The 136,980-nt window shown below is 62.2% G+C and overlaps 4 protein-coding genes across 7 annotated transcripts; 2 read left to right on the top strand and 2 right to left on the bottom strand.

Annotated features, from left to right (window-relative positions):
* The first annotated feature begins 22,335 nt into the window (after positions 1–22,335).
* Positions 22,336–38,874, top strand: SEMA4C (semaphorin 4C). 2 transcript variants are annotated; one of them, XM_074940359.1, is made up of 15 exons: positions 22,336–22,469; positions 26,309–26,484; positions 31,381–31,529; positions 31,901–31,963; positions 32,269–32,367; positions 33,153–33,249; positions 33,424–33,540; positions 33,968–34,119; positions 34,347–34,522; positions 34,814–34,958; positions 35,278–35,500; positions 35,834–35,949; positions 36,203–36,360; positions 36,618–36,688; positions 37,160–38,874. In XM_074940359.1, the coding sequence occupies exons 2-15, from the start codon at positions 26,373–26,375 to the stop codon at positions 37,990–37,992; spliced, it is 2,511 nt and encodes an 836-aa protein (XP_074796460.1). In that variant the 5' UTR covers positions 22,336–22,469; positions 26,309–26,372; the 3' UTR covers positions 37,993–38,874. The 2 variants fall into 2 exon arrangements, with proteins under 2 accessions (XP_074796460.1, XP_074796461.1); XM_074940360.1 differs by lacking the exon at positions 22,336–22,469 and adding an exon at positions 25,046–25,065.
* A 7,967-nt stretch (positions 38,875–46,841) lies between these two features.
* On the top strand, positions 46,842–60,208 carry ANKRD39 (ankyrin repeat domain 39). Of its 3 annotated transcripts, XM_074940187.1 has the most exons (11): positions 46,842–46,944; positions 47,154–47,260; positions 48,278–48,481; positions 53,287–53,442; positions 54,108–54,239; positions 54,448–54,555; positions 55,807–55,905; positions 56,167–56,265; positions 57,105–57,203; positions 57,441–57,539; positions 58,076–60,208. In XM_074940187.1, exons 1-11 carry the CDS (start codon positions 46,851–46,853, stop codon positions 58,175–58,177), a joined length of 1,299 nt encoding a protein of 432 aa, XP_074796288.1. In that variant the 5' UTR covers positions 46,842–46,850; the 3' UTR covers positions 58,178–60,208. The 3 variants fall into 3 exon arrangements, with proteins under 3 accessions (XP_074796288.1, XP_074796290.1, XP_074796289.1); XM_074940188.1 differs by lacking the exons at positions 46,842–46,944; positions 47,154–47,260; positions 48,278–48,481 and adding an exon at positions 51,556–51,590; XM_074940189.1 differs by lacking the exons at positions 53,287–53,442; positions 54,108–54,239; positions 54,448–54,555; ... (3 more) ...; positions 57,441–57,539; positions 58,076–60,208 and adding an exon at positions 48,919–51,088.
* A 692-nt stretch (positions 60,209–60,900) lies between these two features.
* On the bottom strand, positions 60,901–75,895 carry CNNM3 (cyclin and CBS domain divalent metal cation transport mediator 3). Its single transcript, XM_074940186.1, has 9 exons — positions 75,376–75,895; positions 67,550–67,693; positions 66,854–67,006; positions 66,354–66,523; positions 65,795–65,891; positions 65,331–65,464; positions 64,363–64,498; positions 63,324–63,406; positions 60,901–62,234 (listed from the first exon to the last, which is right to left on the bottom strand). The coding sequence occupies exons 1-8, from the start codon at positions 75,836–75,838 to the stop codon at positions 63,366–63,368; spliced, it is 1,338 nt and encodes a 445-aa protein (XP_074796287.1). The 5' UTR covers positions 75,839–75,895; the 3' UTR covers positions 60,901–62,234; positions 63,324–63,365.
* A 2,821-nt stretch (positions 75,896–78,716) lies between these two features.
* CNNM4 (cyclin and CBS domain divalent metal cation transport mediator 4) lies at positions 78,717–133,035 on the bottom strand. The gene is made up of 8 exons (XM_074940279.1): positions 131,610–133,035; positions 107,519–107,662; positions 106,932–107,069; positions 105,586–105,755; positions 105,191–105,290; positions 93,203–93,384; positions 88,475–89,602; positions 78,717–86,697 (listed from the first exon to the last, which is right to left on the bottom strand). Exons 1-7 carry the CDS (start codon positions 133,033–133,035, stop codon positions 89,396–89,398), a joined length of 2,367 nt encoding a protein of 788 aa, XP_074796380.1. The 3' UTR covers positions 78,717–86,697; positions 88,475–89,395.
* Between the last annotated feature and the right edge of the window lie 3,945 nt (positions 133,036–136,980).

Below are 136,980 nucleotides of genomic sequence, written 5' to 3'. Positions count from 1 at the left end.
CGCAATGCACGTCAACCTGTGGAACTCCTTGCCAGATGATGTTGTGAAGGCTAAGAACATAACAGGGTTCAAAAAAGAACTAGATAAGTTAACGGAGGACAGGTCCATCAATGGCTATTAGTCAGGATGGGCAGGGATGGTGTTTGCCAGAAGCTGGGAATGGGCGACAGGGGATGGATCACTTGATGATTCCATGTTCTGTTCATTCCCTCTGGGGCACCTGGCATTGGCCACTGTCAGCAGACAGGATCCTGGGCTAGATGGACCTTTGTTCTGATCCAGTCTGGCCATTCTTATGAGTGGGCAGGGCCCCAGGGGATTCTGGGTAATGGGCTGGGGGCAGCGGGGTAGACAGGGCCCTGGGGGATTCTGGGTAACAGGGGATGGGAGGATGGGGCTGGGCCGGGCCCCGCTGGATTATGGGTGACTGGGCATTCAGTCCCAGAGACTCCTGGGTCATGCCAAAGAGGAGGAAGCCCCAGACACGTGGCACGGCTTCTCCACCCTGTCGCCCCATGTCTCCCCAGCACGCTGACTGGGAGTTCAATAGTGTTTGCCCACAAGGCCCAGACCACCAGCGAGGGAGCGCGGCCAGAGGGCCCACCCCCGGCACAGTGTGAGGGCGGCTCTGGGACACACAGAGTGGACACTCGTGGGGGGAGGTGAGTAGCCCCGCTGCAGGGCACGGTGGGATGGAGCTGGCCCAGCTGGCTGCACTGGGGCAGCTGCTGTGCTTGTGGCTTCCCATCCTGCCTGCTGGGGCCGCTGCAGCCACCAGCAGCTGGGTCGGGTCTGCTGAATTCCAGGTTCCAACCCAAATTAAGTCCTTACCCCTTGTGGTTGTGAAAAAACTGTCCCAGCTGGGACTCACTGCAGACCTGGCCGGCAGATGGATGCTCGGAGTGGTGCCATCTCTTCCTGTTCATCTCAGTGGGGTGTTAACTCTGAAACCTAGTGACCACCTGTATGACAGCCATCAGCTGTGTCTCTGTTGATCAGGTTAGTACAAACACTCAGCTGCATGGCAGTCATTGGCACAACTTGAGTAGACCCCCCACCCCCACCCTCCTGAGCCTACCACTCAACTGCTGTCCTAGCTGCACAGTGGGACAGGGAGTGTATGCTTTAATGAAGAGGCAATGTTAGCTAGAAGTCAGAGCAATGGGAAGGGAGTCAGGACGCCAGAGTTCTCTCCCCAGCTCTGGGCGAGGAGTGGGGTCTGGTAGGTTGGAGCAGGGGACTGGGAGCCAGCACACCTGGGTCTATTCCTGGCTGTAGGAGGGGGGTGGGGTTAGTGGGGGCTGGGAGCCAGGACACCTGGTTCAATTCCTGGCTCTGGGAAGGAAGTAGGATCCAGTGATTAAAGCAGGGAAACAACAATACTTCGCAGTTATCTAATGGGCTATTTGACACTGTACAGCCATTAACAGATTAACCCTCCACATAGCCCCACGAAGCAGGGAGCTATTATTATCCCACTGGTAGAGATGGGGAAACCGAGGCACAGAGACTTGCCCAAGCTCCCCCAGTGACAGAGCTGGGAACAGAACTCAGGAACTCAAGTCCTCCAGCCCATGCTGTCCGAGAGCCAGGACTCCTGGCTTCTGGTCCTGATCAGCTGCACCACCTGGGGCTCAGCCCTTCTCCCTCCATGCCTCAGTTTCCTGGACTGCACAGCCGGGATCATGCTGCTTCGCTGGGGGGGCACGAGGGTTAATGGGTCGCTTACAAAGCCCCGGGTAGCATCAACCTCTGTAACCCCAACCTGCTGCCTTGCTCCAGGCTGCTGACAGTTCCCCCGAGACCGCAGGGGCGGAGGGGGGGCGTTTTCCCAATTAGCACCTTGGGTGCTGCCAAAGGAATCTGATACTAGCCAATTAAGCTCGAAGAATCCTGCTGCATAGTCCCCCTGCCAGCCCCTGCCCCGCAGCCTGTGCTGGGTCTCCCGGCCACACCCCTTGGCTGCCGGCCCAGCTCCCTGAGTAATTAGACCTGGTGCCGAGGGGTTATTTGGAGTTTAGTGTTATTTGTCTGTGTGGGAGCTGGGCTCAGCCCCCCAGGCACGGGGCCAGGGCCGGGGGAGGGTTTGTTGTTCTTCTCACTAACTCCCTTATTCCATCAGGCTGCACACGCACAAAACGGGCAAGAGCCCCATGGCACTGTTAGCCCATCACCTCTGGCAGCCTGGCAGAGAGCTGTGCCACTGAGCTGGGCAAAGGGGATCTTCCTAGGGGGTCCGGGCACCTTCTGCATCCGGTTGGGTGTCACGTCAATGGAGCTAGTGCTAGTTGCTGAGCAGACACGTAGTGAGACACTTGCTGGCAGCCGAATGGGTAGGGGAAACTGAGGCACATATCATAGAATCACAGAATCTCAGGGCTGGAAGGGACCTCAGGAGGTATCTAGTCCAACCCCCTGCTCAAAGCAGGACCAATCCCCAACTAAATCATCCCAGCCAGGGCTTTGTCAAGCCTGACCTTAAAAACCTCTAAGGAAGGAGATTCCACCACCTCCCTAGGGAACCCATTCCAGTGCTTCACCACCCTCCTCGTGGAAAAGTTTTTCCTAATATCCAACCTCATCCTCCCCCACGGCAACTTGAGACCATTGCTCCTCATTCTGTCATCTGCCACCACTGAGAACAGCCGAGATCCACCCTCTTTGTCTCCGCCCAGTCCCCCCAGCCCTGGGGCCACAGGGATGTTTTGCACTGGGGGGACAGGAACATGACTTGCGGTCCCGCTGAGGCCAGTCCCATGGGTTTGCTCCCTTCCCCCAGCGGGGTGGACGGCCGTGGGGAGAAAGCTTCTGCATGGCCAGCTAGCCCGTTCCTGCCTACCAGCCCAGGCCTATCTAGTGGGATCCCACTTCCTGCCATCCACTGCAGAGAGAGGGGCCCTGCCCTCTGCCCGCAGTCCTGCCTGGCCCCACGGCGCAGAGGCTCTGGCCAACCCGACCCTTGCTCAGACCCATGGGGGTCAGTGAGGCTTGTCTGAGGCCAGCCCTCTCGGGATTCGCCCCCCTGAGTGGGCTGACCCCCCAGGATCCTTGGACCCAGTCTGGCCGGTCTTCTGCCCGGGGCTGGGCCTTGGACGGCTCATTCCCCCGCTGCCACCGATCCCATCGGCTTGGCTGCTGTGCTGGGACCTCTGCCAGAACCCCGTCTTCTCACTGCACCCCAGCAGACATGAAGACGCCAGGCCCCAGCTCCTCTATCTCCCTGGGGACTGGGGCAGGCCTGTTCCCCGGGGGGGGCTCTGCAGAGGTGGGGTGGCCCATGGCAGGGCTGCCCCATGCCGTCCGCTCCCCAGCGAGCTGCCCAGCCTAGCTACCACCGTCCCAAGCTTGAGGCTGCCAGACCTGCCCCAGGAGGTGGTCCCCAGTCCAACAGACCCCACCAGCCGAGTCGCCCGCCTCAGTGACGCACCTCGCCACGGCTTGGGGATGGGGCGCAGCGTCCGTTCCATGTGCCAGTGGGTGGGAGTGATGCTGCGTCCCCCTGGCCTCGGGGCGGCTGTCTCCACCCCGGCGTGTTGCGCTTGGCCAGGGCAGCCCGTCTGGACGGCCCCAGGTGCGCTGTCGGAGGGACCCGCCTGGCTGGCGTATCTGATCACCTGCGTGGCGCGGGGGGGGGGGGGGGGACGCCACTCGCAATCGGGCTCCGCCCGGACCAGCCGGGGAGAGAGAGCCCGGGTGTAACTGTGCTGCAGGTGGGGCGCAGGGGACATTGGCAGAGCCAGGGATGGAACCCAGGAGTCCTGCCTCCCCGCGGCCATGCGCAGGCTGACAGGCTGCACTGCCTGACAACAGAGCTACCGGGGGCGGGGAGGGGACCGAGCTCAGGGCCACGGGAGTGGTTAATAAATGTGGGGTGACCAGGGGCCCAAACCACAACATCTTGGCTGGGGGGGGCAGTAAAATCTCTGTCTCTTCCCCATCTGTACTGTGTGGATAACCAAACTGTGCCTGTCTGCAACTGCCTAGAGCTCTTGGCACCAGCACCCACCTCCTCCTGCTCCCACACCAGGGGCCTCGGCCCCCTGAGCCTGTGAGAATCCCCAAAGGCACTACAGGGGCTCTGACTCATTGCATCCAGAACAGGGCCATGGGGTGTACCCCTGCCCCCACCGCTGCCCAGCAGCCAGGGGACTCTGCAATTGGCTCATGGGCTCTCTCCCCAGCACTCCTGCCCAACGCTGCACTGGCATGGCTAACCTGGCATGGATGGAAAGGGCACGTGTTCAGACACCCACCGCTCACCAGATGGGTCCAGAAGGGAGAGATGTGGCCCTAAGACAGCCCAGACAGCAGGCACCGGGCAATGGGGGAACCCCACGGCGGGGCAGAGATGGGGGGTGGGGGGAGTTTCAGGACCACATGCAATGAGCTGGTTGTAATCAGCCCCGTGACTGAACCCTGCCCAGACTCGGGGGTATTCCTGGCTGCACCCTCTGTGCAGCCTCTGGGAGGATACTGGCCAAAGCAACAGGCTGGCCTAGCTACCCACAACAGCTCGCATGCAGCATGTCTAATGGTTAGAGCAGGGCTGGGTGCCAAGACTCCTGGGTTCTCTCCCCAGCTGTGGGAGGGGAGTGGGGTCTAGTGGGTTAGAGCAGACAGGACTTCAAGTCAGGACTCCTGGGTTCTGTTCCTAGCTGGGCACTGGCTCACTAGGTATCCTGGTTGAGTCAAGTCGTCTCTTTGTGCCTCAGTTTCCCCCTCCATAACCTGGGCTCAAGGTTCCTACTCTCGCAGCCTCTCAGGGCATGGGTGTGAAGGGCTCTGGGCCGGAGGGTGCCCAGAGGGGAGGGGCAGGTGGGTGTCCCGGCTAGGAGCTGCGCTCCCTCTGCCACAGCACAGAGAGAATCTGTAGCCGGCTCCGTCTGCTGGAGGACGCTGGAACGGCGAGCACTGGCAGGGGCTAGGCTGGGGCATCGAGCTGCAGCTGGCCAGGTAGAGACACTTTGCTGGGGTGGGTGTAATGAATCATAGAATCCTAGACTATCAGGGTTGGAAGGGACCTCAGGAGGTCATCTAGTCCAACCTCCTGCTCAAAGCAGGACCAACCCCAACTAAATCATCCCAGCCAGGGCTTTGTCAAGCCTGACCTTAAAAACCTCTAAGGAAGGAGATTCCAGCACCTCCCTAGGTAACGCATTCCAGTGCTTCACCACCCTCCTAGTAAAAAAGTTTTTCCTAATATCCAACCTAAACCTCCCCCACTGCAACTTGAGACCAGTACTCCTTGTTCTGTCATCTGCCACCACTGAGAACAGCCGAGCTCCATCCTCTTTGGAACCACCTCTCAGGTAGTTGAAAGCAGCTATCAAATCCCCCCTCATTCTTCTCTTCCGCAGACTAAACAATCCCAGTTCCCTCAGCCTCTCCTCATAAGTCATGTGCTCCAGTCCCCTAATCATTTTTGTTGCCCTCCGCTGGACACTTTCCAATTTTTCCACATCCTTCTGGTAGTGTGGGGCCCAAAACTGGACACAGTACTCCAGATGAGGCCTCACCAGTGTCGAATAGAGGGGAACGATCACGTCCCTCGATCTGCTGGCAATGCCCCTATTTATACATCCCAAAATGCCATTGGCCTTCTTGGCAACAAGGGCACACTGTTGACTCATATCCAGCTTCTTGTCCACTGTAACCCCTAGGTCCTTATCTGTAGTGGTGGTGGTCAGGGACTCTCTCCTCAGGGGAACTGAGTCATCTATCTGCCACCCTGACCGGAAAACCGAGAAGTCTGCTGCTTGCCAGGAACTAGGATTCACGATGTGACGGAGAGACTGCCGAGACTCATCAAGCCCTCGGATCGCTACCCCTTCCTGCTTCTCCACGTGGGCACCAATGATACTGCCAAGAATGACCTTGAGCGGATCACTGCGGACTACGTGGCTCTGGGAAGAAGGATAAAGGAGTTTGAGGAGCAAGTGGTCTTCTCGTCCATCCTCCCTGTGGAAGGAAAAGGCCTGGGTAGAGACCGTTGAATCGTGGAAGTCAAAGAATGGCTACGCAGGTGGTGTCGGAGAGAAGGTTTTGGATTCTTTGACCATGGGATGGTGTTCCAAGAAGGAGGAGTGCTAGGCAGAGACGGGCTCCACCTAACGAAGAGAGGGAAGAGCATCTTCGCAAGCAGGCTGGCTAACCTAGTGAGGAGGGCTTTAAAATAGGTTCACCGGGGGAAGGAGACCAAAGCCCTGAGGTAAGTGGGGAAGTGGGATACCGGGAGGAAGCACGAGCAGGAGCGCGCGAGAGGGCAGGGCTCCTGCCTCATACTGAGAAAGAGGGACGATCAGCGGGTTATCTCAAGTGCCTATACACAAATGCAAGAAGCCTGGGAAACAAGCAGGGAGAACTGGAAGTCCTGGCACAGTCAAGGAAGTATGATGTGATTGGAATACCAGAGACTTGGTGGGATAACTCACATGACTGGAGTACTGTCATGGATGGATATAAACTGTTCAGGAAGGACAGGCAGGGCAGAAAAGGTGGGGGAGTTGCACCGTATATAAGGGAGCAGTATGACTGCTCAGAGCTCCGGTATGAAACTGCAGAAAAACCTGAGAGTCTCTGGATTAAGTTTAGAAGTGTGAGCAACAAGGGTGATGTCGTGGTGGGAGTCTACTATAGACCACCAGACCAGGGGGACGAGGTGGATGAGGCTTTCTTCCGGCAACTCGCAGAAGTTACTAGATCACATGCCCTGGTTCTCATGGGAGACTTCAGTCACCCTGATATCTGCTGGGAGAGCAATACAGCGGGGCACAGACAATCCAGGAAGTTTTTGGAAAATGTAGGGGACAATTTCCTGGTGCAAGTGCTGGAGGAACCAACTAGGGGCGGAGCTCTTCCTGACCTGCTGCTCACAAACCGGGAAGAATTAGTAGGGGAAGCTAAAGTGGATGGGAACCTGGGAGGCAGTGACCATGAGATGGTTGAGTTCAGGATCCTGACACAGGGAAGAAAGGAGAGCAGCGGAATACGGACCCTGGACTTCAGAAAAGCAGACTTTGACTCCCTCAGGGAACTGATGGGCAGGATACCCTGGGAGAATAACATGAGGGGGAAAGGAGTCCAGGAGAGCTGGCTGTATTTTAAAGAATCCTTATTGAGGTTACAGGGACAAACCATCCCGATGTGTAGAAAGAATAGTAAATATGGCAGGCGACCAGCTTGGCTTAACAGTGAAATCCTTGCTGATCTTAAATACAAAAAAAGAAACTTACAAGAAGTGGAAGATTGGACAAATGACCAGGGATGAGTATAAAAATATTTCTCGGGCATGTAGGAATGAAATCAGGAAGGCCAAATCACACCTGGAGTTGCAGCTAGCGAGGGATGTTAAGAGTAACAAGAAGGGTTTCTTCAGATATGTTAGCAACAAGAAGAAAGTCAAGGAAAGTGTGGGCCCCTTACTGAATGAGGGAGGCAACCTAGTGACAGAGGATGTGGAAAAAGCTAATGTACTCAATGCTTTTTTTGCCTCTGTCTTCACGAACAAGGTCAGCTCCCAGACTGCTGCACTGGGCAGCACAGCATGGGGAGGAGGTGGCCAGCCCTCTGTGAAGGAAGAAGTGGTTCGGGACTATTTAGAAAAGCTGGACATGCACAAGTCCATGGGGCTGGATGCGCTGCATCCGAGAGTGCTAAAGGAGTTGGCAGATGTGATTGCAGAGCCATTGGCCATTATCTTTGAAAACTCATGGTGATCAGGGGAAGTCCCGGACGACTGGAAAAAGGCTAATGTAGTGCCCATCTTTAAAAAAGGGAAGAAGGAGGATCTGGGGAACTACAGGCCAGTCAGCCTCACCTCAGTCTCTGGAAAAATCCTGGAGCAGGTCCTCAAGGAATCAATTCTGAAGCACTTAGAGGAGAGAAAAGTGATCAGGAACAGTCAGCATGGATTCACCAAGGGCAAGTCATGCCTGACCAACCTGATTGCCTTCTATGATGAGATAACTGGCTCTGTGGATATGGAGAAATCGGTGTGGACGTGATATATCTTGACTTTAGCACAACTTTTGACACGGTCTCCCACAGTATTCTTGCCAGCAAGTTAAAGAAGTATGGGCTGGATGAATGGACTATAAGGTGGATAGAAAGCTGGCTAGATTGTCGGGCTCAACGGGTAGGGATCAATGGCTCCATGTCTAGTTGGCAGCCGGTATCAAGTGGAGTGCCCCAAGGGTCAGTCCTTGGGCCGATTTTGTTCAATATCTTCATGAGAGTACCAGGCCTCTGCCCACCCAGGGACACAGCCTCTGAGCCCCAAGCAGCGTGTCCCGGGGGCTCCTGAGAGCAGATGGGGAGGTGCCCCTAGGCTGCCCCCTCCCGCTGTGTGGCAGCTGCTGAAAGGGTTAAGTGATGGGACAGATCTTGGGCACTGCTGGAGGAAATGTCCCGCCCCCCCCATGTACGTCAGCCAATAGGGGGTTGTTCTAGTGACATAATGCGTGGTGTGTAGGGGGGGGTTGGTGGGGCTGGGAGTCTAGTTGGGGGTGGGGAGGACGAGGTTCTCCCATTTACCTGGGGGCCAACCCAGCACCTGGTTGGCCTAAGGGAGCAGCCCTGTTAGCCAGCTGGGGGCGCTGCTCAGGGGAGGGGGCAAAAGCCAGAAAGGGGTGGGGCAGGGGCTTGGGGGAAGGGGTGGAGTGGGGGCAGAGGAGAACGGGCGGGCTGGGGCCAGGTCACTCGCTGCTGCTGGCACCAGGCCCCCTGCTAACCCCCCAGGCCTCCCTGGACCCCATGTCCCCCTGAAGTGCGGGGCCCCCAAAGCGCGGGGCCCGGGGCAGTTGCCCTGGTCTGTCCTATGGACAGGACGGCTCTGATTAACTAAGCCCAAACATTGGTGGAGCCGGGCCCCACGGGCCCATATAACTCACCGCCTATGTCAGGAGTTATATTACAGGAGAGCAATCGTTCTCTTTGGGTTGTGAACAGACGGGCTCTCACTGTATCTGTGCCGGTCCTGGCCCAGCGGGGCCCTGATCTCGGTCAGGGTCTGGGCAGCGCCCGCTGCGGGTTGGGAGGGAGGGGCACGGGCAGGGCTGGGAGTGCCGGGCTGGGCTAGTAGGGGCTGCAGGTCGGGAGTGAGGGGCACCGGCGGAGCTGGGCGGTGCCGGGCTTGAGCCGTGCTCTATTCCCAGCTCTGTCACTGCCTGGCCTGGTGACCTCAGGCCAGCTCCCTGCCCGTTCTGCGCCCCCTTCACCCACCCGGCATCTGCCCATGTCTGTGCAGCGCCCAGCGCAGCAGGGCCTAGATCTCAGCTGGCATGGGCAGGAAGCTCCGTGGTGAGGGATGCCTGAGGCAGGGGATTCTCCCATCGGCCGGCATTTTGGACCCCCAGGTCCCCCGTGATCGCAGCCCAGCAATTTCTTGGGCCCCTGGCCAGACACCCCCGTCTCGCCAGCCTGGATGGCATCTGCAGAGGGCTGGGGGCGAGGCCCGGCTGCCTCGTGGCATTTCCCGTCAATGGGGCCCTTTCAGGCAGCCCCCGCCTCGCCCAGCAGCAGGGCAGCTGGACAGACTCTCTCTGTGCCCAGGCTGGCTCCATGCCAGCCCCGCGCTCCGGGGCCTTGCAGGAGTCTCAGTGCCGGGGACTGAGCTGTCGCCTGGGGAGGGTGCAGCAGGGCCGGGCAGTCACAGCCGAGCTCCCAGGCTGGGGCCGCGGACGCTGTCCCGTGGCGGCTCCAGTGTGGCAATGGGCTGCCTGCTTCTGCTGCCAGTCAGCAGAGCCCACCCCAGTTACCCCTCCCCGCAGGATCCAGCCCCGCTGGCAGGTGGGACGTGAACAGACACAGCCTCCCCACCCATTCCCCGCCAACTCCACCCAGCCAGGGCAGCATCCTGCCCTCCAGCACCCGGCCTGGCTGTAAGCGCCCGAGCCCTGGGGGACAGCGCCGCAGTCGAAGAGGTCTTGCCCATTCGAACCAGACACATTGCGGGAGATTTTCTTCGTTACGGAATGTAGGTGACCAGATGTCCCGATTTTATAGGGACAGTCCCGATATTTGGGGCTTTTTCCTATATAGGCTCCTATTCCCCCCCCCCCCCCGTCCCGATGTTTCACATTTGCTGTCTAGTCACCCTAACCGAATGAGACGCTGAACCAAACCGTCCGCAGCCCGCCTGGCTCCATTAAAAGCCTCCCCCGCCATCTTCTGCGGCTTAATTAACCTTCCCCCTGACCTGGCCATGCTCTGTGGCTCTGGGGGTTGGGGTGCTGTCACTTTAAGAGCAGAGATCGCTGGGAAACCCCTGCAGCATATAAAAGCGGGGAGTTTGGCCCAGGCAGCCGATGTGGGGTTTGGAGCTGGTGTCTGCTGGGCTCACTCTGTGCTGTGGCTAACGAGCTGAGCCCTTGTCCCTTTGCAGATGGGGAAACTGAGGCAGGGAGCGGGGCTGTGGCCAGAGGCTGGTTCGGGGTGGGGTGGGGGCTGTCTCCCTGGCCTGTGCTCGGTATCCTTTGCCCCTCCCCAGCCCCTGGAGTCGTCCTGCCCTGGGCCAAGGTGGCCGGAGACTCAGGCCCTGCCTGCCCGGGAGAGGCTGGCTCTGAGCAGGGGCTGTGGATTTGCTGCCTGCCCGGCCCTGGCCCCATGGAGCCTGGCTGCAGCCTCCTCCCACCCGGGGAACTGTCTGAACAGCTCCTCTGCCTGGTTCCTGGGTGCCAGAGCCGGCTGCTGCTGCACTGGGAACCGGGGCCCGGGCAGCCCCTAGGAAACGCTGGGCAGGACGGGCAAGTGTTCCTCGCCCAGCCCTGCCGGTGCCCCTCACTCACTTTATTACACGCATGAAACCCTCCCTTATTACATGCAGCCCCTGCCAGCCCAGCCCAGCCCTGCCGGTGCCCCTCACTCCCGCCCCGCAGCCCCCTGCTCGCCCGGCCCCGGGCTCCCCCCAGCCCCGCTGGTGCCCCTCACTCCTGCCCCGCAGCCCCCTGCTAGCCCAGCCCTGCTCCCCTCCAGCTCCGCTGGTGCCCCTCACTCCTGCCCCGCAGCCCCCTGCTAGCCCAGCCCTGCTCCCCTCCAGCTCCGCTGGTGCCCCTCACGCCCGCCCCGCAGCCCCCTGCTAGCCCAGCCTGGGACACGGGGCGTTTCCCAATCCTGGAGCTTCCAGTCGAGCCAAGCACCAACAGCACCCGCCTTCCCTGCCCGCCGTGGCTCCTCTCCAGCCCCATCCTCCCGCCCAGGTGGCAGCTCCCAACCTGCTCCCGCTCCCTTGGGGTGGGGGTGGGGGGAGCTTCGGGGCGTGCAGGGCTGACACTGACTCGGCGTCACGGCGCTGGGGCTGGGATCTCAGCATGATGGAGCATGCAGGAGCCAGGCTGCCACACGCAGGGCCTGCGGGGCTGGGGCGGTAGCTGCAGCCCCATGGATTTGCCTGGGGCACAGGAACTTAGGGGGACAGCTGCCAGGCCCCTCCCCTCAGCTACAGCTGCTCCTCCCCGCACACAGCAGGGTTCTGCGGGCAGGGAGGGGGGGGTGTGTGCAGGGCACAGGCAGGGGTTCAGCGACAGCCTCCTCCTGGGAGCCAGGACACCTGGGTTCTGCTCCTACCTCCACCACTGATTCGCTGGGGCCTCAGGCAAGTCTCTCTCTTGCCCTGTGCCTCAGTTTCCCCATGTGTACAATGGGGTATACTGAATAACTCTGACACTGCTCAAGCAAGGACCACAGTCCCCTTGTATGGCTGGCGCCCGAGCCCTGGCGTGGGGCGGGGGGGGCATGTCCGACTCCACCCCCCCTGGTGATTTCCAAAGGTGCTCAAGGGAGCTGCTGCTGCAGCAGCCTGAACTGGCCCCAAGGGCGGGTGCAGGGCTGGGTCCCAGGAGGGGGGGGGGTCCAGCTCCCACCCTGGAGCCCCCCCTTCCCCACCTGGCTGTTCACTGCAGAGTTTCTGCCCCCTCCCCAGGGCTCGGAGCGACTCCAGCAGTGAGCGGCTCCAGTCCCTGCAAGTGGCCCCAGGCCCGCTGCAAAGGGCCCATTCGGGGCGGGGGGCAGGGAGGGGGGACACGACAGTAAACCAGCAGGTCAGCAGGAAGAGAACCCAGGTGTCCTGGCTCCCTGCTGGCTGCTCCAGCCACTAGGCCACGCTCCCTCCTGGGGTGACACCGGGTCTCTCCACTAAACCGGATCCTCTCTGAGTCCACCCCTGTGGGGCTGCCAGAGGCCACTCATCCAGGCAGCCCTGAGGCCTGCGGTGCAGCTGCCATGACCCCGGGGCACCCAGCAGGGGTCGCTATGTGGCTGTTCCCTTCATCCCATGCCAAGCCTGCTGGACCCCACCCCAGAGGTGGCTGCAGAGGTCCCCTGTGTCTGTGCATTTGGGGTCAATGGGCAGTGGGAGAAGCCCAGGACAGCCCATGGGGCGCTATGTGGGGGCTGTGCTGAGGCGGGGCCCAGGAGGGCTGCAGGGAGCTCAGCTGTACAGCCCAGACGGTCGCGAGTTCAGATCCTGCTGCAGGGGATTGGCAGGAGCCACCATGCCATGGGGGAGGGGAGGGTAAAACTGCCCGTGGTTGCTGGACGCCCCCCCATCAAACCAGCCCCGAGGCCAGGGAGCAGGGCACCCCAGCCGTGGCCCCGCTCTGCCCCCTATGGCGCAGCCAGCCCCGGTGGGGCAAGGGCCTGCGGTGCCAGTGGGAAGGGCGCGGCTGTAGCACCAGGGCGCTGGAGGGAGAGGGCTGTGGGGTGCTGAGCTGGGCCAAAGCCCCTTTCCAGAGCTCCCACCGGCTCCTCTCCCCTCACTCCCGCCCCGCAGATGCTACCAGCTGCTGGGGCTCTGTGGGGCTGAGCCCTCACTGCGCCGGTCAGTCAGCGTAACGGCTGCCCTGTCCCGCTCACCGGCTCAGCCCCCCAGAGCTGTGCTGTCCAGTGGGTGGGGCTGGGAGCCAGGCAACCTGGAGCCTATTCCCAGCTCTGCCCCAGCTGAGTACCCTCCCCACTGCGTGCCTCAGTTTCCCCATCTGTGCCAGGGGGATGCTCCCGGCCCCCCTTCTGCGGCGTGCTCTCTGCTCTCGAAGCCCTGGGGACCCCAGCGGAGCCCTGCGCTCGCTCCGCTCCCCAGGCCTGCTGCAGCAGAGACCCTCCCCGCCGAGCAGGGGCTCCCACAGGCCGGGCTCTGGAGCACGTGGCCTGCAGGGGGCGCTGCGCTCTGGGCAGGACACGGCACCGGGTGGAGCCAAGCGCCTGCCTGGAGCCCAGCTCTGTGGGTTGGGAAAATTACAGCTTCTGAGCGGCTGTAAAGCCGGGTCTTTGCTGAGCTACTCGCAGCCAGGCAGACACCCAGACACACCCAGACACACATGTGCAGAACACGCGCACACAGACACGAGCGGCCCCGTGTGCTCTGCAGGGGAGCCAGAGCCATGGGCCTGCACAGATCCCGCCCTGGCAGGACCCTCCAGAGCTGGGACCAGGGGGAGTTAAGGGTTAAATGCTCCCCTAGGAAAGTCCCAGGGGCAGGGCTGGCTCCAGTGGGGAGTGGCTGGGGCCGGGGGCCAGGCTCTGAGATCCCCCCCACATCACCTGCACCAGCCCCTACTCAGCCGGGGCCGCCTCCTGCCTGAGTCGGGCGGCTGCAGCCCCAGCTCTCGGCCTCACTGCCGTGGGTCACTGTTAGGCTGACCGGATGTCCCGATTTTATAGGGACAGTCCCGATTTCGGGGTCTTTTTCTTATATAGGCTCCTATTACCCCCCACCCCCTGTCCCGATTTTTCACATTTGCTGTCTGGTCACCCGAGTCAGAGTAGATGCCCGTTGCCCTGGGCTAGGGACCCGGGTTCCTCTGGGGCAAGACCTAGGGTTGCCAACTTGGTACTATTTAAAAACCAGATACCCGAACAGATACCGCCCCCCCCCCCGCCATTGCTCGCCAGGTCAGGACAGATTTGCTTGCGGAGCCGGGGCTGGGGCCTGCAGGAGGCGGCCCTGGCTGAGTAGGGGCTGGTGCAGGTGATGACCCGGCACCTCCCCGCCTCCCCCGCCCACAGTAACCGGACAGAGGGTGTCCGGTCGGTAGATCTAACCGGACACTGTCGGGTCCCCTGTTCAACTGGATTTTCTGGTTGAAAACCGGCCACCTGGCCACCCTAGCAGGATCGCCCAGCCGGAGAGCTCCCTTGTGCTGCCTTCTGGGTCCTCCCTGTGGGGGGCCCTGTGGGGGGGGTCCAGCTCCCTCACGCGGATGGGTAACCCCCCAAACGCCATCCCATGCATGCGGTCCCCACCTGCCCACAGAGCCACCGGGCTGCTGGGGCCAAGCAGAGCAGGGGGCGGTGCCAGGGCTTGGTGCAGTGCCAGGCGGGGCCCTGCGTGGCAGCCCCGGGGCAGGCGGGAGGGCAAGGGGCCCCCGATGGCTGCACGGTGGGACCCAAGGGCATGGGGCAGCAGGGGTTTGGCACAGCCCCATGAGATGCAGCATTTGGTGGGATCAAGGCTGGTGCCCATCAAGCCCATGGAGCCCTGGTGCGGGGCCAAGCAGAGCCTGGCAAATGCAGCCCCCCCAGGCTGGAGGTGCAATCCCCACTGGGGAAACTGAGGCACAGGCCCTAGGTGGCTCCCCCAAGGCATCATGCTGAAACACCCCAACCCCCTCTGCCCGCATTTCACACACCCCCTTTCCATGGCTCTTGCCCCTCCCCCCCATCTCTCTAAGGCGGGAGGGCTGAGGGTGCTGGCTGGGACCGGGGCAGTGAGATGGGAGCTCGGGGGCGTGGGGCACAGAGGGACCTAGCCATAGGGGCTAGAACTACGGGGGCTGCCGCCCCCCCAGCGGGACGTGGTTTCCATTCTATCCAGGGTTTGCCGTTTGGTTCAATGGCCCCCCCATACACATTGTTCCAGCCCCCTGGGCCTGGCTCTGGCTGGGCTGAGGGGTGCCAGTGTCAGGCCCAGATGTGCCCGGGGGGTGACAGTTCTGGTGCCGCAGCCCCAGCCCAGATGGAGAAACCAGGCACCAGATGGCTGACGCTCCCGGCGCTGGGGCTTGGCCTGGGGCCCGGGGCCCTCAAGCCACGTCCTGTGGGAGCCCCCGGCTAGCGCAGCCATGCAGAGCCCATGTGCCCAGCAGCCTGCCAGGTGGGGGGGGGCACCAGAGCCTGGGGAACCCCAGCAGGTGCCAACACAACGCCCGTTGCCTGGCGCAGGGGCCTCCATTGAGCCCCCCATAAGGGGATCCCCTCAGCAGCCTCCTGCGCACGGGGACAGTGGGGCCTGGCTGCCTGTGCCCCCACCCCGGGGCCGAGGGCCTGGAGTCCCTCCCTCAGCCCAGTCCACGGCGGGACCTGATCGCTGGCCGGATACTCCGGGGCAGGTCTTAACTGCAGTCCACGTGGAGGCGCTGGGCTGTGGGGCAGTGCCAGGCCGGAGGGAGGGTCACCACCAGCCGGACGTAGCCCCGAGGTAACATACACCAGCCACAAGCCTGAGAGATCTTTACAGAGATTCATTCTTAACCCTTCCCACTCCAGGGGGTGTCTCAGTATCAGCATCCCCATTTCACAGGCAGGGAAACTGAGGCACTTCAGGACCAGGCCAGGGTGAGAGTCAGGCCCTGCCCCACGGAGCCCACAGTCTGAATGGACACGACAGACACAGGAGGGGAAACCGAGGCAGGGAGTGGCAGCGTTACGTTCTGGAACCCCTTCGTTTTTCCCGAAAGGCTCCTTGCTCTAGAGCCAGCCCCTGCCCGTTGGGCCCAGCCCCCTTTCTTGTCATTACCTGTCTAGGGCCCCCCGGCGCTAGGCTCTGCACAAACACTAGCCTCTGTGCACACTGCTAGGCAGCCTCTGGGCCCCGACGCCCAGCCCCTGCCAGTCCCCGAGCTTGGGGCGCGCCGTCTGGGCACCCCCTGAAGTAAACTCTGATCTGTGAGGGGGCGCTTGCTGCAGGGGTGGGGGCTGCTCATCCCAGCTGGCTGCGGGTGGGATGGGAACAGATGGCGGGCTTTGTTCATTTCCCCTTGGAGGCAAAGCAGCCGGCGGCTGAGCTGTTTGATCTGTGCCCATGTCCCCCCCGCCGCCCCCCGCCTGTTGACACCGGTTTTCCGCTCAGCCGGTCGCTCCTGCCCGCGGGTGAGGGCTGCGCTGACGGGGAGGGCCGTGGTGGAGAACCGGGGCCGGGAACCATCAGAGTCCGGGCGGCCCGCGCTCGCACGACAGAGACTGGCTCCAGGTGGGGTCAGGGAGCCGGGGCTGAAACGCCACCCAGGGCCAGGGCCACCCCACCCAGGGCCGGTGCTCTGCCCCGTGGGGTGGGTGCGTGTGAGCTGCAGGATGCGGATGTGAGTTCCTGGCCCTGCAGTCCCCCGCCCCGTGGGCTCAGCCCGGGCCCCCTCGCAGCCCAGCCCAGCTCTGGGGCCAGCCCGGGCTGCTGGCAGAACATCGCTGCTCACGCCGGCACTGGCCTGACGCCCGCGGGGAGGCAACGGGCAAGGGCGGGGGAAGGACGCGCCAGGGCAAACGGGCGGGGGGGTGACCTTAAAGACGGGTCCGCGGTCGCCCACAGAGGGGCAGGCAGGGGCCAGGCTCCCCCCTCGCACCAGGGAGCAAAGCGATATCCCTTGGGATGTCAGTGCCGCTGGCTCTGGGGTTTGCTCCCAGCCCCCAGCCCTGGGACGTGGGGAGACGCTGGGCTCTCCGCCCAGCTCTTCGTCCTCCGGGGGTAGAGAAAGCTGGGAACTGTGATCCCCAATGTGAGCGCCCCAAAGTGACCCCACACGATCCCCCAAAGTGAGGCCATGTGACCCCCAGAGTGACACTCAAAGTGACCAATGCATGACCCCTACGTGACCCCAGGTGACACCCCCCCCCGTGAGCCCCAAAGGCAAATAAAAAGAACCCAAATGATGTTCAATGCCCTGCCATGAAGCCCGTCTCAGTCTGGGGCGCCGGCCTCGGGCCTTTGGAGGGCTGGGATGGGGACGCACTGACTGTCCCCGTGCGAGGAAACTCGGCCGCGGGGCTGAGCGGCCCCGTGACGCTGCAGAGCAGGGGCCGGGTGGTGCCTGGACAGGGAAGAGAGCTGGGAGCCGAGGCAGCCAGAGACCCTGTGTAAAGCAGCCCATCGCTGTGAGGGTCATGCGCATCGTGCGTGTGGCTTGGTGAATGGAAGAGACTGTTAGTTATAAAGCACCCCAGGGAGGGGCGAGACACGCACAGAGATCGAAAGTAGGGCTTTGCCCCAGCGAGCCTGTAAGCTGGGGCTAGGGCCTGGCTCCGAGAGGGGAGTGGGGTCTAGTGGTTAGAGCAGGGGGGCCTGGGAGCCAGGACTCCTGGGTTCTCTCCTCAGCTCTCGGAGGAGAGTGGGGGCTAGTGGTTAGACCAGGGGAGGCTGGGAGCCAGGACTCCTGGGTTCTCTCTCTGGCTTTGGGAGGGGAGTGGGGTCTAGTGCTCAGAGCAGGGGGTGCTGGGAGCCAGGACTCCTGGGTTCTAGTCACAGCTTGGGGAGGGAGTGGTGCCTAGTCGTTACAGATTCATGGATTCCAAGGCCAGAAGGGACCATTGTGATCATCTCGTCTGACCCCCTGTAGGGCACAGGCCAGAGACCTGCCCCATAGTCATTCCTAGAGCAGATCTGTTAGAAAACATCCAATCTTGTGTTAAAAATGGCCAGTGATGGAGAATCCACCCTGACCTGGGTAAATTGTTCCCATGGTTAATTCCCCTCCCTGGTAAAAACGTGCACCTTATTGCCAGTCAATTTGTCTAGCTTCAGCTTCCAGCCATTGGATCGTGTGAGACCTTCCTCTGCGAGGCTGAAGAGCCCTGTATTAAATCTTTGTTCCCCATGTAGGTCTTGACAGACTGGGATCAGGTTACCCCTTCACCTTCTCTGTGTTAAGCTAAATAGACGGAGCTCCTTGGGTCTGCATCGTTAGGAAGCAGGGTTTTTAATCCTTTAATCATTCTTGTAGCTCTTCTCTGCCCCCTCTCCAATGTATCAGCATCCCTCCTGGCTTCTGGGCACCGGAACTATGTATTCCAGCAGCCGTCGCACCAGTGCCAAACACAGAGGTAAAATCACGTCTCCTCCTAGATGAGATTCCCGTTTATCCATCCGAAAAGCACATTGGTCCTTTTGGCCACAGCATCCCATGGGGAGCTCATGTGATTATCCACCCCCCCGCATCTTTTTCAGGGTCCCCGCTTCCCAGGGCATTGTCCCCCAGCCTGGAAGTGTGGCCTGCGATCTTTGTTCCTCTATGCCTATGTCTGCATTTAGCCGGACTAAAACGCAAATTGTCTGTGCCCAGCTTCCCAAACAATCCAGGTCGCTCTTTATCAGTGGCCCGGTCTCTTCATCAGTCACCGCTCCCCCAGTTTTCATGTGAGCTGGAAGCTTTATCAGGGATGATTTTATCTTTACTTCCAGATCAAATGTTAAATAGTGCAGGGCCCAGAAGAGATCCCGGTAGAAAGACACCCACCCCATGATGATCCCTCGTTACAGTGATATTTGGAGCTGTGTGTCAACCAGCTTTTAATCCATTAACTGTGTGCCTTGGTAGTTTCATATCATCCGCGCTTTCTCATCAGAATGCCGCGTGGCGCTCCGCACAATGCTTGGCAGACGTCGAAGATCATTACCTCACCGCTGTCACCTTTATCAACCAAACTTGGCATCCCATCAAAAGCCATCAGGTTAGTTTGACAGGATCGCTTTCCAGAAACCCACGTTGATTGGCATTAATTACATCACCCTCCTTTAGTTCTTTATTAATCGAGTCCTGGATCAGCTGCTCCGTTATCTTGCCCAGGATCGATGTCAGACTGACAGGCCTGGGTCATCCCGTTTACCCAAGGTCAGCTTCCTCCAGGTTCCTGGAAGGTCCCCAGCTCTCCAAGAGTCCTTGTCCGAGGTGGGTGCTGAGCCCTGAAGGGAGTGAGAGCCGGGTGCTAGCATGACTCTGGGGAGGCAGGGGGCTAGGGGCCAGGACCCCTGGGTTGGAGTCCCAGTTCTAGGGGGCAGTGTGGGATGGCTGGGGTTTGTGTTTCACTGTCAGTACACATGCCTAGTGGGGTCTAGGGGTTAGAGCAGGGGTGGCTGGGAGCCAGGACTCCTGGGTTCCCTCCCCAGTTCTGGAGGGGAGTGGGGGCTGGTGGGTTAGAGCAGGGGTGGCTGGGAGCCAGGACTCCTGGGTTCTCTCCCCAGTTCTGGAAGGGAGGGGGGGCTGGTGGGTTAGAGCAGTGGGGGCTGGGAGCCAGGACTCCTGGGTTCTGTTTCTGACTGTTACTGATTTGCTACGCGCCATCAGGGAATTTCCTTCTTCTCCGTGTTGGGCACAGCGCTGCCCTGACGCCAATTCAGCGTGACACTGAATTAACGCTTGCAGAGCCCTGCGAGCCCGTTGATCAAAGGTGGAATAGAGGAGCAGCGCGATGCCCGCTGCCTTTCCACGCCAGCCGCAGAGCCGAGCTGGTTCAGAAGAGGCTTGTGGCTGGTTTTTCCTACTGCTGTAATTACCAGGTTCCCCTCCAACCGGCAGGGTGACTAATGCTCAGCAGCCTGGCGGGGGCTGCGCTCCCCAGATCTGGAGAACAAGCTCTGGCGCAGGCGGGCTGAGAGCTGTGACTGTTCCCAGCTCCTTCTGTCGTGCCCAGCTCCCAGCATCGCCCTCCCCAGCCCCGCCCCCCACCTCAGACAAGGATCAAGGAGCTGCCGAGGAGTTGGAATCCAGGAGCATTTGTAGGTTTGGCTCCACTGGGACCGGCCCCCATTCCCGACACAACACCGGAGCAGAGCACTGGAGTTCTCTGCAGCCCCTCCAGAGGGCCCAGCCTAGGGGCAGGGGACTTTACGCCACCTGTGGGGCCTTCCAGATCCTGGGCTGCTCCAGGGACCAAATAGCCCTTGGCGTAAATTAGAGCAGCCCCAGGATGCTCTAGCGGCAGCCCAGCTGAGCTGCCCATGGGCTGTGGTGCAGTCAAGTCACTGCAGCGCCACATACCACAGGCCTGGAATGCCCGGGGTGCCAGGGCTTGCGCGGGGAACACTCCTGGGGCCGTGCCATGCTGCCCGGGCATTACCCACCCCGCACGCTGGTGGAATGGCTCAGGGACAGGATCTCTCGCTGTGCATCGCTAGGCAAAGCCACTGTTTGCACCATTGGAGCGTCCCTGGGTGGGCATCCGGGGTGCAAATCACCGCCTGGCCCCATCTGCCCTCGTGCTTTGCACCACAGCCGTGTCAGGGGCTGGGATCGGGCCGGGCATGGGGATTGACAGCACGGACTAGACGTTCATTTCACAGTCCCTGATTTCCCCACCCTGAGCTGCATACAGGGCGAGCGGGGACCGTTCTCCCTCCTTTGCTAGCCGGGGGTCAGGCTGGACAATCCGATGGACCCTCCAGGCCATAAGCTCTGTTCCCCCGGCCAGGGCACAGACACACCCTGCGATGGGGGTATCTCAGGGGGCAATGGCAGGTTATTTAGATCATCCCCGGAGTGCAACACAAACCATTTAACGCACAGCAACGCCAGGGATCAGACGTGAGGCAGGGAGGAGTTAAATCCCGCCCTGGGCAGACAGGCAGCGCCAGGCCTCTGCACCATGTTAGTCCCACTGATGCTGGTCAGCAGGGCTAAGTGGTCCCAAGGCCTTGCTGGAATAGATTCACCCAGCCCTTGCCTAGGCCCCGAAACCAGCAGCCAGGCTTCAGAATCGCCTGCAGCTCCCACTGCTTTCCAAGGGCAGTGGATGAGACGGGCCACACCTCTGGAGCCACCGGCTTCCCCAGGGGCCAGACAGCAATGGACGTCTGAGGTTGACACATAGGCCACCAGATCCATGCCCCTAGGGCAGCTGATGGGAACGGCCCAGAGCCCGAGTGGCTGCCCAGCGCCCACACTGCAGCGAGAGCGATGCCAGCGCCAGCTGGGGGGACCCAACTCTTTGATCCCTTTCTGGCCTTCCTTGGCTCACCCCCCTCCCCTGGCTGCCGGCTGCGTTTCCAGGGGGGTTACTCAGCACAGAGGGAATTCAGGCCTGTGCACACCAGGCCCGGGGCTGCCTCTGTTACTGCCCCTCCCCCACCGTGCACACTCCTGGGGGAAGTGCTGATTTTGGTCTGAGCCACTTACTGCAGCTTGGCTTAACCTTCAGCCTAATCGGTCTGACCTAAACCGGATTAAAGCCGCTCTAGAGGGGAGCAGCTGCCAGCCTGCTGCTCTGGTTTCACACCACCCTTCGAGGCTAACGGGGTACAGGCCTGCACAGACTCCCTGCAGGCAAGCACTGTCCCTGTGCCTCTTACACGGCTGCCAGTGACACCACAGACGCTCCTCTAGCTGTTAGCACTATAGGGACTATGACACACGAGCAAACAGATCTGATTCTGTCCAGCAGAGGGCTGCCTCGCACACACCCTGCCCCTCCAACAGACCCATTCCCCGATCCCTGGGGCCTCCTGTGGTAGCGTTATCTCCCGCTTTGTTTGGCAGGGCTGGTGGAATCAGTAACCAAAGCGTGTTTCAGTTAGCACAAGAGAGCCACAAACCAGCCCCATGCCCTGCCCCCAGCCTGCCACTCCCATCCATCCCCCACCCCATCCACACCCCCTGCCCGCAGCCCCATCCACCCACACCCCAGCCCCCCACACCATCCATCCACACCCCATCCGTCCCCCATCCCCTGCCGGCCATCCACACACCCTGCCTTAGCCCCATCCATCCCCCACCCCCAGCCCTCCACACCTCCAGCCACAGCCACACCCCCTGCCCCCAGCCTCCCACTCCCATCCATCCCCCACCCCATCCACACCCCCAGCCCTCCACCCCATCCATCCCTCCCCCAATCCATCCACGCCCCCAGCCTGCCACTCCCATCCATCCCCCACCCCATCCACACCCCCTGCCCCCAGCCCCATCCACCCACACACCCCAGCCCCCCACACCATCCATACACCCCTCATCCACACCCCCTGCCCCCAGCACCATCCACCCACACCCCAGCCCCCCACCCCATCCATCCACACCCCATCCATCCCCCACCCCCTGCCGGCCATCCACACACCCTGCCTTAGCCCCATCCATCCCCCACCCCCAGCCCTCCACACCTCCAGCCACAGCCACACCCCCTGCCCCCAGCCTCCCACTCCCATCCCACCCCATCCACACCCCCAGCCCTCCACCCCCATCCACACCCCCAGCCCCATCCAGCCCCACCCCCAGCCCCAGCGGCACACACCATCCACCCTCCCGGGGCTGATCCTAAGGGCTCTCCGTGGCCCCGCGGCAGCAGCGGACGCTGGGGGGTGGGCTCCGAGGCGTCCCATTCATCTGGCAAGGGAGCCCCGCCCCCGCTGACGTCAGCCGGAGGAGGGGAATCGAGGCAGGCAGGCGAGCGGGCTGCACGCTCGGGGCGAGCAAAGAAAGGGTAGCGCCAGCGCCGTGCCCCCCCGAGCGCCCCGCAACCCCGGGCTCGTCGGTTCTCGCGCTGGGCCGGGCCCCAGAGCCCCGAAGGTGAGTCGGGGGGAGGCGAGAAGCCGCTTTTGTTCCTCTCCGGTGTTTGCGGGGGGGCTGCCGGGCTCGGCTCGCTTGCGGCTCAAAGGGAAGCGAACCCCAGCGCGTCGCCCCGGGCCCCCTTCGCCGCAGCCCCCCCGTCGGGCGGGGAGCCCCCCCGTGCAGCCGGCACCCCGCTTTCCAGGGCAGGCTGCAGCCCGCGGAGCCCCCCCCCGCAGTTGACCCACTTTCTTTGTGCGAACGAGCCTTGGGCTGGGGTCGAGCGCCCCCCCGGCCCCCCCCTGCTCAGCCGAGCGCGGCGGGCGGGGGCCCCCCCAGACTGGGGGGGGGGCTGGCTTTGCTCTCTGCGAGCACCAACTGCGCTGCAAAGTTTCCAGGCTGGGCCCTCAGGGCTGGGGCGGGTTGGACTCCGGTGGTGGGAGCCTTAGGGCAGATCTGCCCCCCCCCCCCGAAAAGCCCCTTTGCGCTCCCTGCACCCAGGGCTCCTGCAGCCTCCCCTCGGGGGAGCGGGGGCCCCTCAGCCCAGGGGCTCGGGCTCCCCGCCGACGGCCGAAGTCCCCGGGGCGGGGGTCGGTAGCTGGCAGGACCCGGCGGGGGGGGATCCCGGCTCCGCGCTGTGGGGCGCAGGACCTCGCCCCCTGTCCAGGTCGTGTCAGCAAAGCTGCGGCCCGCTGAGCTTGCAGGAGGCTCCGCCCGCTTCTCCTTTCTCCCAGCTCCGCCGGGAAACCAGCCCAGCCCCGCTCCCCGGGGGGCGGCCGGGGGGGGGGGCGCAAGCAGCGCCCTCGGCGAGCCTCTTCCGCTGCCCCCTTGGGGGGTTATTGCCCCCCGTGTCTCCGGGCTCGGCTCCAGCCCCGCGGGGCCTCGGGCTCCCCCGCTGCTCCGGGCCCGGGGCGCCCCGCGGCGCTGGCTCCCGCCTGCCCCCATCTTCTGGGGTGGGGGGGGACGACTCGGGGGTTGGAGTGGGGGACCCGGGCCCGCCCCCTGCAGCCCCGGGCGGCTTCCCTAGAGCCCGCGGAGCTGGCAGCGCCCCCACCCAGCTCGGTCCCTGGGGGGGGGGCTGCCCCACCCCGCTCGGCGGGGCCGGTCCCCGAGAGCAATGGGCCGGCAGGGGGCGGAGCGCGCCGGGCCCAGCCGGGCTTTTGTTCCTTCGCAGCCCGAGGGGCGGGGGGCTGCTGGGTGGGGAGGCGGCTCCGTGCTGGGCGGGGGGGGCGGCTGCTGGGGGGGGGCCGGCGGCGGCGGCGGCTCCGTGCTGGCCGGGGGCGGCTGCTGGCGGCGGCTCCGGGGCGGCTGCTGGTGGGGGGGGGGCGGCGGCTCTGTGCTGGCCGGGGGTGGCGGCGGCTCCGTGCCGGCCGGGGGCGGCTGCTGGGGGCAGCTCCGTGCTGGCAAGGGGGGGCTGCGTGCTTGGCGGGGGCGGGGAGGGCTGCTGGGGGGCGGCTCCGTGCTGGGCGGCGGGGGCAGCTCTCGGCCCCACTGCACCCCAGGCAGAGTCCCCGCAGCCCACCCCTGCCCCGGTTGCTGGGCTGGCTCCGTGGGGCAGAGCCGGGGCTGGCCAGGCCCTGCGGGGTTGACTAGTGCTGGGCCTGCTGGCAGTGCGCTCACCCCTGTCCCCCCTCGGGCGGGGAGCCCAATGGGGAGACCTGGGGGGTCTCTCCCCCCCCCAGGCTGGGGAATGGCGAGCCCCACGGCGGCTGGGCCGCGCCTGCCTTGGCCCCCTTCCCCCACACGGCAGCTGGGCCCCCGGGCTGGGCTAGGCTGGCATGGGCAGCTGCTCCGCTGGCCTGGCCGTGTGTGGCCAGGGGTCTTGGGCCCCCAGGGGTCCCCCTTGGCACTGCCCCTTGCCACGCTCCGTGGGTTCGGGGCCTGGCATCTCCCGTGGTCCCTGGGCTTGGGCTCCTCTGCCCCTGGTTGAGCCCTGTGCGTGGGGTGATGCCGTGCTCCTGGAGTTCCCCCTCCCCCCACGTGGTGCCCATCGTCTCCCCCTGCCCCGGGGCAGCTGGAAGGTGGGTGTGCCAGGGGCAGGCCTTTCCTCGAGGGAGAGCACGGCGCTCTCCTGCTGCGGGTGGCTCCTGACCCGTGGGTCCAGCAGCTGGTGGAGCAGGGGCAGGATCCGTCCCCTGCGCAGGAACCAACAAGGACTCGGGCTTGGTCTCCTGAGCTGCCCATCCCCTGTCCCCATGGGCAGCCCTGGGCCCTGACCCCTCCAGCCCCCCGAGCAGCTGCCAGACAGTGGTCGTTCTTGTGACGTGGGTGTTTGATGCACTGGTCGAAGACCCACCAACTCCGAGGGGCTGAGAGCAGGGGCTGGTCCCCGCAGGCTGGATTGGGCTGGTGGGGTTCCAGATGTTCCCTTGACTCCGTTGGGAGTGGCGAGCTCGGGCAGGGGCAGGGGCTGCCCCCTTGGCCTGTCCCCAGCCGGATCTCCCATTGGTGTGGCTGGCTTCCTGGCCGGGCTGGCCAGGATTCCCATAGCCCACTGCCTCGCTTCCTGGCCGGAAATCCACTTCTCCCCTGCGTGTCCTGTGGGGAGGGAGAGGCGGCTTCCTGCTTCCCTTCATGGAAAACAGTTATGCTCCTGCCGCTGTCCGGCTGGTAACCTGTGAGCTCTTCCCACATCCATCGCCCCCCCAGCCCTGCCCTGTCATCCCCCCCACTCTGGCTCCTGCCCGGCTGGACACCATGGGCACCTTCTGTCCTCTGAGGCCGTGTCCCACCTATGGTCTCCGTCAGTCCCTCCCCAGGACATGCTGGGGGACTCTGGGCAGCAGTGCCCCCCTCTCCCCATGGGGCTCCAGGCACGTTTCTGCCCGCTCTGCTCCAGGCTGGCAGCGGGAAGCCAGGTGTCTGGGGTGGCAAAGGCCCAGCACAGGGCAGGAGAGAGCCAACGGTCCCAAAGCCCCTCACTGGCGTGGAGGTAACTCACCAGCCGCCACCTGGGCTGGTGTCCTTCTACCCATGTTAGAGGGGGAAACTGAGGCACAAGGCCAGAGAGGGAGTCTGTCAGAGCTGGGAATAGAACCCAGGAGACTCGGCTCCCTCTCGGAAGGAGCCTGTGGGGACCTGCCCCGTCGGGATTGGCTCAGAGGGGCCCCTTTGGGGCTCTGAATGGGGAAACCCCCTCACCCATCCCTGTGTGGAGTTTCCTCCTGCAGAGGATGTGATGGCTGCAAGGTGGAGTAATCCCGGGGGGGGGGGGGGGGCGCAGCTGTGTGTCAGCTGGGAAGAGGAAGGAGCAGCTTTGCTGGCAGCCCCCGCGGCTCTTCTCCCGCCCCCGCTGACTCAGCACCAGCCCCATTGATGGCAGGAAGTAGTTACCGAATGAGGTGACCACAAAAAAGGGAATCCGTGACCCAGGGGTGGCACCGGCTCCGCTTGGCAGAGTCGGGGGAAGCTCCCAGCAGGAGGGGCTGGTGCACCCCCGGCTCCTGTGGGGGACACTCGCCTAGGAAGGGGGGTGGCTGTGGAGGCGGGGGGCGCTCGCTGTGGATAAGGGAAGAGAAGCCAAGAGCTCCTGTGTGCGCCTCCCTCTCTGACACTGGGCAAATCCCCCACCAGCCTGCCCTTGGCTCTGGGGCTAGGGCTGCCCCCCATGGTCGTTTCCTACCTGGCTGGGTCAGACCCATTTACTCTTCCATGGGGCTGGGGCTGGCTTGGCAGGGAGTGCTTTGCGGGGGAGGGTGGGGGAATCTGGGGCTGGCTCAGCCCTCCCCCCCACCCCACCCCAGCTGAGTGTTCAGAGCAGAGGCATCTCAATGGCTCCCTTGTCCCGGTTTCCTGCCTGCCCACGTGCTTTGGCTCCTCTGCCCTTGGCCCCCCATAACTTGCCCGTCTCTCACCGCCAGGCCCCCGGAGCAGCGAGTGGAGCCGGGCGCAGGGAGGCCAGACCCCAGCGTGCCACGGGGCAGCATGGACACCAGCCTCCCGGGCCTCGCCCTCCTCACCGCCGTCTGCCTGAGCGTGGGCACTACCGACACCGCCTGGTGGAACCTGGTGCCCAGGAAAACCATCCCCTACAATGGTGAGTGCACCCGTGGCCGGGTCGGGCACAGCCGGGCTGGGGGGATGTGTCGTGTCTCTGTCGGGTGGCGCCCAGCCCTGGCTGAAAGCACAGAACCAGTGCGGTGCCCTGGTCTGGGCTGGGCTTTTTGGCGTTAAAAGGATAGAGGATGGGGGTGCAGCAGAGGGTCTGTGGAGGTGTGGGGCTGGGAACACCCCATCAGACAGACCCCTGGAGCCTGTCCCCAGGAGCATCCGCCCCACGGTGCTGAGCTGGGATCCTAGCGACTCAGGGCAGAGGGGCCTGGAGGGATGACAAATTTTAACAAAGAAGTCGAGGGTCTGGCTCCGCAGTGCTGAGATTGGGGAGAGGTGGGGGGTCTGTGCGTGTCACTGTCAGGCTTGCGTTCCTGGCTCTGCAGCCATAACCATCTCTCGCTGTTTAAAGGGGAATGCAGAGACTCGCGTGATCCTGGGACTCCAGGAGCTGAGGCTTTAAGGAAACCCCCAAATCCCATGTGCCCGGGGCTGGGCCAGTCCCTGGCTCGCTGTGCAGTGAGGGTGAGGGGCCAGCAGTGTCCCTGTGCTGGGGGGCAGCTGTGGAGAATCCCTGCCTTTGGGGGGGGTGGGAGAGGAGGAAGCTCCCAGTCCAGCCTGCACCCACCCCAGGAGAGGAAGGCAGGCCCAGTGGTTAGGGTGCTAGCTGAGACTTGGCAGACCTGGGTACAGTTCCCTGGGCAGCCATGGCCTCCCTGTGTCCCAGGGGAGTCCCTGGAGCCTGTTCCCTGGGACGGGAGCACGTCCCCCCGACCCCCTCTGGGTCTGACTCAAGGGGCTGGAGCGGGGAGCTGGGAGAGGCAAAGGACAGGGTAGGAGTGACTGCTGCAGTAAAACTGGGGTGTGCTCAGCCCTGGGGCCCCTGGCTGGAGGGGGGGGGCGGGGGGAGGACACGCCACAGTTGCTCTGAGCCCTGTTGGGGGGTGAAGCTGGTTTGGGGAGCTCAGGCCCCAGTACCGGGCCCATTGCCCAGAGGGGGCGTCTCCTGGACTGTGCGTGGGGCACAGGGCAGCACCCATGGCCCTGGCAGCCTGGCCCCTCCCTTGGGGGCAGCCCGTCCCTTTGCATAAATCTGGCTGGCACAGCCGGGCCATGGTGAGTCGTGGCGGCCGGGCGCTGCTGGCGGGCATCTCCCGCTGGCATGGGATTGGGAGCCCCCTCCCCTCCCGGGACCCCCAGCAGCAGCCTCCCTGCCCTCCCACCGGGTGGGTGGCTCCAGCTGTCTGCCGGAGTTAACACTGGCCAAACCGGGGGCCTCCGTCCTTCTGCCGGGGTGACCCTCCCTGGCCTGGCCATGGCTGACAGGCCAAACCAGCCATGGGGGGCAGGCCGGGGCCAGCTGCTCGCCCCCTGGCTCCGTGGTACCTACGCTGGGGTCCCCAGACCCTCCCTGGCTCCCCCCCCCCCCCCCCGGCTGGTGGGAAGGGGGCCTGGCTGGCCCCAGGGGGCTGCCTCTCCGGAGGTGACATCAGGTGTTTGTGCCAGCCCCGGGCAATGATCTCATCCTGTTTGCTGCTTGCTGCCCTCCCCAGGGCTCCCCTCCATCCTGTGCCCTGCTGCTCCCCTAGCGCAGGGGCTGGGCCCGGGGGCGGCGTCCCTCCCCTGTGCCCACAGCCCCTCCTTCGGCTCCTGCCATGCAGGGCGGGCGCCCGGCCCTTGTGCCCGCTCTGCTCTGTCTCTGCTCCCTGGGCGCTCCCCCCTCGGTCCCGTGGTGCGGCACAAACCCATCTTCGTTCCCCGCCTTGGCGCTCGCTCTGGGGGGCTGACAGCCCCCATTGGCGCATGGGCGGGGATGTGTCATGGGGCGGTGCCCCTCACTCCCGACCCACAGCCCCCGCTTCTGCCAGGCTCTCTGCGCCCAGGGCTGCTTGGAAGCTGACCCCGCTGCGCCCAGGGCAGGTTTCCTCCTGGGCCCCCTTCAGCACTCGGGCTCTGCATCCCCCCCCCGTTCCACCCCCCGGCTCTCTGGGCACCCCAGTCCCTGTAGGAGCTGAGATGCACCAGCCAGCCTGGGGTTGCACTGGGGCTGGGTGCTGCCCGCTGAGTCCGTTTCCCAGGCCCCGGCCTGGCTGTGGGGTGGGAAGGGGGTCGGGGGCCCTGGCTCCTCGCCAGGGGGGCCAGCGCTGGCCTCGCCCCACAAGCGCGGCTGGTGCCCGCTCTACCCGCTGCGGGGGGCTGGGCCCATCCTCTCGGGTGCGGCTGCCCGCGGCCTGTCTCCCCATATGGTGGGGGCTGAGCAGTGCTGCGGGCTCCCCTCCCCCGCCCAGCCGAACCCTGGGCTGGTGAGTGGGGGAGGGGGGCTGATTGAAGCCAGGTGCCCGCTTTGATCAGCCGCGGCGCTGTGGCGGGCTCTGCTCCCCGGGTCTAATGGGCCCCAGCTGGCGGAGCGGCCGAGCCAGCCCCCTCAGTGCCGAGGCCCCAGGTTCTCCATCTCCCCTGGGAGCCCTGATCTCCAGGGTGCCGGGGGGGTCTCCCCCACCTCCCAGTGCTCCTGGCCTGTGCTGAAGGAGTCTCTGGGTGTTCGTGTGGGGGAGCGGGTGTGACCATCTCTGGGGAGGCTCATTCCCTGCGTCCAGTCCCGCTTTGCCTGTGTCACCTCAGGGTGCCCATGCTGCCCGTCTGCGACTCTAGGCGCTGGGGATGCCAAGTCTGGCAGGGTCTGTACCCCAGGGCATGGGGGCAGCGCTGGGGGCAGGGGTGAGCTGGCCGCGGCGGTTCCAGCTCTGGCTTGGAGCCTGCTGTGCGGCGCCGTGTCTTGCGTTGATGTCCGCGCTCGGCTGCCCTCGCCCCGGGTTCAGGATCCAGGGAGATGCGGCCTGGTTGGACCCCCCCATGCCAGCTGGCGTGTGTGTATTTGGGAGTGTTGTACGTGGCAGCGTCTAGGAATCTCCCTGTGCCCCTGGTGCCGTCGTGCCAGGCGCTGTACAGACCCGGACTGCAGAGCCGGTCCCTGGCCTGGGGTGACGTGCTCCTGGGTTGGGGATTGGGACACAGGAGGCTTCCTGGAAGGGGGGGTGGGGGGGTCCCTGTTTCTCCCAAGGCTCCAGGCCAGTGTGAAGCGATCCATACCCTGGGCCCTCTGCGCCAGTCTGGGGGATGGGTTTGTGTGGGGGGCTCACATTGCGGCTGGTAACACGACCGGGCTGGTGCTGGGTTTCCTGCCATCAGCTTGGCCCATCTCCGCTTACGGGGCCGGAGCTGCTGGTCCCCGACTTCCCTTTCCAGCCTCCCTGCACTGGTCCCGCAGCTCCCCGGGAAGGCAGAGCGTGCGGCCCCCAGCGCTGTGTCCGGCCTGGAGCAGAGCGAATGGAGGGCTGTGTGGGCGACTGCCCACCCCCCCACCCCCCGCCCCCAGCAGTGCCTGGCAGATCTCCCTCCCCCCAGCCCAGAGTGGCTGGAGTTAGCTCTGTATGCGCCCCCCCGGCTCCACTGTCCCCATCAATGTGCCCTTTCTCTGAACAAAGCCGGCCCTGGCGGCTGGGCTGGGCAGGGGCGGCAAAGGGCCCCTCTGCCAGGGCGCCAGGCTGAGCACTCTCAGGTTCCACCCGGCGCATCCCCGACAATGGCTCCCTTGTCCAGCCAGCGCGAGGAGCGAGCGGATCCCTGGGGGGCAAGGGGGGCTTCCGGGAAGGGGCTGGCGCCCGGGGCGGGGCTGGCTGGTCGGTCCCACGTGAGCTCCCCCGGCCTAGGGCGCTCAGCGGGTTTCTGTGCCCTGTGGGGCCTGGGCCCCAAGGAAGGGGCACGTTACAGCTGAATTTGTCTCCAGGCTCAGGGCGTCTGTGGACGAGATCACAAGCTCAGGGCTGTTCCCAGCTAGGATAGCAGCTAGCGTGGGGGGCTGCGGGCTGGGAGTGAAGAGCATCGGTGGAGCTTCCGGGGGACCCCAGGGTTGGGCTAGCAGGGGCTGTGGGTAGGGAGTGAGGGGCACTGGCAGAGCTGGGGGGGACCCCGGGGCTAGGCTAGCAGGGGCTGCAGGTCAGGAGTGAGGGGCACCGGCAGGGCTGGTGGGGGACAGGGCCGGGCTAGCAGGGGGCTGCGGGTCGGGAGTGAGGGGCACCGGCAGAGCTGGGTGGGGGGCAGGGCTGGGCTAGCAGGGGGCTGTGGGTCAGGAGTGAGGGGCACCGGCGGAGCTGGGGGGAGGACCCCGGGGCTGGGCTAGCAGGGGGCTGCGGGTCGGGAGTGAGGGGCACCGGCAGAGCTGGGTGGGGGGCAGGGAGGGGCTGCGGGTCGGGAGTGAGGGGCTGCCAGTCATGACAGTGCAAGGGGGCAGCAGCCGCTTGCCTGGCCCTGTTGCCTGTCCGGCCCCATCTCTGCTGGGGGCTGTTGGCTCTCAGGGCAGGAAGCGGGGGGCGGCTGGGGCAGTTACACTCCTGCTGGCAGAGAGCGAGTTGTCTCCAGGACGCCCTTCTCTAGGGTTTCAGGTTCATGGAGCCTTGTCCTGGAGCCAGCCCAGACTCAGTCTCGTTCCCTGCTAGCCTTGGCCCCCGGGATCCCTCAGCACCTGCCCCCCAGTGTGTGGGATCCCCCCTTGCCCTACAGCTGGTTGGTCCAGTGACCGGGGTGCCAGTCAAGCAGCCAGCAGGACCCCTGTGACTCCTGGATCCCGCCTGCCCCCAGGGTGCAGCCCGGGAGTGAGGGACTCGCTCGCCCTCGCTGGGGCAGGGTGTGGGGCGGGAGCCCTGGCATTACCACGCGGCTCTGGAACTTGGGGCCTTGCAGCCTCTCTCCAGGCCCCTCGGCTGGCACCGGGCAGCAGGCGGCCTGGGTCACGGTGGTGGTGCCAGGCCCTGGTCTGGCCCTGTGCCCCCAGGAGCCCGCAGGCCCCCGAGTGCCCTGACGCCCTCCCGTCCCCTCCCCGCAGAGCTGAAGGACGTGGCGAAGCGGTTCTCCAAGGCGGGCGTGTCCCACTACAAGACGCTGACGCTGGGCGAGGCCGAGAGGGTGCTGTACGTGGGTGCCCGTGAGGCCATCTTCGCCCTTGCCACTGGCACCATGGAGCTGAAGGCAGCGGTATGAGGGGGGCGGGGTCACCACAGGGCCTGGGAGTGGCCCCCAAAGCCTGGCGGTGCCCCCCATCTAGGGGGACGGAGCCACGAGGGGTCTGGCTGGCCTGGGGGTGCTGGTTAAACAGCCCCTTGGGGAGCAGCACCCCCTGCTGGGCACCCCCTGAACGCGGGCGTGTTCTCCTGGCCGTGCCCTGGGCTGGTTGCTGGGCACCTCCTCTGCAGGGAAGGGGGGGTGGCTCTTGACCCAGGTAGGGGCCCCCCCAGATGTCAGGGACCGTGGAGGGCTGAGCCCTCTGTGGCTGCAGGAGATGGGGTGGGGGGGCAGGACCTGGGGGGGCTGGTTCACCCCTGACCCCACTCCCTCTGGCTTGGCAGATCTCCTGGGAGGCTCCGGCAGAGAAGAAAGTGGAATGTATCCAGAAGGGCAAGAACAACCAGGTACGTCAGCTGGACACAGGGGCCCCGGCTCCCCCCGCCCGCCCCTGGCCTCGCCCCGTGGGCAGGGGCCCCCCGCCTAGCCCACGGGTCTGTCCTGCAGCCCCTGCTGCGCTTGGGGGGCAGGTCCCAGTGCGGCACGGTGATGGCACGTGCCACGTCCCTCCCCGGGCTGGGGGAGCTTGCGGGGTCCCACATCCCCAGGCAAGTTCTACTTGCTCCATGGCCAGCCCTGCCCTGGCACCGCCGGGGGTGGGGGGAACCCGGATAGACCCCCCCCGCCCACTAACCAGCCCCTTTCTCCCCAGACCGACTGTTTCAACTACATCCGCTTCCTCCAGAGCTACAATAGCTCCCACCTGTACGCGTGCGGCACCTTCGCCTTCCAGCCCAAGTGCACCTACATCGTGAGTACGGCCAGCGGCTCCTGCCCCGCCCCCCGCCGCGCCCCCTGCTGGGCCGGGCCGGGGGCCGGGAGCGGCTCCTGCCGTGCCCCCCGCCGCGCCCCCTGCTGGGCCGGGCCGGGGGCCGGGAGCGGCTCCTGCCCCGCCCCCCGCCGCGCCCCCTGCTGGGCTGGGCTGGGAGCGGCTCCTGCCCCGCCCCCCGCCGCGCCCCCTGCTGGGCCGGGCCGGGGGCCGGGAGCGGCTCCTGCCGTGCCCCCCGCCGCGCCCCCTGCTGGGCTGGGCTGGGAGCGGCTCCTGCCCCGCCCCCTGCCGCGCCCCCTGCTGGGCCGGGAGCGGCTCCTGCCCCGCCCCCCGCCGTGCCCCCTGCTGGGCCGGGCCGGGGCCGGGGGCCGGGAGTGGCTCCTGCCCCGCCCCCCGCTGTGCCCCCTGCTGGGCGGGGCCGGGGGCCGGGAGTGGCTCCTGCCCCGCCCCCCGCCGTGCCCCCTGCTGAGCCGGGCTGGGCCGGGGGCCGGGGGCAGCTCCTGCCGCACCCCCGGCTGGGCTGGGCCGGGCCGGGGCCGGGAGCGGCTCCTGCCCCGCGCCCCCTGCCCCATTTTGCCGGTAGAAGCTGGGAGTCCGAGGTGGCGAACGAAGCAGGGGATGCTGACAGGTGCTGCCCGCTGCATGGCCGGGGTGGAGCCGAGCCGTGGGGCGTTCTCAGACCCAGCTGTGGGCCCAGCACAGCCCCGTCTCTGCAGGCTGCGTCCCGCCGGGCCCCACTGACCCTGCGTGGGGGGCGTCTCTTCCAGGAGCTGTCCAGTTTCTCCCTCAACAGGCAGGCCTTCGAGGACGGGAAGGGGAAGTGCCCCTACGACCCGGCCAAGGGCCACACGGGCCTCATCGTGGGTAGGTGGCGCCCTTCGGGGGGGGGGGGGCCTCTGCTGGGGGCCCGCGGGCTGGGCCGGGGAGTGTCCGGCTGGGCTGGGGGCTGGGACCTAGGGTGCCCGGGCTGGGGTTGGGGGTGGGGTGGTATTTCTGCCCCGTGCACCCAGTTAACCCCTTCTTGGCCATGCTGTCCAGATGGCGAGTTGTACTCGGCGACACTCAACAACTTCCTGGGGACGGAGCCGGTGATCCTGCGTAACCGGGGCCCCCACTACTCCATGAAGACGGAGTACCTGGCCTCCTGGCTGAATGGTGAGGGGGGGCGCAGGCCTGGGGGGCTGGCTGAATGGGCGGGGAGAAGGGCCCCGGGGCCACAGGTCGCACAGTTGGTCCTGCAGCCCCCTTTCTGTCGGGGGAGGGACTCTCACTGGAGGGGGCTCTGAGAGGAGCCCCCTTGGGCCCCCCAGTACCAGCCCATCCCACTGTGGGTCTGGTGAGCTGTAAGGCTCCCGCTGCCCAAGTCCTGGGTCTCTCCCCATGTGGCCTCCGGCTGGCGGGGAGGCTGCATCGCTGAGTGGGGGGCTCTGGGGGAGTGGGTCCTGCAGCAACCCGGGGGGGCCATTGGACGGGGCACAGCAGGGCATCTGGCACCAAGCGTGACGGCTGGGGGGCCCGAGCGGGGAGCTGGACGGATGTGGGGCCCACGAGCCCTGGTCTCACTTGCCCCCCCCCATTGCAGAGCCCCACTTCGTGGGCTCAGCCTACGTGCAGGAGAGCATGGGCAGCGGCAGCGGGGACGACGACAAGGTCTACTTCTTCTTCAGCGAGCGGGCCGTGGAGTACGACTGCTACGCCGAGCAGGTGGTGGCCCGCGTGGCCCGGGTCTGCAAGGTACGGCTGGGAGCTGCGGCAACCAGCCCTCGGGGAGGGGCCCCCAGAGACGCTGCGGCGTGGCCGGAGCCCGGGGGCCGGGCCCTGTGGGGGGACCCTGGTGGTGGCTCGGTGTCGAGGGAGGCAGGAGAGCTCCCGGGGCTGGTGCCAGGCAGGCTGGGCCAGGGCATGGGGCTCTCGGGGTCTGGCCTGTCCAGGCCCCTCACGCGGTGCCTCCCTCTGTCCAGGGGGACATGGGCGGCGCCCGGACCCTGCAGAAGAAGTGGACGACGTTCCTCAAGGCCCGGCTGGTCTGCTCCATCCCGGAGCAGCAGCTGCATTTCAACCGGCTGCAGGCCGTGTACACGCTGGGCGGGGCTGGCTGGCGCGACACCACCTTCTTCGGCCTCTTCCAGGCTCGCTGGTGAGCACGGCGGGGGAATGGGGAGCCCCGGGCCACTGGGCGTCCCCCCTGGCCCTGCTGCCTCCGTCCCGCCTCCACAGACCCCCGCCCCTCCGCAGCCAGTGCCAACCCTGCCATTGGGCCCGTCTCCCCAGGGCTGCCCCCCAACTCTCATACACCCCCCCGGGCCAGGGAAGACGCTTTCCCCAGCTCCCTCCCACCCCCCAGGCTCTGCCCCGGCCATCCCCCCCCCAATCCTCCCAGCACCCCCAGCCCCAGCTCCACGCTGGGTCTCACCCTCCCTCCCCACAGGGGGGACGTGGACGTCTCTGCCGTCTGCCAGTACCACATCGAGGACGTGCGCAAGGCCTTCGAGGGGCCCTACAAGGAGTACCGGGAGCAGGCCCAGAAGTGGGGCAGGTACTCGGACCAGGTGCCCAGCCCCCGGCCTGGGGCGGTAAGTGCCACGGGGACTGGGGGGACCCGGCCATCACAGCGGGGAGCGCCAGCTGCTCTCATCTCTGCCAGAGACCACCCCCCAGAGCAGTGCCCCCTTGCAGGCTGGGTGGGCACTCGCCAATCCCCACCCCAGGGCTAAATGGGGTCCCCCTCCCAGCGCGGGCACTTCAGCTGCCTCTACCCCCCAGGCTGCCAGCTAAGCTATGCCCTGCCCCCTAGGTTGGTGGTGTCCTCTGCCCTCACTTGGTGCCTGGCCCCTCTGGGCTGAGGGCTGGGCGCTGCCCGGCCCCGCACTGACGCAGCCCCTCTCCCCGCAGTGCATCACGGACTGGCACCGGCAGAATGGTGTCGCCAGCTCGCTGGAGCTGCCGGACAACACCCTGAACTTCGCCAAGAAGCACCCGCTGATGGACGAGCCGGTGCTGCCGTGCCACAACCGGCCCCTGCTGCTCAAGAAGGACGCCAACTTCACCCGGCTGGTGGTGGACCGGGTGCGCGGGCTGGATGGGGCCTCCTACAACGTGCTCTTCATTGGGACAGGTACCCACCAGGGCTCTGCTCCCCCTTCCCCTTCCCCTTCCCTCAAGAGGCTCAGCCCCCCCCGCCCCCAGCCTGGGCCCAGCCATGCCCAGCGGGGGGTGCAGTGGGGGGAGGGGCACCTCTCAGCTGCATGGCGCACCGGTGCTGGGGGGGGCCGCTTTGGGAGCTGGTGAGCATGTGATGGGGGGGGCAACCTGGGAGGTGCATCTCCCAGCTTGGGGTGGCCGAAGCATTACTGGGGGCACCGTGGGGGTGCTGCAGGAGTGATGAGGGCTGCCTGGGGCCCCTCCCCTGCGCACGGCTCCCTGCAACCCTGCCCTGCGGCTCTTCCAGGTGATGGGTGGCTCCACAAGGCCCTAGTCCTGCCCTCCCGCGTCCATCTCGTGGAGGAGCTGCAGGTCTTCGAGCCGGCACAGCCCATCGAGAGCCTCGTGCTGGCCCACCAGAAGGTAGGGGGCGGGGCACCTTGGTGACAACCAGAGGGCGGTGGGGGGCGGGGTAGAGCACAGGGAGTGTGTGTGGGATGGGGGATGTCCTGGGCTGTTGTGGGTGCAGGGATAACAGGGGGTGCCGTGGGGGAGGGGGCCAGGTGTGGGGGGGATAACCAGGGGGCTGTTGGGGAGGGGGGGCCACAGGGTATGGGCAGTGATGGCTCTAGGCTGCTCCATCAGCACTGATGTGTGTGTCCCTGCCCCCCCCCAGAAGCTGCTCTTTGCCGGATCTCGCTCCCAGGTGGTGCGGCTGTCCCTGGCCGACTGCGCCAAGTACCGCTCCTGCACCGACTGCGTCCTGGCCAAGGACCCCTACTGCGCCTGGAGCCGCAACGCCAGCCGCTGCCTCCGGGCTGACGGCGCTGACGGGTGAGGGGGCCGGGGGCTGAGGGAGGGGTCATGGCCTGCGGGCCGGACACTTCCCATGTGCGGGGCAGGAAGGGGCTGCGCCCTCCCAGAGGGCCCTGATTAGCATCTCCCTGCCCTGTCCTGCCCCACTGGAAGGTCTCCTCCCCTCCCCATCCGGGCTCTGGCCCCCATCCAGAGCAGTGGCTGCCAAGGGGCAGTGACTGGCTTGGTGCCCCACGGGGACAGCTGGGGCTGTGCTGACTCCGGGTCTCTCTCAGGTCCCTGCTGGTCCAGGACGTGGTGAACGCGGACACGGCTCTCTGCAACCTCCTCCGAGCAGCCCCCTCAGGTGAGAGGACACCGGCGCCCCTCCCCAGGCTGGGAGCTCCCTGAGAGCCAAAGGGGCTGGGGGAGGAACGTGCACTCTGTTAGCTTGGGGGGCCCCCTCCCAGCGCAGGTTTGGGAGCCAGGACTCCTCTCTGTGCCTTAGTTTCCCCAGCTGGACAGCCAGGCTGACGGGTGCTGCCCTGTGCTGCAGGGTTTGGGTTCCCATCCCAGGGCCTCTCCTGGGTCATCCCCAGGACCTGGGTGAAGGGCACTTGGCCCCTGGGCTGTCAGGCCAGTCCATGACTCAGCCAAACATCTCCCGTGTACCCATCCTACAGGCCACAGCCACCCCCCATGCCCTGCCGGTCGTGGCACAGCCCTGGTGCGTCCGTGTGCCCAGCTCTGGGGCAGGGCTGTGGGATGGGCAGAGGGCTGGTGGGGAGGGGGTCCAGCCCCCACCTCAGCCTGACCCCTTCTCCCCTCTGTCCTGCAGTTAAAGTCACTCCCAAGAACGTCACGGTGGTGGCCGGCGCAGACCTGGTCCTGCCCTGCCGCCTCACCTCCAACCTGGCCCGGGCACGCTGGACCTTCGATGGGCGCGAGCTGGCCGAGGACCAGGCCTCGCTGCTGTACGACGCCCGCCTGCAGGCCCTGGTCCTCCTGGGCGCGGGCCCCCAGCACGGTGGCGCCTACCGGTGCTTCTCGGAGGAGCAGGGCGCGCGCCTGGCGGCCGAGGGCTACGTGGTGTCGGTGGTGGCCAGCCCGGCCGCCACGCTGGAGGCGCGGGCCCCGCTGGAGAGCCTGGGGCTGGTGTGGATGGTGGCGATCGCCTTGGGCGCCCTGTGCCTGGTGCTGCTGCTGGTCGTGCTGTCCCTGCGGCGCCGGCTGCGGGAGGAGCTGGCCAAGGGCGCCAAAGCCGCGGAGAGCACCCTGGTGTACCCCATCGAGCTGCCCAAGGAGCCCTCCAGCCCCAAGTTCGTCCCCAGCGCCGACTCGGACGAGAAGCTCTGGGACCCTGCCAGCTACTACTACTCGGACGGCTCCCTCAAGATCGTGCCGGGCCACGCCGTGTGCCAGAACGGCTCGGCCACGCCCTCGCCCCCGGCCAACGGCATCCCCGGGCAGCCCCTGGCCTCCCCGCCCCCGCACTCGCCCAGCCGCATCCACCTGGGCAGCATCCGCGGCTCCTCCTCCAACGGCTACATCCGCCTGCAGCTGGGGGCCGAGGAGCGGCCCGGCTACGGCGACCTGGCCGAGGAGCTGCGGCGCAAGCTCCAGCAGCGCCAGGCGCTGCCCGACTCCAACCCCGAGGAGTCCTCGGTGTGAGCCCGGGGCTGCGGGCCTCTGGCACAAGGCGCGGCTACCTCAGACCCGGCCGGGGGCCCCGGGCTCCCCCGCCCGGCCCCGCCGGGACGCTTCTGCATTTCAGGACACGCGTGGGACCCTTTCTGTGGATTTCGATACCCCAGGGCGGGTGTTTCAGTGGATCGGGCCCATTCCGGAGTCCGCCCCGGCCCTGGACTCTGCCCCCCTGGCTGGGCCCTGGGAGCGGCTGGTTGAGACGCACGGGCAGGTCCTGGACGGACGGAGGGGGCGCACGAGTCTGCCCCGGATCCTGGGTGGATGGAGCCTACTTGGGATCTGGTGCCTGGAGTGGATGCTGGCTGGATTTTGGAGGCCGGCTCGCCCGAGAGGCACGGCCTGGTGCTGTTGGCTGCTTGTAACTGCCCATCCTGGCTGGCATGGCACTGGCCAGTGGGCGCTGGCATGTGGGAGCGAGGGCAGACCCTGAGCTGACACAAGATGCCCTCCCAGTAACGTTGGGCAGGATTGCATTGCATGCTGGGAACAGGGCGCCCGTCCCCATTACCTGTGGGCGGCAGTCCCTGGAGAGGAGGGGGGGAAGTCAGCTCTGGCCCCCCAAAGCGGGTGATCTCCCACGCCCCTCCCACGGCCTGCATGCTGGCGATGGGCCAATGGTGTCCTTGTGCCCAGGTGGGGGCGGGGCTGGTGGAATGGGGGGCTGTGTTCCTGTGACCCCCAGGCCTGCTCAAACTGCAGAGATGGACTTGGTGACTTGGCCGAGGAGTGGAGGAGGTGGGGTGGGGGTCACCAGTGTAAATACCCCCCCCACGCATCCCGCCTGGGTCCCTGCCTCTTGGCCAAGCCAGTTCCTGCCCCACCTACCCCCCATCCTGCACGCCAGCTGCCCCCCCCCCATCCATGTAAATAAGCAACAAGGACCCACCCCACCCCTGTGTAATTTATTTGTTACGGAAATATATTTATTGGCTGTAAATATTGGAGTATTTTTATATTAATAATAAAAGGGAGAGAAACCCCAGCCGGTGCCTGTTGCCGTTTGTGGGGGGGGGGGCTGGTAGGTGCCGGCAGGTGCTGTGTTCTGCTCCCGGCTCTGCTGGGGTTGGGGTGGGTTTGAGAGAGACGTGGGGGTGGGCAGTTGGGCTGAGTTGGGGGTGGGGGGGGACAGCACTGTGCATTTTGTAGCTAGCGCATGCACCCTCCCCACGCACCCCCCCGGGGCTTGGCCTCGCTGTCTGTGCCTGACCTGGGCCCTGCACCCCCTGCCCGAGGTGCCCGGGCCAAAGCGCGGGAGTCCTGCCCGGGCTGGGGGAGGGCTGTTCCCGGCCCCCGGCCTGTGAGCTCATGGAAAAAGGAGCGGGCGGCCTATAAAAGGGCATTGAGTCTTCCCAGAGTGGAAAAAGCCAGCGCTCCCCTGGGAGCTGGCCTCCCTGCCAAGGGGGAGGGCTGGGCCCCTGCCGGGCCTGGAGCGCTCTTAAAGCAGCAGCCGCAGGGTCTCTGCCTAATCCGTGCGGCGGGGTGGGAGGTTTCTGTGGGTTGGGGGGAGCCTCTTGCAGCTTTGCCTCCCCTCCCCAGCCCCCTCTGTTCCCACCCCTCTTGGGATCAGTGCATGGGCTGGCTGGGATCCCCCCTCCCCCACCCCCAACACAAGCTAGGACCCCTAGGTTCCATGCCCTGCTCTGGCACTGCCCCCATGGGCGCAGGCTCACGGCCCTATGGAGAGGGGCCTGATCCTGCTACAGTCCCATGGGGACAGGCATGTGTGGATCTGTGCTGTGCTCTGCCTGCCCTGGGGCATCAGGCTAGGGGGGTTCAGGGCACCCCACTGATCATCTCGCTCACTGGCCTTTGAACCCTACCCCTCCTGCCGGCTTTGCAGCCCAATCCCAGGATCCCTGCCTGCAGGCGCCTCTCAGAACTGTGCCCCCCCTCTCCTGCCCCAGCATGTGACAAGCTCTGCCTTGAAAGCCCTAGTCCTTCCCTTTCCCCAAACCACAGAGACTGAAAGATCCTGCCAGGCTCCCTCCTCTAAAGCACAGGTGCAGCTTAGAACAGTCGTTGCAACCTTGTCACTCTCCAGATCAGCTGCAGCCAAAGCAAGTGCTAACCTGCTTAACCCTTTAGGGGCAGAGCCAGTCTATAGCTGAGGCTTTCTGGGCAGGGCCAGCGCCCTGCTCACTGGGGCGTGATGTGAAAGCGGGGGCCGGGGGTTGCCAGCTTCCCAGGGTCCCCCAGGAGCAGCCCTGTGGGGTAGCGCTCGGGAGTCTGGCCAGGTGCTCGGTCCCTGCTGACAGCTGTCTGCTTTGCAGGGCCACCCCAGCGCTGGTGGCTCTTGGGGCTGGCTGGCCCGAGCCCCAGTCGATCCCGGTTAAATCCACACGAACGGCCGGGCTCTGACTCCCCCAAGTCCAGAGTGTGCAGCGCCCGGGGGGACCGGCGCCATCCTGCTGGGGGCGCTGTGCGCTCAGGGCCCTTCCCTGCCCCTGCAGGGCCTGGGGATGGGTGGGGCTGTCCTGGCCCCCTGCAGTCCAGTGCGATAGCTCCCCCTAGTGGTGGGTGGAGGAGCTGGTACTATTGAGCCCCATACAGACCCTCCCAGCCTTTGCTGGAGGGGCAGTGGACCCTGGCCAGCCCCTTTGCCAGGGCCGGGGGAGACCGTGTGCCATGCTGGGCCCAGGCAAAGGATCTGCTTTCGCTGGCCCTTCGGCACTGGGGCAGGGGTGCTCCGTGGGGAGGGTGGAATGAAGCAGGAAGGTGGGAGGGGAGAGGGTCCATCCCCTCCTGTGGTGCAGGGAGGCCTTCCCCTCCCTTCCTGGCCGGGCGGCTCCTTCCCATGGCCATGCAGCACCAGGACACGCTCTCCAGGCCTGGCGCCACGTCCTTGCTAATTAATTACCGGAAACAGCTGGAGAAAGCGGAGCCAGCAAAGGGGGGTGTGCATGGGCCATCACCCCCTCCCTCCATAGCTGGAGAGCTGCCCAAACCGCTTCCCTCATAACTGATCCTCCCGGGAGCGTAGCATTGCTCCTTCCACCCACCCCTTACAGCTGGGGAAACCGAGGCAAAGCCAGCTCAGGCCACCCAGCCTGTGAGCAACCAAACGAAGAGGAGAACCCAGGAGCCCTGACTCCTAGTCCTGCCTCCGAGCAGGTGGCTGGGGTAGGTCCCTGCCTCTGGGCATGCGAGGGCCTACACCCTGCTCCAGGCGTGCAGCACAGCGGATGTGGCCATGCTGGGCCCTTGCCAGCTGCACAGTGGCTGGGGGATGTCAAGGAGGAGTGGGAGGGAGGCAGGAGCTGCCAGGAAGCCCGGGCTGTGGGACAGAAGGGTGTATGCTGGGGGCGGAGCTGTGTCCTGATGCCAGGTCACCCCTCACCCTCCCAATGAGGGCCCCCCCAGCGTGGCTGTCTGTGTACACTGGGCCCTGCCAGTGGGGTTTTGCTGGGCCTGCTCTCAGAGCCCCCAGCTGGTGGTGGCCATGCCAGGGGCCCGCGGCAGGCTCCCACGGGCCGCTCCCTGGACCCGAGGGGGGCTTTGTGCCGGGCCGTGGTGGCTCTGCCTTTGCACGTCCTCACTGGCCCTTTATCTTCCTGCCCTGACGAGAACTTCTGGGAAGCAGGTTGTGTAACAGCGGCGTGTCCCGGGGCTGGGCAGCTCCCCACCAGCCCTCCAAGGGGCAACCTTCCCACGGGGCTGCCCCAGGGTGGGCGGAGCCCCTCGGCAGGCAGATCACCCCTCTGCCTGCTGGGGTTCTGGGGCGGGTGGGACAACAGGCAGAGGGGTGTTTCTGGGGAGACCCCAGCCCGGGTCAAGCCATCGGGTGCTGGGGAGGGGCAGGGGCACCTGGTGCCATCTGGGGGCACCCTCCCCCCCTTGCAAAGGTTAATGAATTCAGTGCCCCCCCCCCAATATTGCACTCCTGGGGACACTGGGGTTCTGGCCAGGGGCTGCAGCGCCCTCTGCTGCCTCAGTGTGTGGTTCCCATTCCAGTCTCCTGCCCCTCTCTGCCATGGGGCCTGCGGCCAGCGGGACCCCGGCACTGCTCTGTGGGGGGGAGGGGGGAACGTGACGGAGCCCCGGGCCCCGAGCGAGCAGAGACGCACGAGCGTGCGTCAGACCCAGCCCAGGGCCGCCCACTAAGGAAAACACACACGAGCTAGGCTGGGAAAATAAGTGTCCCATGAGAGCGCCGGGCGCGTTCCCAGCCTTGCCCAGCTGTCCCCGCCGAGCGCAGGGGGCAGCGCTGGGAATCCTGGCGGCCAGGCCCTCCCTGGAGCGCAGCTTGGCCGCTGTCCAGCTGGCAGGGCTGGGGGAGGGAGATGGGGTCAGGCCCGGGGAGAGGGTCACAGGTTTTCCCAGCACTGGTGCCTGGCTCAGTGGGGCTGGGCCCAGTCCCCAATGGAGACGCAGTGATTATGCTTGATTATGGGAAATGGGGCTGCAGAGCCCCCCTGGCCTCACAGGAAAGCGCCAAGGGTCCGTGTTCTCTCCATGGCTTCTCTGGCCAGCCTGCTCCTCCCACCCTGCTGCCCCTAGACCTTGGCCCCACGCAGAGATGGATGTTGCTGGGCCATTCAACTGTGCTGACGGGGCAGGTCCCCTGGACCCACACAGGCCTGGGGCGCTTGTTCCTTCACGCACACCCCACGCAGGAAGAAGCTTCATAAGGAGGAAAGATACAGCAGCAATCGTGTCTAATGGTTAGAGCATGGGGCTGGCCATCAGGACGCCTGGGTTCTGTTCCCTGTGCTGGGAGGGGTGTGCGCTGTAGTGATTAGCACAGGAGAGACAGTCAGAACTCCTGGGGTTTATCCCCAGCTCCATCACTGACTTTGGCTGACCTTGGGCAAGTCCCTTCCCCTTGCTGTGCCTCAGTTTCCCCAGCTGTGAACCAGGACTAACAATACTGACTCAGCTTTGCAAAGTGCTTTGAGTCCCCCCTGCCCGGAGGAGTTGGCGCAATCATGGCTAGGGGTTGGAACAGGGCTAGGAGTCAGGACTCCTGGGTTCTATGCCAGGCTCCAGGAAGAAGCACAGACTAGTGGTTAGGGCAGAGTGTCAGGACTCCTGGGTTCTAGTCTCAGTTCTTCCACTCAGTGGCAATCTTGTGTGTCCCAGGTGAATCAGTGACTCCGTGGCGGGGGCAGGCTCCGTCTGGCCTCTCCTTCCTGGCACTGCCCTGTAAGGTTGTTTCCCCTGGAGGAATTAGGCTCAAGGGAGAGGCAGCTCCTGGGGGGAGCCCAGCTCCGCTCTCATGGCCCCGGCTTCCCAGCCTGGGAAAGGGCAGCTCCTCGGGGCAGGGTTATGCAGCCCTGCAATTAATGGGAAGCTGACGCAGGGCCTGGCTGCTGGCACGTCACCGTCAGGCTACGGCAGGGCAAGTGCTGCGGCTCGCTGTGGGAAAGGCCAGATCCCCCTGCACCAGCCAGCCGCTCCCCCGCAAGCCCCAATGGGAACCTGGGTGGCGATGCCAGCACAGCCAGCCCCAGGGAAGAACAACCTCCTCCTGTGGCCCCGGGACAGGTGCAATCTCTCCAGGCTGGCCCTTTCCTGGCGGGGGGAATGGCTCGTCTCCCTTTCCTCATGGCCCCGCAATGCCAGGGCTCCCCGGAAGGCTGAGAGCTGCCGGGGGCGGCTGGGGACCTGCGCTGGGCCAGCAAGAAACGGCTGGAATGTGCCCAGTGAAGATCCTTCCCCTCTGGGCTCTTCCCAGCCCACCCCAGAGCTGCTGGTGGCCCACGGGGGAGCGTCACCCTGGCGATTCAGGCCTATGGGTGCAGCTGGGTCTCAGCCAGGGGCCTGGGCCCTCAGGGAGGGATCATAGAATCATAGACTATCAGGGTTGGAAGGGACCTCAGGAGGTCATCTAGTCCAACCCCTGCTCAAAGCAGGACCAATCCCCAATTTTTGCCCCAGATCCCTAAATGGCCCCCTCAAGGATTGAACTCACAACCCTGGGTTTAGCAGGCCAATGCTCAAACCACTGAGAGATCCCTCCCCCCTGAAAGATTCTCCCCCCCCCCCTTTGCAGCCACCTCCTGAGAAGCGTCTCTTGTTTACAATGGGCTGGAACTGCCCGCAAAGTACCCACAATGCGTCGCTCGGCCCTCCTGTCCCGGCTGGCACGTTGCTGGCCCTGTGGGAAATCGTTAGTCAACAAGCTGCACTGGCCTGTTGCCATGTGGAGCAGCTGGCACCTGCATGCAGCACCTGGGGGGCCAAGTTCCCTGCCCCTCCCGGGCACCGTGAGAGGGGCCTGGCAGGCTCCAGCAGGGGGGATAAGCAGGTACCGGTAACACCACTGACCGGAGAAGGGCCCAGCCCAGTTCCAGAGCCTGCGGCGCTCTTACCCAGCCAGCTTCCAGCAGACCAGCTTGCAGTGCGCCATGGACCAGACACGGCTGGCGTATACCTGGCACCCCCGCCAAGGCCATCCGCTGGGATCCGTCGCAATCCAGCCTGCACCCAGGACACAGAGCTCCCGGGCTGGCCTTCCTCCCTCTCCAGCATTAGCTCAACCCCAAGGTGAAGTCCCCGCACAGCTGAATTACAGCTGCACCTCGCGGTCCCGGGGGAGATCAGGGGCTGGCTGAGCCAGGCCCTGCGCAAACACAGAGTGAGAGACAGAGCCTGCCCAAAGCCATGTAGACCAGAGAGACGGGGAAGATTCATTAGCCCTATTCTAGAGGGGGAAACTGAGGCGGGGGGCAGTGACTGGCCCAGGGTCACCCAGCAAGTCCACGGATGAGCTGAGAATTGAACCTGTGCCCCAATCCATCTCTGCAACCACCACACCTTCCCCCAGGGCTCCATGTCAGGGGGACCTGCTCCGAGCAAGCGGCTGCCTGGCCTCCCGCTCACCCCGGGCTGCAATCAGAGGGCCTGGCTGGGCCACGCCAGCGCCGGATGTGAGCAGCAGCCCACGGTTCTGAACAGAGGCTGTAATTAAGCCAAGGAGCTCCAAAATGACAGGCACCCAGGCTGCATCTGGCCAGGGCTGCCTGTCATTTGGGGTCAGGGCTCTCCCCTAATGGGAAGGCTAGTGGGTTAATTTCAGGGTGCACTTGGGCAGTGTGCGGGGAGCACTGGGCGACGGCTGCAGAGGGTGCCAGCCAGGACGCTGGGAGGGACTGCCCTGCCTGGGAACCCCACCTCACGTGGGGTTACCACAGCACGCCAATGGCTGCTGACCCTGCACAGGACAAGCCACTCCCTGCGTGCCCCAGAGGTCACCGGCCAGATGGGATAAGGCCCATGCTACAAGAACCATGGGGCCTGGGCCTTGTCCCACTGGGGAGAAGCCTGGGGCGGATCTGAGCCGCCCCACCGTGTTTGACTCAGGCCCATCTGGTGGTGGTGTGCATTCAGTGAGCTGGGCCATCCCAACCCTCCCCCTGGTAATTTACACTGATCGGCAGGGCTGCCACAGCTGGGAGGCCAAGGGCTGCGGGGCTGGAGCTCCCCCTTCAGCCAGGGCTGGCTGGTGGGGCATTTGCATGGCTCTCTAGCACGTCTCTCCGTGAGCTGGGAGCGCTGCTGGCAGGGTTGGGATCCTGCTCTGGAGGGAGGCCAAGGACAGGCTGTAATGCAGCCACCTGGACGGATCAGGTGTATGGGCATGGCCTGCTCCGGCGGGTGGGGGGAAACAGCTGACTGGGAGCTGCAGAGTGACCTCCCAAAGGAAAGGGGCTGGGCGTGGGGCTTGTGCCATGGGTCTGCAGGGCAGGAGAGCAGAGGGAGGTGGGGGGAAGCTGTAAATTAGAGGGGCCTCCCCTGCTCCCCTTGGAGCTCTGGGGCCCACTTGTCTCCAGGCCCCTAAGCTGGGCTCTGCCTGATGCTGACCCCAAGGCTGGCTTCGGCCCAAGCAGTGTGGACGCCTGGTGCTTTGGGGTGGGGGGCTAGTGAGAGGGGCTTGCCCAAATCCTAGCACTGTCCTTTGGCATGGTGGGGAGGAGCTCTCCTCCATCCCCATTGAGACCTGCTGGGACCTGAGTGTCTGGAGCAAAGGTGGGGGTGCAGGGTTCCAACCCGATCAAAGCCCCTGCCTGGGTTACTGTGCAGCCCCCCCACCCCGGTGCCACCGTGTTTCCTGGGTGCCCCTCACAGGCAGCGGGGAGATCGGCTGCCACCTGCCAGGCTCTCCAGCATCGGCCCCTTTCCGAGGTTGCTGACCCGGAAACCTGCCAGGTGCCCAGGGCACACGGCGACGGGCTCAGGAGGGTCCTGCAGCTCCCGGTTTTGTACCTCAGCCGTGGCAGCGCTGTGGGAGAGTGGCCGTGGGGGGAGGACGTGCGGGGCAGGACACCCCCCGCGCCAGCAGGAACCCCGGGGCCAGGAGCAGCGGCGGGGCTGGAGGTCTCAGACCCCCAGCCTGGCACCAGGGTGGCTCTTTGCATCCCGCGCTGCCCGGGGCCAGCGTCCTGCGGGTCATGCCCCGGTCCAGCCGCGGGCGAGGCCGGCCCCTGCCGAACTCAGGCCCCGGGCAGCGCGGCCGGCCTGGCACCGCCGGGCTGCCCCCGGGCCCGTGGAGGGGGAGCCGGGCTCGGGGCCCCCCGGGCGCACGTGGGAGCGGAGCCGGGCCCAGCTGCGCCCCTCGCCCGCGCCCCCGCCCGGACTCTGCGCTTCGGGCGCCCCCTGGCGGCTCCGCGCTGCCAGCGCGCCCGGGGAACCGGCCCGGGCGGGGATCTCGGCGCCCGCGGGTCGACGGGCGCCAACCGGAACCGGAACCGGAACCGGGGGACTGGAAACGGGGCTGCGCCCAGCCCAGGCCGGCGAGGGGCCGAGGCTGGTTCCCGCTGCCCGGACCCGACCCTCCCCCGCAGGCGGCGGCGGCGGCCCGGGGATCCGGGATCGGGGCCCCCATGGCCTCCTCGGGGCCCCCCGGCTCCTGCTGCCCCCACGGGCCGGCCGTGCCCGGCGCGCACCAGACCGCGGCGGAGATGGACTTCGAGCGAGGTACCAGGGTGGGGGGGGAGCAGGGACCGGTCCCGCCCCCCCGGCCCCGGGCAGCGGGTGAAGATCGGCCCCGCGGGGCGGCCCGGGTGCCGGAGCCCGGCTGGGGGGCAGGGCGGGGGCTGTGGCTGGCGGGGCGGATGGGGTGGGGGGGTCCGGGGGGGCTGGCCCCTCCCCCACGCCCGGGCCCCAGATCTCGCCTCTCTCTCTAGGGGTCTGGTCGGCCGCCCTGGACGGGGACCTGGGGCGGGTCCGGAGGCTCCTGGTGGAGAAGAGGGTGGATCCCAGCCAGCCCGACCTGGCCGGCTACACCGCCCTGGTACGTGCCTCGGCCGGGCCCCCCAGGCCCTTCGGGGGGGACGGGGCTGGTGCGTCCCTGGGGCAGGGTAAGGCTGACACAAGCGTGCTGGGCCCCGGCTCCTGTGACCGGCCGGCCTGGGGCAGGGGGAGATGGGGGAGGGGTTCAGGGGTGGGGGCCCCCGTGGGGCCAGGGCTAAGCTCGGTGGAAAGCTCCGTCCCCCGGGAAGACATAACCGCCCCGTGGCTCAGCCCCACGCCGGTGGCCACGGAAAGGGCAGGAGGGCACGGAGCCTGTGGGGTTCCCGGCAGCCGGTGCCCGGGGTTCCCGGCAGCCAGTGGCCAGGGTGCCAGCCAGCTGGGCTCAAAGGGGAGGCAGGGATGGGATCCAGCCTTGTGACCTCATCGCCCCCCCCCCCCCCCGGTGCCAGCTTAGCTAGAGAGGAGGTTGACCCCAGACAGCTAACCTGGCGCACTCTGTGTGTGTGGACGCTCTTCAATCCGTGGCCACCTGCCTGAGCGCAGGTCCAAGGGGAGCCCCCGGGGCTGGGCCCATGCAGGCCACACGGCTCGCACCCACTAGGCTCCGCTCTCACCGGTGTGACGTCTGCGTGTAGACAAGGCCTGGGATTTAACGAGGGCTTGGCTGGGGGGTCTCGTGGTGGAGGGCTGGTGGGATTCCCTAGGGGATGCCGTTCCCCTGGGGGAGAGCGGGCGAGCGTTACTTACCCAAGGCCGTAGGGCTGAGCCCAGAGTTTGAACTCGGGACAAGAGCTGTGTGCCCGTGCCCTGCCTGGTGCTAAAATGCCATGGCTTGGGTGGGGGATTAAATGGAGGTTCTTAAATAGTCAGTTCCCCTGGAAGCTTGTCTTGCGAGCTGGGCTGGGATCATGGTGTCCCTCCCCAGAGCCAGCTGCGCTTTAGGGCGGACCGAGGCGTCCCGGGGCTGGGTGGGCAGAGCACTTTGAGGCGTGGGGGGCGGAAGGAGCTGAGCGCGCAGAGGCGGCTCCTGAGGTGCCCTCTTCCCTGTGTTTCAAAGCACTACGCCAGCCGCAACGGGCACGGAGCCGTCTGCCAGTTCCTGCTGCAGAGTGGGGCCCGGTGCAACGCCCAGACCCACGGTGGGGCCACCGCCCTGCACCGAGCCAGCTACTGCGGCCACGTGGACGTGGCCAGGCTGCTGCTGGCCCACGGAGCCGACCCCGGCATCGTGGATGACGACGGCATGACAAGTTTGCATAAGGTGCGGGGCTGGGGCCCCTCCCCCCCCCGCTGTCCCCTTGTGGTTCCCTGTTGCGGGCGGGGGTCTCAGTGCACAGCACTGCCCCCTGCAGGCAGACCTGCCCCAGCAGGTGTGTCGCTCGCCCTCTGCTGGCTGGAGCGGACAATGCCACTCCATGCCTGGAGCCGGGAAGGTCCTGTTTGCGCAGCCGCGGGCTGCAGGTTCTGTTCCCGGGCCCCAGGGCCGAGGTGGTTCGCTGGGAGGCTGTGGGCTGCAGAGTCAGCGCCCTGTCCTGCGCCCCAGCTGGGCCCTGGTTCTCTCCCCTTTGCTGACAAGAGACGTCTCCTTCCTCCACGGGCATCCTGGTCGAGCGAATACTCCCTTAGGGTCCGTGCCGTACCCTGCCCCTTGCACCACGGGAGCGCGCGCCCTGCCTCACTCCTGCTCTCCTTTCGCAGGCCGCCGAGCGAGGCCACCGTGAGCTCTGTGAGCTCTTGCTGCGGCACAGCCCGGGGCTGAAGGGCGTCCGGGACAGGAGGGCCAGGAGCGCACGTGACCTGGTCCCCGGCAGCGGTGCCTTGCGGGACCTCCTGGAGCCCTGAGGGCAGCGCATGGCGGGGTGGCGCCGCCCCAGGGCGCTCTGTGCTTTGTCTCCCCCTCTTGGCCTGCTGCGGGATTGCAGCCGGTGCTGCCATTGGGCCCTCCGGCCGCAGGCCTCTCCCGAGCTGTCCCTGAGCGTGCAGCCCTGGGGTGATCTGGGCGCACGCCCCACTGGGCGGCTGCTCTGGGGAGCCTGTGGCGGGAGAGGGGAACGGGCACAGCTGGGCAGGGAAAAGGAGGGAACCGCTATAAACCCTGTACGTGTCACTGGCTGCGGGGAGCCACGTTCGGGGGCTGAGATCAAGGGGAGTCCAGCGAGACGGCAGGACAACCGGAGCCAGGGGGCTCCCGACGTGCTGACCGGGCCTCCGAAGGCAGGGAAGAGGCTGCCGGCTCCGCTCTCAGGCAGCTGCAGTGGCTGGCGGCGGGGTGGGCCTCTGGTGGGCAGGGGCCTGTGTCCAGCCCTCTGCGTGAGCCAGGCACCACTGCCCAGGCCTGAGCCAGGCTCCCAGGGCCACACGGCTGGCGGGAAGCTGAGGCAGCCATGTTGGTTGTGGGCATTGAGAGACAGGCGTGGGCTGGTCCCCTGTGCTGGGCACCACGGACCCCGTCCGGCAGGGGCTGCAGGCTCACATCCCCTGGGAGGAGGAGTCTGGCTGGGGTGAAGGCCGGTGGCCTGCTCCGTGCCCAGAGCAGATGGCAGCGCGGTGCCAGGCAGTGTCTGCTGGGATTTCTGGCCTGGCACCGTGGCTAGGGCTGCCGTGGGCTCCTCTCTGTGCCCGCAACCCTGAGCTGGGGGAGATGGGGGGGCTCAGATAGGTTGTCCCCCTTCGCGGAGCTATTTCAGTCCTTGGTACTGGGCTGGGGAACCGGAGCCCCCCAAGGATCTGGTGCCAGGATGTCGGGCTTCCCCACCATTAACTCTTCCCCACCTAGTCCCCTGCCATGTCCGTGTGTCCCGAGGGGCTGGTCTCTGGGGTCCTGCCCTCTGCTGGGGAAGACAGGTTAGTGCCGACCCCTGCCCTGTGTTGCCCGCTCCTCTATCCCCTTGCTGTTCCGCCCCGCTCCACCCCCTCACCGCCCCAGCAGGAAGCAGGCTGGGGTTGGGGTCCTGCAAACATATCCTCCCCACTTGCTCACAGCTGGACTGGAGGGGACCAAAGGGGAAAAAGGGGAAGGGAAGCCCAGACCCCTCCCCATCTATTGCACAGTGATCTGGCTGGGGCAGGGTGGCTTCTTCTACTCCCCCCTCCCCATGCTAAAGGAACCCCCCCAACCGTAGGCCCACAGAGAGCCACCCCTCCCACCCATCCCCAGTGCTAAGCGGAGGTGGAATGGGGGGCTGCCCTGTCTCCCAGGGAGGGTCCAGCGGAGCCCCCCAAGCTGTGGTCAGTGGAAGCTGCATGGAGGGCAGGCCCAGGGGCTGGGAGGTGGACGCTGAGCCTCAGGCAGCAGGGCCAGCCCCGACCTACAGGGGAGAGCGCCCCCTGCTGAGCGCCCACTGTACTCCCTGCAGCCCAGCGCCCCCTAGTGCCAGCCCCGACCTACAGGGGAGAGCGCCCCCTGCTGAGCGCCCACTGTACTCCCTGCAGCACAGTGCCCCCTAGTGCCAGCCCTAACCTACAGAGGAGAGCGCCCCCTGCTGAGCACCCACTGTACTCCCTGCAGCACAGCGCCCCCTAGTGCCAGCCCTGACCTACAGGGGAGAGCGCCCCCTACTGAGCGCCCACTGTACTCCCTGCAGCACAGCGCCCCCTAGTGCCACACTAGGGCCAGCCCCCTGCTGAGCCCCCACTCCCTGCAGTGTGCAGTGTCTTTGGGAAGTGCCCTGTTTCTGGGGGGTGGGGGACATGCTGGCAGGGCAGGGCAGAAATTCATAATAAATCCCTCACCAATTGCACCGTCCCTTTTTTGTACAAACTCACCCTGACGAGCCTACGCGGAGATGGGAGCAGTGTGGGGCAGGGACCCTCTCTGTTCTGTGCCTGTGCGGCGCCTGGCACAGGGGGCTGGGCCAAGGCGGGCTCCTGGGGGCTGGGCTGGGCACATCGTCCCGCTAGCCGCTGGTGGGGCAGATGCCTGCTCCCTGCCCCGGGTCCTGCGCTGGTCCCCTGCCGGGCTCCCTGGTGCTGAGGCACGGGGGAGGCCGAGGGGCAGCGTGGCTGGGGGGTTCCCTGCCAGCCTAGCACGGCAGGAGAGCTGGGTTCTAGTCCTGCCTCGGCCAGGCCTTTGCCCCAGCTCTGTGCCTCAGTGTCCCCGCTGGGGACGGGGGGGGGGGATGGCTGCTGGCAACGGGCTCTGAGGGGGTGGGGGCGCTAGAAGGGCTCAGGGCTGTTCCCGGGGCTCTCCGGGGAGCGTTGCCCGGCCAGGGCACCCCATGGCAGGGCCCTGTGGGCCCCGCCCCGCTCCCTTCGCTCTGGGGCGGGCCGGCGCAGGGGGTGGGGGGCGGACCCGCCGCTGGGATAAAAGCAGCGGGGTGGGGCGAGCCGGGCGCGGGCGGACCATGGAGCTCATCAGCGTCCAGCAGCTGGTGAGCGGGGGGTGCCCCGGCTCGTGGCGGGGCCGGGGGGTGGCAAAGCCCGGGGAGCCGTGCGGGACACGGGGGCGCCGCGCTGCTGGGCCCGGCCGGAGCCCTTGGGTCGTCCAGGGCGGCGGGTTCGCTTCACCCCAGAGGTGGCTGCATTGGCCCAAGCCCCGTCCGCGGGGCGTGCGCAGCACCCCCTGGTCTGCGGGCCAAGGCTGGGGGCGGGGCGGTCCCAGCTGCACTCTCCTTAGGTGGGGGGAGGGGGCCTCTGGATTAACCCCGTGTCCGGGGGGCGGGGGGGCTGGTTCTGGGGCAAATGTCTGCTCCCGGCGGCAGCGTCGTGTGTCAACCCGGAGGTCTCCAGGGCGCTGGGCTGTGGCTTTGCTGGGGCCAGACCCGGCTGGGGGCCCCACTGGGCTGCCGCCCCCCATTGCGGTGACGTGGCAGGTGGGGGGTGGGTTTGTGGAGTTGTAGCTGAGCCCTTGGGGGGATGCAGGGGACTGTGCCAGGGAGCTTGCCCCCCCATCCCCCCAGAACGGGGCACTGCCCCCGGGTCACCCCCTGCCCTTGTGATCTCAGTCCCTACACGGCGGGTCTGGTGGGATCCCCTTTGCGCCGCCCCACTCGCCTGGGTCTGGCGCCTGGCTAAAGCCCCAGGGACGAGGGGGTGGGGGGAGCTGGTGCTCGGTGCCGCGGGGGCTGTTTGGGCGGCCCCTGCGCTGGCCCTTCTGGGCTGGGCCAAGGCCGCTGTGGGACTGGGCTGTTGCTTTGTGAGTTGCTGGCTCGGTCTCCCCAGGGTGGGCTGGGTACCCCCTGCTGCCCCTTGGCCCCCGGCCCTGCAGGCTTGTTGGCACTTGTTTGCTCTTGGGCAGCATCCACCACACATGCTGTTTATTTCAGGCGGGCCCCAGCCCCTGGAGGGGGTATAAATAGGGGCTGACGCTGCCCAGGGCTCGGACAGGTGCACGGCCGGAATGCCAGCCGCAGCCAGCGGGGCGCCCGGGCAGCCATGACGGGAGATGGCAGAGCAGGGACTGGCCACCCCCTTCCCCTGGGCGAGCAGGGCCCAGCCAGCCAGGGAGCGAGTGATCCGGGGAGAGCCGTGCGCAGCCCGGAGCCAGGCCTGCCAAGGGCCCAACGACCTGGGAATGTCCCATTCCCACCCCCGCACTTGGCACCAGCTGGGGAGCGCGGAGCTAGTCATGGGGAGCCGGGCTGAGCACTTCCAGCCTCCTCTCCCAGCGTCCTTCTGTGAGCCAGGCTCCCGCTCTGCTGTGAGCCGCCCCTGCTCTGTGACTCTTTCCTAGCTGTAGGGAAGGCCTGGCCTCACTAATCCCCCCTGAGTTTTAATTCAAGTTTGAAAGGTGCATCCCATTCCCTGCCCCCTGAGCCAGCCAGTCTCCGTCCTGGGGCTGGATGGGAGCCAGCACCCCCCAGAGGGGAAAGGCCCCGTGTCCCATTCCCTGCCCACCTGAGACAGCCAGTCCAAGCCCTGGGGCTGGAACCAGTGTCCCTGGAGGGGAAAGGCCCCGTGTCCCATTCTCTGCCGCCCTGAGCCAGCCAGTCCCTGCCCACCCTGGGGTCAGATGGCAGCCGGTGCCCCCTAGAGGGGAAAGGCCCCATGTCCCATGGGGATGCCCCATCTCCTACATTTCATGCCCTGGCTCCGCCCTCTACCTCTCCTCCCCCCCCTTCTCCCCAGGTAAGTGGCGACAGGTATGAGGGGACGGTGCGGGCCTTCGAGGTGCTGGCGAGGGGAGCAGCGCAGGAGCCCGAGGGCTGGCGGCGCGGCGTGGCCGGGGTGCGGGATGCCGTCAGCAAGGAGAAGCAGAAGGTGAAGGAAGAGAGGAGGAAGAAGGTGAGCTGCTGGCCCTTGGCAGGGTGGGGTGGGTGCATCTGCGGTGTGGCCACAAGGGGACTCCGGGGACAGGATCCTATAGGATCCATAGGGTCTTTCCCCAGTCCCGGTGTCTAGCTCTGTGAACTCTGTGCTTGCTTGTCCTGCTCTGGGAAGGCCAGAATGGCATTTGGTGCCCCTCACTCCCAACTCACAGCCCCTGCCGTCCCAGCACTGGGCTTCCCTCCAGCTCTGCTGGAGCCCCTCAATCCTGACCCCCAGCCCTCTTACGCCCCAGCCCTGGGCTCCCCCACCCCTTTCTCTGGTGGTGCCCCTCACTCCCGACCCGCGGCCCCTGCCATCCCAGCGCTGGGCTCCCGCTCAGCGGAGAGCACTGAAGAATTCAGCGGTGGTCTCCCTAGGCTGGTGGAACCAGGTGTCTGGGGGACTCTAGCTCTCCCCCCTCGTCTTAGAATCTGACCCCCTTGAACTGGGTTTGTGCCAGGAGCTCAGATGGGCCCAGATGTCCCTGGGGGGACCGAGTGCCCAGTTCCTGTCCCGTGCTCAGGACAACCCCAGCTGGGTGTGGCATGGCCCCAGGTCCTGTCCACTCTCCTGGGCGGCTGGTGCCGGCACCAGGCACTGCTGGCTCTGCCTTAACCTGCTCTCTGACCTGCCCCGGCCAGCTTGAGACGCTCAACAGCTCCCGGGTGCGGCTGGAGAGTCTCCAAGACCTGGAGGACATTGTGAGACTGCGGAAGCACAAGAAGAGCCGGACGCGGGTGGTCCGCCCCAAGGAGCCAGAGCCGGCCGTGACGGTGAGCGACGTCCCTGCCGCCCGGCCCGGGATGGGAGCGAGGCCACCGGGGGCTCAGATCACTCGGTCCCAGCCAGCTGCGCTAGTCCGGAGCCAGTGACCCCTCCTCAGGGGCTGCTCTGCCCCTCTGCAGCGGTGGCTGGAGCCCTCGGGGGAACGGGGGGAGGGGGGGCACTGCCCGGGCACTCACCCCTCCCTGTCCGCCCTAGGCGGAGCCTGTGGATGCTGCAGGGTTCCTGCAGGCGGTGCTGGAGAACCAGGTTCCCACGATTGACAAGTACCTGGCGGACGGCGGGGACCCCAATGCTCATGACCAGGTGTGAGGGCTGGGGGAAGGGCGGGTCCTGGGGCTTTAACCCAGGACGTGCCTTGAGCGAGGTTGGTTCTCGCCACAAGCCCAGCCTGCGGCTGAGCCCCTCCGGGTGCCACGGGACGTCCCCTGCTCGGGCTGACGCCCCGTGGCCGGGGGGATCCGGCTGGGGCCTTTGATTGGCTGGGCTCTCCCAGCAGAATGCGCCTTGGGGAGGGTGTGCCCAGCCTTGCGGGGGGGGGAGGGGGGCAGTGATCTAGCAGCTGGAGCGCGCGCGTGTGTGTGTGTGGGGGATCCAGGGCCTCGGAACGGGGGTGTCATAGAGCTTAAGGGCGGAAGGGACCAGCTCACCCAGTCTGACCCTCCTGTATATCCCAGACCACCCGCACCCACGCACCCAACAACCACAGATCCCAGCCCTCGGGAGCCCGGGCTGGCATGTGTCCCAGGCGGAGAACAGGAGGGACTGAGGTGCCCGGTGCCCCGCAGTGGCAGGGAACGATGACGTGAGATACACCCTGGCAAGGGACCCACCCCCCACGCTGCAGGGGAAGGTGACAAGCCCCCAAGGTCCCTGCATCTGACCTGGGGGAAATTTCTTCCTGACCCGTCCCAGGCCACCAGGGAGACCTGGGGGTCTGAGCCAGAGCCGGCCAGCCCCGGGCCTGAGACAGAGAGAGCCCGGTGCCCCCGCAGAGCCTGGCACTTCCCACTGGCCCATCTCCAGCTGGGGCTGCCCCTTGTTGAACCTCCCAGAATACACTGGGGGGAGGGGGGATCTCTTCCTGACCCTGGCGGGGGCCAGCTGGAACCTGAAGCATGAGCTTTAGGCACATGGGAGTTCAACCCGCCCAGCCCGCCATGGTCCCAAACCCCGACGGCCCCTCTCGTCTGTTTGTCCTGCACGCGCTTCAAACCCGTGATGGTGTTTGGCCAGCAATGCCCATGGGGGGCTGTTCCAGAGCCCGAGCCCTCCGGCGGTTCGAACCTGCTGGCTCCCTCGTGCCCGGAGCATATGTGTGTGTGTGTGTGTGTGGATCTAGCGCCAGGAGCGTGTGTGGGGGCTGGGGATCTAGCGCCCGGAGCATGGGGTGGGGGATCTAGCGCCCGGAGCGTGTGTGTGTGCGTGGAGGGAGGATCTGGTGCCTGGCTCCTGGGGAGCTGGGGCTGCGCTGCCCAGGGCAGGAGGGCAGCGGGGACCCAGCGCTGAGAGCAGCTGGGGTCGCCTGGCGCTGGGTGACACGGGTCTCTGCTGCAGTTCAGATGCACGGCGCTGCACTGGGCCTGCCTCCGGGGCCACACGGACATCGTGGACAAGCTGCTGGCGGCTGGAGCCAGGCTGGAGCCCAGGGATATGGTGAGCGAGCGTCTGGTGCCCACTGAGCCGTCCCCCTGCTGGGTCCCATGGCCAGGGCGCTTGGTGGGGTCAGAGCCCCCCGGGTCCTGCTCTGTGAGTCATTCCCAAGGGCTGGCAAACCTAGAGACTCTCAGAACCAGGCATGAGCGCTGGTGACCCGCAGCCCCCCGGGGCGCTGTGACCTGGGGCCCAGGGTCCGTGTCCCCGAGCAGCCCGGTGCCCTGGCCCCCCGGCACCTGACTCTGCCTTCGCTCTGCCCAGCTGGAGGCCACGCCCGTGCTCTGGGCCTGCCGCGGGGGGCACCTGGAGATTCTCAAACGCCTGCTGGACAGAGGAGCCAAGATCTCCACGCGGGACAAGGTGAGGGGCTGGGGCTGGCAGCCGAGAGGGGGCAGCACCGGGGCCCACTGCCACAGCCGTGAGTACTGCTCGCCGGGCTGCGTGGCTGATGGCTCCCTGTGGTAAGGCACAGGGGTCCCTCTGGGGGCTCTGCTGGGGGGGCGGGCGGGTTTCCCTGCACCGATGGGGCAGGCTCCTTCCCTGCTCTCGGTCCCGTTTTGATGCCAGCCTTTCCTTGGCTCTCACTCTGTGTCCAGCCACCTTCCCTACATCACTCCATCCCACCTCTATTTCCCTTCACTTCCTGTCCTAAACTGGGGTGCGATGCAGGGGTGAACCGGATCAGTGGAGACAGGGGCTGGCACCAAGCTGTCCAGGTCAGCCGGCACCTCCCTCCCCGCTCTGGGCCTGGCCCGGCTCTCATGGCCAGACAGGCCCAGCACCCTGTCCAGCGGGGTGTGCGCCCCCCAGGGAACAGGGGCGCTGGAACGGACAGGGCCCCCAGCTGCCCCTCCAGGTTAAAGGTAAGGGTGGCCGTGGTGCCGGTTGGGGCCTGGTCCGAGCTCCCTGCCCAAACGTGCTGTGGAGGGGGGAGGGATTGCTCAGTGGTTTGAGCATTGCCCTGCTAAACCCAGAGTCGTGAGTTCAATCCTTGAGGGGGCCATTTAGGGATCTGGGGCAAAAACGGGATTGGCCCTGCTTTGAGCAGGGGGTTGGACTAGATGACCTCCTGAGGTCCCTTCCCACCCTGATAGTCTATGATTCTATGACCCCGGGGAGGGGGTGGCGCTAGAAGCGGGGCATTGGGGGCTGTGGGGAGGGGTGTGTTGCCATGGTAACGGGCCCTCGTTTCCCTGCAGCTGAGGAGCACGGCGCTGCACGTGGCCGTCCGGACGGGGCACTGTGAGTGCGCCGAGCACCTGATCGCCTGTGGGGCCGAGATTGACGCCCAGGACAAGGTAGCGGCCCAGGGCCTGAGCCCCCAGCCTCGCTCCACGGGGCACGGCCCAGAGCCATGGGCGGGGGCCCTGGCTGATGCTGCAGGGAGCAGGCGCTGAGCTGTGGCTTGTACCCTGGGCTGGCTGGGTGCCGCACAGGGCCAGCTGCCTGGGGGCAGGGCTGTGCGTGGGCAGGGGAGGGGGCAGTGCCAGGCATGTGCCCTTGTCCGCTGAGCTGCCCGTGCCTTTGGCTGGCAGGAGGGGGACACGCCCATTCATGACGCCATCCGGCTGGGCCGCTTCAAGGCTGTGAAGACCCTGCTCATGTACGGTGCCAATCTCAGTGTCCGGAACCAGGTGAGTACCGTGTGGGGCTCCCCCGGGGACAGCCTGGGAGGGCAGGGGCGGCTCCCTCTGCCCAGCCTGGGGGGGCTGCAGCCAATGGTAGAAACCAGCCACCCCCGGAGCGAGGCTCCCTCAGCCGGGAGCCCAGGCAGTGCCCTACCAATGACACCCTGAAGAGGGGGCTCGGACTCCTGGGTTCTATCCCCGGGGGCAGGGCGCCAGGACTCCTGGGTTCTAGCCCAGCTCTGGGATCGTGGCCAGGAGCTCGTGCTCAGACATGGGACGAGTGTTGTGAGCCCTGCTCAAGCCCCTCAACCCGGTTGTTCCTGCTCCCATGGGAGTCTTGGCTGATTGCAGGATCCCCTGGGGAGAGCTCCCCCCAGGCCTGCCCCATGCTGTCTGCACAGCACTGCCCTGGCCAGCAGGCTCTGCCCCCTCCCCGGACTGCTCGTGTAGTGTGCGCCAGGTCCGTGGCGTCCCAGTCCTTGCCTAGTGCTGGGGAAGGGGCTCGTGCCCATCGGCAGCCTAACAATGTCGGCTCCCCGCAGGAGGCCCTGCGACCCGTGGACCTGGTGAAGGACTGGCAGAGGGGCATCCGGCAAACCTTGCAGGCGTGTGCCAAACGGCAGCGCCCCCCGCGGCAGCACTGATGTAGCAGAACCAGCCTTCATTCCCCCCCCGCCGTGACCACCAAAGGGGGGGGGACCAGGGCGCTGCCCTGAGCTACCCCGTGCCCCCTGCAGGCTGTCCTCATCCTCACATGGCTCCCACACCTAGCCAGGGGACGCCAACCTGGGGACAGTGCCCCGCATCCTAGCGGTGCCCTTGGGGTGGGGTGAGGTTGGTCCTAGGCAGAGAATTGACCCTGATGCTCCCCCATTCCTGGTCCCCTGGGGATGCTTCCCTTTGCCCAGGTGAGTCACTTGCCGTCCCTGAGGGAAACTGAGGCATGGAGGGGCTAAGCCTTGCCCATGGCTGGTTAGTGGAAGAGCTGATGATGAAGCCAGGAGTCCTGCTGTTTCTCTCAGCCCCACTCATCTCTCTGTGGCCAGCAGCAAAAGGAGAGGCACTGCCCCGGGGTCTGAGCTGACCCCCCACCTGTCCCTGGCCTGACCCCCTCCCCTCTTCTGGGCAGGCGAGCCCTGCAGCCTTCCCAAGGCTGTGTGCTGTAGGGAACACGGCTGCCCCCGGGGCCTAAGCATACAGCCCCCACTGCACCCCAGTCAGCTGGAGGCATGGGGCTGGGCTGGGGTGCCCCCTAACTGCGGGGAGAGGCTGACCTGGCCCTGGGGGTAGAGCATGGTGCAGTGAGATGAGGCGGCAGGGCCCAGTCCCAGCCCAGGTTCCTGGCTGATGGAGGCAGGCGGCTTTCCTGGCTGGGGGGGAATCTCCTGCCCTCGGCCACTCCCACTGTCAGTCTGTGCCCTGGCCCAGCTTCTGGCCATGGCTGCCCCCCAAGGGTGTGCAGGCCCCCCCCCCGCCATGGGCTGGCAGGGCCTGGCCCCTCCTTGTACTAGTGCCTGAGGGCTCCTGCGGCTGCTCCCCCTGCCCCCATAGCCAAGGGGACAGGCTGCACCCAGTCTTGCCCTTGTCCCCCAGCAGCCAGCCCCACAGCAATGAGCGTCCCCTGGGCTCAGGCTCCAGCCAGCGGGGAACAGCAGCAGGATAGGATATGGCTGATGGCTCACGCGGTGGTGGGTGCCCCCTTCACAGCCTGGCACAGGACAGGTACGGCCCCCTCTGGCCTGCCTGGAGGCCGTTCCCGGAGCGCTGCTGTCCCAGGAGGAGCCAAGCTGGTTGAGATGCCCCGGGGGAAGGCAGATAGGGAGGATGGGGGCCAAGGAACCCATGACTCTCCAGCCAGTTAGCCTGGAGCCGGGCAGCACCCAGACCCACACCCTGTCTGTGCCCAGGCTGCCCAGCATGGTCCTTGCCCTTCTCCCAGCACTAGGGGAAAAGTGCCCAGGCCAAGAGGCAGATGGTCCTGCTTCTCTGCTGCTGGCTTTGGGTGAGTCCTGCCCCTTGCCTCAGTTTCCCTCTGTGTAAAATGGGGCTAACAGTGAGTGGAGCCAGCTTCCAGGACCCCCTAGCAGTGCAGCGGGTGGGCTGCAGCGTGCCCCGGGTTCATACCCAGCCCACGGGCAGCTCTGAGCCGTGGGCTGCCATCTCAGCGCTGCAGGTCAGGCTGAGAGCATGTGGGTCGCCCTGGCTGGATTCCATGTGCCCAGGAAGCTGCTGGAGCATGGCCCTGTGCCCCATCTCACCCCCGCTGGCACAGGCAGCCTGGCCAGAACCGGTACCCAGGTGCCAACGGAGCTGTTCACACTCGGGGGGGGGCGGGGCCTGCAACGTGGGCGTAGCAGACAGCGGCGTGGGCTTGCTACAGGGCTGCCCCCCCTTTGCACAGTGCTCCGAGCAGGGCCCGCTGGCCGGTAGAGGCTCCAGCGAGGGCAAGGAACCTGCGCCCAGGGCCGGGGGGGGGGGGGTAAGGCTCGAGGAAACGGTCCCTGCACCCCTGCCCGGAGTGGCCCCACCTGGGCCCCAGGCCTGCCGGGACAGGCACAAGGAGGCAGCAGGTGCAGGCTGGTGCAGCCGGGATCTGCTCTGGCCGCAGCCCCCAAGTGGGGGCTCCAGGCCTGCGGGTGCCCGGCCCCGCCCCAGAGGCGAGTGAATAAAGCTCCATGGCAAGCAGCAGCAGTGGCATGGTCTGTGCTCGCCCTCGCTACGCAGGCGCCGTGCCAGGGCAGCGGAGGGGCGCGGGCTGCGCTAGGTGGGGCAGACAGGGGGCTGGATCTCAGCTTGGTTGGGTCACGCCAGGTATTTTAGGAAGAAGGCAGCTTAGCATGGGGAGGGGCACCCGGCGCTTGGCTCACAGCCCCCTCCCTTCCCCGCCCCCCACCGCAGGGCAGCACTGCATGAACTGTGCCAGCAAGCGGCCCCCCCGCTTCAGGAGAACACCCGGCCCGGGCACCTCCTTTCACTCCCGCAAGGCGCAGAGTGGGGCGGGAAAGTGACTCGCCTGGGCCCTGGGATGGGCGTTTCCTGCCCTGTGCCAGGTGGGTCACCCCCTGGAGGGGATGGATCTGCTCTTGGGGGTTAAAGCAGGGCAGTATGGGGGGCGGGCGCCTCTCGTGGGGAGCCCCTGCGGGAGCCTTCACAAAAAGCCTGGTCCTCTCGCCAAGAGGAGCCGTGACAGCTCAGGCCACTCCGGCTCCGGCCGAGAAAGATGGAAGCCCCCCAGCCCCCCATTTCCACCCCCCACCCCACTTAACTGCAGCACCTACCTTGTGCCTCAAGATCCAGCCAGGGCCTGCCCCGCTCCATGGCCTGTCAGCCCCCCCCTACACAGCGCGCAGTCCCTGGGAATGGCACAGACACAACAGGGCAGATTACAACTCCTTTACCTGCGTGGCCCCGGCTCTTCGCCAGGCTCTGCCGCTCCGGAGACACTCGGCTCCTGGCGCCCAGCTTCACACGGACTGAACACACTGGTGGTGGTGATGAGCACACAAGGCAGGTGTCCAGCCCGGCGCCCCGTGCTGCGGCTAGCGGCCCTGCGCCCGGACGAGGGGCGGGCCCGGCTGCAGGCAGACTGCGTCCGTGGCAGACCTTTAGCCCCCTGGCGGCCGCGAGCTCTCCGGGGCTGGCGGCCAAGCAATGTCCCTGCGCCCGCGTGTGGGGATCTCCGGTCCATGGGGCTGCTCAGGAGACCATCTGACGCTGTCTGCAATCAAGGCACCAGGTGCCTGGGGCCCCTGTGATCGCTCATCCTTGGGGGGGAGAGGAGGACAGGGCTGCAAGGACTGTGCCCCCCAGCAATCAGCCCAGGTGACGGATGGGCAGCCCCACCGGGGCCCACTTGTGAAGACTGGCAAGGCCAAAGCTCCCAGCCTGCCATGTGGGCTCTCTGCTGGCAGCCGCTGGAAGGGGCTGGCGGCGATGGGCCCTGGCTCAGGAGGGCAGGGTGTTTCGCACTGAGTGGCTGGGGTGGGGTGGCACCCAGCGCCCCATGGGGAGGGAAGCCTAGACAGGTAGCTGCTCACACGGCTCTGCCCTGGGGCAGGCCAAGGAATCCCAGCAGGACCCCTGGAGCAGAGCTGGCTTGGCGGGCACAGGGGAATGGCCCAGGCTGATGCTGGCAGAAGAGGGACAGCCCAGGGCAGCCTGGCAGAGAACACACCAAGGAGAGGAACGCCCAGTCCAGGGACACACACAGGGCACCCCATGGAGGAACCAGCCCACAACCCGCCACCTGCATCTCTCCTGCGGCCCCCACCCAGCTCGCCAGGTGCCCCCAGCAGGTCTGGTGTGGTCTGGGCACGCTACTCCCTGGAGGTTTGTTGGCACAGACGCTGCCCAGGGCTCCGGCCACTGAGGGGGGACTGGGGCGATCTCCCGTGGACTGGAATCCAGCTCTGGCTGCCCTGGCAGTTGGTCCTGATGCAGCGAGATCCTCTGCAGCAGAGTCCAAGTGGCTGGCATCCTTCAGGGCAGCAGGGGGGTGCGGAGGGCATCTGGGGCATCCCGCCCCATGAGATTATTGCTGCTGTCAGGAGAGTCCCCGAGGACCGACTCCCAGCCAAGGGGCGGCTAAGGCAGCCGGGAGGATGCTAGGCTAGAGCTCCCACGCTGACATCAGTGGGTCCTGCGGGGGGAGGGGCTCCATGCCCGTGCTCTCGTCTTTCCCAAGCGGCTGGCTGCTTTTTCCTGGTACCAGAGCAGAGAGAGCAGCCATTACACGCCCATTTGGCCCCAGATCTCTAGGACCCACAGATCCCAAAAGCCCTTGCACAGATGGAGAAACTGAGGCAGGGGGAAGGGCAGGGACTTGCCCAAGGTCACGCACAGGCCAGCGGCAGAGCTGGGACTAGATCCAGGTCTCAGCCCAGTAGGCCACACTGCCTGCTGCAAGGCTGGGCCCAGGAGCTCCCGCCAGCAGTCAGTGTAACCAGGGAGATGGCTCCAGCTCAACCCCCTGCCCCCTCACCCCCCCACGGCCGTGTCCTGGAGCTCAGGCTGTGCTGCAGTGCCGTGACCCGGACTGGACCACGGGAGCCAAGAACGCGGGGGGCTAATTCCCCTCTTGACCCACCACCCAGGGCGTGGGGCCCCGTTCACCAGCCCGAGCAGGGAACAAGGCCTGTGCTGGGGGCCATGGCTCCCTGGCTGAGCAGAAGGGAAGGCCGAGCGTGCTGGCCACGCTGGGCCGCCAGCACCCTGCCTGAGGGAACTGCTCTGCACCCCGGCTGCAGGGGGCGTCACTGGGACGGTGCATGAGCATCCGGCAGCCACGGCGGCGAGCCTGGCTCCTTACAAGGGAGGCCAAGCCAGCTCTGGTCTCCCTCCGAGCTGCCCTACATGGTCGTCCGTGGGCCTTCTTCCCAACCACACGCTGGGGTGGTACTGGCCCCTCTCCCGAGAGAAGGCAGCACCAATCTCCGCCCTACCCCCATCCTGCCAGGCTGCCGCTCATGGGGACCAAGAGCTCCAGAAACGAGACGGTGACGGTCGGGCAGGCCTGGAGCCCAGCAGCCTGAGCTGTAGCCAGTGACGGGTTTCAGGGCCTCCCGAAAGGCCTCGGGGGAGAGACATGGCTACGGGGGTGGGGTGGGCACCCAGACAGGACTAGGACGGAGACAGCCAGCCCTTGGGGACGGGCCAGGCCCCTGCACCGGTCACAGCTCCCAGGCCTGGGAGTCAGAGCAGATCGAAGGGAACCCTCCCCACCCCGAGCCCCATGGGCAGAGCAGGGGGAGAACCCTGCTGTACCAAGCGGACAAAGGTTCAGATATTTACCTCCTGCCCATCAGTAACCCAGGGATCCTGCAGAACCCGCCATCAACTGGAGAGCTCCGGGGTGCCCAAGAGAGAGCGCGTGGCTGGACAGAACGCAAGAGAGAGATGGTCAGCCGCTGAAAACGAGGGAAGAGAGAGTGAAAGACACGACACGCGGGCGGGGTTATCGGCCAAGCTGGGGGGTGCCCGCCAGCGCATGCTCCCAGCAGCTACCAAGCAACCCTCAGCTGCTTCCTGTGGAGAATAGCAGAGATGGGGAGCACCTGCTGAGGGGGCTGGGAGAGGCCGGGGTCTCCAGGTCACTGCAGGGGTGCTGGGCAGGGAGAGGCGAGATGGGGCACACAAGACTGGGCAGCACTGGGCCATTCCAGGGGACTCTGGAGATGGGCGCTGACTCCAGACATCCCCGTCCTCAGCCCTACAGACCTTCCATCCCCGGGAGCGCAGCATGCTGCCTTCCAGCTGGGTCAGAGAATGAGCCCAGCCAGCCCGGACCAGGCCTCCCTGTGAGCAATTCTGGAGTTGCCTGCCCCGGGGAAGTTCCTTCCTGACCCCTTCCCTCACGCCCTGCAGCATGAGGGTTCATAGCTGGGGGAGGAGCCCAGGGCACAGGCCTCCTCGTCTTCCAACACAGAGACACGCAGCCGGTCGGCGAGCGAAACACCAGGCCGAGACACCAGGCGCAGCCACTGCTGTGGAGAGCCCCGCCTGTGTGGGCAGCAGCGAAGGGGTTAAACGCAGACCCGCATGCAGCAGTGGGGAGAGCAGGAAGGGGTGGGTGCAGGCAGCCCGCTGGGCTCGGATCCTGAGTCCTCACGCAGCAGCCAGGACGGGGTCTGGGAGCTCTGGAGCTGGCCACAGCCTGCCCAGCCCATCTGCACTGGGCACATGGAGGCCTGGCATGTGCCCCCCCGAGCAGCCCCCAGGGTGCTGTGCTTTGGGCCACTCCAGCGAACGCCGGCTAAGTGGACCTTCAGTGGCGCATGGCAGCCTCGGAGAGTGTGTTTGCACCGCGTCCCCTGGGCGCCGACCACGGTACCTGGCACAGTGTTCCTGTCGTCCAGGAGCTTCGTCTGGCTGTTGGGGACAATCTTCAGCTCCACGCTGTCGGGCGACTGGGGGGACGGCTGTATCCTGGAGGCCATCAGGGCATTGAGGTACTGCAGCCGGGTCACCTGGGGGAGGTGAGCCAGAGCCCTGAGCGCGCAAGCCCACCCCGGGCACAGGGGCCTGGGTGCTCCCTTTTCCTGGCAGGGGCCCAGGTTCCAGCCCCAGGGCTGGGTGCTGTTGGGGCTCCAGCCAGCCCTCCCTGGAGGGATGGTGCTCACCCGGGGCCAGGCTGGATGGGTGCAGCGGCTCCAGAAAGGCTGCTGTGTGGGAAAGCGAGAGAGACCCAGAGGGACGCATGATCCCTGAGAAAAGGGGACCAGAGCAGGGATGGGGCAAAGCACCCCATAGGCGTCCCCAGAGGTGGGGTCTCCCAGCCAGGGAGGCGGCAGAGGTGCGCAATCACGAGGGGACAGAGGCTGCCCCAAAGCACAGTGCCACCAGGGACACCCCAGGATTCAGGATGCTGTGTACCTCCCACAGGTCCTGGCTCTCCTTCAAGCACAGGGGACATGGCCAGAGACCCAGGGAACGGCTGAGCACCAGCAGAGTCGTTTCACTTGTGGCATGCTCCAAATCTGAACCCAGATGGTCCTAGGGGAGAGCCAGTGCTGGAACCCTAGCAGGAGGTAGCAGTCCCTCCCTGCTGCCGGCTTGCTGCTCCTTCCCAAGGGCAGGGTGCGGCTGCACACCCATTCACCCAAGTGAGGGGGCAGTGTGGCTGTGGCGAGGATCACACCGAGCAGTGGCTTATCTCCTTGGCAAGCCCGGCACCGAGAGCACAATGGTGCGCGTCTGTAGGGCCCTAAAAACCCGGCTCTTTTCCGCCCAGGGTTAGGGCTGGCAGCTCGCGGCCCAGCTGAAGCTGTGGAGGTTTCAATGCCAGCGGGCGGCCCTTACCTTGATGAACTGCAGGTCGGTGAGTGCCCGGACGGTGTAGTCGGGGCAGTACGGGGGGTAGGCGGTGCTCTCGCTGCAGTCGAGCGGCTGCTCACACCGGTTTGGCCGCAGGGTGGACGCTGGTGACTGGTGAACTGTTGGCAGGCAGAAATCAGGGGCCAGAGGGATGGGAAGCCAGTGGGGAGCCCAACACCCCAACGGCTGGTTGGGAAGGAACCTGGTCTCCAGGTCTCCCCGCCAGTGGCCTATGGCCACACAGCCAGGCTCACCACCCCTTCTGCTACCAGCCAGCCAGCAACACCCCAGCCAGGCCAGGAGCCGTGCAGAACTCAGGGCCTGGACTCCCCCCAGCACCGGGCTCTCGGGGGCGGCGCACACCCGTGGCCCCGCGGCGGCTCTGCAGAGAGCTGGCGCCAGGCCCCGGGGCCAAGCCCTGCTGCTGGTGGCAGGAGGTGGGTGCTCACCCGAGGAGGGCGCCATCAGTGCCGAGACGCCGTAGTAGGTGAATGCGCCGTTCTCGAATTTCAGCCCCTCCTTCCCGATCTCCACTTCCAGCCTGCCCTGCGGAGGAGAGGGCCACAGGTCAGGGGCAGCACTGGCCAGCTGCTCGCCAGAGGCTCCTCCCCCAGCCCAGCGGGGCAGAGGCTCCACCGTCACAGGGTGGGCAGTCAGTGCCCGCCTGGCTCTCTGCCCATACCTGCTGCCAAGCTGGCACTGCCCCCCAGCCGGCCTCCCAAGAGCCAACGCACTTGCGAACCCTGCGCCAACCCACAGCCTGGCTCCCCGCACTCCTAGGCGTGTGTAGCAGAGCAGTGAGATAGGGGCTTGGTTGTGCAGGGTGCTGCCTGGTCCGGTGAAAATGGAGCGCTCAGAGAGCGCGGGAGGGGAAGAGAGGCGCGGAGGAGGACAGGGACGTGCCCGAGGCCACAGCCAGGGCCGGAATCCAGCCCAGTGCCCTGCCGGCTGGCGGACCAGACCCCAGCGCTGCGCTGATCTCGGGGGGTAGCGGGGGCAGGCTGGTACCTGCAGGACCAGGACGAAGTAGTCGACCGGCTGGCTGCGCTGGTACAGGTAATGCTCGGGCGCCAGGCGGTCGCGCTCGTTGAATTTCACTTCCTGGCTGACGCTGGGGTGCCTCAGTAGGTGCAGCAGGACCTTCTCGGAGATGCGGGCCGGGCTGAATAGATCCACCTCTGGTGGGGAGCGAGGGGCAGAGAACCCAGCCTGAGCCGCCGGCTCCAGGGACAGGCTGCGCCCCTGCAGGGAGTTTGAGGGATGGGCCCCAGTTGCTCCCCCTGCCCCGAGCCCAGGGGACGGACTGCGCTGTGTGTAACGGGGTCGGACTGGCAGCAGTCTGCCGGGGAGGTAGGCCAGGGGGAGCCCAGAGCCCTCTCCTGCCAGTGATCAGCCTGGAGATGCCCCTGGGCCTTTCCCCCCTGGCCTGCCGTGCACGAGCTGTGGAGCCAGGCGGGGGGCACAGGGAGGGATGGGTGGCGGGCGGCTGGCTCCCTGCCCTGACTCACCTCGGGACAGGAAGCGCTGCGTGGCCAGCAAGAGCTGTGGGGAGATCTTCACCTTGTGCTCGTTGTCAGAGCCCTTGAACAAGGAGAAATCTTCCTTCCTGTGCTCCAGCAGGGTGCCCATGGGGGCTGGCCTCTTCCGCACCTTGTTCTCCTCTACGGCACGAGAGAAGGGGACAGGGCAGGCCGAGCCAGTGTCACACCAGCCGGCAGCATAAACCTGGTCCCCGGACTCTGGGGATCCCCAGAGCAGCTGCAGGCCGACGATCCCAAAGCACTGCAAAGGCACCTCAGCACCCCCCCACCTTACACAGGGAAACCGAGGCACAGACAGGGAAGGGACTTGCTTTAAGTCATGCAGGAAATAGCGACAGCTGGGAATACAGCACTGCAGTGAGGCTCCCCATGCTCCCACTGACTGCTCGAGCCCACAGCTGGGAACGGACTGTGGGCGACCCGGGTTCCCCGCCCTCCTGAGGAAGAGCTTGGGGGCAGTCCTGGGGGAATTCGCATTCTTCTGTCAGCCTGGCTTGGGCCGGGGGGAGGAGAAGGGGCTGGGGGATAGGCAGGCGCGGAGCCGCCTGCACAGAACAATGCACCCGGAGCACTGCCCGCCTGCCACTGCTGTCCCCGGGGTTGACTCTGCAGCCCCCCAGACCCGAGCCAAGCTGCTGGGCGCGCCGAACGGGGCTCACTCACTGTAGTCATCCGACTCGTCCAGGATCTCTGACCTGATGATCTCCTCGATGACGTCCTCCAGTGTCACCAGCCCCATGGCCTCGTAGAAGGGGTCGCCCTCGCCCTCGCTGTTCACCTTCTGCACGATGGCCAGGTGCGATTTGCCTGGGGGGCGGGTTACACAGCTTGCTACAGGTGCCAGGGAGGCCTCAGAAGTTCAAGGCTATCCAGCAAGTCAGGAAGAGAACCCAGGAGTCCAGCTCCCAGCCTCATGCTCTGACCACTAGAGAACTCTGCCTCTCCATCCTGACGCAGCTTTTTATAAATAACTACGGGGAGCAGCAGAGCAAGGGCGGAGCAGAGCAAGGGGCTAGGCGGCAGCCTCCTTCTCCTGCCCCCCAGCACTCTCTGTCCCCCCACTCCCAGGCCGGACATTGCAGCAGCGAAGATGGCCAAGGGAGAGATTTTCCTCAAGGGCCCTGTTCGGAGCAGGGCCTTCCCTCGCCCGGCTGGGGCTCAGCAGCGCCGCGCACAGGCCAGGGACCACAGTACACTCCAGGGAGCCGAGAGGGATGCGTGGGGTGCTTGTTCTTGGAGAGCCCTCAGGTGGCTGGTATCCAGCCCTGCCTTCTTCCCATTCTCTGACTACGGGACTCACAGATTCCAACAGAAGGGACAAGGTGGTCTAACTGGCAACCTGCGGGCCAGATCCAGCCCTCAGGACCATTCCGTCTGGCTGCGCACCATTTTGCTCTGCCAAACGGCACCCTCCATGCGGGGGGAGTTTGTGTGCACCGTACGGGTGAGGTCATGCACATGGAGGACACCTTTTGGGTTGTGTATGTTGCCTGCACGCCTCAGCATACTGCCCACATCACTGAACAGGGTGGTCCTTCTGTACAGCACCGGCCAGAGAACTGCCCCACAATACCTCCTAGAGCAGCGCGCCTGGAAATACAGCCAGCCTTGATTTCAAACTGGACAGCGATGGAGAATCCACCATGATCCATGGTGAATTGTTCCACTGGGTAATTACCCTCCCCGTTACAAATGTGCACCTTATTTCCAGTCTGAATTTGTCTCGCTTCAACTTCCAGCCATTGGATGGTGTCAGATCTTCCTCTGCTAGACTGAAGAGCCCAGTATGAAATCTTTGTTCCCTACGTAGGTACTGATAGGCTGGGATCAAGTCTCTTTGTTAAACTAAATCAATTAAGATCCTTGAATCTCTCACTCTCAGGCAGGTTTTCTAATCCTTTGATCATTCTCGTGGCTCTTCTCTGCCCCTTCTCCAATTTATCAACATCCTTCCTGAACTGTGGGCACCAGAACTGGACACCGGATCCCAGCAGCTGTTGCACCAGTGCCAAATACAGAGGGAAAATCGCCTCTCTGCTGGAGATTCCTCCGTCTACACATCCCAGGATTGCATTAGCCCTTTGGTCACAGCATTGCATGGCTTGCTCATGCTGAGCTGATTAACCCCCATATCTTCTTCAGAGTTATTTTTTCCCAAGAAAGTCCCCCATCCTGAAAACACGGCCTGCAGTCAATGCTCCCAGATGTGTACATTTACATTTAGCTGTATTAAAACACATTCTGTTTGCTTAAGCCCAGTTTACCAAGCAAACCAGGTCTCTCTCTATCAGCGACCTGTCCACTTCATTATTTGCCACTCTCCCAATTTTTGGGTCATCTGCAAACTTGATCAGGGATGATTTTATGTTTTCTCCCAGGTCACTGATAAAAATATTAAATCGCATAGGGCCAAGAACCGATCCCTGCAGGCCCCCACTAGAAACACACCCATCCAATGAGTATTCCCTGTTTACAGTTACATTTTGAGACCCCCACTGACTGCACACCCCTAGTTGTCACCTACCACCCCACCTTGAAACCCAAATGGGATATCATCAAACAATTACAACCCATACTCGACAGAGACCTCATCCTGAAACAAATCTTTCCCAAACCTCCCTTTCCGGCCTTCAAACAACCGGCTAATCTCATCAAGCTCACCATCAGAAGCCAGCTCCCCACAGACCAGGACCTCTAAGCGGCACCAGAGCCTGTCATAGACCATCAAGGTTGGAAGGGACCTCAGGAGGTATCTAGTCCAACCCACCAATCCCCAATTTTTGCCCCAGATCCCTAAATGGCCCCCTCAGGGATTGAACTCACAACCCTGGGTTTAGCAGGCCAATGCTCAAACCACTGAGCTATCCCTCCCCCCACAGAACAACTGCTTCAAAACCCGCAGACACATCTCCACTGCTACGATGATCAACACCCCTGACCACACACCTGTCAAGGTCCGTGGATCCTACGCAGGCCTGTCACAGCACTAAACGCCCCAACAACTGTGTGGGTGAAACCAGCCAATCACTGCGCTCTCCAATTAACTCACCCAGGAACATGCTAAAATACAAACACACCCTGTGGGTGAACACTCTTCACAAACCGATCAGCCTGCCTCCGACCCGTCAGTCCTTGTCCTCAAGGGAAGCCTGCACAACACCTTCAAAAGACAAGCCTGGGACCTTCAATTCCTAACTCTGCTAGACACTAGAAACCATGCACTCAGTAGAGACACCGAGTGCCTGTCTCATTCCAACAATCTGTAACCCACTAGCCCTCTGTCTGCTGTCCCATGACTGCAGAGGTGTTAACTGCCCACTTCATCCTGAATGGTCTCTTCCAACATGACAGGTGTAACTCCTTCTGCACACCAACCCCTTCCGCCTGATGTGAGCTGGGACAGCCTGAGTACCTTTCCAAGCCCTGAAGAGCTCCTCTCTCTCACCCACAGAAGTGGGTCCAGCGAAAGAGATTACCTCACCCACTTTGTCTCTCTCATTTTGAGACCTATCAGCTTTTAATCCATTTAACATGTGCCAGGTTAATTGTGTGTCCTTCCAGTTTTTGATCAGCAATGCTGTGCTGTACTAAATCAAATGCCCGACAGAAGCACTGTTACCTCTACCAACCAACCTTGTAATTTCATCCAAAAAGACATCAGATTTGTTTGACAGGATGGATTTTCCATAAACCCATGTTAATTGGCATTAATTATATCACCCTCCTTTAATTATTATTCCAGTCTTGGATCAGCCACTCCATTACCCTGCGCAGGATCGGTGTGAGTGACAGGCCTGTGATTGCCTCGGTCATCCAGTTTACCCTATTTAAATACTGGCACAACATTAGCTTCTCTCAGGGCTCCAGGAGTTAATGAAAATCAATGTTAAAGGTCCAGTGAGCTCCTAGGCCAGCTCTTTTCAAACTCTTGGATGCAAGTTATCTGGACCCCACTTCCCCAAGGGCATCTTAGCTGCTTCAGGCTGGTGACACCATCCAGGCTGCACATGCAGCAGAGTTGGGCTCTGGCCAGAGAGTGCTCAGCAGGTAGGCGGAGAAGATTGGTCTTTTGCTGCCGATCCCACGTCTCTGGCCTGGGAGAGCTGGTTTTACTGCAGTACAGTGGCGTAACAAATGCTCTGAGCTCCTATCACAGTTCTAAGGCGCTCAGAGCACTTAGTGACATGCATCCCTATTGTCACCTGCACTCTACGGAGGGGGAACAGAGGCAGAGAAGGGGGGGAAGTGAGTTGACCAATGCCACAGCGTAAGTCAGTAGCAGAGCTGGGAACAGAACCCAGGAGGACTGACTGCCAGCCCCATCCCCACTTCCCCCCCAGAGCTCACAGCAGAACCCAGGAGTGCTGACTGCCAGTGCTCTGGAAACAGCAGAAATCAGTGGTGATTGGGCAAAGGAGCACTTTTCGTTCACACCTGCTGCCAGCCAGCTAGGACATACCTGAGGATGGGGGAAGGGGAGTGGCACGCTGGAAGCAGCATGGCAGGAGAAGCCACCCAGACGCCCTGCCCCCAGTGAGATGCTCCAGCAAAGGAGTGGGCCTTTGGGCACACCAGGCAACGTTAATAGGCCTGGCATCGCCCCCAGCCCTGCCCACGTGGGTTTGTCTCAGCTGAAGCCTGAGTCACGGGGCTCCTTGTGCTGATCTCAGTGCCCCCGCAGCATGGGCAGTACACGTGGGTGCAGGTCATGCTCTGCTCTGTGGGGTCTCCCCGAGCTGTTCTCACACACACCGGGTTTCAGCTCGGGCTGTCTGAGCTCAGCAAACAGGATGTTCTCCTCCCCTGCCAGCGCCCTCCAGGGCTCAGGTGAGCGGCTTTGACCCGCTGCAGCCTTGTGTCCTCTCTCTAGCTCCTTGGCCAGGTGTTCCCAGATATCCAGCCGTGCACGTTTGCTGGGGAGGCCACCCGCTCCTGGAAGACTCTGCAGGGACTGGCCCTGGATTAACGCCACACGGACACCGTGGGTGGGCTGCTACTTCCGAGCTCGCATGTCCTTAGACTCGGACATGACGCAAGCTGCCGGGGCTGGGGGCATGGCCTATAAAAGGCACAACAACGAGAGGCCTTCTGATAGAGGTGAGGGGCCAAGCAGAACCGGTTTGCTTTGCGCTCGGACCCCAGCAGTCCAGAAGGGCCCCCGCTGTGCCAGGCACTGCACAGACCCTGTTCGAGACAGGCCGCGCCCCAACAGAGATAACAGAGTTCTCTCTCTTACAGGCCTGGGGAGGTGAAGGGACTTGCCCAGGGTCACAGGAGGTCCGTGGCAGAGCCTGGCTTGAATTCAGGCCTCCTACAGCCCAGTCCAGTGCCTTAGCCAGGCCAGCCACCCATCGCCCTCCCCCAGCATTAGAGCGAGGTCTCCCTTGCCCTGACTTCTCTTTAGCCAGGGGGGCCCCAGGAACTGGCTGGAGGCCCCCTGGTTCAGTGCTGGCTTTGACATGTGAGAGCTGCAGAGCGTTCAGACGGAGAGGCTCCTCCCTCATACAGCTGGGGCAGGAGTTGGGGCTCGACACCAGACCCACAGATCCCCCCCCTCCCCTGCCTCCAGCCAGGAGTGAAGCAGCCTGCTCCAAGGGCCCTGGGGAGCGCGGAGCAGGTGACATGCACTCAGCCGTGGGAGCAGCCAGATCCCTGCAGTGACGCCGAGGTCACGGAGGCAACGAGCTGGCCCTGCCAGAAGTTTCCATGGCAGCAGTGGGCCCTGGCTCACGCAAAACGCTCTCCCCGCAGAGACCAAAGCCAGGCCTGCCTGCCCGTGCCCTGGAGCCCAGCAGGCCTGGGGACGTACAGCCTATCCCCACCCTGCGGGAGGGAAGAGCCTGGCTTTGAAGGTGACCTTCCCCAGGACCCACGGGGAGGGAGGGCTTTTCCTGACTGTACTGAAATTGGCACTACCTTGGGGGATGTCAGGACAAAAGGGCTTTTCTGCTGGCTGCTGTCCCCCAGGCTCTGCAGCCGGGCAAGGAGAGCACCATGCCCACGAAGCAGCCATGACGGGGCAGGGTTTGCAATCAGGCTGTTTAAAACACCCTGTGGTTCGGTTAGTTTTTGCCAACCACATGCAACTCAGACACCCACGAACCACTTGGGAGCAAAGCTCTCTCTGTTAAAGATTTTACAGTCCTTCAGCTCACTCCACTGCCCAGCTGTGCCCTCCCAGGAGGCCAAGAGAAACCCCACCGGGAACATCTGATGTTCCCAAGAGGCACCTGCAGGCACCAGAGGAACGTCTGCAATTCCCGCCAGTCTGAGCGTGGGCTCCGAGGGGGTCCGGCTGGTGGGGGTGGCGGGGATAGCTAGGGCAGAACTTCCACAAGGGTGGGGACTATGACCTGCTCCGCAGCCCCCAGGATTCCCCCGACCGGGCGAGCTTCCAGAGCTGGTCTGGCAGCCCTGGCGCAGGTGGCTGGCGCGTGGCATGGCTGGAGAGGTTGCAATCCTGCACACGGAGGTACCTCCCAGGGCTTTGTTACCATGGGGAGGAGACGATAAAGCACCAGAAGTGCCAGACTGGAGCAGAGCCCAGGCCCACGTAGCCCAGTGTCCCATCTCCAGCAGGGGCCAGCCCCAGCTGCTTCAGAGGGCGGTGCAGAAAACCCCGCAGCAGCAGACGAGGCATGAGCTGCCCCGTGGTGGTTGCACCTTAACTCCCAGCAGTCAGAGCCCAGCTAAGCCCCTGAGCTGGGGGGAGTTTGCACTGGCTGCCCAGGAACGATCTCACAGTTTCTCACTCGGATCATGCAGACACTGCTTGCCCGGGGCAGGTGGCTATCTGCAGGGATTTACGAGAAAGGTGCTTTCGGACGTTCTTGTGCCAGAGCAGACAGCATAAACATCCGCCAGAGCATCAGCTGGGCCAGGTGTCTCAGGCCTCCTTGGCACAGGAAAGCTCAGCCTGCCACTGCAACCCTGGCACTCTGCTGACCGTGGGCCCCAGGTACGATACACAGGGTTTACTCCCCACGGGAAGTTGATGGGCAGGCACCAGCATGCCGCAGGAGATCAGTGCCAGTGGCAGGGTTACTCACGGTGCACCATCATGCACCGCCGGACACCAAGCTCTGCTCTGCCCTGCCCCAAGAGCGCCTCTTGCTGGCTGGCTAATGAAAACAGTGCTGCAAGCTTAGGAAGAGTCTCAGCAGTGCAGAGGGGCCAGGGGATAAACTCGCCAGGGGATAAATCACTCTAGCATCAGACAGCATGGTCCAGTGGACTAATGTCAGGGTCACGAGGTAACAACTGAGGTCTATGCTGCATGACCACTGGGACATCACAACCCCTCTGTGTCCCCACCCCCAGACAATGAGCCTGACCCAGCACCCGGACGGTGGGGCCCCTCAGCACTGTTCCCAGACCCGTCGTTCAGAAGGCATCTCTCCTTAGCCATTACTTTGAACACAGTAGCTGTCACAGCATCCTGAGGCCCCTGTATTCTCTGCCTGCTGGCCCTGCGCTTGGGGAAGTTTCCAGCCCTGTAAGCATTTGTTCTAGCCAGCTCAGAGTCCTGCTTACAGCCCCCACAGACCATGGGGCCTTAAGACGTAGGAACTTAGAAATCCCAGCAGTCCGATTACCCCTGCACGCCTCCCCTCAATCTGCATATAATTTCAGCAGCAGAGTTCAGCTCCTGAGTTAGAGATTTGTGCTCACAGGCCCTCAGAACAGTTGAAAGTGGGCTAAGATGCGGGTGTCTCAAAACCATTTCTGCTAGAATCAAGTCGGGTGGAAGAAACTCAACAGAAAGTGACCAAAGAGTCCAGTATCCTGTGAGTTGCCAAGTACTGAACAACTGGGCTCCCCACCTACACAGCATCTGTTTAGGACTCTTGCTTCGTGAGGTCTCTGGCCATAAAACAGAGGCTGATCTCAGGCTTAGTCTGCGGGACTATAGGAAGACACTCCACTCTACATGGGAGATTTGCAGAGCGTCTGGTACAAACCAATCTACAGGCTATGCTCCCAGAGCATGGCACTCTCTGAGGCGGCAGAGGGCAGTGTACGTTACCACCACACTAGGGCAGGGACAGGAGACTGCCACCTACAGCTGAAGCTGGAAGGCTGAAGTTTGGCCGAGGTGCTGGCACTCACTGAGTGCCCAGCAGGGCCTCTAGCGGCATGCTCGGGCATTGGGGGCAGCACTGACCCAGAGGGAAAAGCGGCCCTAGCCAACCCACTCCAGGCAGTGCAATATCCCCTAATGCTGCGCTGTGGCAGGAGGTCAGTGCGGGCTGAGCGGGGACCGATTCTCCTATGGCACCCCCAGCCTGGCCCCCGCACAGCACCAGAGCATCGGGTCAGCACCAAAACCAAGGGGAGAGCACCTTGTCCAGAGCTCCCGTCGCCCCACTCCCTGCAGCACAGCACCCCCCCCAGCACGGAGCTGGAGCACTGGGGCCAGCACTGACCGCAAGGGGAGAGCACCCGTGCGTCTGCCCAAGCCCCAAGCAACCCAAGGGCAGGGCGGCTACCTCGTTTAAACTCCTCCAGGACGGCGTCCAGCTTGGTGTCGTTGAAGACGAAGTGCAGGGGGTGGTTGTAGAACTTGCTGATGGTGCTGAGTGGCACGCAGTCGTCCGGGTCCACGAGCGCCAGGTCCTTGAGGTAGAGGATGTCCACCAGGTTGGTGCGCTCCTCCTCGTAGATGGGGATGCGGGTGTAGCCGCTCTGCATGATCATGGACATGCTGCGGAAGTCCAGCACGGAGTTGGCGTTGAGCATGAAGCACTGGTCCAGCGGGGTCAGCACGTCCTCCACCGTCTTGCTGCGCAGGGCGCCCTTGCTGAACTCCTCGCGCACGAGCTCGTCGTACGGGTCGCTGCCGCGCACCGTGCCCGCGAGCGTCTCCCGCAGGAGGCAGGGGCTGGCGTCGCGCGGCAGGGCCAGCTCCAGCAGCTTGCTGAGCGGCAGCGAGACGGGGCAGGTGAGCAGCATGCAGAGCCGGGTCAGCCAGCGCCCGCGGGGGGCCAGCGCCAGCCCCCAGCGCGCGCAGACGGCGAAGGGCAGCAGCTCGGCCAGCAGGAAGACCAAGCCGGCCGCGGCCAGGATGGCAGGGGCCAGGGCCCGCAGGGCCCAGCAGGCGAGCACGGCCAGGGCGGCGTTGGCCAGCGAGCTCAGCAGCAGCAGGGAGCAGAGGGCGAAGGGGCCCCGGGGCCTCGCCAGCGCCTGGCCGGCCTCCCGCGCCGCCCCCGAGCCGCGGCCCCGCAGTGGGCCCAGCTCCGCGGGCTGCGGCCAGAGCGAGCCGAGCTGCAGGGCCCGCAGCAGCGCGGAGAGGGCCAGCAGCAGGGCCAGCAGCGGGGGCAGCAGCCAGGGGGCCGGGGGCGGGGGCAGCAGCCAGGGGGCCGGCGAGGGCGGGGCCGGGGGCGGGGCCAGCAGCCGGGAGGGGGGCGGGGCCGCCCGCTCGCCCCGCCCCGCGCCCCCCGGGAGGGCGTGGCCCGGCGCGGCGGGGGCCCAGGGCCAGCGGCGGTCGCCCAGGCCGGGGCCGTAGACGCGCAGGCGGAAGCGGGCGCCCGGCGCGGCCCGGACCAGCCCCCCGCGGGCCCGGGCCCCCTGCTCCGGCCGGAAGCCCGGGGCGCGGGGGGGGGGCTCGCGGGGCGCGCCCCCCCCGCCCGCCGGCCCCCCCCGCGCGGCGGCGCAGCCCAGGCACAGCGCGGCCACGGCCCAGCGCAGCCCCCCGCCCCCCGCCATGGCCGGCCGCGAGTGGCGTGCGCGCCCCCGCGGCGATCAGCTGACCCGCCGCGCGCGCCCCCGGGCCCGCCCGGCCAATCGGAGCGCGTGGCTGACGGGCCGCGGCCAATGGGCGCAGGGGGCGGGGCCGGCGGCCCGGGGAGCGCAAGCTCGGCTGCGCCGCACGGTAAACAAGCGCGAGGCGGGGGCGGGGCGCTGGATTTAAAGGGCCAGAGCCGCCCCCCCCCAGCCAGGCATGGCGGCGGGGACGTTTATCCGCCGGGCCCGTGCGCGGGGCAGCTACTGCGGAGGGGAGGCGGGGGGTGAGTGGCCCATCCGGGGGGCTCCTCGGCCCGAACCCCTGGACACGGGCCGCGGGTACCGAGCCCCCCCCTCGGGCCGCACCCCGCGTGCTGAGCGCCCCCCCATGGGGAGCGGGTACTGAGCCCCCCCAGCTAGGGCCGCGCACTGAGCCCCCCCCCGCGGGTACTGAGCCCCCCCCACACACACGGGGCCGCGGCCTGAGCCCCCCCCCATGGGGCCGCACCCCGCGTGCTGAGCCCCCCCCCATGGGGAGCGGGTACTGAGCCCCCCCAGCTAGGGCCGCGCACTGAGCCCCCCCCCCCCGGCCGCACCCGCGTGCTGAGCCCCCCCCCATGGGGAGCGGGTACCGAGCCCCCCCAGCTAGGGCCGCGCACTGAGCCCCCCCCACACGGGGCCGCGGCCTGAGCCCCCCCCCCCCATGGGGCCGCACCCCGCGTGCTGAGCCCCCCCCCACGGGGCCGCGGGTACTGAGCCCCCCCCCACGGGGCCGCGGGGAGCCTGCTGACCGGAGCCACCGGTGCCTGGCAGCCCTAACCCTGCCCGCACGCCAGCGCGGTGCGGGGGGAACTTCCCCTTCTCCAAGGCCGGGGTTGAGCAAACTGGGGCGGACTCAGAGGGGCCGGATTCCCCCTCCTCTGCCTCTGCACCGCGCTAGACTGTGCGGGCAGCCCAGCTCAGTGACCTGCCAGCCCTTGGTGCTTTAAAAGGGCTGAAAACACTGATGAGCCAAATCGGCTGGGAGGAAGCATTCACTCAGTAAAACGTGAACGATCATTGGGAGCTGGTTAAGAACACTGTACTCGCCGCCAAGAAAGCCACAAGCCCCCCATCAAAGAAGAAGGCCGTCTTGGGTAAAATAGCAAGCTGGTTTAGAGGGGAAGTAAAGGCAGCTATTAAAAAAAAAGGGGAAGGAAGAAAGGGGATGTTGATCATCATGCCTATAATCAGAAGCTAGGCAGTGTCAAAACTTGATGAGAAGCCAGGGAAAGACACCCATGGTGCGCCCGCACCTTGAATGCCGTGTGCAGTTCTGGTTGCCTCATCTCAAAAAAGGTCTATTAGAATTTGAAAAAGTGCAGAGAAGGGCAACAAAAAAGATGAGGGGTCTGGAACAGCTTCCACATGAGGAGAGATGAACAGTCCCAGTCTTACTCACCTTAGAAAAGAGACGCCTAAGAAGGGATATGATAAAATCATGACTGGTGTGGAGAAAGTGAACAGGGGAGTGTTATTTACCCCTTCACATAACACAAGAACCAGGGGTCACCCAATGATATTAATAGGCAGCAAGTTTAAAAAAAAAAACATAAGGAAGGGGATGTTGTGAAGGAAGAATAAGTGGGTTCAAAAAAAGAACTCCATAAGTTCCTGGAGGATAGGTCCATCAATGGCTATTAGCCAAGATGGTCAGGTGTTGCCCTAGCTGGAGGTGCTCAGTACCCACTGCCCGTGTCCATGCTCTGGGTGTTGCTTCCTAGCTTCTGACTGCCAGAAGCTGGGACTGGACAACAGGATGGATCACTTAAAATTTCCCTGTTCTGTTCATTCCCTCTGAAGCATCTGGCACCAGCTATGGTCAGAAAAGAGGACACTGGGCTAGACGGACCATTGGTCTGACCCAGTATGGCCGTTATTATGTTCTTATTAACTCTATGGCCAGCAAAAGTTAAGGCCAATAAGATGGAGTTTTTTAAGTATATTAGAAACAAACAAAAAAACCTGACCATGGTATTGGTTCATTACTAGACAGAAATGGTAGAATTATCAATAATAATGCAGAAAAGGCAAAAGTGTTCAATAAATATTTCTTGTCTGTATTTTGAAAAAACAGATGATGCAGTTATAGTATATGATAACACTCTTTCCATTTCACTAGTATCTTAGGATGATGTTAAACAGAAGCTACAAAAGTTAGACATTTTTAAATTGGCAGGTCCAAATAACTTGCATCCAAGAGCTTTAAAAGAGCTGGCTGAGGAGGTCATTAGAACATTAATGTTGCTTTTCAATAAGTATTGGAACAACAGGGAAGTTCCAGAAGACTAGAAGAAAGCTGATGTTGTGCCATTATTCAAAAAGTGTAACCGAGATGACCTGAGTAATTACAGGCCTATCAATCTGATATTGATCCCAGCCAAGATAGAGCAGCTGATATGGGACTCGCTTAATGAAGAACTAAGGAGGGTAATATGAATAATCATCAGTGCCAATCAACATGGGTTTGTGGAAAACAGATCCTGCCGAACTACCCTGATATCCCTTTCATTTGGTTGATAAAGGTAATAGTGCCGGTGTCATGTACTTACTCTTCTGTAAGGTGTTTGACCAGGTACCTTACGACATTTTGATTAAAAAACTAGAAGACTATAAAATGAACACAGCACACAGTAAATGGATTAAAATCTGGCTAACTAATAAGTCTCAAAATGTAAATGGGGACTCATCACTGAGCAGATCTGTGTCCAGTGGGGCCCTGCAGGGATCGGTTCTTGGCCCTATGCTATTTAGCATTTTTATCAATAACCTGGAAGAAAACAAAGTCATGCCTGAAGAAGTTTGCAGATGACACGAACGTTGAGGGAGAGGTAAATAATGGCAAGGACCAGCACTGATCCAGAGCGATCGCTCACTTGGGGAGCTGGGTTCAAGCGAACGAGACATGTTTTAATATGGCGAAATGTAACTGTAAATAAAGATGGGCTGTTTGTCTGACAGATCTGCGCTAGGGATTATTGTGGGCAGGCCTCTGGTCTGTGCGCTACAGGGGGTCACACTAGATCACAGTGGTCCCTTCTGGCCTTGAATAAACAGCCTTGCCCCACCTCTGCGTCCCCATCACAGCATTGTGTGCCAAGGTGCTGACCATTTTATAGTGTTCTAGTGTTTTAATCAAAATATCGTGCTTCCCACCTGAGACCACCATCGGGAACATCGCAGGAGTGCTGCCAATGGGTTGCACCCACTTCTTCAGTCCCAGCCTCTCCCAGCAGGGGGTGCTGTCAGGAGCGGGACAAGAGCGCTACCTGTGGGGGGAGCTCCCAGCTACTTCGATCCTGGCCTCTCCCCCAGCTGACAGTGCTGGAAGGAGCAGGGCGGGAACACTGGCTCTTGGGGGCGGTCCCAGATGAGGGGGTTGTAGGGAGTGGGGTGGGAGCAATTCTAGAGAGTTGTAGTCTGCACCCCGTCCTCCCCAAAGAACGAGCCCAGCCTAGCCCTAGCCCGCCCCGTTCTGCCATTCCAAGGCTTAGCAATCAGATTCGAACCGGCCACCGTAGCAGTCAGTGGAAATGGACCTGCACCCCAATAGACAGGCCCTGTCCCTAAGAGCCTACAGTGTAAATAAACCAAGCGTGGGAGGGGAAACTGAGGCATGGAGGGTGCAGTGATTTGTCCAAAGTCACCAGCAGGGTGGAGGAAGAACTAGGAATATAAGCCAGGTCTCCTGAGCTCTGGGGAAATGCCCAACCCACTCGGCCTCTGAATGAGTGTGAGCTCATTTTGTTTATTGGGGGAGGCTCAGATGCCGCTGAGACACTGTAAAACTCGGCTCAGGACCGAGCTCCAGCCTCGTCCTCTCTGCTGTACTACAGCAGGGGAGCGAGTGGAAGGGGGAGCAGGGGCACACGCCCGATCCTGTGCGTTTCTCGGGCTTTGGTTCAGCCTAGAACAGCCTGCCCAGCTTGGACACGGTTCTAACTGAGGTGCAGCATGGAGCTGGGAAATCTTGGGACGTTCCGTACTATCACCCGTGTTCACGGAGGTGTAAAGCCCCAGTCTTTCAGCTGTCACAGCCCAGGGCAATGCTGCCACCTACCCACCAGCCACAGGCTGGGGCCCGGCTGGATTTGGAGCCTCAGCTCCTCAACAAGGGCCTGGTCTTGGATCCGCTTTCTCATGCGGTGGCATTACATATGGGGTATTACAGTAGTGTCCAAAGGCCCCACCGTGCAGGGCGCTGCGCACACAGCCCCCAACCCAGTGAAAACGGACTGGTTAGTTTCACTCTCGGGCTCTCCAGGCCTAGCAAACCCCTGCCCTGGCGTTGCAAAGCGCTGGCATCATTCTGCAAACCCCAGGGACAGAGCGGTCAATGGGGACACACTACCACTGCCACCATGATTCTCGTTTAAAACAAAATCAGGAAAATTAGGGGGTTTTTTTGTTTTAAAGTAAGTTTAGGACCCAAACTCTGCCCCGTCCATTTAAATTCTCAGCTGCTCTAGGAGTCAAAAGCAGTGCTGATGAGTGGGTGGGGGGCACGTTAGCTTTGGAGGTGGCTGCTGTCGCCCAGCCAAAGCAGGGAAGCACTAACAGCTTTGAATTGGTGAATGGAAAATGAAGAAGCAAATATAAGAAACTCTGTTTCTTTCAGTGCTGCCCCAGTTCCCGTTTCATCTCTTTACTAAACTCGAAGGGCCAGATCCTCAGACAGTGTAAAGCAGCATAGGCCATTGATGTGACTGGAGCTATGCTGATTTACCCCAGCTGGGATCTGGCCCATTGACTCCCACGGAGCAATGTCCATTTACATTAGCTGGCAACCTGGCCCTTAGAGCTGAATCAAGAAATGAAAATAGGATAAACAACACAGGGCAGATCCTCATTTGGTGTGAATCCGCAGAACTCCGCTGACTTCAAGGGAGCTACAACAACTTACATCAGCTGAGGATCTGGCTGAAATGTGAGCATTTGTGAGATCATGTAATTTGCTCCCCACCAAACACGTGAACAGAGAAACGATTCAACAGAAACAGACACTCCACTGCCCACGAAATTAGACATACGCAAATTCGGTCTCCCGGCTTCCACCTGCGCGGCTGGGAATGAACCTTCAGGGGCCACAAAGCGCAGAAGGAAGGGAATATAGAGAGATATTTTATTACCCAATCAAAAAAATAAATTCCATATTTCGTTTAGCAAATATCATAATTTCTTAGTGACAAGAGACGCAGACTCAAAAATGAAACACAACCAAATCCCCTCCCAAAAGGGCACAACTCAGAACAATGAAAAAAATATACAAGAAACGACGATCCCCCCAAATAATCACAAACATATACAAATTAAATCTGGTGCAAAATAAATATTAGTCATTTGCTACCTGGCATGGCCCGTCTACAGTATTTGGATCTCCCTGCCTTGGCCCCATCAGCGATGCAAAGCCAGGGGAGTCCAGTGTGGGGGTTATTGCTGATTGGCTAGGGAGGAGGAAAGCCAGCGAAATTGGGATTGCTCAGGAGAGAGGAGACAACCGGCACGGAGGAGCTAAAATTCCCTGCAGTGGATGTGTGTGAGATTCTCTCCTGCCCTGCCCCTTGTGCAGTCACTCACACTGTGCACAAGAGAGTATAAAACGCAGCCAAATCCGAACGCAATGCTTTGTACCTACTCTGCAGTGGTGTAACTGCCTGTATGCAGGGCAGGGCAGAATCAGGCCCACAGACTATGGAACGGCCACAACCTTCGAGGGCATTTGAAGCCAAGTGTTGGGTTCCACCCAGAGATCCCAGTGGGGACAAGGTCTGATCTGGATCGACGCATGCCCTCGCTCTGTTCTGCACTTTGGTGCCAGCAGCACAGTTTGCAAACCCAGTCCCCTGTGCTAGGTGGAGGCATTGTTTTGTGGAGACGGTAGTATCCTGGATAAAAGCTGAACACGACTCGTGACAGCTACTGAGAACATCAATTGGGCCTTTAAACGGAATCAATTTGCTCCTCGTAACAGGTCGAGTCTCTGATAACCGAGGGCCCGAGTGACTCGATTCTACTCTCACACCAGCACAGATTAGGAATCAGTCCTCTGAAGTCAGTGGAGAGAACAGTTACCAAGCGAATCAACCCACTGAAGTCAATGGAGTTACAGATGTGCATGGAGCTCCGATTCAGGAAAACCTGGACATATGTGCTTAATGTTAACCATGTGCTTTACTCCCAGCGACTCCAAAGGGTTTAAGCACCTGCTTAGGTGCTGTCCTGAATGTAGGGGATGCTTTCCTGGACTGGAGCCAGACTGATGAGAAACATCACCATGGGTGAAGCATCATCCCTTCTGAGGTCACTTCCTGGTCTCCAACAGAACAGGAAATGACACGTACCGAAAAAGGAGCCGTCTATTTAATTTAATCGGCACATAACTAACTCCCTGCTCAAAGAGCCGCTGCCAACTGACCTCCGAGGAGACAGGTGGCATGAACACGGGCGTCTCCATGCACACGCTCATGCGTGCTCGGAGAAAGGGGCTTCAGGAGAAAAGCTCCGCTTTTTTCCAATCCAACATTGCAGAGAAATATTTCTGCCTTAAAAAAAAACGAACTGTTTTTTTTTTTAAATCTCTAGAGTCTCTCCTGACAGGAACGGATTTTAAAAAAACTTAATTTAAAAAATAACCCCCACACAATAAATTACATAAAGTCACCCCCAGTGGGCAGCATTTGGAAACCACGGTGCTTTTGTCTGGAATAAAAAAAAACTTCACACACAGTCAGAACATGAAAAATCAGACAAAAGCGACGGCAAGCGAAAGACTTGTACACAGGAAAGGAAGAAATTGCAAAGGACAACGATGCACTCCAAAAATCCCAGTGCAAGCTGTGGCAATTCTATGGCAACGGATGGCTCAGACTCTGACAAGGAGGGAGCCATACTTCTCAGGAAGGGTGACTGGAGAGGCATAGTGTCTATCTGCCACTGAATTTCAATGGGAAACACACTGTTAGAATTAAATGCAATACATGGAAATTAAAAAGCCCATTCTGCAGATGGGAGAATTGGGAAATCCTGGCAAAAAGGCCCATCACTGGAGTTTTCCTTTCAGAAGGCTGAGCGGCAAGCTAGGTCGGCCCCAATCCTGCAACCCAGGCCAGGCAGATGGCTCATTCAGCCCATATGGTACCTCTGTTACTTTACAAGGGTCTGCCCTCACTGGATCCAATTGCCTAAGGATGTCTTAACATCCTTTCCCTTCCCAGCTTCTTCTCTAACCTGGCCAGATTCATTTCCCCTCGGATCTCCCCTCCGCACCCCCATCCCATTTGTCTGCAATAAAGTCTGCCCCACAGGGCTCAGGCCTGTGGCTCTGGATGAGTCAACGGGACCAGCCTCTCAGTGAAACCTGAGGAGCCGCCTGCGAGCTTTGGTCACTAGCTCCGCTCACAGACTGTGAGCACGTTCACGCACCAAAGGGCCCCTTCCCTTTTGGGAGGGTGCAATCAAAATACTGGCACCAGCATCCGAACCAGCTGAGAAATGGTATGGATCGGACAGGGGTTGAGAAAGCCCTGTATTAAAACCCAACAGATCCTGCAGCGCTGTGTAGTGCTGAAGTGAGAAGAAGTGCTCCATGATCTGGTGCCGCTTTGCTATGTATCCCCATATAACTTAGGAGAGTTTCATCAGTTCCAAAGATGGGGAAACTGAGGCACAGGAAGGGGAAGGGCTTTGCCCAAGGTCACACAGCTGGTCAGTAGCAGAGCTGGAATTAACACCTACGTCTACAGAGCCCCAGTCCTGTGCCCCAGACATGCAGCCACTCTGACAGCTGCAGGACCTTTTTCTACACAAGGGGTCCCACCCCCAGAATACAGCGCTGAGAAGAGACACAGCAAATCAGTCAGCGGCAGAATTCAGCGACTCAATCCATGGAGCATGCTCGGGGAGGACACAGCTTCCCACTGCTGCTTGGCACCTTGGCTGCAGGGAGTCAAACGAAAACTTCATCAAGACGGTACAGTACTTAAAGGGAATCATGGTCCACTGCCTACGGATCTCCCCAGCCCATGCGCCCACGTGAGAGGCGTGTTCCAACAGCTGTCACCAACAGCCTGGGCTAGAGTGATGGCAAATTCCCCTGGAGAGCCAGTGACTGAGCAGAGCCAGAGTGCAGTTAAACCCATCTGCTCCAAATCCACACACAGCACAGCGCCTGGGCCTGATCCTTCGCCTCTCTGCACCTCCTGGTGTCACCTGCTGAGAGGGCGGAAAACGACCAACCCCAAATTCTCCGCCCATGCTGTCAGTGACTTCCCGCACCCCTCATTCCCAGGCATATGTGGTCACACAAGGAGCAAAGAAAGGGAAGGCCAGACTCTCCCTGTCTAACCATACTGCAGCAAACCTGGTTTTAACAGCAGCCTAGATGACACCAACGAGAATGTCTCTTTTGGGGCTGCCGTCGTAATGACACGGGAGACGATCTCCCAGCTGCAGGCAGAGCACCAAGAGGCAGATCAAGACTGAGAAAATTCAGGCTGCCTTGGAAACCAGTGGAAATCAAGACCAATTGAACCACTGTTTTACAGTGTGCTTCTACACTGAAGAGTGACTATGTAAAAATGGCTTGTTTTCCCTCAAAAGACCAGCTCCCTGCGCCAATCCATTATCACAGTGCTCATCTTATTGTCCCAATCACCCTTCATCCTGGGGCGCCCTAAGGGGGGGAGTTTGGGGGAACTCTGGAGCTGTGTCTATGTACTGAATGGCTTTCCTTCACATTTTAATGGTGGTTATCATGAATGGGGATGAGAGACTTTTGGGGGACCAAAGGTCTCTCTGTAATTAGCCCAGAAAACTGGAAGAGGTGGACCAGGAAGCTGAGCCGGCTCCGTTTACAATTCAAAGGAAGATTTTTCCGCCTGCCAGAGCTGGACACTGCCTGGGATTGGAGAGTCGAACTGGAGTTCATCTGCCCCCCAGCTAGAAGATTCTACACCAACGGAACGGTGACTAGACACTTCCCAGGAGCGCTCGGCTCTGGTGGGGCTGAAGGGAGAATTTTTTCCAGGTCGGGATGACTCCAACTTTAAAGGTTAGGAGCAGGAGAGCCATTTTTTCCCCAAGAAAACAACTTCAGAAACTTCACAGAAAATTGAACCGTCTCTCTAGAGACGTCTCTGACGATCTGCAAAGGGGACTTTTCTGACATCCCTCCATCTCGCCAAGGAGGAGGATTGCTATGGAACAGACTCTCTAGTTCTGCTTAGCCCCCGAGGAGCTTCCCTCACCAACAAAACATACCCAGCACTATTCCCAGATCCCAAACGAGGGCTCCAGATCCGAACTTGACCGTGGAGGCCAGCCAGCATACGCTGTGCAGTACCCACTTAAAACATCAGCATGCGATTCGTCAGTGTGCGATATTTGTTCTATGGGCACCGTTAACTCCCAAGAGAATAAATCCAACAGTATGAAGAGTTGCTTCCCTATCGCAAGGTCATGGTCGCGTGCGGCAGTCAGCCCGAGGGGACTGCGAAGGTCCCCGCAGTACGTTTTGGGGTAAGGTACAACTGCCCTACGAAGAGCTCAGAAGCAGGAGTACTGTGTCACTGACAGCGGGGGCAACTGACCTGATTCTTCTAACCCTGAGCAGGTGGTGTCAGAACATCCACATCAATTTTACAAGGTTTCGACTCACCTAGGTAACCAAGGACACCAGGAGGAAAGTTCTCTGGGGCCTATAAGCAGCAGTCCTTGTTGACGCTAACGTCTAGAGTCCGTTTAAAGCCTCGGTGTGGGTCAGGTGAGGTCCCCCTGCCAGGTGAACCATTCCATAAACACGTCAACGGCTGGGGCGTTTCTTTGATCAAATACCACAGCGCTGACAACCAGGGCACCAGCTCTCGTGTCCCATGTGTTAACTCTGCCGTCCACCCTGGCGTGGCCTAAACGCAGATCTGATCTGGAGACTGAGCCAAAGCAGGAGTCACCGAATACCGCTCAGACAAAGTCACTCTGAGGCGCGGAACAGCAGGTTTAGTTACACCCTGGAACTCATTCCACAGCCATACGTTTACGGGTAATTTGAGCACCTGGAAATACACGAACCCACCCATTTCTTTAAAATTTGCCTTAAAACCACACAGATCTGTCCAACTTCCGCCCCCGCCCCCAGCTCCGTGAGGCTGCCGAGGAGCATTACAAATGAACAATTACATTTAATTTCTGCTGACGTAGTGATTGGCCCCGCCAGATGTAGTGATTGGCCCCGCCAGAGCACCTTGCTCTTCCCCTTTCAGCCAGAGCCAAGAGCGGGGCGGGAGGAGCTGAGCGTCTCTGCAGTCTCCCAAGGGGGCCGCCTGAACTGTCCTAGTCTCTGATCTTTGGTTGAAAAGGGAGAGTGGGCTGGAGTTCAAACAGGAGGCCCTGGCCAGAAAGGCCGCCCTGGCACCGGGCTGCGGGCAGGGACAGAGGGACCCCAGGGCTCTGGCATTGTTGACCCGCCCTGAAGGTCCAGTCCCCCCAGCAGAGCGGTTATGCCCTGGTGGGAAGACCTGGATCCACTGAGGAGAGGCTGTGCCCCCTGGGCCAGCTTGTGCCCACAGACACCCTGCCCCTTGGTCTGTCAATGGGGAGTGTGAACCAGCCAGCTACAGCAGCTCCCTCACAACCCCCGATCCCCAGAGAGGCCAGATGCCAGCAAGGGCTAGGTCAGCCCCCCAGCTCCAGGCAGGGCTCTGCCCTCCTCCCCCCCACGCCACAGCCCCCTCAGCCACAGCCCTCCTCAGCCAACTGCCCGTCCCCCCCACGCCACGGCCCCCCTCAGCCAACCTGCAGGACACTGGCCAGGCGGGTGCCAGCTACACCCCCTCACAAGCTTCCTGAGTGCCCGCTACAAAGGGCTCCCTTGGCTGGTGAGCCAACAAACCTGCTTGAGCAGCATCCCCAGCCAGAGGGTCCAGGAGCCTACGGCAGAGCGAACCTGATCCAGCCCCAATACTGCAGCACGGCCGGGGGGCCAAGGAGCCCCGACTCACTGAGGTCTCTGCACCTCCAAGGAACAGCTGGGGTGCAGGACAAATGGGCATCCCTCGCTGTCCAGAGGGGCTTCTGAGCACGGGGGCTGCCCTGCCAAGGCCCTGCCTCTTCCAGCCCCTCCAGTGTCACGCGACAGCCCCATTACACCTGTCCACCTGCCTGGGGAGTCAGGGGCACCCAGGGAAGCCTGCCCTGCCCTGCCCTGCCCTGCCGAGGAGCATCCCCGGAGCGATTATTGCGCAGAAGCCAGGTTGGTTTGGAGGAGAAACTGGCTCTCCAGGGCAGCACTCCCAGACGGCATTCTCTGCCCAGCCCTCTCTCCCCAGCGGTGCCCCCGGCCAGGGCTCCCAGCTAGCCCAGACAGCAGCCACGGGGACACAGACAGGTGGGGGCACCACAGGTCCCTGAGCCTGTGGGAGGGGACAAGCGACACTGCTTTGGTCTCTGCTGTCTCACGAGGACACAGGCTGCCCCCCTGCTCTCAGTTACGCCGGTGTCAATCGGGCTCAGCTAGTGAGTCAACAGGGTAAATCGGGACTGACACTGGCGCCAAGGAGAGCTGAATGAGGTCCCTTGGTCTCTCTTGGCCAGGTGGGTGGAGAAGCCCAGGCGTCTGTCCCAACCAAGCCAGACCTCAGGCGGGTGCGCACAGAGTACCCCACTGACACAGCAAACCCCACGCAGGCGAGAGCAGAATCCGGCCAAGCAGGGACAAAACCAACGTCCCCTCACAAGCCATGTCGGACGGAGGGGGCGGTTCACTGACCCCCCCCAGGGCCTGGTCCCTCCACTCCCACCCAGCCCCATTCACACCCGCGCTCACAACCCTACCCGCACCATGTCCGTTGAAGCGATGCAGAATCCCGGCCACCGCTTGGAGCGAGAAGTACCCCTTGAGCCTGGCCCCACCACCCCGAGCTGAATCCTGGGCACGTGCTGGGCTCCACCTCTGAGACGCACCAAATGACACGGATGCACGAAGAGCTCTGCAAGGCCAGTGCCCGGCTAGGATGGGTTCCCGCCACCCTGACTGTGGCCGACTCCAGTGCTGGCTGCTCCGAACTCCCAACCACCCGGCAACAACAACAAGAAAAAGAAACCTACAAGACACCAAGGCTCCCTGAGCTGGGCCAGCGACTTCCACAACCGGCAGCTGCTGCCCGGGCCGATCGCTGTCCCCTCCCCAGGCGGGATGGCCAGGGACTGATCTGCTGCTGGACCAGGGGTGGGGAGGGTGTGACATGAACCAGGGCCATGCTGCGGGGGGAGTGCAACGGGCCATGCTGAGGTGCCAAGCGGGTGAGCGTAGCTGCTCTCGGTGAGGGCACTCCAGGCACGGCCTGGGGTTTGAGAGCTCATCCCTTTGTTTCCATCTTTATTCATTTAAATAAAACCCAGTTTAGAAACAGCAGCCAATGAGCTCCCTTTATAAATCCTCTGCGGAGTCACCCTCCCTGCTCCCAGTACACGCCTGGCCCAGGCCGAGGTAAAGTCGGTCCCTGGGATCCAACAGCTCCAGGGCCCATTTCGGGGAAGGGGTGGGGGATCCCCTTTTGCATCCCAGCGTGGCCACGGTGCCACGAACCCACATCCTCACCAACGCTGGCAGCGGGGGCGGCCCCGGGCGATCAAAGTGTCTCGCAGAGGGAGGGATCTCTAGACAGAGCTATTTGGACGCGGGGAAAGGCTCCCCACCCCGAAGGGTGTGAAGTGTCCTGGCGGGGGGCGCCGGCGGGGGCCCAGGTGCCAGGCTCAGATGGAGTTCTCCTGGGGGCTGTGGCTGCTCCTGCGGTCCAGGCAGTTCCTCTCATTCAGCAGGCTGGTGGTCTCGTCGGCCCGCAAGGGCTCCGCCTTGTCTGTCAAGCTGATGTCCATTTTGAGGGCGCTGCTGTCTGGAGACTGAGGGCAGCTGTCCAGGCGCGAGGCCATCAGGCCGTTCTGGTACTGCTGGCGCGTAATCTGCAGCGGGGGGGAGAGGGGCAGATGTGGTCAGCCAGCGAGACGAGCCCGGCTGGCCTAGCAGAGCTCCAGAGCGTGGCCCGCGGCTACCGCCCTCTTGAGTATAGAAGAGCAGCATCAAACTACAGATCCCAGCATGCCACGCTCCATCCTGAGCTCCCACCCGAACGGGAAACTACAGATCCCAGCATGCCACGCGCCATCCTGACCTCCCACCCCAACTGGAAACTACAGATCCCAGCATGCCACACGCCATCCTGACCTCCCACCCGAACGGGAAACTACAGATCCCAGCATGCCACGCACCATCCTGACCTCCCACCCCAACTGGAAACTACAGATCCCAGCATGCCACGCGCCATCCTGACCTCCCACCCGAACGGGAAACTACAGATCCCAGCATGCCACATGCCATCCTGACCTCCCACCCGAACGGGAAACTACAGATCCCAGCATGCCACGCTCCATCCTGACCTCCCACCCGAACGGGAAACTACAGATCCCAGCATGCCACGCTCCATCCTGACCTCCCACCCCAACTGGAAACTACAGATCCCAGCATGCCACGCGCCATCCTGACCTCCCACCCAAACGGGAAACTACAGATCCCAGCATGCCACACGCCATCCTGACCTCCCACCCGAACGGGAAACTACAGATCCCAGCATGCCACGCTCCATCCTGACCTCCCACCCGAACGGGAAACTACAGATCCCAGCATGCCACGCTCCATCCTGAGCTCCCACCCGAACGGGAAACTACAGATCCCAGCATGCCACGCTCCATCCTGACCTCCCACCCCAACTGGAAACTACAGATCCCAGCATGCCACGCGCCATCCTGACCTCCCACCCAAACGGGAAACTACAGATCCCAGCATGCCACGCTCCATCCTGACCTCCCACCCCAACTGGAAACTACAGATCCCAGCATGCAATGCTCCCCTCCCCCACCAGAAACTACAGACCCCAGCATGCAATGGCCATCCCCCCCCCGTCCCCAAGTATGATAATACGGTGCACTCCCTTCATAAGAATCACATCGGTCCTGGGCAATTCGATTCTTATAAGCGCTTGACTCTTATAAGTGGAATTGCAAAGAATGGATGAAATCGGCAGTTACGTTTTAAACAACTGGCTTCCCCCCCCCCACAACTGAGAAACGTCTCATTTACTGTCACTGAATTCTTTAGACTTTAAACATATTCACCGTGGAACAAAACCAAACCAACTTTCTAACTGAGCCACAGGTCGTTATCACCCACTCACTCCACGGGTGCGTTTGCTGGAGGCAGTTACTGCCTTGCGACTGCAGCAGGTGTGAGCTAGTGGAGGGATACGCCTCTTAAGGAGCCAAAGACACATTTTAAAAATCTCTCACACTGCAGCCAACCGAACACATGTAAGCGCAGTACCCGGCGTGTGACAGCACAGCGACCCGTGTACAAGACCCGACCGGACTGGTTCACAGTATTGGCTCACGTTCACCAATACGCAGCGTCACCGTCCGTCATCGGCGTGGAGTGTCTGGCTGTGAATGCACAATGCCGTGGCACAATCCCCGTTGGATTATAAACTTGTCCAGTGTTTCCTGGATCACGGCACGATCCACGCCACTGTTAACCTCCTTTTCAGAGCAAGGCAGGAGGTTAAAATCACTGCAGCCCCTGTACCGCAGGTCATTTGTCTGAGTTTTTGTCGCATTCAGAGTCTGCCTCTGCATCATTTTCGGGTTTCACTTCCAATCGATCTCTGATCTCGGTCACATCAGAGACCAGCTGCGTAACACTCACCGATGGCTAGCCACTCTTCAAATTTGGGCGCATTAAGTTCTCTCGGGGGCTCAACAACTGCTTCTGCCATGGGCATTACGACCAGACCTCCTTTGTCGCAGCAATTCCGGGTTGCTGAAGCATCGACGTCAGACCAGGCCTTTGTGAGCACAAGAATGGCACCTAAAGTCGGCACTTCCTGGCCATTTCCACAGCAGCAGCTTTCTTCTTCTCATCACCAATGTGGTGCAACACCAGGCGAGCCATTTGCTTGCAATACACCTTGGCTGTTCTGGTCATTCCCAGGTTACATGGCTGAAGGACAGAAGTTGTGTTCCTTGGGAGGAATTCACGTCGGATATTCCTCAGCGCTACACCTTTCCTCACCTGGGTTGGGCAGATGTCCACAAGTAGCAAAATCTTTCTCCTTTCCTGGCCCAACTTTCGATCCCACTCATGCATTATCCAGGCAGGTCACTGGCAGCAGAGCGGACTGGAATACGTCTCACACCTGGGTTTTGACTTTTCCCCAAGGACGAAAAGGTCCTTTTACTTACCAGTCACAGAACAGGTGAACTGAGCAGCAATCTTGTCTTTAGAGGAGTTTCCTCCTCTTTTACTGTCTGATTTAAAGGTGAAAGTGCCACCAGGCAGGGCTTGAAAGTCAATTCCACTTTCCAAATGTTTTCTTCCATGAGGTCACGTCTCATTTTGAGCCACTCGTTTTCTAACCATTCTTCGCAAGACCTAATGTCTGCAGCTTTGACTTCTCCACACATTGTCTGAAACCAATCCCCTCGTTTCTTAAAGTGCTCACACCAGCCAGTGGCTGGCCTTCAAGGTGATAACGCCCAGGGTGACCGCCAGTTCTGCTTTCTACATCACCAACAGCCCACTTAGGGGGGCATTTCTCTCTCTGGCATCTTTATAAGCACCACCTGGACCATAAGTGCCTTGCCTGACCACAGTCCTTCTGTCTCCTTCGTTTTGTAGGATGCTCTCCCCATCGCTGAGAAGCTTAGACAATGTAGGTTGCGGAATGCCCAATTTCTGAGCTGCATCTCTTTGGCCGGTCTTGGGAAGACGAGGGTAGGTCTCAGGAAGGTGGCGTTTTTCATCTGCAGAAAGCGTCTCTCTTTTTCCTGCCATCTTGACTCTCACATAAATGGCACTACTGGTTTATTCTCTGCAGGGATTTTCCTTTACATGGGCTACGTGCCCAGTAACGCGAGATCTGATCCAATTCCACCAGCTTTGCTGGCTCATTACATGTCGGTGCACTTGAGTATGGGAGTCAGTCTGCCCGAAATGAGTCTCACCAGCAGCTCGCTGGAGCCTTACAAGTGGAGTACTTGCCCCAGTGGTTTTGATCACTTTGGTGGTTGGTTCTTGTATTGGTAATTCTTAGAAAGGGAGTGCACTGTAACTGCCCCGCACAAAACATGTTTCATCTGGGGGACCCAATTGCTTTCCAGAACACCTCATCTGTGGCCACAAGCCAGCCCTGCGCTGCAGCCACCTCTGGGGTGGGCTGGGAAGCTGCTGACCGGCACACAGCAATGCTCCCCAAGACGAAGGAGACACCAGTGTCCAGCAGACGCTAGAGGGGGGTTCAAAGAGGCTCAGTGTAGAAAACCCAAACTGGAATTGGGCCATGCCCTGAGATCTCCACCCCGGCAAACGCTCAGGGCCTTGGGTTTATGTCTCCTCTGACAGCAGCACAGTGCCCCCTAGTGCTGCACTGAGGCCAGTGCTCCCTGCTGCTGCTTGCCAGGCTGCCGGCCGACCCGAGGCCCCCCCGCCCGGCAGCCCAACACACCCGGCCTCACCTTGACGAACTGCAGGTCCGTGAGGGCGCGGACGCTGAAGTCGGAGACGTACTGGGCGCCGGTGCACACGTTGAGCTGGTTGCTGCTGCCGCTGATGGGGGAGGCGATGGAGTCCGAGCGCTCGTGGTAGCTGAGCGACGCCGAGCGGTTCAGGCTGCTCATGTGGGACAGGGAGCGCAGCTCTGCGGAGAGACACGGGCAGGGTTAGCTGGGGACCCCCTCCTGCCTCGCCCCGCTCCCCGTTCCTGGGCCCGGCTCTAACGGCAGCACCCGCCACCCAGAGAGGTGAGCCGGCCCCGGCTGGGCCCGAAGGGCCCCCCACCGCGCCGTCCCTGGCACGCGGATGCCTCGCTGGGTGGGGTCAGCTCTCGGGAGGGGGCAGCCCCCCTGCCCTCACTCGGACCCCCCAGCTCGCTGCACACGGACCACCAGAGGCCAGGATTGGGGTCAGCCAAGCCCCAGGCATGTGACTGAGGCTCTGATCTAAACATCCGCCGCTGCCCCAGAGCCACGCTGAGCCCCCCTGCTCCTCCCAGGCAGCCCTGCCCAGCTCAGGGCATTGAATCATAGAATCATAGAATATCAGGGTTGGAAGGGACCCCAGAAGGTCATCTAGTCCAACCCCCTGCTCGAAGCAGGACCAATCCCCAACTAAATCATCCCAGCCAGGGCTTTGTCAAGCCTGACCTTAAAAACCTCTAAGAAGGAGATTCTACCACCTCCCTAGGTAACGCATTCCAGTGTTTCACCACCCTCTTAGTGAAAAAGTTTTTCCTAATATCCAATCTAAACCTCCCCCATTGCAACTTGAGACCATTACTCCTCGTTCTGTCATCTGCTACCATTGAGAACTGTCTAGAGCCATCCTCTTTGGAACCCCCTTTCAGGTAGTTGAAAGCAGCTATCAAATCCCCCCTCATTCTTCTCTTCTGCAGACTAAACAATCCCAGCTCCCTCAGCCTCTCTTCATAAGTCATGTGCTCTAGACCCCTAATCATTTTTGTTGCCCTTCGCTGGACTCTCTCCAATTTATCCACATCCTTCTTGTAGTGTGGGGCCCAAAACTGGACACAGTACTCCAGATGAGGCCTCACCAGTGTTGAATAGAGGGGAACGATCACATCCCTCGATCTGCTCGCTATGCCCCTACTTATACATCCCAAAATGCCATTGGCCTTCTTGGCAACAAGGGCACACTGTTGACTCATATCCAGCTTCTCGTCCACTGTCACCCCTAGGTCCTTTTCCGCAGAACTGCTGCCTAGCCATTCGGTCCCTAGTCTGTAGCGGTGCATTGGATTCTTCCATCCTAAGTGCAGGACCCTGCACTTATCCTTATTGAACCTCATCAGATTTCTTTTGGCCCAATCCTCCAATTTGTCTAGGTCCTTCTGTATCCTATCCCTCCCCTCCAGCGTATCTACCACTCCTCCCAGTTTAGTATCATCTGCAAATTTGCTGAGAGTGCAATCCACACCATCCTCCAGATCATTTATGAAGATATTGAACAAAACCGGCCCCAGGACCGACCCCTGGGGCACTCCACTTGACACCGGCTGCCAACTAGACATGGAGCCATTGATCACTACCCGTTGAGCCCGACAATCTAGCCAGCTTTCTACCCACCTTATAGTGCATTCATCTAGCCCATACTTCCTTAACTTGCTGACAAGAATACTGTGGGAGACCGTGTCAAAAGCTTTGCTAAAGTCAAGAAACAATACATCCACTGCTTTCCCTTCATCCACAGAACCAGTAATCTCATCATAAAAGGCGATTAGATTAGTCAGGCATGACCTTCCCTTGGTGAATCCATGCTGACTGTTCCTGATCACTTTCCTCTCATGTAAGTGCTTCAGGATTGATTCTTTGAGGACCTGCTCCATGATTTTTCCAGGGACTGAGGTGAGGCTGACTGGCCTGTAGTTCCCAGGATCCTCCTTCTTCCCTTTTTTAAAGATTGGCACTACATTAGCCTTTTTCCAGTCATCCGGGACTTCCCCCGTTCGCCACGAGTTTTCAAAGATAATGGCCAAGATTCAAAGATAACCCCCAAGGGCTCCCTCTGCCCAGGGCCCAGTGCACCTGTGCATTTGTTCACATGTAGGACCTACAGGAACCAAAAGTCACCTGGCTTTGCTGTGGTCCTCAGCCCTGGGTCTAGGTTAAACCCTGGGCGAGGCTGGAGGGAGCAGCCCATTCCCAGGGCAGGGAGGGGCCATTTCTGGCCTAGCCTGGGGACTGACACTGGAACCCCCTGGAATTCAAGCACAAATCTGACCCGGGGTCCAGCCACCCTGGAGAGATGCCCAGCTGGCCCCTGCACTAGCTCCCCCAGTGGAGCTGAGGAGGAAGGGCCCCAAAAGGGCGAAAGCTTCAGAGCTCTCCCCGTCCCCAGCTCCCTCCAGCCATGCCCAAATCCCATTCATTTGGGAACCAGTCTCTGCCAGAGCCCCAGCCTCCCCCTCCCCATTGCCCGACGTGGGGGACCCTGGTTGCAGGTGCTGGGGGATCACAGGGAGGGAATCCCCGGCGTGGGAAGGCTCTAGGGTATCTGCTTCTCTCAGGGACCCCAAGGGAGGAGACAGGAAGGGGCAGAGGCATGGTGACATGCCAGCCCCTGGCCCATGTTCCCTTTTGGGTGGCCCCAGACAGGGCTGGGTACACAAGACCCACCATGCCCATAGTGTGCTTGGCAGCCGCACTCAGCTGTGTGCCTGGGAGGGTTCAAGGGCATCGTGCTTCCTTGCTGGGCAGCCCCGAGGGGGAACAGGGTGTGGGCACCATACACAAACCAGGGGTGGAACGTGTGTCCCCACGCCAGGCCCAGGCAGGACTTTGGGAGTCTCCCTGCCGGGCCCAAGCTGGCAGACACTCCAACACCTCCCCCACACACTTGCCCCCTTTCAGCCCCACGCTGGAGAGCCCGGCAGGGGCAGAGTCAAAGTGGGGCTAGAGCATCGGTTCCGGGGGATGCGCCCAGGCCTAGCTGGGCATCCCCTTTCTGCTCCGGGAGTCTTAATCGCCCGCTGCCCTCTTGGCGTTCACGGGCTGGCTGGAGAATGGCCCAGGAGCTGGCCCAGGGCTGGAAGCTCTGCGGAGGAGAGCTCCAGCCCCTCCATCCCACGGCCGGCGGGCAGGGGCCAAGACGGGACAAAGGGCTCTCCCCGGCCCCAGCACTCCCAGCCCCGAACACTCCATTGCTGGCTGACATGGGAAAGGCTCCGGAGCCGACTGTTTAACCCCTTCCCTCCCCGAGCCAGCAGCTGGGTAACTAGGAGACAGTTCAAAGTACCTGGGCAAACCCAATTCTCTGCAGGGGGCTCGAGATGGAGCTGGGGGTTATGAGCGACAGAACCACGCGGTGTCCCAGCAGCACGAGGCAGAGACATTAGGGAGGTCTCCTTGGCACCAGTCAGAGCAACGGGGGAGGGTGGGCATGCACGGTCCCCTTCCGCAGGGCAAGGCTTTCACCTCCTGGCAGGCTCTTCACAGACTGACACCCGCTCGAAGCTCTAACACCCCCCGTGCACTCAACCCCAGAGCACGTGCAAGGACAGAGCGAAGGCAGGCGATCGGGGGAGGCTACAGGGCCGCAGACCGGCCACATGCTGCTTGCAAGGCGTGAGCCGCAGTCTCCTACCGGGCTGGAGGTCAGAGGTGCTCACCTGTGCCCCGCGTCGCCCCCTAGCAGCTGCAGCTGGCAGTGCAGGTGTCACAAGGCAGGTGTGGCAGCCGCATTGGGCAGGGAAGGCTCCCGAGTTCTGCCCTACTGTTCACTTCCACGCCCACGAGGCCAGGGAGAGCTGGGGCGGCTGGCTCCAGCCGTGCCTGTGACCACGTGTCTACACGAGGGGGCAGTGCAGAGCGGATACCTGGAGATGCTCACAAACCCGACTGCAGAGGGAGGGAAATGATGGCGCGCATTGGGACGGGCTTCCCCCAAATGGCCCCTGGTGCCAAAGAGGGACAGCCAGGTGCCCGCGGCGCGCCTCAGCCCTGCTCCCCACGGACGTGCTGCTAGGTGGGATGAGGTCCCTTTAAGGACCAGGGTTCAAATCTGGCTGTGGCTTGTCACCCAGAGTCAAAGCAGCAAGGCCAGTGCTGCCCTGCCCGCCCCGTGCCTCACCCGGGGCAGTGCTGGATTAATACGGCCAGTCTGTCGCGGGAAGGCCAGCCCGGGTTAATCCCGTCACAGACGGGTCTAGCACTCCATGCATTGGCTTCGGTTACCTGTCAGCCTGGAAACCAACAGCCCTCCCTCTAGGACCGGGCGGCTGGGCTGGGCGGGCTAGGCAGAAACACACAGAGGACAGAACAGAGACATGCAGGAGGAGAACGTCATAAGAGACCCTCCGGAGAGAGACCAAAGCTCGGCTCTGCCAGCTCCAGGGGGACGGGGTTCGCCGCAGACAGCCCCAAACAGCCCCCACCTGGCCCTTCCTACTCTCGGCGGCTGGACCGGCCGCCTGGCTCAGATCCGGCTGTGGGCGGAGGGGGATTGCGCGTGGCTGCAGGAGGGAAGCGCGACGCCCCCGGCGGGGCTGAGGCGAGTCCCCGCCGTGTCTCGTCTCAAGTCCTGGGTGCGGCCAGCGGGGCAGGACTTCCTGCCGAAAAGGACGGAACTGAGAGTTTCCCTCTGCAATTGCTTCTTCGGAGCGGACACGCCTGGTGGGCAGCTTCTGCCATAGTAACGCAAGCCCATTTCGGTGGCCCCCGGGGCCCTGAGTGCCGGGGGCAGCGGGAACGGGGAGCAGGCCGGCCAGTGCAGGGCAGGAAATTGCCCTGGTTCTCCATCTCCCCCGCCCCCACCGCAGGGCCAACGCACGACCAGCGGCTCATCGCACCCCAGCCCCTTCGGAAGCCAGGCGACCAGGCAACGGGGGAGACCAACGGCTGCAGGAGGAACCCGGCGGCCGAACCCAAGCCTGGGGCACGGCCCCCCGCAGGCCTAGGCTGCTCCCTCCCTGCGGCTCTCAGCCCGGCCCGTCTGGCCCGCAGCTCTCCGGGAGGGGCCGTACTGCCCCGGGGGCACACGGGCAGGAACTCCAGCCGCACAGGCCGGGCGTAGCTCCCAGGCCTGCCTTACCCCCAGGACGGAGGTGCGGGCCAGGGCCCATCAGGGCTCTCTGATCGCTGCTGCCCGAGCCTCAAGGAGCCTGAGGGCGGCCGCAGGAGCATCACCACGGAGCCACCGCACCAGCCCCCCGAAGCTCCTGCAGCAGCTGCAGAGTCCTTGTCACTGGCACCCACGGAGGGGGGCAGGGGGGCCTGGGCTGGAGCTGGCAGGGTCACGAGGTGACACTGGCCCTTTAAGAAGGGGCAAGACCAGCACGCCTCAGCCCCTCATGCCTACTGTGGGCCCTCCCCGGGCGAGAGCCAGGGCTGCCTGGAGCAGAGGGGAGCAGCGAGAGGGGTGCTGGCTCGTGGCCCCAGGCCAGAGGGCTGGAGGCAGGGGGGTGGCGGGGGGGACAGGAGCGGGGGCTGTGCCTGGGAGCCAGGACTGGAGGCGGGGGTGGGGGGTCTGCCCGGGCGCCAGGGCTAGAAGCAGGGGGCAGCGGGGGGGCCGTGCGGGGGGGGGAGCGGGAGCCAGGGCTGGAAGTCAGGACTGGAGGCAGGGGACGGGGGGGGGGGGGGGGGCTGTGCCCAGGAGCCAGGGCTGGAGGCAGGGGGCAGCGGGGGGAGGGGGGGCGGGAGCGGGGGCTGTGCCCGGGAGCCAGGACTGGAGGTGGGGCGGGGGGTCTGCCCGGGAGCCAGGGCTGGAGGCAGGGGGGCAGTGGGGGAGCAGCAGGGGGACAGGCCCGGGAGCCAGGGCTGGAGGCAGGAGGGCAGCGGGGGGCCGTGCCCGCTGACAGCTCAGGCTGGCGAGCTGGGCCCAGGGAGCCCCAGCAGAGAGGCTGCAGGGATCCCAGCTGGGGAGGGCGGGTTTCCTGCCGGCGGGCTGGCCTGGCCCAGGGACTGAGGAGACGGACAGAGTGGGCAGGGCGGAGTGGGTGAGATGATACGGGACTGTAAAGACTCTGGGCCCTGGGGCGATACACGGACGACCCTTTGGACTATTTGCCCAGGGCTTGTGTAACACACGAGACCCTAGGACTGGTACAATAGGTCCGTTCTCCGGGGCAGGACACAGAACACAGGCAGCCTGTGAGCTTGGCACGGGGCAGCACCCCCGAGACATCGCTCAAAGGGGCAGAACCCCCCAGCCCGTCGATGACCATGCGGAGAGCGCACAGGAAGCTGATGGACAGGGAGCCGCTCGAGCCTGGCGGCCGATACTCACCTCTCAGCATCAGGCTTCACAGGGACTGACAAGGTAGGTCGGGAAAGCAGAAGACTGAAGGTCAACGTGGAAAAGACACAGATTATGGCAAGTGGAGGAGACCAGGAAGACAAAGACCTGGGAGGCCCATCAAGGAGAGGGAATTGCCAAGATTAAAATAAAGTGGTAAGAAGCCAGGACATAACGCACTTACAGGAGGGGCTTGGCCCCGGATTGCTCACCGTACGTGGGGCCCCGGAGCAGAATCCCTAGGACTAGGAACAGAGGAAGGCCGAGGATGTGCTGATATACAGGGGCTGGAACTAGGGGGCTGCCGCACCCCCGGCTTGAAGTGGTTTCCATTATACCCAGGGTTTCGTTTGCTTCAATGGCTCCCAGCCCCCCCCACTGTACAAATGTCTCCAGCCCCCTGCAGGACAGTACCAAAGAGGAAGGTTTAAAGATGGACAAAGCCGGTACAAGGCAGAGAGCGGTGGGAAGACTTCGATCGGCCCCATTGGGGCTGCTGTGCTGATGGACAGGAATCAAAGACAAAGAAACCACAAGGGGAAGAGAGCCTGGCCTGGTGTCCCGGCGGGTATCTGAACAGGGAAACTGAGGCAGGCATGCCTGCCATGCCATGACCTTCCACAAGAGGGCACCCAAGGTGGGGCTGCTTTATTACAGGGGCTAATCCCAGCTTTCGGCTTGTAAGCAAGTGCCCTGCTGGTGCGTCTGTAAGGGGGAGAAGAAACGGACACAAAGGTGAAATCAGACTGACGCAAAGCAGCAGATAAAGATATCCATGTAACCACTTTGGGACCAGGACTCCTGGGTTCAAGTCCCAGCTCTGCTACGGACTCCGTGCAAGTCCCTTCCCCACTCAGGGCCCCAGTTTCCCCAGCTGTAAAATGAGGATAAAGACACCAACCCCCCGGCGTGAGGCGCTTTGAGATCCTCGGGGGAGAGGCACAAGGAGAGGTTACTCGCCCTGGGCAGTGAGGGTGGTGAACTATGTCCCCCTGCGCGTGCTACAATCTAGCGCCCCCAGCACCTTCGATCGGAGATCGCTCATAGCAGCGTCCAGCCGGCCCGGGTGCTAGTCAGCCTCCTACCTGTTATACAGCACTGTGCAGACCGCCCTCAGGTCCTTCCCTACCGCCGAGCTCCACCGCGGACAGCTGCGAAGCAGGGGTAGCAGAGACATCGCCAAGAACTGCAGTTACCACACAGGGCGAGTAAACATCCCTGCTCCCTCCAGTCGCGTCCCCACGGGCGCACGGCTCTAAGGGACTGCCAAGAGGTTCCCTCAGTGCGGGAAGGGTTTGGAGTCGGGGCCAGCGAGCTGAACGCAGAACGTATGTGCACAGGGATTTGAATAATGCACGATTCGCAGCGAGAACGAATGCAGCCGGGTAGCTCCTTGGGAGGCCTGATTCCAGACTGCAGACCTCTAGCAAGACAAAACTCCGGGGTCTTCGTCCTGGCCGGGCTCTCCTGCCAGTGAGGGGGGGCAGCAGTGCCCCCGGTGATCTAGCTGGGGCGGGGAGGAGACAGGCAGGTGAATGGTTGGTTCATTTCAAACTCGGAAGAAACTTTAGGTAGAAGTTTGTGTGTGGTGGGGGGTGGTGCAGTGTGACCTTGTCCTTAACAAATACTGTGAAGGGGGGGCTGCCGCCATGGCTGAGGGATGCTGTCTTCGTGGACACGTGGAGCAGAGAGTGGGTAGCCATCGGGCCCAAGGGTGGCCTTGTGAGGCAGGAAAGGACCAGGCCGAGGTGCCAAACAGGAGCAGGGTGGGAGACTGGCGGACAGAGGTTTCCAGGTCGCTGGGGGAATCGCACTGGCACTGCGTGGGCAGACTGGGAAGTGCCTAGAATAAAACCCCCTCACTCCACGCTGCAGGGAGCTGGTTCTTGCGCTCCCAAGTGGGAGCACGTCTGCTTCTCTACGAAGCACGCTCGGGTGAGGGGTCCTGAAGGGGAATGGGGAAGGCGGCTTTGCTGCCGAAAGTGGATGGTGTATCCTGGAGAGATGATCTCCAAACCCCACCTGTCTCTAGGGATCGACTCCCAAGCCTGCCTGTGCTGGTAAAGGTGGTCGCCGAAGGGAGCAAGGCAGGATGGGTATTCAGGCCCTTGACCAGGCCGTCCAAATTGCTGGATGGAGCCCAGTCTCTTTTGGTGCGGTTCCTATGACCGCTGGGGGGTGAAGAATCGGGCAGGTTGGGATCTCTGAGCCACCTGGGACTTGCTGGGCTCTCTTGTGGGTGGTGTATGAATGCAGAGAGAAAGTCAGGTAGATCTAGAGACCTTTGACGTTCGCAGCGATTCGGCCGTGCTGGCTGCGAATAACAGAGACCCATGGAAAGGAAGGTCTGCTGGACCTCTTCCGGAGACCTGGCGCGCTGGAGCCACAAGGCCTGTCTTGTAACGTCTGTGTAGCGACCGACCGGTGGCCGTATCCGCGATGTTGAGGGGGGCTTGCGCAGATGGTCTGGCGAGGAGCTGGCCCTCTGCAATGACCGCCTGGACTTGCTCCCTCGGCTCTGCTAGCAAGCGGTCAGCACAAGAGTTCAGGTTGGCACGGTTCATGGGACTGTATTTTGCCATCGGCGCCTGGTAACTGGTGATTCTAAGTTGTAAGGAGACCGGGGAACAAGATTCCCTCCCCTGTAGGTCTAGACCCTTGTAGCCTTTCTCACGCAGCTGGTCTGAGCGTGGCGCTGCCTTCTGCATTCGTTAACTGCACTGACTGCTGAGGGATGAGGAAAGAAAAACTCAAGAGTCCTTTGCTGGGACGTAACAGGTCGTAGCTGCTCTCCTGCACGCAATAGAAGTGGGGGCGTGCCGGCGCTCTCCCGCCTGGAGGCGGAGGGGTAGCCGGGGGGGGGTGCCGGCCGCTCTCCCACCCGGAGGCGGAGGGGTAGCCGGTGGGGGGGGGGGGTGCTGGCCGCTCTCCCACCTGGAGGCGGAGGGGTAGCCGGGGGGGCGGGTGCTGGGTGCTCTCCCGCCCGGAGGGGTAGCCGGGGGGTGCCGGGCGCTCTCCCGCCCGGAGGCGGAGGGGTAGCCAGGGGGGAGGGTGCTGGGTGCTCTCCCGCCCGGAGGGGTAGCCGGGGGGTGCCGGGCGCTCTCCCACCTGGAGGCGGAGGGGTAGCCGGGGGGGGGGTGCTGGGTGCTCTCCCGCCCGGAGGGGTAGCTGGGGGGTGCCGGGCACTCTCCCGCCCGGAGGCGGAGGGGTAGCTGGGGGGTGCCAGGCGCTCGTCCCCGGGTCCAGAAGGGGCTCATTGACAGGCAGGGCACGCGGCCAGTGGGGGAGAGTGGAGGGTAACAAGCGGCTCCTGAGGAGGCTCGTCCACCTCCTCGCAAGGAATCTGCAACTCTCCTGACCAAATCCTGGAACAGCTTGAAATCATCCACCAGGGATGGGCGAGGGGCATGACAGCGTCACCCGGAGATGTGGGGAGACGTCAGCCGGAGGAGAGACCTCTTCACCAGGTCTAGTGTCCCAGGTCCCTGGGCGAGCAGGTAATGCAGGTTGTTTCTCTGCGATGGATGGTGCTCGAAGCCCTGGAGACCTCTTGGCACTTGGCCCAGCACGGCCAGGGAGGAGGTGCATAAGGCACAGGAAGGGGAGGCACCCATGGGTGCTCATACCAGCCAGACATTGGTTGCAATCTTAGCATCACCAGAGGCTTCTGGGAAGGGGTGAGGGGAGAACCCTGAATTGATATTTGGGAAGTTGAGGCAAGGTTTTCACCAGGCTCCTCTCCCTGAAGCTCACTCTGGAACAGCGCCGCACCTGGAGAGCTCTGCGGTGAAACCGTCGGTACCGGGCAAACTTCAGGCCATCTCAGCGTTCTCAGTACCGACCACACGTCGGAGAATTGGGCACTTCAGATACAGCCAGGTCCCGGGGAAACGTCCTGCGGTACCAAGCATGTGACCGGCACCAAGTCTGTGCTCTGCACTGAGGTGATGGGGGGAGAGGTGCTGACAGCGCTGTGGGGTTCGGGTGCTCTGAGGGAACCGCAGACGGAGCCCATGCAGGCTCCTTCGGTACCAAGGAAGCAAAGGAACAAGCTCTTCTTGCCACCTTGGTCCGCTGACAGTACCAATGAGCTCCCTGGGCCCGAGGCTTTGCCATGGTTCAGTCAGGCCGTGCCATGGGTACCTTAGGAACCAGCCACCTCATGGGCTCCCGACTGGAGGGCGGAGGACACCAACAACCTTGGCTTTTTAGAGAGAGATTCTCTACCTGGCAAGCCTGGTTCATGTCCTGGGAGGAGGACTTACAAGAGGAGTCTGGTGTCTTGTCTGAGGCCCGGGAGGAGTGGGGCTGCGGTAGTGGGGAGGCAGCAGATTTGCTCGCCCGGTGCCTGGGAGGGGCCTTGGCCTAGCTCAGAGGCTCTCCTTCAGGAGGAGATACAGCTTCACCTCCCTGGTTCTTGGTTTTAGTGCCAGAGAGAAGTTGCTTTTGTGGGCTACGCGTGATCCCCCGAGGCAGTGGATGTAGCGGGAGCGCCCGGCGTGGCTGGGATCGCACAACAGACAAGGTTTGGAGCCGGGAGAACCAGGCACAACCTCCCAGGGAAAGAGAACAACTCACTCGTGTCTATCGGAATAGAAGGGGAAAGACATCTGGTTTTAAAAAAAATATTTCAACGAGGAAGCTCACACTGCTGCTCCGGATGCTGAGCGCTCCCACAGCCGGCCATCAGAGTCCGAAACGAGGACAGAGCTGGGGAAATCTCCATGGGGACAACTCGGCCGTGGTGGCTGAGAAGGAGCTGTGGGCGTTCGCTGGCACAGTGCCAGCAGGCGGGCGTGGGCGGAACGGGCACTGCGAGGAGAAATCGCTGATCAAAGCTGCGGGGGGCACTAACGCCCTTCAAGTGCAGCACCCCCAGGGCACGACTCCCAGCACGTCACTATTAATGGATGTTTGTCGTACTACAGGATATCCGCAAAAAGAACAGGAGGACTTGTGGCACCTTAGAGACTAACACATTTATTTGAGCATAAGCTTTCGTGGGCTACAGCTCACTTCATCGGACGCACTGAACCATTTGCGATAGGCTGCGATACCCAAATGTAACCACTAGATGGAGCCAGTTGCACGAGGGGCCGATGTCCTGCCCCGTGCTGCGGGACCGGTGGTGGCCCAGCACGCTCGCAAAAGGCCCTGGGCTGGGCTAGCAGGGAGGGGAGGAGGGCGGCACGTCAGGACTGAGGGGTGTCAGCAGAGCTGCGCTAGCAGGGGCTGTGCGTCGGGGTTGAGGGGCACTGGCGGAGCTGGGGGGAGCCCAGGCTTAGGACAGCAGGGGCTGTGGGTCGGGAGTGAGGGGCACCGGCAGAGCTGGGGGGAGCCCAGGGCTGGGCTAGCAGGGGCTGCGGGTTGGGGTTGAGGGGCACCGGCAGAGCGGGGGGGAGCTGGCATGTCTGCTTGTCCCTAGCTGATGCCATGCGCTGGTATCACCTCTGCAAGCCCCTAGCCATGCCCGGTTGGGGAGGGGGGTGTCCTGGGGGTCACTCCCTGGGGCAGGAACTGCAGCTCCCTGGAGACACAGATTTCCATCCTTCCCAACCGGGCTCCGGGCCCCGCGACAGGTGACGGCACCCAGGCCCTGGCCCAGTCTGTCCTGCCCGTGCCTGCCAGTGACCCGGCCGGGGCTGCCTGTGAGTGTGGGAGTGGCTCTGGCCCCACAGGTTGTGGGGGCAACTTACCCAGAGGCGGGGGCAAGCTCAGCGCCATCACACCGTAATAGGAGAAGGCTCCCGTCTCAAACTTCATGTTCTCCTTGCCGGCTTCCACCTCCACCTTCCCCTGCAGGGCACAGACACTGTCAGACCCCAGGCTCGCCTGCAGGCTGCACCCAGCCCCCCACACTCCCCACAGCTGCCCAGCCCCCCTCCTCTCCCATGGGCTGCACCCAGCCGTCCCCCCCTGCGGCAGACGGACACACTGGGCTCCCCCCAATGCCCCCTCCCCGCAACAGGTGACACACTGGGCTCCCTGCCCCCGCGCTCCCCCTCCCGTAGCAGATGACAGGCTCTCCCCATGTGACACGCTGGGCCCCCCCATGGCAGGTGACAGGCTGGCCCCGCCCGCCCGGGCACACCTGCAGGATGAGGATGAAGTAGTCAGCCGGCTTGTTCCTCTGGTACAGGAAATGCCGGGGCGATTTTTTGTTCTCCTCGTCGAACTTGAGCTCATGGATGACGTCGGGGTGCCTGAGAAGCCGCAGAAGGATCTTCTCCGAGATGAGGGTGGGCATGAAGAGCGTCACCTCTGTGGGGGAGGGAGGATGGGTCAGATGCCCCCCTGAGGGCCCTGTTCTCGCCCCTGGTCCTGGCACAAATCCCCTGCCCCAGGAGCTTCCACAGAACCAGGGGACCGAGCCAAGCCCCTTGCATCCGATCCCAAGCTAGCTCCATGCAGCCACCTCTGGTGTGGAGCGCCTGGCCAGGGGAAGAGGGAGGGAAATGCTGGCAGCCCTGGGACGAGCGCCGGGGCGGGGGGAAGGAGCCGCGGGCCTGCGTGGAAGCAGTACCGTGGCATAGAAGTACCGGACAGGCCCAGTGGGTTCCGCTGGCTCCGATTCCCAGATGCCCTGGGACGGAAAGGCCCCGTGCCAGCTACCACGCCCGGGCATGGGGCTCCCCCCCACGCCGCAGGACATTTCCCCTGGCCCTGCTCAGCTGGGCGTGTGTGTCTGTGTGTGTGTGTGCGCACATCTCCATCCCCCTGGAGCCAGGGCCTGTGCCAGTGTCTGCTGCTTAGCGGGCACAGGGCACGTGTGTGCCAAAGTCATGAACACAACGGGTATGCGAGGGGCTGACACGTCCTTACCCCCCTAAGGGAAACCTACAGGCTGGTGTGTGTGAGGGGCAAGGCACGGCCCAGCCACGCCGGGCGCACCCACCAACAGCCCCAAACGAGCATGCCCTGGAGAGGCCGTGGGTGGATCCCCGGGCACCAGGAGCCGGTGGGTGCCCTGTGCTTCCCCCCACAACCCCACCCTTAGCCCTCACTGTGCTCCACCGCGACACGGCCTGGGGCCTGGCGCCGCCACCGCCCGGAGAGTCTCAGGGCAATGCCGGGAGACCAGGCCCCTCGCCCCTGGCACTGGATGGGCACCGGGAACTGGGGGCTTAAAGCCCTTGGAGCTGCCAGACATGCAGAGCACCAGCAGCTCACTGCACCCACTGGAGCCTGCTCAGCTCAGGCCCAGATCTCCCCAGCCACCTGCTCTCAACCCCTGCTCCCCCGGTGCCCCCCTTCTGCCAGCCAGGGCTTGGGCCTCTGCCCCCACTCGGGACAGTGTTCAGCCAGGATCGCCCCGTCAACCTGACCCCCCACCCCCGCCCTCCGACAGCCCCTTGTCCTTCCCGACCCCCCAGCCCCCCCACTGCCCGCCCGTGAGCCCTGCTGGCTGGCGGGTCCCGGCGCGGCCCAGAGGCTCACCCGTGGCAAGGAAGCGGTGTGCGGCCAGGAGCAGCTGGGGCGAGATCTTCACCTTGAGCTCGCCGTCGGAGTCCTTGAAGGCGGAGAAATCCCTCTTGTTCTTCTGGTTGGCCACACGCTTCCGTGTGCGGTTGTCAGCTGGGGGAAAGGAGGTGTCAAGGTGGGAGAAGTCCCAGCTCCCACCCAGGGCCCCCAACACTCGAGTCCGAGCACGTGCCCCTGGGCTCCCCCTGCCCTACCTGCGCTGGCTGCCTCAGCCAGGGCCTGGGGGCGCTGGTGCCAAGAAGGGCCGTGCCCCCCCAGGGGGCGGGGATAATGGGGGCTGCGAGGTGAGAGCCGGGTGCTCAATGCGTCCCCTCTCCACCCCCCCAGCATGACACCGGCGGCTGCTCTGCCTGCCAGCGGGGCCTGCTGCTCGGGGCCAGGTCAGCAGTGCTGCACCGGGGGGGGGTGGGGGGGGCCGGCTGGGGGCACCAGGCCAGCAGCTCTGCGCCCAAGGGGGGGGACCAGTGGGGGAGGGGGCCAGGCCAGTGGTGCTGCACCCGGGGCGGGGGGGCGGACACCGGCGGGGGGAGAGGGCACCTAACTGTACATATCCGACTCGTCCAGGATCTCCGACTTGATGATCTCCTCGATGACGTCCTCCAGCGTCACCAGCCCCAGCACCTCGTAGAAGGGGTCGCCCTCGCCCTCGCTGTTCACCTTCTGCACGATGGCCAGGTGCGATTTGCCTGGGGACACAGACACCGTCACCCTGGGCTGCGGGCCGAGTGCAGGGGTGTGACGGGCCCCCGGCCAGCCTGCTCCGGGGCCGCACGGCACACGCTGGGCCTGGCCACCGCGCTGCACTTCCAACCCCGGGGGCACCAAGCGAGCAATGAACGCACCAGATCCAGGCCCCGACGGGCTGGGCCAGGAGCCAGAGTCCGCCGGAGCCCTGGACTGATCCAGATGCATAAATCCCAGCGGCACCTGACCCTGGCGCAGCCCCCTGGGCTCCAGCGGGCACCGGCCGTGCCAGGGCCATGCCCTGGCTTGTTGTGTCAATGCTCCCAGACCAGCTGTGGATCGGCGCCTGGCAGGGCCAACCTGCCCACGGCTGTGACCCCACCCAGGGCTCTCAGCCCTGTCGTAGGGACGGATCTGTGCCAGGGCCATGCCCCGGCTGCCCGCCAGCCCTTGCGGACTCCCACGCCCTGAAGAGCTCCGCAGGTACAGCAGCGGGCAGGCGGGGATGGGGCAGCACCTGCCCCCTCCCTGGAAGCCCTGCCCCACGGCTGTCACGCCCTGGCTAACACTGGGACATCGGGGAGAGAAACATCGACATTAACTACCTCAGCTCTGTCCCATGCACCAGACGGGGCAGTGACCCCTCCACCCCCGGGGCGAAGACCCCATGGCAGCCAACAGAGACAGAGCCGGCGAGTCCGTCTGGACCCGAGAACCCCCCGCTCCCTGAGCCAGCGTCAGACACAGACTCCCCATGACAATCCCTCACCCCCCCACTCACACCTGTGCCCTGTCTCCCACACACCCAGCCCCCTTGGTCTCCCCCCCACCCCCCAATCCTTCCCCCTGCACTCACACCTGTGCCCTGTCTCCCACACACCCCCACTTGGTCTCTCCTCCACCCCCTCACACCCACACCCCATCACCCACACACACCCTCCCTCCCCCATCACAATCCCTCTCACCCCCCACTCCCACCTGCACCCCATCTCCCTGCTCTCGGTCTCTCCCCCCGCCCCCCGGGGTTCATGCAGCGCCATGAGGCTCGTTTAGCGCTATTCTGCGGTCACCGCATTACCGGGGGATGCCCCTTCCCGCAGGTGGCTCCGAGCGCCGCGAGCTCCTGGGCCCGCTAGTGCCATGCTGGGCTGGGCGCTGATGAGGGGAGGGGAGCCACCAGCTCCCCTGCCTGGGCCCCAGCAGCAGCCTCAGCACCACGCTGCTGACCCCCAACTGTGGCGGGGGGGCCGCGTAAGGGGTACTGGGGACTCCTATCAGAGACCCCTGTGCGTGCAGGCAGCCCTGAGAGCAACCATAGAATCATAGAATATCAGGGTTGGAAGGGACCCCAGAAGGTCAGAACCGGGGGGCACTGACTGGGACAGAGAGAGAGATGGCAATAGAACCCAGGAGTCCTGGTCCCAGCCCCCCTGCTCTAACCACAGACTCCCTCCCAGAGCCAGGGGCAGAACCCAGGTGTCCTGGCTCTCAACTGCCCCCGCCCCCGCAATCTGACCACTAGACCCCACTCCCCTCCCAGAGCCCGGGCTAGAACTGGGTGACAGCACCCAGGAGTCCGGCCCCCCGATAACATTTTCTCCCTGCATAAAGTTGAAATAAAGCACTGCCGTTCCCACAGCGTCCCCCACCCCTTCCCCCCGCGGGGACATTCGGGGGGGCAGCTCCCTGGGGGGCTTGGGGCTGGATCGCCCATGTGGATACCTGCTCAGCCAGCTCAGCACCCCCGAGTGGCACAGGGGCCACCTATGCCCACTCCCTGACTAGCTGATATCCCAGCGCCCAGGACAGGACAAGGGTGCCCACACCTGCCCCCAGGCCGGGGACCCAGGCCTAGCTGCAGCTGGTGCTGTCGGGGAAGGGGAGACGTGCCAGCCGCAGGGAACGGGAACACTGAGCTCACAGCCAGGCGGGCGGCCCCTGCTTGCCCTGGTCTCAGGCCAGCGGGCACTGCTCAGCGGGTACACGGTCATTTGCTAGCCAGGCACCATGCCTAAGCGACCCCCACGCTGCCTGTTCCCAGCTGCCCCCCATCCTGACCCAGGATACTGCGCCTGCTCCCGCGCTGCCAGCAGGAGGGCCCCATGGCACCGGACGGGCAGGCCCTTTAAGCCACGGTCTGGCCCATCCACAAGCTGCATCCATATGGGGGGCACATGGGACTGAGGCGAGGAAAGAGAGACCCTCTCACCTCTCAGAGCCAGGCACACGGCGGGCACTAATGCAGTGTCCAGACACACCCTCCCCACTGCCCGCAGCATCGCTGCGCAGCCTGACACGCGAGGCCAGAGCCTGGCGTCCATGCCTTTCGCAGCAGGGAGAACCGGCTTTTCCCCTCGGCCTGCAGACCCTGCGGGGAGCCGGGCCAAGGCAAAGCGACCTGCAGGTTCATCCCGCAGGCGGGACATGGGGCGGGTCTTATCCAGCACAGCGGGGGGCTCCTGGGACACGGGGGGCTCGGGGACCAGGGAGTGTGTGTGTGTGTGTGGGGGGGTTCCCTTCACTGCTAGCCTCCTCCTGGCTCCCTGCACCAGGCAAGGGGATTTGGAGCCTGTGTCTGGGCATGCAGGGCAGCGCCCGCCCCCTTGCCCCCTTCCCCGAGCCCCCTGCTCCTTCCCCGCAGGCCTCAGGGAAAGAAACCAAACAAGTAAAACTCTGAGCGGTGCCTCCTGGCTGAGGCTGTAACTGAAGAGGACGATAGGCGTTACGCCCCCGCAACAGACATGACGTTAGCCCAGGCTACACGTAGGCAGGCTGCTCTCCCTCCCTTGCACACATGGGTAGCACTTGCTCTGGGCCCCCATCAGCCCGCCGGGGACACGCTGCGCTGGACCTAGCCTGGCTTCCAGCAAGGGCAAAGCAAAGGGGAGCCCTGAATCCCTGGGAAATCCGAGCTGCCCCCACCATCCACCACTCACATGCAGCCACCTCTGGGAAGAGCCCAGGCAGCTGGGCCACAGCGCTCAGCTACCCCATCGGATTCAATCCACAGGGGAATTGAGGGAGGTGGGACGCAGGGCCCAGCCCTGGGAGCCACGGCACCTGCTGGGAAAGGGCAGCGCAGGGCTGGGTGGGGAAGGAAAGAATGGGGCAGGGGGAGAGGAGGAAGCTGCTTGGCACAACCTGGGGCCACCCAGCGCAGAAGCACCAGGGAAGCGCAGGGAGACAGCGAGCAGCCTTTGATTGGCCCATGCCTGGAGCCAGCCCGGGGGCCCCCCCCCACCCCTCCAAGGGCAGAGTGCGGGAGCCGGTGAGATTAGCACACCAGCCAGGGCGCTGCACCCGTCCCTGCCACCCCTTGTCCGTGCCTCGTAAAGCCAGGATTATGGCTCTCGGAGAGAAGGAAATCCACGAGTAAACAGCCCAGGGGTGTAACGCCGAGGGCTTGGGCCAGCGCCCAGAACCGTCTGGGAAGAGCGGGGTCCTGCTGCCATTTCAAAGGAGGCAAGTTTGGGCGTCTCAGCCTCGTCCCCACTGCATGGCTGTGCCTCTCAAAAGGTGAGGTACGCACACGCTAGAATAGCGGAGGGGGGCTGCGGGTCGGGAGTGCAGGGCACCGGCGGAGCTGGGGCAGGGGACCCCAGGCTTGGACAGCAGGGGCTGTGGGTCGCCCATGGGACCCGGGGAGCCCATGTCAGCCCGTGTCCTGGATTCCTGTGCGGCACCAAGCGTCTCCTGCCAGGAGCCCGGCCAGGCGGACAGGGCCGCACCCTCAAGCCCTAGGGTTCAGCGCACACAGACACAGCCAGGGTGGGAAGCTCCCCGGCCTCGAGACTCCTCGCTGTGGCACCAAGGCCATTGGAAAGGGGGAGCCGAGATCCCCGCCCAGCGGCCCAGAACTCCCCGGAGCAGCACTTTGGCTGTCCAAGCTGCATCCCGCCAGGCGCACTCCAACGGAGAGGAGTCTCACCCCCGGCCTGGATCCGGCCTGACGTGGCCTGAGGCCAGTCGGACTCTGCAGAATTTCAGCTCCCAGTGAAAACACAAACAAGTGACTCCAGCTGTTCGGCTCTGAAGACACATGCCCCAAGCACGCCCGCTGCAGTGACCTCTGCCAGTGTCTGCAGAGAGCCTGAAACAATTACTCGGAGAGGAGTGAACCCAGAAGCCAGGCATGGATCGCACTGGGGCGTCCCCAGCAAAGGCCAGCGATGACACTCTACAGAATTGCTGACTGTTTTAGTGAATGGTTGGGGGTCAGGGCGAAGGAGGGAGCAAGAGAGACTCAGAAACTGGGGAGAGAATTGGGAAGGAAGAGGAACAAAGGGCAGAGGCAGTGACACCTGGATGGGGGGGGGCGGGGGGGGGGGGAAGGCTCCCTGAGCAAGGGGCTGGATGTGAAAAGTCCCGAACAAAACCCTCTAGACTCCACTGTGCGCTGACGGCAAATGGGCCCTCGGTTACCCCAGCCTGGCCCCTGCCCACGTGCCAGTTCTGCCCCCACCAGTAAAGAGAGGAGAGAAGCCACCAGGCTCGTCTTATCGAGAGCCCCAGGCCGCAGGGGCAGGGAGGGGAACCCCCACTGGCCGCTGTCCTGGGGGCTGCGTTGGACTCCCGGGCCCCGGAGTCACTGGGTGGAGATGGGACGTCTCTTCCGACAGGCTCCGCTCTGCGTCAGCCCGGGCGGTGGGGGAGAGGCTCTCTGGCCTGGTAACACGGGAGCTCAGACGGGATGGGCTGTGGGATCATCGAGGGCCCTGGCGCTCCCAGCGCTGGAGCCTGCAGACCTCAGGGATCCCCCCGAGGCCTAGCCCCAGCCCGGTGGCCAGGGCAGGAGCGCCCACCGCTGGCTATGCCCAAGGGCAGGCGTCCCTAGGGGCGCTGACTGCACAGCCCGGTGGCTCCCCTGCCTCAACGCTCCCCCGCTCAGTCCCTCCGCTGCACCTGCCGAGCTCTCTGCGCCCGCAGGATGTGCGCTGGCCCCTCCCTGGGGGTCTGAGCCTCGGGCCCCGCAGGGCACATCCCCAGGGACATGGAGCCGAGGCAGGGGGCAGAGCGAGCGCCTTGGCCGAGCACACGCAGGGAGTCGAGACTCGAACCTGGATCTCCCGAGTCTCAGCCCAGTGCCCTGTTCACTGGACCCTCCTTCCTGCCGCCCCCTTGGGTTCCCCTAGATAACCCCCAAAGCGCAGCGTTCACACTCAGCAGATCTCAGCCAGCACACAACCGCATTCCGATCAGCGGCCTTAGACCCGACTGCCCCCACCCCAGACACGGCTCTGCCCTCCACAGGCAGGCCCTGGGCCAAATCCGTCCCTGGTGGAATTCCACCCCCCAGCGCATCCATAACCCAGCCTCCCACTCCCCTGTCCTTAATGCCCCTCTGAGACACGCCGCCCATGGCCAGGAAGGATGCAAGGAGCTGGGGGCTTGGGGTGAGACGCGGGCATGCCTCTTCAGAGAGGGGCATCCCAGGGCCTGGGCCGAGGTGCCGAGAGGGGGCAGAGGGGCGGGGGAAGGAACCCAAGGAACCCAAGGAGGAGAGCAGCGAAGTGCGGGGAGTCCCTTTGTATTTCAGTGCTGGAGGAGCCAGAGTTCTCCGGGGCTCCCTGCGTCAGTAGCTCCGCTCTACATCCAGGGGCGATGCCCATCCTCAGTGCACCAAATCGCCCTGTTCCAACAGCCTCGCTCCCCTGAGCTGCCGGCCCCCGCCCCATCGCTTCCAAGGCCAGCGGAGCATGGCTTGCTGGCGGCCTGCCTTTCCCGGAGACATTAACCCCCTTTGCTGGAGGGCCAGGCCAGTGGGGCAGGCCAGCCCAGCCAGCAGCCCGAGCGGTACGGAGCATGCCGTGCGGGGGAGCCTATTAACGATGGGGTCACGGACACCTCGGCCCAGGCCAGACGCCTCCCTAACCCAGGCCTGGGTCAAACAGCATTGCAGGCAGGGACGGAGGCTGGGTCCTGGCAGCAGCCACCCAAACGCAAACCTCGCTCCAGTGGGGAGGAACTTCCTCCTTTGCCTTTTCTTCCCGTTTCTAAGCTCTCTGCCTGGAGCCGAGGTCAGAGCAACAGGAGCTCCAGCGACACCATTCGAGACAATACCCAGGGCCCCGCGGGGTTCTCAAACTTCACTGCACCACGACCCCCTTCTGACAACAGCCATTGCTGCCCAGCCCCAGGAGAGGGGACCAAAGCCTGAGAGGGACCAAAGCCAGGCCGGGGGGAACCAAAGCCCAAGGGCTTCAGCCCCAGGCCAGAGGCCTGTAATCGGAGTCCCGATGCCTTCCGGCTTCAGCTTCAGCCCCAGGCCCCAGCAAGTCTAACGCCAGCCCTGGCGACCCCTTTCAAATGGGATTGCGACCCACTTTGAGGTCCCGACCCACAGTTTAAGAACCACTGGCCTGAGGCCTCGTTTATTACTAGAGAAAAGTGATCTTCCTCAGCTTCTCATGGACACCTAGGGCTGCTCACGGCCTGGCCCAGCGGGGTGCGGAGCTGGTCTGTATGGATGGAGGGTGGATGAGTTGTTTGCGCCGAGGGATGCGTCAATGACCATAGCAGGCTGCTGGATGACACTACCCAGCAAGGACAGAGCCGTCCACGAGCGCAAGGAGACTTGCTATAAAGCCCTTGTTCTAACGTCTCTGTGGCCATGTCTGCACCAGAGAAGCGCTGATGGAAGGGACACTCCCTCCTGCTATAGGCAAATACTTTAACCTGAGCTACATGGAAAAAATCATTCCCCAGGAGCAGGTCGACTAGGAGGTGTTCTATTACCCCCCCAGTCAGAACACTTTCCAAACCTTCCCAAACCCCATGGATTTTAGCTAGTGGCACAAGGAATCTGCTTTCGCCTTCCCCTACAATCTCGGCCATTTGGCCAGGTAACATACTGGCCTTTGGGACCACACTCTGCTTAACCAGAGAGATCTGGGCACCTGCATCCCTCTGCCCCAAGCGTTCCCTGCCGTTAATTTGGGAAGCCGTTACATGCTCCATGTCTGGTTCTGGGGAGGCTAACCTCACAAAACCAGCGTGATCGGTTTCAGTGGTGAGAGCAGCAGAACTAACAGGAGCTATTGGTTGCCTGCTTCCGCCCAGCACAGGGCGTTTATTCCTCAGGGGATCAGTGGAATCACGCCGATGGCACATTCTGGGCTCGTCTGCTTTTACAGGAGGTTTGGGATGAGGGTTAGAGGAATGGTTTTGGGGAGGTGAGTGCCCAGTCTCCCAGCCACCCTCCCTCTTGCTAGGAATCTTCTCTTCCCACCAGCTTCAAACACCTCTTTCAGTGGTTTGTTTTCAAGAGATGCCTGGGTGTGTTCGATGGCCTCCCGAGGTCCCTTCCAACCCTGATGTTCTATGAGTCTATGAAGGCATCAGCAAGAGATACCATCTCATCCACAGACGTTACCTCTTTGTCCCATAGACACTGGGTCACATCCGCCTTACATATAACTAGGAAATGCTCTTGAACTACAAGATCCAACATTCCCTCAAACCTTATAACACCTTTGCCCCTCACCCACTTTCCCATCAAACCTTTCATTTTGTTCACATATTCCCCATTACTCAAACCAATATCCCTCTTCAGATTCCTAAATTTAACTCTATACGTTTCAGGGATAATCTGAAACCTTTGCAAAACAATGTTTTTAAATTTACAATAGTCTAAAGCATCCTCAATGGGCATTTCATTGAATATATTCAGAGCTTTACCAGTTAATTTTGCAATCCAGGTTGGAACGCTTGGCATCAGGCATCATGCACTGCACACAGCCTTTCAAAGGTGGTCAGATATTCAGCAATATCGTCTGCCTCACTGTATGCAGGACATAAATGGTCCCAACTGTGGATTTTTGGCATGATGGGAACCGCTGGGGCTGGTGGTTCTGGTTCTGCTTCTCTAGCAAGCCCAGTGTTTTCGCTCTCTCTCTCTTTCTTCCCGCTTCTCCTTTATCTCCAGTTTCCCATTGTAATATTCTCTGGTGCTCCCTCTCCTTTTCTGCAACCTGCAGCCTAAAAAGCTCCAACTTCGCAATGGCTTCTCTGCTTTCATTCATTTTCCTCCTTTTCTATCCCTACTTCACTTACCCGAAATAAGCAAACAGAAAAACAACAAGCCTCCTCCTGACTGTCCTTAGCCACCACAATTAAAGCCTCACTTAAAATCTTTACACCAGTGTATGAAGTGCAAATCTTGCTCAGTACAACAAGCTGTGTATTTCACACTGCTCGCTGCACCGCTGTGACGGGATACCCCCGGGTGCAGCCTGGGACCGTGGGACCACTGTGCCCCCTGAACTCTCTCCAGCCTGGGCTCTCTCTCACAATGCCTGGCTAGTGACCAGCAGCAAACCCCGCCAGGCGCTGTGATCACTCAGCACAACCGCATGTGGAGCCCCCACCCCCAGCTAAATTGCATGAATGCTCCCACAGCCACTCACGAATCATACAGAGAAAGGCACCAGCCAAATCCCCCCAGCTCCCAGCACTGTACTCCAGGAATATACTGTCACCACTTCATCAATGGAAAGTGGACAGACATCAGCCTTTGTCAAACCTGAGCAGATTTGCCCCACACTTCATACAAACTCACTGGTAAAGATAAACAATTAAACAAATGTATTGATGATAAAAGGTAGATTTTAAGTGACAGGCAAAAAGTCAGAGTTAGTTACCAAAAGAAGTAAAATATCAGCACGCAGTCTGAACTCTCAACTCGATTAGAGTGAGCAACATCTAGATGAAGCAGTTTTTCTCACCCCCCTGGATATTGCAGTCCTCAGTATACAGGTTTGTTCCTTAAACCTGGGCCGGTCTCCTCTGTTGGAGTCTTGTCTTCTTCCCACCTATGCTGCAAGCAACCAAGACACTGAGGCCAGGAGAAGGCCCAGTGTGTGTCCACTCTGTCTGTTTTATACACTCAGTCCATGTGCTTGGGGAGCACAAGTCCAGGCATGTCTGGGGGGCATTGCTGAGTCTCTCCAAGCAAGGCTGAGCAATTCCCCTGGCTGGGCCTCATGCAGATGAGTCATTGCATTGTCGCTCCCTTGCTGGACAATGGCTGTCGATGGGTTGTTTCACACCCCACCCGGGTGTTGGTTACTTTCCTTGCTGTTGCCTCTGGGGAGCTAAGATCTTGCTGATTCCCCAAACTTACAGCATGTTTGAGTGACCACCATACAACACAATTCTCACAACTTCATATGCGTTAATGATATACATGTATGGACAGAGAAATGACTTTCAGCAGATCATTACCTTTCCCCTGACACCTTACAAAGCCTGCTTTATATGTAAGGTCACATTTATAGGAAAATGAGGAATATGGGGGTTCCAGGACACTCCCCCAAGGTATAGAATGTGACAGCTACATTTCTCAATTCGATTTTAGACTTGCTTGGTTGAAGTGACACAAGCAGTCCTCGAATTCTAATGGCCAGTAAACGGGAGATCACCAAGATCACCAAGGGTCTATGTTTAAGGATCCATAGTTCCACCTTGAAACCAACCCCACCCAGCCAAGCCTAGCACAGAACTCAGGATGTTTGCCTTTTAGCAGGACTGTGATAAGACCCTGAATGAACTGAACTGATTTAGTCTCTCTGGATAATTGTGACTCTGTGTGCTGAGCACATTTTGTGACATTGTAACCCATTAACCAGCTGTATTTTGTTTTCTGTAATATTTTATGTGCTTTAAAAGACAAGGTGGGTGAGGAAATATCTTTTATTGGACCGACTTCTGTTGATGAGAGACGAGCTTTTGAGCTACACAGAGCTGTTGCACAGGTCTGAAGAAGATGTACGTTTGCTAACCTCTCTTTGTCACGGCGAGCTTCGGACCCGAGGAAGAGCTCCATGTAGCTCGAAAGCTTGTGTTTCTCACCAACATAAGCTGGTCCAATAACAGATATGATCTCACCCACCTTGTTTCTTTAAAATCCTGGGATCAACACGGCTACAACACCCCTGCATCCTACACTTACAGTGATTCTCCAGTCTGCACTTTCTAAGGAACCCAGATCCAAAGAACAGAGAGGAATCTGTCCAAAGGGTAGGACTAAATGGCCAGCTTTCAGAATGGAGAGAGGTAAATAGTGGTGTCCCCCATGGGTCTGTATAGGGCCCAGTCCTATTCAACATATTAATAAATGATCTGGAAAAAGGGGTAAACAGTGAGGTGGCAAAATTTGCAGATGGTACAAAACTACTCAAGATAGTTGAATCCCACGCAGACTGAGAAGAGCTACACAAGGATCTCTCAAAACTGGGTGACTGGGCAACAAAATGGCAGATGAAATTCAATGTTGATAAATGCAAAGTAACGCACATTGGAAAACATCATCCCAACTATACATACAAAATGATGGGGTCTAAATTAGCTATTACCACTCAAGAAAGAGATCTTAGACTCACTGTGGATGGTTCTCTGAAAACATCCACTCAATGTGCAGCGGCCATCAAAAAAGTGAACAGGTTAGGAACCATTAGGAAAAGGATAGATAATGAGACAGAAAATATCATATTGCCTCTCTATAAATCCATGGTACACCCACATCTGTGCAGTTCTGGTCACCTCGTCTCAAAAAAGATATACTGGAACTAGAAAAGGTACAAAGGGCAACAAAAATGATTAAGGGGATGGAACAGCTTCTGTATGAGGAGAAATGAAAAAGACAGGGACTTTTAGAAGAGATGGCTAAGTGGGGATATGATAGAGGTCTATAAAATCATGACTGGTGTGGAGAAAGTAAATAAGGAAGTGTTATTTACTCCTTCACTTAACACAAGAACCAGGGATCACCTAGTTAAATTCAGGGCTGGATTAACTTTTTGTGGGCCCAGCGCCAAAGCTATTTGTGGGCCCCCATTGGGGAAACAGGGCATGTGATGGGGGGCGGGCCGCAGAGCGAGGGGCCGGTTGAGGGCAATGAGGCGCAGCGCAGAGGAAGTGGCCCCACTCAGCCCAGAACAAAGGCACTGTTTACAAACCCAGAAACTTTACAAACAGCTAGACGCATACCGGCTCGCCCAGCCCTGCGCTGCCAGTGTGCCCCTTCCGCACTGCCCCCCTGCCCAGCACCCCCTCACCCATAGCCCTCCCCCACAGATCCCTATGCTCAATGCCCCTGGACCTGCTATACCCTGAGACCCCTCCTGGTGACCTCCCACCACAACTGCCCAGCTCCCCCACCCACAGATCCCTACTGTCCAGCACACCCTTCACAGTCCCACCATCACAGCTGTACAGTGCCCCACATTCCCGAGGGAATTCTGCATCAAATTCTGTGCATAATATTTTAAAATTCTGCAATATTTTTTTCAATTAATAAATACGAAAGTTCCACCATGGCAGTGGGGAGCACAGGCCACTGAGGTGGGAGAATACCCTGCAGCCTCCCCTGCCCCCCTGGGACAGGGACTTGGCAGTGAGGCTGAACCTGACCCTGACACAGCACAAGGGCCATGCCTGCCACAGAAACACCCTGGGGCCCTGCCCCTTTTGTGCCAGGCACACCAGATGTGGGCAGGGAGGCTCAGCCTGGCAGCAGGATCCAAGTGCAGAGGGACTTAGTGTGGGGGGATCCAGATGGGGGTAAGAGGGTTCTGTGTGGGGCAGTCTGGGTGCAGGCAGCTCAGTGGGGGATCTGGATGCACAGGGAGGTTCCAGGTGCAGGGGCCATGGGAGTCTGCAGGGGGGACCAAGTCAAAGTGGTTGGAGCTCAGCGGGGGTGGGGAGGGTGTGTGGGTGCAGGGGAGGTGGGGTTCATTTGGGTGGGGGTGTAGGTGGTTGGGGCTCAGTGGGGAGGGTGTCTGGGGGGGCTCATCGGGGTGGTACAGATGCAGGGGAGGTGGGGCTTGTCAGGGTGAAGGTTTGATGGGCCTGCTTAACAGGGGAGCCCCAGTTGCTGCCAAGGGGATCTGCATGCTGAGCCCCCGCTTCCCCTATCCCCTTCTCTTCCCCATCCAATGCCCCTTCACCACCACTCCATCTCCTCCCCAGGCTTGGGGGAGAGGGGGAAAACTGCCCCGCAGCACAAGCCAGCGGAGCGGAGAGGGTTGGGGCTGGGTCACTCCACTTCCTGCCGCCCGGTGATTGCAAGGTGGGCCTGACCCCGCACTCACGGGGTGGCGGGAAGTGCAGTGACCTGGCCCCAACCCGCTCCACTCTGCTCCCCTGGCTCCCAGCCTTGGGACTGCAGGCCAGGGGGGAAACCGCCCCACAGCACTCACCAGCGGTGCGGCTGGGAGCCGGCGGAGCGGGCTGGGGCCGCGTTGCTCCACTTCCCGCCGCCCGGTGAATGCAGGGCGTGTCCAACCCCTGCTGCAGTCCCCCAGCCGGGACATAGCTCAGGGGAAGGGGTGGAGTGGGGGCGGGGTTGGGGCGGAGCAGGGGCGAGGGCTTTGTGGAAGAGGTGGGGCAGGGGCGGAGTAGGGGCGGGAAGAGGCAGGGTGGAGGTGGAGCAGGGGCGGGGACAGCTTTCCTCACCAGCTCAGCCGGCCGGGGGATCAGGCTGGCCAGGGCCCCTTCTGATTCTGGGCCCGGTGCCACTGGCACCATGGTGAACCCAGTACTGGTTAAATTAAGAGTCAGCAGGTTTAAAACAAACAAAAAGGAAGTATTTCTCCACACAAGGCACAGTCAACTTGTGGAACTCCTTGCCAGAGGATGTTGTGAAGGCCAAAACTACACCGGGGTTCAAAAAAGCATTAGATAAGTTCATGGAAGATTGGTCCATCAATGGCTATTACCCAAGATGGTCAGGGATGCAAACCCATGCTCTAAGTGTCCCTAGCCTCTGGCTGCCAGAAGCTGGGAATAGGCGACAGGGGATGGATCACTTGATGATTCCCTGTTCTGGTCATTCCCTTTGGGGCACCTGGCAGTGGCCACTGTCAGCAGACAGGACACTGGGCTGGATGGACCTTTGGTCTGACCCAGTCTGGCCAGTCTTGTGTTCTAGATCTGGCACATTCATTCTGAAAGGCAGCGAGGTTGAGTTAACTAGACGCGGCCTGTCAGATCTGGGTGCTCTTTCCAGATCTGGCTAGCGTGACCATGTGCAGCCTCACGTGGGTGACAGTTGTTTGTCTCTACGTTAGAAATGGGCTAACAATCAGGGTTGTGAAGTGCACAAAGCGACATTAGCTGGAGGCGGTGGGTGCCTTATCCTTCCAGGTCACACGGACACAGAGGCACAGCAAGGAAAGGTCTCCCCCAAGGTCACTCAGCGAGTCTCCGTCTGGCTCTCTTCTCAAGCTCCCCTATTCGCTTCCTGACCTTCCCCCAGCCCTGGTGTCCCTCCCTCGGCCCCCTCCCCACGAGGAAGCAGGGAACCTGCTTGCTCACCCTGCCAGCCACACCAGCTGAGCCTGCCATACTGGAAAGGCTGCTGCCGGGCAGAGAGAAGATCAAAAGGAACCACCCTGGGGCAGGCAGGAAGGTCCATCCCCCTGCGGCGGGGCGGCCTCGGCAGGGAGTTTGCACAGATAAGGCAACGCCCCCTCTCACCTGCCTGGGTCCGCACGCCCGTCTCCACCGGCATTAGCTCCTTTCCCTTCCCCTGCCGAACCGCTCAGTTCACCCCTTGGGCTGCCCCCCAGGAGGCGAGGCTCCCCGTCTGCCTGGCCAGCCGCTGCCCCCGCACCCTGCTCCCGCACTGGCAATGAGTGACACACGGGGACCAGCTCAGCACGGAGCCAGGACAGAAGAGGGGGAAAGAGATGGATCTTCCCGACACATAGCCTCAGCGCTGCAGGCCCGCTCATTCAGAGAGCGCTGAATTCCCAGGGACAACCCCAGCTTTTCGCCAGCACCGGCCAGGCCGAGATCCCAACGCGCATCAGCATCACTCTCCCCACTGCCCAGATGGGAAACCGAGGCACGGTTCCAGCCGGCCAGTGGCAGAGCCAGGAACACAACCCAGGTCCCGGAGTTCAGTCCAGGGCTCTAGCCACGCAGCCATATAAAGACAGACCTGCCGTGGTCCATCCACTGGCCTCCCCCGTCCCCCTGACTCAACTGCAGCAGCTCGCACACATGTATCCAGGCACTGACAGGACCCGCCTCTCAATAGTTCAGACCCCGACTTTCTGCCTCTGGGCACATCTGCCCCACTGCCTGCTGTCACCCCCATCCGCTTCTCTGTGCCCCCATCCGCCTCTCTCCATCACCCTCCACCTCAGGCCAAACCGCGGCCTCATTCACCCGCACAGCGTCCGTAGGGCTGCCCCAGCCAGTCCAACACCCTGCAGGGCCAGTACGTGATTCTTGGGAGAGCTAGACAACACCCATCACCTGGGGTGATGGCGCCACTGGGGGATGTTGCCTATGGGCACAGTTCAGCACAGCTGCAACTGGGGAGGGGGCTGGGAGTCCATGTGGTGCCTGATCCCGACGGACTCCAGGAGTGGCGCAAGAGGTGCTCACATTAGCACTGGGTGCCTCACCCCAGGGAGAAACCCAGGCGCCCCCAAAAACTGCGGAGAGGGGTGTCAAATGCGACAGCCCGCACGGCTCCTCTCCTGGCTGGGAGCACAGCTGCAGCCTGCTTGGGATCGCTGCTCCTGCTGCTGAAGCAGGGCCCCAGGCTCCATGCACGGGGTCGGGGGGGAAGCCATGGGCCCCGGCAGCGACACCGGGATCTGTCTGTAACACGACTACTGGATGCCACATCAGATCGATGCCACAATTTCAGGGCATGTCCTAGGGGGAAATCAGCAAGTCAAAAGGGGGCGCTGGGGGGGCACATGGAGCCCCTGTCAGCTCATTAGCACAGCCCCAGGCCCGAGCACCTCTGCAATTGTCTATGGTCAAACAAGGGCTGACCCCAGCCGCTGACACCTCCCAGCACAACAGCCGAACTCCTCTGCCCATCCCACGCCGGGTTTCACAGGCCAGCACCCTGGGACTTAACTCCGAGATTTGGAGGGGAGAGGGTGTGGGGAGGCATGAGGTGGCCCAGGTTTGGGGGTAGGGGGCACAGGGCCCCTGGCATGGGGGGAATCGGGCAGAATTGCAGGGAGACCCTGAACTGAATGGGGTAGGAGGGCGGCACCCAGAGCGTTTGTGCAAGTGGACTGGACGCTTGGCTGACATGAGCGACAAGGGGACCCCAGGGATTTAACACACATGACAAACCAGGGATTTGGGGCCCAGGCTGCCTTTACCGCCAGGCCCCCCTCGGCCACAGGCTCCCTGGCGCAGCCAATCAGCACCAGGACGAAGGGGCCCCTCCCATTTCCGCTTTGGGAAGGGAGGAGTTACAGCGAGGGATGGATCCGAGCCCCGACCCGGCACCTGGGTGCGCACAGCATGGCTGAGGTGATGAGAGGACCCACGGCTGCCCTCAGGCCCCACCGAGCGCCCGAGAACCGGGGCTGAACCTCAGCTGGTGTCCACTGGCACAGGCCCAGTGACTGCAGAGGCTAGGACAGCTCCCGCCAGCTGGGCGCTGCCCCGCCGCCCCTGCCCCTGGGATGCCGAACGCTCCATACAGAATTCCTGCAGCTCTGATGCAGCCACAGTGTTGTCTAGTGGTTAGAGCAGGAGGCTGCTGGTCAGGATCCCTGCACCCCATCCCCAGCTCCAGCACCGACTCATGCTGGGACTTCATAAGAACATAAGAACGGCCCTACTGGGTCAGACCAAAGGTCCATCTAGTCCAGGATCCTGTCTGCTGACAGTGGCCAATGCCAGGTGCCCCAGAGGGAGTGAACAGAACAGGTCATCATCAAGTGATCCATCCCCTGTCGCCCATTCCCAGCTTCTGGCAAACAGGCTCAGGACACCATCCCTGCCCATCCTGGCTAATAGCCACCAATGGACCTGTCCCCCATGAATTTATCTAGTTCTTTTTTGAACCCTGTTATGTTCTTGGCCTTCACAACTTCTGCTGGCAGGGTGTTCCACAGACTGACTGAGCGTTGTGTGAAAAAAATACTTCCTTTTGTTTGTTTTAAACCTGCTGCCTATTAATTTCCTTTGGTGACCCCCTAGTTCCTGTGTTATGAGAGGAGTAACCCTCTGGTTGCTGCGCACTCTGGCCTGTCTCACCTGCACTCTGCCCACTTGGCCAGGCCTCCTCTCTCCTTCTCACCGCGTGTGGCGCACTCTGAGACAGATCTTCGGGTGGGCGCCTCCCACCTCCCCTCCTCGCACAACAGCCCCGGGGGCCACCTCCCCTCCTCGCACAACAGCCCTGGGGCAGCAGCTGCAACTGCTCATATGGAAGCATCACTCAGGAAGCCGCACGTGGCTGTGTCTCCATGCAACTCAGCAGCTGGAGCTCACTCAAACATCTGTGTGTCAGAACGTGCCCACCCAAAAGGACGCTCAGCGCAGCAATACTCCATCCCAGACCGGGGGCAGATCCAATATCTTCTGACCCCGCAAGCTCACAGATGGGTGTTTGGTAAAGGACCTGGGGATTACAGTGGATGAGAAGCTGGATGAGAGTCAGCAGTGGGCCCTTGTTGCCAAGAAGGCTAACAGCACACTGGGCTGCATTAGTAGGGGCATAGCCAGCAGATCGAGGGAAGTGATTAGTCCCCTCTATTCGGCACTGGTGAGGCCACATCTGGAGTACTGTGTCCAGTTTTGGGTCCCCCGCTACAGAAAGGATGTGGACAAACTGGAGAGTCCAGCGGAGGGCAACGAAAATGATTAGGAGGCTGGGGCACATGACTTATGAGGAGAGGCTGAGGGAACTGGGGTTATTTTAGTGTGCGGAAGAGAAGAATGAGGGGGGATTTGATAGCAGCCTTCAGCTACCCGAAGGGAAGTTCCAACGAGGATGGATCTAGACTCTTCTCACTGGTTGCAGATGACAGAACGAGGAGTAATGGTCTCAGGTTGCAGTGGGGGAGGTCTAGGACGGATATTAGGAAACACTATTTCACTAGGAGGGCGGTGAAGCACTGGAATGGGTCACCTAGGGAGGTGGTAGAATCTCCATCCTTAGAGGTTTTTAAAGCCTGGCTTGACAAAGCCCTGGCTGGGATGATTTAGTTGGGGTTGGTCCTGCTTTGAGCAGGGGGTTTGACTAGCTGACCTCCTGAGGTTCCTTCCAACCCTGATCATCTCTGATTCTATGATAAAGCTAAGAACTCTCCTTACCAGTAGCACATGGGGTTTAGCTTTAGCGCTGGCAGCCTGCTAGGCCGTAAAAATCACAGTATCATGATGCAGGGAAAGCTAATTGTACAGGTTTCAGAATCGTACCAGCTCCAATTTCTCCCTCCCATGGAGGCTGGTCAGTTGAGCTCCTGCTATTCAGGGAACCCGGCTTTACACGTGAAGGCGATGGAGAGCACGACCAATGGAGTACAGAAGAATACTACAACAGAGATTTTGGCCGGTAAAGTACGTGGTGGCACAAACAGAACACTCCTGGGGCTGGCCCAGCTTCCCCACTCGGGAGTAACGGGACCACCCCAGAGACAGTAAATCCTTTGACCGACGGCCCCCATCACACACACTAGTGCTGTTAAATAGCAGCATGGGAGGCCCAGCCCGTGCATTCGTTAATAAGATACCATGGGGCAAATTGCAATGACATCACTGTCTTTAAAACACTCCTTGGACCAGCCCAGATAGGCCACAGACGCCTGTCTCTGTGTGATCACAGCTGCCTCCAACCACTACGCGTCAGTGAGTCAGGAGAGAGCTTCCCTGGAAATTGCTCCAGGACTGGGATCTCGCTCCTGGACGAAATCAGCACAAGCATGAGCAGCAGGAGCTGCCGAGCGTGAAGGAGAGGGGGAGAAACAGATCCCTTATTGTGAGCCCAGCTCCTCCCTTGGGGAGGTGGCCAGAGAGCACAGTGATGGGCACCACGTAAGAACCTAGAGACAGCACAGGGCGGAGCTCCTGCCACCTCACCTAGAAAGGGACACGGCAGCAGATGTTCAGAGACGGACCCATCAAGCCCCGGGCTCCAGGCCCAGATTCTGCGGCGCGCTCAGCCACGTGCTTAGACCCCACTGACGCCCCCAGGGCGGACGTGGGTTACATGCTTTGGGGACCCAGGAGGGGCAGAGAGACATATCTGTGAAGGGAGATTCTACTGCGGGCAGTTATGCCGAGTGGAAAAGGGAACCCCACTGCTCCCCTCCCTTCGGGGCCCGGTTTTCAAGGACTTCAAAGCCACAGCCGGGGCCAGACTGAACTTCACTATTGCACTGATATGACGTGACAGGTGAGACAGCAATGGGCAGCCGTATAAAATGACAGACTAGCAGATAGATCGGGCGGGGGGGGGGGGGCACAGACAGCCAGACGGGCTCTCAAGGTAGCACGTCAGGGCAGATTTTCAAAGGCAACATTGAAAACTTGGTGATTTATTTCGGTGCCTAAAAAGGAGTGGAGCCCTTGTGAAAATCTGGCCCCTTGTTCGTCCATTCTTGGCTCTCCCCAGCTGGGCAAGCCCCCTGCCCTCATGCCGCCGGCTCCCCGCTCTGAATGAGGAGGACAGTAACCTTGCGGGCTTGGGACCATGGAGACAGGATGGAAGATGCCATCGTGCTGTTAGCCCCCGGAGGGGAGAGCAGGGGGACAGCTGTGAACTGGGACATCAAGAAGTTTAACAGTGATCTATTGTGCCCTTCCCCATGCCAGTGCTGATTCAGCCTGTGGAACTCACTGCCATATGAGGGAAAAGAAATGCTCCTGCACGACTTTAGAATGGTGTTAGAAGAGTAAATACTATTTACAGATGCTCTGTGAGTTTCCACTTTCCTGCCTGACCCAAGACAAGGACAGATAAGGAGTGATTTGCAATGTTATTACAAATATTTACCAGTGCACACTGGGTTTTGCCCCTGGGCTGCGGCTGATTTTGCAAGGCTGATTTACAGCGATCTGAGCTACATCTGAAGGTGCAAGAAAAACGAAGTCTCATTCTTCAGGGCACAGCTGAAAGTGGCCCAGGATGAGCCGGAAAAGGACACCAGCACCCATGCTTGGCTTTGCTGCTCTGCTCCAGGAGCCAGCAGCAAAATGAAATTCACCAGATCTCTTTTCTGAAGGCACACAGAGTGGTGTGGGAAGGGGAGAAGGACAGGCTGGACTGGGAAACGGCACAGAATAGAGGAGAGACTGGAGAAGAGAGAACTGAATGTGCAAAGAACCAAGACTTTGGCTGGATAGGCCAGAGATCAGGAAGCCAGGCTGGAGTTTGGGAGACCCAGCTCAATCCCCTGCTCTGCCACAGACTCCCTGTGTGACCTTGGCAAGTCACTTAGTCTCTCTGGGCCCCTGCTCTGTGTCTGTAAAGCAGGAGAACAGCACTGCCCCGCCTCATGGCGTTGCAAAGATCAGTGTAGGGAGGATTGTGAGACATCCAGATACCACCACCACGGGGGCCAGATAAGCACTGTGGTGACGAGCGGCGGATGGGGCAGATGTTCCGAGACCGATGGCAAGAGATGTAATCAATACGGGGACGGAGCAGGGCAAGGAGATCTAATGGGGGCATGGATCAGTGTCCAGAGAAGAATGCGGGGGTAACAAAGAAGGCAGGCGGTGGTGGGATGCCAGATGCGATACTGGCAGAGGATCTTAATGTGAACTGAAAAGCTTTCACCCACTGAGATCTGTTCCTTCGGCAGGAGTCGCCACTGGAAAGCGGACCCGTCAGCGGGGCCGGGGCAGAGGGGAGGAGGAACCGGCGTTCACAGACTGTGGCTTGCAGGCTGCGTGCTCTCTGCGGCAAGGGGAAAGCCAAAGGCAAGAGGCTATTTATTTTTAAAGGCCTTTTATCTCCCCTTGAGGCCCAAGCTCGGAGAACGTCAGCCAGCCCAGCAGTCGATTGGCAGAGTGACAGGCTGCATCATGGGAGAGCAGCGCCAGGCTCCGGAGACCCTCAGCCCACCAGGGACTGGCTGCACCCTGGAGCAGCTCCGGGGGGCAGAGGGACAGGAGTGCTTTGTGCTGCTCTGAAGGTGCAGGGTATGGGGGCAAGAGAGTGTCAGCCACAGCTGGAGCGAGGAGCCCCTGCCCCACAAGGCCCCAGGGATAGAGGGAGAGAAATCCTGCAAGAGCTTCCACAGCCCCCTACAAATTGAGTGCATTCTCCTACGTGGGCATGTGCCCCACACCGCACAGCAGGGACCTCAGGCACTGCCCAGATTGCCTCGACCTGCAATTCCACCCCCGCAGCTGGCCCGGGCTGCGGGGCTGTTAGACACCCAGGCTCAGACCCGAGCTCTGGGACCCTCCTGCCTTGTAGGGGCCTAGCATGGAACAGCTACACTGCAACTGAACAGCCCCTTGGCCCCAACGCCCCACGAGCCTGAGTCAGCTGGCCCAGGCCAGCCGCGGGTGTGGACACACCCTCAATCACGGACTTTAACCCAGGGCCCTTCTCTAGCCCCGCCCATCCGAGGATCTCAGAGCACATACTCAGCATAGGATGCTTCTGCACGTGCTCCCTGAGAGCGGGGTCTGGGTCACTGGCCCCAGTTACAAAGGGCACAGAGAGGGTGGGAACTTGCCCAGGGACCCCAGCAAGTCAGCAGAAGAGCTGGGCACAGAACCCAGCAGGCCTGACTTCGCCAGGGGCCTCAGCCCGCCCTTACGGGACCAATTTCGGGGGGGTGCGGGAGAAAGGGGCTTGATCTTCACACAGGCTCAACCCTGGGCCAATTCTGTCCCCAAAATGATTAAAAAAAGCAGTAAGAGGCTCCAGTGGGAGGTTAGGTCCGTGCCCAGCCCCGTCCAGCAGGCGGGGTTGAGTGAATCTGCAGCTTAGCCACTAATTCCTTGATTTAGGTTTTTTAAGTGTGTGTGTTGGGGGGGTGGATTGGGGGTACTGATATTCGGGGGCTCATAACCTCTCTCCTCCCCCATCAGGGAAGTCTGTGGGCAGAGCTGCAGCTCAGCGAGGTTCCCAACTTTGACTCAGCTTTCAGCTGGCTGGACTGAGGCCCTGGCTGCTGTCATGGGGGTAGCGTGGCCGGGGTGTGACCTGCCCTGTGCCCGCGACCCCAGAACATACACACCAGTGCCTCAGGGGCGCATGCCTGCAAAGGCTCTTGCAGACGGGGCTTTTGGGGTGCGGGGACGCCAGAGATCCTTGTGACCATTCCCCCAAGTGCTCTCACGGTGCAAACTCCTGCCAGCCTCTACCCGCGGCCAGGCAGGGCGGGAACCAGGTTTATTAGGTCCAACGTACAGCGCGAACCACACCTGGACCAGCTGAGCAGAAAAGCTGCGGCCAGCCCAGACCGGAGGGTGCGTCTGGATTTCAGGCAATTGAGCCAGAACACCACCCAACGGGGACGAGGGATCAGATTAAAGTGACCTGAGCTCCTGTCCCAACCCCAGACCAGACCCAAGTCACATGTGTAAAGCCAGCCAGCCATGTTTGTGGTGCCCATCGCGTGGGTGAACGGGGCACCGGGGCTCTGGCGCAGTGGCAGCTTCCAGATTTTCAGGTGCTAACTGGCAGTGCCCCAGCGATGGTTCTAGCAAACAAGTCTCTCCCCACCCCCATTGCTGCCTGGGCTGGGGAGGAAGGGGACTGGCAAGGGTCCCAGTCCTGCTCCCTTCGAAGCCACAGGGAAAACTCCCTTTCAGTGCAATGGGAGCGAGCTGGGCCCGTGGTTGGGGAGGAAGGTGGGTAACAGGGAGAATGGATTCCTGTTCAGCTGGGTGGGGGGACGCGTGTAATGCATTCCCGCCAGGTTCCCCAGCAGGCTCAGGTGATCCCTGCAGAGCTCGCAGCCCCGCGGGGCTGAACCAGAAGCAGTAAACATCGTCCCAGTGTTTCGCCCTGCCTGAGGTGGGACCTTTGGAGCCCAGGGCCCACAGGGCTGCAGGTGTGTCAGTATCACCTGCCCCAGCCCTGCCAGCCTGGGACAAAGGCTGCACAGCGCAGAACAAACACAGATCAAGCCCCAAGCAGACTGGTGATGCCCATGCACTGGTGATGCCCGTGCCAGCTACTCCCAGAAAAGGCCCAAGAGACACAAACAAAGCGCTCAGACCTGGGCCCACACACCCAGCTGGGAGCCGGCCCAACAGCCAGCCCTGGGCCTCGCTGTTGCCATTCTGTGAAATGACCCATTGTCTCCTGATCCCCAACACAAGTATTGCAGGCAACTCCTCCAGCTGCTGGAGTGGAGGAACGGCCTCTGGGCAAGAGGGGACTTCTGTCTCCATGGCCTGCTCAGATCTTGAGCTCTCTGCTCCGACTGTCCCCAAGTGCTGGGGCCAGTGGGGTGGACCCCTGTCCATCAGGAACTGGAGTGTGACACCTCTCCCCTCTGCACACAGGCCACAAACCAGTCATCGCATTGCCAGGACTTTGGGCCACAGCTGACTCGGTTCCAAAGCGTTCTCTGCAGCCCACTGCCAGAGCCCTGAGTCTGCCGAATGTAACCACTGGGCCCATCGGGTAAAGCCGAAGCCAGCGCAGTGACCCCGGTGCCAAATCAGTGTAAGAGGAGAATCAGGCCCGGGGCACCCAGCAAGTGCGGTTATACTGGAAAGAGAGCAGCGCTTCCTGGCTTGTTTGCCTCTCTTCCCGTTAAGCTGGAGAGCCAAGCTAGTAACTGTCCCGGTCACTGCACCACTGGTGGGGTCAAGTCCTGCCCCATATATACCAGGGCTAGAGAGTGACCCACATTTAGAAGCTTTGAGCACTGCCATGGCTGGGTGGGGGAGGGAAGGCAGGGTGGCGTACAAGCAATTTGTTGCTTTGACTTCCTAGTTTACACAGTAACACAAGCTGCAGATTGAAGGTCCTCAACCACATGGGGACCCCTGCCCCCAGCACATTACACAGAACTGCCATCTAAGGGACAGCATGAGGGGGGACACTTCTGCCTTGGACAGCCCCCCCTCCCCCCCCAGCCTGGCTGAACCCTGAGTCTCTGATGTGCACTTGGCTCACCCGGTACCAGGAATGCTCGAACACAAATGAGAAAATCACCCACAGTCTGAATTAAAGAGACATCACCAAGTTAAAAATCCCGTATTTGAGTAAAGACGTTTCTTCCCTGGGCTAAGGACATCCGAAATGATAAAAAAAACACTAAACTGACCCCCCCCTCCCACCGAGCCACAATCCCCCCCCCCCAACACACACACTTTGTTTGCTTTCTGCATTTCATTCCACGGGGACAACAGATTCCTCAATTTCATTTGCACTCCTACATCAGTTTCACTTTCAGGTTCTCTGCTGTAGCAGGTCCTGCAATGTTTGAGTTGCAAACACATGGGGAAGTGGTTAGCTCCAGATATAAATAAAACCCCAAACAAAGGCTGTGTGCATGTAGAATATTTTATGTAAATATTAGGTTTTGGAAACTTTTTAGACCAAAACCTCCATCTGAGGCCTAAGGAATCCATCAGTGCCCATTAATGGGTCTCTGGGGCTGCTGATCAGAAAAACAAGCCTTTTTTGCAGACAAAGTATTTCTAAATTTTTGCGTTGAACTGAGTTTGCCTCCTCGCAATATAAATAGAAGTCTCTCCCTCCCCCGCAATGCTCAGTTTTAAATATCCTCGCTGCCAAACAGTCAGTAGGAGTGCATCCCTTCCCCTGCGAGCTGCAGCCGGAGCATGTGCCCCTACGAGGTGCCATCTAGTTCACCTCCACAGGGGCCCAGCTCAGGATTGGTCCTTGCAGCATAGTTGCAAATGTTTGGTCTAGTCTAGTTTTAAACACCCCGAGTGCCTGGGATTCTAGCACTTCCCATTGGGAGGAGAAGCCTCTGGCAGATGTCATTCAGCTCCCCTGATCTAACTCTACTGAGGTTAGCAGAGATGCCTCTGGATTTGCACTGGTGTAACTGAGCCCAGTGGTGGAGAGACTCCAGTGATGGTCAGTCTAGAGTTTCCTTTCTCACTTTCCCTCTAGTCACAGCCCCTTGGCATTCCTCCATCTGCCCACTAAAGCCGCACAGCTACTGACCTAGCGCTCCAGCCCAGGCCCAACACAACAGAGGAGCAAGCAGAACCCAACCTGGGCGGGCTTACCTTTTTTGAACTCCTCCAGCATAGCATCCAGCTTAGTGTCGTGGAAGACGAAATGGACCGGGTGGTTGTAGAACTTGGTGATGGTCTTGAGGGGGGTGCAATCATCAGGGTCCACAAAGGCCAGGTCCTTGACGTAGAGGATGTCCACGATGTTGGAGCGCTCCTCCTCATAGACTGGGATGCGGGTGTAGCCACTCTCCATGATCTCCGACATTGTGTTGAAGTCCAGGATGGCGTCGCTGTTGATCATGAAGCAATCGTGGAGCGGAGTCATGACATCCTCCACTGTCTTAGTCCGGAGCTCCAGCGCTCCCTGGATCATGTTGAGCTCCTCCTTGACCAGATCGTTGTAGGGCTCCGTCACCTTCAGCATCTCGACCAGCTTCTCACGGTTGTAGACGGTGCCGATCTCCTGGCCCAAGATGCAGTCCAGGAGCTTGCTGATGGGGTAGGAGAGGGGGAACGTCACCAGCATGAAGAACTTGGTGATGGTGATGGTGTTGGCGCCCACAGCCAGGCCGTGCCGGGAGCAGAGGGCCTGCGGCACGATCTCGCCGAAGATGACGATGCCGATGGTGGAGGCGATGACGGCGCCTAAGCCGGAGCCGATCAGGTCGTCCAGGAGGATGGTGAGGGTGGTGTTCACCAGCACGTTGCCCAGCAGCAAGGAGCAGAGCAGGTAGTTGCCCTTCCTGCGGATGGGCTCGATCTTGCGGGCGTAGCGCTTCTCCTTGTTGGTGCCGCAGTTCTGCACGATGCGCAGCTCCATGGGGTCCAGCGCCATGAGGCCCAGGTTGAGGCCGCTGAACATGCCGGAGAGCACCAGCAGGCAGAGGATGAGGATGATCTGGAACCAGAGGGGCAGCAGCGACTTCTTCTCCTCCACCACCATGAGGCGGCCGTCGCTGCCCTGGTGCTGCAGCCAGGGCTGGCCGGGGCCGCGCTTGGTGCACAGCACGTAGACCTTGGCCCGCTCGTGCTTCCGCAGGGGCTGCACCCGCACGAGCAGCACCCCCGAGGTGTCGCGCGTCTCGGCCATGCGGGGCTGCACCACCAGGTCCTGGGTGGGCTCGGGGCAGCCGCCCTCGGCCCGGGCCGGGGCGCTGGCGTTGCCCACGGCGCTGGCGTTGGCCCAGGCGCCCAGGGCGGCGAAGGCCACCAGCTCCCCGGTGCCCGGCCGGATGCCCAGCCCGAAGAGCCGCAGCCGCACCTGGCTGCCCTCGGTCACCTGGATGACGCCCCCCTCAGCCGCCGCGGCCGCCGGCTTGCTGGTGCCCTCCAGCCGCATGCCCAGGATCACGCTGCCGCCGTCGCTGCCGGGCGGGCCCGGCCCCGCCGCCAGGGGGAGCGCGAGCGCCAGCCCCAGCAGCGCCCGCAGCGCCCCCGCCGCGCCCCCGCTGCCGCTGCCGCCGCCGCCCGGCGCCATGTTCCGCTCGCCCCGCGCCTCGCCCGTCACAACCGCCCGCTGCTGGGCCGGCGGCGGCGCGCACGTCGCCCGCCGCGCGGCCCCGCCCCCTCGCCCCGGCCCCGGCCCCGGCCCCGCCCCCGAGGCGCCTTAAGGAGGCGCCGGGCGGGGGGAGCGTTAAGGAGGCGGGAGTTCGCGGCTGCGGGGGGCCGTGTTATGGGGCGGGGGGTGATTTTTTGGGGGAGGGTGTTATGGGGTGGGGGGTTGATTTTGGGTGTTATGGGGCGGGAGGGTTGACTTTTGGGGGGTGTTGGGGGAAGGTGTTATGGGGTGGGGCGTTGGGGGAGGGTGTTATGGGGCGGGAGGGTGTTATGGGTGGGGCGTTGGGGGAGGGTGTTATGGGGCGGGAGAGTTGACTTTTGGGGGGTGTTGGGTGAGGGTGTTATGGGGCGGGAGGGTTGACTTTTGGGGGGTGTTGGGGGAGGGTGTTATGGGGCGGGAGGGTTGACTTTTGGGGGGTGTTGGGGCGGGGGGTGATTTTGGGGGCACGGTGGGGGAGGGCGTTATGGGGTTGGGGATGATTTTCAGAGTGGTGGGGGAGGGGGTGCATGGGGCAGGGGGTGATTCTTGGGGGGGGTACAGAAGGGGGATGTAGGGAACTGTGGGGCAGGGGTGTCCTTTGGGGCAGCCCTGCCATGCCTAGGCCTCTCTGCCCTGCCCCGCCCTGCCCCGCCCCCGGTGTAAGACACTATCCCATAGTTAACATGGGGGCTAGGCCCCTACAGAGGGACATGATGATACTCTCTAGGGCGCGGCTGGGGAGTCACGCCCCTGAGCTTCCCCCAGCTCGCACGCTGACCCTCCCACCTGGTGGAATTTTCCACTCCTTGCCCCTTGTTTATTGATTCATGACTTTGCCATAAAACGCAGGAGTCAGTAACCACAGGAAGGGGACCGACACCTTGGCGGCTTGCCCAGCGCCATCCTGCAGCCTTCGATCCCTCTTGTGTTATGAGAAGGAGTAAATCACACTCCCTTATTTACTTTCTCCACACCCGTCATGATTTTATAGACCTCTATCATATCCCCCCTTAGTCGTCCCTTTTCCAAGCTGAAAAGTCCCAGTCTTATTCATCTCTCCTCATACGGAAGCTGTTCCATCCCCCTAATCATTTTTGTTGCCCTTTTCTGAACCTTTTCCAATTCCAATATATCTTTTTAGAGATGGGGCGACCACATCTGCACACAGTATTCCAGATGTGGGCGTACCATGGATTTATGTAGACGCAATATGATATTTTCTGTCTTATCTCTATCCCTTTCTTAATGATTCCCAACATTGTTTGATTTTTTTTGACAGCCGCTGCACATTGAGTGGATGTTTTCAGAGAACTGTCCACAATGACTCCAGGATCTCTCTTGAGTGGTAACAGCTAATTTAGACCCCATCATTTGATATGTGTAGTTGGCATTGTGTTTTCCGAGGTGCATTACTTTGTATTCCTTGTGGTGGGTTTTGTAACAGACACATTACAGCAGCGGTGATTGTCCTCCAAAAAGCATGCAGAAAGAGCTCCCTATTGTGGCATCAGAGAAAACCTGCATTGTGCACCTGGCACCCTGCCGCTGGGTAATGCTGGCATGTGAGGAGGTCTATAAATATCTTGCATTTCTAGAGTGTACTCCATCCCTGGAGGATCCCAGACTGCTTTGCAAACTGTTATACAAAGCACACAGGTCATTCCCCCCAGGCCTGACATGCAGCTACCCCTGGGGTGGGATGTCTGAGCTGTTTAACAACTCATAGTAACACTAGAAACAGTTCAGGGGCCCAAGCTTGTGCAGTATTGACCATCCTCAACTCCCTTTAAAGGGGATTTGAAGACTCAGCCTGGCTCGAATCAGGCTGTAGGACGGGAGTTGAAGGAAATTCTGTACCCAAATAAACTGCAGGAGGGATGTAAAGAGGCGGAATGTGATTACTGACTTTGGAACGGGGCTACAGCATGCTGACTTCTGCCAGGAGGCCGCACCTCCACCCCTGGAGAACAAACAGCCCTGGCTAGGTAACGTGCCTTGTACCTTCACCCTGGGAGCAGAGGGCGGCGATAGGTCTGGAGTCAGTGGTAGGACAGGTGTACAAGAAGTCACTAATAAAAGCATCTTGGCAGAGGGCCCAAAGGCACTCAGACAGCTCCAGCCAAACCTTCTGGATCATTTGCCCAAGTACCTGCAGTTCCCATCTCGGACTGAATATTGAGCAACGGAAGCTGGTTCTGCTCAGAGCACTTTCATAAATAAAGAGTTTAGCTAGCTCAGCACGGAGCACACTTCTCCTTGAACAGCTTTGATGCTGCCTTGTTGAGCAAAGTCCCTCTTCGGTGCTGGCCCCAAGTAGCTGGTAGAAAGGGGCAACAGCCCTGCCAGGTGCATCAGATCAGCTCAACCTGACCCTGCCTGATTAGAGAGGAAACAACCTGGTTGGTCCCTTGAGACAAAAGTTCCCTGGTATTTGTAACGGCCCATGGCCCTTAACTGCTCTGACCAGTCACTGTGCAGCCATGGGAGCCCACCAGCTGAATAAGATTGAGTTGCACAAAGCAGGTCTGTGTGGGGACGTGATGGGATGTTTGGATGAAGACAATTCTGCGGGGCTAGTGAGTAGTGGGCTGGTTCACCGAATCCCAGAGCGTCAGTGCTCAGTTACCAGGTGAGCTCGGGGTTGTAGCACTCCAGAAGAGTCATGTCAGTGTATGATGCAAGCAGACGAAACCTAGTGAGTCAGACTTTCAAAGACAGGACAGTGTGCGGGAATGGCCCCGCTGGGCAGCCTGCATAGCTCACAAACAATGTCAGGACCCCAGGGCAGGCCCTGTAATCCAGCCCGAGTTCTTCACCCCCAGCAAGGGGTTTCACGCAGCCTTTCCAGGGGACGAGGACCAGGTCTGACTCCTCGCTCCCGCCAGAGACTGCACCCGGGGTTTGTTCTGGGCCCTGTAACAGTGACGGACTCACAGAAAGGTCACAAGGCAGAGGCAGGTGTAGAACCCAGGAGTCCTGATACCCAGCATTAGGACTTTGCTCCACTTAACCAGGGCTGTCGTCTCCTCCTCTCGTAGCAAATGGCTGCTGTGGTGCCTTACATTGCTAACCTACTGCAACCCGATTGTAACAGCCCAGTGCATGTTAACAACGGAGGAATATCCCTTTTTAAGACTGGTAATGGATTTCGGGTTTAAAGTTTCCAACAGGGCTCTAACTGCCAGCCAGAAAAAGTCCCCTATGACTTTAATGATCTAGCGCGACGGGCTTCTATAAACCTAGGCTCTGCGATGGCTATATTTGGACCCATTGCCACAAGGAGCTCCGTCAGTCACTCCAGGCGGACGTAAAGAACTTCCAGCATTGCCAGGTGTGCTATCCTAGAGCACCTGGGCTTGAGTTTCCTCTCGCGCAGGCTGGTGTTGCTCCCACTTTGGCTGGTGATTTCACCGGGGTCACCACGGATGACACCAGGAAGAGGAGATCACTCGCTGGGCAGCTCTGACCTGTCCACAGATGCCCTGACACTGCTCCTCTCCTTCTGTTCCCTAGCCTCTGACTTTACTGTGGCCCATACACAGGAAACGGAAAGAGCCAGGCCTCATGCCTGCTCTTCCCCAGTGGAAAGCAAGCGGTAATTAATGCATTGCCTTTGGGAGCTGTAACCTCAAATTCACCATCAGAAATCAATGGTCCACTGGAATGTGTTTCTATAGCAACAAGGACCAGAGAGATAACTCCCTGTAAGGGAGCTTCTGGTCTCAGACAGAAAGAGCAAGAAGATGCACAAGGGGCTAATGCAGCCTCTGACTATCATTGCTGAAGAGCTGGGCTCCTGGGTTAAGTCACATGTGGAGATCAGACTGGCTGGCTGTGCTCCTGGGTGGAGATCTGTCTGGCTCTGCTTAGGACTGGGCCGAGGTG

This window comes from Natator depressus, chromosome 26 (assembly GCF_965152275.1).
Source record: "Natator depressus isolate rNatDep1 chromosome 26, rNatDep2.hap1, whole genome shotgun sequence".
NCBI classification, from domain to species: Eukaryota; Metazoa; Chordata; order Testudines; family Cheloniidae; genus Natator; species Natator depressus.
Note: the sequence above shows the minus strand (reverse complement) of the source record. Positions and strands in the feature narration are given on the sequence as shown.

Excerpts from the sequence above, each read along its gene's own strand:
- CNNM3 (XM_074940186.1), bottom strand. The coding sequence starts at position 75,838 with ATGCTGCTCACCTGCCCCGTCTCGCTGCCGCTCAGCAAGCTGCTGGAG. Across the intron at positions 67,694-75,375 it reads CCTGGAGGAGTTTAAACGAG|GCAAATCGCACCTGGCCATC; the intron begins GTAGCCGCCCTG and ends CCCGCCCCCCAG. Across the intron at positions 64,499-65,330 it reads CCGACCTGCAGTTCATCAAG|GTGACCCGGCTGCAGTACCT; the intron begins GTAAGGGCCGCC and ends CACCTCCCCCAG.
- ANKRD39 (XM_074940187.1), top strand. The coding sequence starts at position 46,851 with ATGGCCTCCTCGGGGCCCCCCGGCTCCTGCTGCCCCCACGGGCCGGCC. Across the intron at positions 47,261-48,277 it reads TGGCCGGCTACACCGCCCTG|CACTACGCCAGCCGCAACGG; the intron begins GTACGTGCCTCG and ends TGTGTTTCAAAG. Across the intron at positions 54,240-54,447 it reads AGCCAGAGCCGGCCGTGACG|GCGGAGCCTGTGGATGCTGC; the intron begins GTGAGCGACGTC and ends TGTCCGCCCTAG.
- SEMA4C (XM_074940359.1), top strand. The coding sequence starts at position 26,373 with ATGGACACCAGCCTCCCGGGCCTCGCCCTCCTCACCGCCGTCTGCCTG. Across the intron at positions 33,541-33,967 it reads CCTGGCCTCCTGGCTGAATG|AGCCCCACTTCGTGGGCTCA; the intron begins GTGAGGGGGGGC and ends CCCCCATTGCAG. Across the intron at positions 34,523-34,813 it reads GGCCTCTTCCAGGCTCGCTG|GGGGGACGTGGACGTCTCTG; the intron begins GTGAGCACGGCG and ends CCCTCCCCACAG.
- CNNM4 (XM_074940279.1), bottom strand. The coding sequence starts at position 133,035 with ATGGCGCCGGGCGGCGGCGGCAGCGGCAGCGGGGGCGCGGCGGGGGCG. Across the intron at positions 107,663-131,609 it reads GCTGGAGGAGTTCAAAAAAG|GCAAATCGCACCTGGCCATC; the intron begins GTAAGCCCGCCC and ends CTGTGTCCCCAG. Across the intron at positions 89,603-93,202 it reads CGGACCTGCAGTTCGTCAAG|ATTACGCGCCAGCAGTACCA; the intron begins GTGAGGCCGGGT and ends CCCCCGCTGCAG.